At 42.7% G+C, this 139,012-nt stretch overlaps 14 protein-coding genes across 17 annotated transcripts; 7 read left to right on the forward strand and 7 right to left on the reverse strand.

The window, feature by feature from the left end:
- Positions 1-22,800: 22,800 nt before the first annotated feature.
- Positions 22,801-28,474, reverse strand: LOC307034302 (general transcription factor II-I repeat domain-containing protein 2-like). Of its 2 annotated transcripts, none has more exons than XM_079673073.1 (2): positions 23,945-28,474; positions 22,801-23,744 (listed from the first exon to the last, which is right to left on the reverse strand). In XM_079673073.1, exon 1 carries the CDS (start codon positions 25,902-25,904, stop codon positions 23,964-23,966), a length of 1,941 nt encoding a protein of 646 aa, XP_079529199.1. In that variant the 5' UTR covers positions 25,905-28,474; the 3' UTR covers positions 22,801-23,744; positions 23,945-23,963. The 2 variants fall into 2 exon arrangements, with proteins under 2 accessions (XP_079529199.1, XP_079529198.1); XM_079673072.1 differs by having other exon boundaries at positions 22,804-23,744; positions 23,941-28,474.
- A 9,499-nt stretch (positions 28,475-37,973) lies between these two features.
- Positions 37,974-42,933, reverse strand: LOC307034301 (uncharacterized protein; the record flags this gene model as incomplete). The annotated part of the gene is made up of 9 exons (XM_079673071.1): positions 37,974-38,632; positions 38,726-38,848; positions 38,933-39,022; positions 39,104-39,216; positions 39,307-39,455; positions 39,537-39,636; positions 40,171-41,844; positions 41,940-42,053; positions 42,879-42,933. 9 exons carry the CDS (start codon positions 42,931-42,933, stop codon positions 38,459-38,461), a joined length of 2,592 nt encoding a protein of 863 aa, XP_079529197.1. The 3' UTR covers positions 37,974-38,458.
- A 564-nt stretch (positions 42,934-43,497) lies between these two features.
- LOC307034306 (glutamine amidotransferase-like class 1 domain-containing protein 3, mitochondrial) lies at positions 43,498-45,219 on the forward strand. Its single transcript, XM_079673077.1, has 5 exons — positions 43,498-43,613; positions 44,030-44,142; positions 44,321-44,492; positions 44,586-44,787; positions 44,879-45,219. The coding sequence occupies exons 2-5, from the start codon at positions 44,035-44,037 to the stop codon at positions 45,069-45,071; spliced, it is 675 nt and encodes a 224-aa protein (XP_079529203.1). The 5' UTR covers positions 43,498-43,613; positions 44,030-44,034; the 3' UTR covers positions 45,072-45,219.
- A 14,265-nt stretch (positions 45,220-59,484) lies between these two features.
- LOC307033019 (60 kDa heat shock protein, mitochondrial-like) lies at positions 59,485-62,073 on the forward strand (the record flags this gene model as incomplete). Its single annotated transcript, XM_079671289.1, has 2 exons — positions 59,485-59,520; positions 60,745-62,073. The coding sequence occupies 2 exons, from the start codon at positions 59,485-59,487 to the stop codon at positions 62,071-62,073; spliced, it is 1,365 nt and encodes a 454-aa protein (XP_079527415.1).
- On the reverse strand, positions 62,023-74,128 carry LOC307033020 (glyoxalase domain-containing protein 5-like; the record flags this gene model as incomplete). Its single annotated transcript, XM_079671290.1, has 6 exons — positions 62,023-68,978; positions 69,145-69,300; positions 71,496-71,651; positions 72,191-72,314; positions 72,965-73,107; positions 74,111-74,128. 6 exons carry the CDS (start codon positions 74,126-74,128, stop codon positions 68,844-68,846), a joined length of 732 nt encoding a protein of 243 aa, XP_079527416.1. The 3' UTR covers positions 62,023-68,843.
- Positions 69,351-76,622, forward strand: LOC307034310 (uncharacterized protein). Its single transcript, XM_079673083.1, has 4 exons — positions 69,351-70,495; positions 76,086-76,221; positions 76,293-76,397; positions 76,490-76,622. Exons 2-4 carry the CDS (start codon positions 76,099-76,101, stop codon positions 76,580-76,582), a joined length of 321 nt encoding a protein of 106 aa, XP_079529209.1. The 5' UTR covers positions 69,351-70,495; positions 76,086-76,098; the 3' UTR covers positions 76,583-76,622.
- A 690-nt stretch (positions 76,623-77,312) lies between these two features.
- On the reverse strand, positions 77,313-79,051 carry LOC307034457 (glutamine amidotransferase-like class 1 domain-containing protein 3, mitochondrial). The gene is made up of 5 exons (XM_079673292.1): positions 78,920-79,051; positions 78,390-78,502; positions 78,040-78,211; positions 77,745-77,946; positions 77,313-77,653 (listed from the first exon to the last, which is right to left on the reverse strand). Exons 2-5 carry the CDS (start codon positions 78,495-78,497, stop codon positions 77,461-77,463), a joined length of 675 nt encoding a protein of 224 aa, XP_079529418.1. The 5' UTR covers positions 78,498-78,502; positions 78,920-79,051; the 3' UTR covers positions 77,313-77,460.
- A 237-nt stretch (positions 79,052-79,288) lies between these two features.
- LOC307033842 (uncharacterized protein) lies at positions 79,289-84,232 on the forward strand. The gene is made up of 9 exons (XM_079672477.1): positions 79,289-79,572; positions 80,245-80,358; positions 80,451-82,124; positions 82,659-82,758; positions 82,840-82,988; positions 83,079-83,191; positions 83,273-83,362; positions 83,447-83,569; positions 83,663-84,232. The coding sequence occupies exons 1-9, from the start codon at positions 79,518-79,520 to the stop codon at positions 83,861-83,863; spliced, it is 2,619 nt and encodes an 872-aa protein (XP_079528603.1). The 5' UTR covers positions 79,289-79,517; the 3' UTR covers positions 83,864-84,232.
- An 11,555-nt stretch (positions 84,233-95,787) lies between these two features.
- Positions 95,788-108,187, reverse strand: LOC307033837 (uncharacterized protein). The gene is made up of 11 exons (XM_079672472.1): positions 107,908-108,187; positions 106,988-107,176; positions 105,297-106,811; positions 105,118-105,210; positions 104,924-105,028; positions 104,680-104,789; positions 104,371-104,562; positions 104,099-104,261; positions 103,849-104,014; positions 96,023-96,117; positions 95,788-95,917 (listed from the first exon to the last, which is right to left on the reverse strand). The coding sequence occupies exons 2-11, from the start codon at positions 107,142-107,144 to the stop codon at positions 95,832-95,834; spliced, it is 2,682 nt and encodes an 893-aa protein (XP_079528598.1). The 5' UTR covers positions 107,145-107,176; positions 107,908-108,187; the 3' UTR covers positions 95,788-95,831.
- Positions 108,188-108,256: 69 nt separating this feature from the next.
- Positions 108,257-112,068, forward strand: LOC307033838 (cis-aconitate decarboxylase-like). The gene is made up of 6 exons (XM_079672473.1): positions 108,257-108,357; positions 108,795-108,849; positions 108,960-109,147; positions 109,475-109,567; positions 109,863-110,065; positions 110,576-112,068. Exons 1-6 carry the CDS (start codon positions 108,340-108,342, stop codon positions 111,498-111,500), a joined length of 1,482 nt encoding a protein of 493 aa, XP_079528599.1. The 5' UTR covers positions 108,257-108,339; the 3' UTR covers positions 111,501-112,068.
- Positions 112,069-112,174: 106 nt separating this feature from the next.
- LOC307034308 (uncharacterized protein) lies at positions 112,175-121,199 on the forward strand. 3 transcript variants are annotated; one of them, XM_079673080.1, is made up of 4 exons: positions 112,175-112,665; positions 120,680-120,815; positions 120,887-120,991; positions 121,067-121,199. In XM_079673080.1, exons 2-4 carry the CDS (start codon positions 120,693-120,695, stop codon positions 121,157-121,159), a joined length of 321 nt encoding a protein of 106 aa, XP_079529206.1. In that variant the 5' UTR covers positions 112,175-112,665; positions 120,680-120,692; the 3' UTR covers positions 121,160-121,199. The 3 variants fall into 3 exon arrangements, with proteins under 3 accessions (XP_079529206.1, XP_079529205.1, XP_079529207.1); XM_079673079.1 differs by having other exon boundaries at positions 112,175-112,659; XM_079673081.1 differs by lacking the exon at positions 112,175-112,665 and adding an exon at positions 116,380-116,466.
- Positions 114,049-118,278, reverse strand: LOC307034307 (glyoxalase domain-containing protein 5-like). The gene is made up of 5 exons (XM_079673078.1): positions 118,264-118,278; positions 117,967-118,100; positions 117,255-117,410; positions 116,574-116,729; positions 114,049-116,407 (listed from the first exon to the last, which is right to left on the reverse strand). The coding sequence occupies exons 2-5, from the start codon at positions 118,021-118,023 to the stop codon at positions 116,273-116,275; spliced, it is 504 nt and encodes a 167-aa protein (XP_079529204.1). The 5' UTR covers positions 118,024-118,100; positions 118,264-118,278; the 3' UTR covers positions 114,049-116,272.
- A 690-nt stretch (positions 121,200-121,889) lies between the features above and the next one.
- LOC307032481 (glutamine amidotransferase-like class 1 domain-containing protein 3, mitochondrial) lies at positions 121,890-123,628 on the reverse strand. The gene is made up of 5 exons (XM_079670463.1): positions 123,497-123,628; positions 122,967-123,079; positions 122,617-122,788; positions 122,322-122,523; positions 121,890-122,230 (listed from the first exon to the last, which is right to left on the reverse strand). The coding sequence occupies exons 2-5, from the start codon at positions 123,072-123,074 to the stop codon at positions 122,038-122,040; spliced, it is 675 nt and encodes a 224-aa protein (XP_079526589.1). The 5' UTR covers positions 123,075-123,079; positions 123,497-123,628; the 3' UTR covers positions 121,890-122,037.
- Positions 123,629-123,778: 150 nt separating this feature from the next.
- Positions 123,779-128,884, forward strand: LOC307032479 (uncharacterized protein). Its single transcript, XM_079670458.1, has 9 exons — positions 123,779-124,149; positions 124,822-124,935; positions 125,028-126,701; positions 127,236-127,335; positions 127,417-127,565; positions 127,656-127,768; positions 127,850-127,939; positions 128,023-128,145; positions 128,239-128,884. Exons 1-9 carry the CDS (start codon positions 124,095-124,097, stop codon positions 128,437-128,439), a joined length of 2,619 nt encoding a protein of 872 aa, XP_079526584.1. The 5' UTR covers positions 123,779-124,094; the 3' UTR covers positions 128,440-128,884.
- The last annotated feature ends 10,128 nt before the right edge of the window (positions 128,885-139,012 follow it).

Consider the following 139,012-nt stretch of genomic DNA (forward strand, 5'->3'; position numbering starts at 1 on the left):
ACTATGGAACTACGCCATACAGACAGCAGCTTATGTAAGGAACAGGTGTTACAGTAGGCGCACAAAGAAAACGCCATACGAGCTGTTCACAGGCAAAGAACCAAATATATCCAAACTTCAGAAATTTGGGTCAGTGTGTTTTGCTTACAAACAAGAGAAGGGAAAGCTCGACCCTAGGTGTGAGCAAGGTGTTTTCATAGGCTATGATAAAAATAGCCCAGCTTACCTGGTGTATTATCCAGACACAGAGAGGGTCCAAAAGCACAGATTGGTAAAATTCACAACAAAGGGGGATAAAGAAAAGGAAACACAAACACCAGAGTCATACAATGAATATGGTGATAGTGATGTACATCCCAGGGTCAAGGACAGCGATGAAAATGTTGTTGATGAATGTGATGTGGGAAATGTGCCAGGTCAAGATACTCAAAGTGGTGCTTCTGGGACTTTACCTGAACAGACTGAACGTACACAGCCGGGTAAAGTCACCGAGACTCCAAACAGAAAAAACCCACCCAGAACCAGGAGGAGACCAGCTCACCTACAGGAGTTTGAGACTGACGATACGGAGGACAAACTGCAAACATGCATGGATTTTTGTTACAGAGCAGTATGCGACATTCCTCAAACCTTCCAGGACGCCATAGCGTCACCCAAATCAAGGCAGTGGAAAAATGCCATGAACGAGGAGATGAGATCACTGGAGGAGAACGAGACCTTCAACCTCACCCAATTGCCACCAGGCAAACGGGCAGTGGGGGGTAGATGGGTCTACGCACTCAAGAGTGACATTGATGGGTCAGACAAGTACAAGGCGCGATTTGTAGCTAAAGGCTACAGTCAGAAACCAGGAATCGACTATGATGAGACATTCTCACCCACAGCTGATATGACAAGTGTAAGAGTATACTCATGCAAAAGGCAGCACAGGAGAACTTAATCTTACACCAAATGGATGTTAAAACAGCCTATTTACATGCACCCATTGATTGTGAAATATATATGACACAACCAGAAGGTTCAAAATGAAAAACCTGGGAAAGTTGAAATATTTCTTAGGTATAGATTTTGAGCAAACAGAAGGTCAAGTCAAAATGTCTCAAAAGAGATATGTGAGCAAAATACTGGAGAGATTTGAAATGCAGGATTGCAAGTCCAGAGACACACCATGTGAGCCAAAACTAGAATACACAGCAGACGCTGAAAACATTAAAGAGCCAAGAAAGTACAGGGAGGCAGTAGGAAGTTTAATCTACTTGTCCACATGCACTCGACCAGATATATGTTTTGTGGTCAGTAAACTATCTCAGCACTTTGCTGAACCAACTGAAGAGCACTGGAACACAGTAAAACATGTGTTCAGATACCTTAAAGGTACAGCAGAACAGGGGATATGCTTTAAGAGAAATGACACAGATAGACTAGGTCTGAGAGTGTACAGTGATGCTGACTGGGCATCAGACGTAACAGACAGACGTAGTACATCAGGATATTGTGCCAGTCTCAGTGAAGGAAGCTCCTTGATCTCATGGAAGGCAAGGAAACAACCTACGGTTGCACTATCTACCTGCGAGGCAGAGTACATGGCCTTAGCATCAGCCATACAGGAATACATCTACTTAGAACAATTACTCAGAGGTATAGACAAATACAAATATGCACAAACAAAGGTGTACGAAGACAACCAAGGTACTATAGCACTAGCCAGAAACCCAGTAAACAGGCAAAGGTGCAAGCACATTGATATTAAGTACCATTTCATAAGGGAGACTGTAAATAGTGGAAAAGTAATTTTGGAATACTGTCCTACTGAGCAAATGATCGCTGATGTGATGACAAAACCAGCCACCAAAATAAAGCTAAAGAGGTTTGCTCAGGATATGTTTGGCACCTAGAAGGGCAAAGAGTTAACATAGTTAAGGTAAAAGAAAAAGAAGCCTTATTTTGTTTTGTTCTCAGGTAACCCAGTAAGCTAAGAGCGAGTGGGGGTGTTAAGTATTATTATTTGATGACGCCCTTAGTCTGTGTACTACGGTAGCAGTCGCACTGTTATTCTGTTCTTGTATGAAGGTACGTCCTAATGTGACGTCACTACGTTGACTGTTGTCAGTCTGTGAATAAACTTACCGGAGACATGCTGAAGAGAATACCGAGTCTGATTTACTTATTGTTCATACGCGATTCATGTGCACCCAAGCTTAACAGAGGGGACTTTGACAGAGGATTACTCACAAAGTATACAGTAAAAGTACTTTATTTAGAAAAACAATTGTTTTTCTTTATTAAGCACGTAAACGGAAGAGCGTTTGAGAGGCCTTTTTGCTTTTTACCTTACTAAATGGTCTAATGGTCATTGGAGCGAGGGACGGGGCGAAACTCACGGAAGTGATTTCAAAACAAAAGCGGTGATAATATTATAAACAAAGGGAAACAAGGTGCATTTAGCGATCACAACGAAAACAGCCAAGACATATATTGAGCCGAGAAAATTTATGTTATTAAGGGCTGTAAATATAATAAGCCTGTGTCTAAAATGGACAACATTGTTAGGAGATTTAAACTATACAGCGATTCTGCACTGCGGTCAACTGAGCCGCCTCTCGCGTTTGTTTGTTCAAATCAGCTGCTATATTTGACGAGTGATACAAATATGTTTTACCACAAGTTCTTAAGAAAAGTACTTTTGCTGTGTACTTTGTGAGCAATCCTCTGTCAAAGTCCCCTCCTTAGTAGGCTACATAATGCATGTTTTTCTGCTATATTTGATGAATGATAAAAATATAATTTTACCATTAGTTCTTAATGAAATTGACACTGTTTGACTTTGTATTAGTTAGCCTACTACTTACAATACATTGAAGTACTTTTACTGTGTATTTTTTGAGAAATACTCTGTCAAAGTCCCCTGCTTAGAACAAAATCAAGCCACTTCTGCTAAGTTTGATGAGGGAATTCTTTTTTGTTGCCATTATTTCTTCGTGAGATTGATCCTGTTGGACTCACTGAAAATACCCCCAACTATGTAGTACTTTTCCAGTACTCCTCTGTCAATGTCCCCTCCTAAGAACAAGAATGCATGTTTCTCTGCTATTTTGAATAAGCGTTAAAAAAAAAACCTTTCTTCATGAGATTGATATTGTTGGACAGAGTATTTTAAGAGGATGGTAGAGTTGAGCAATACTTCCGGTCAGTACTCCGGCAGCAGCATTTTACCCCTTGGAAAGTCTATAGAGTCTGGCCTGTAGCTGGTCTATCCTTCAGCACACTGAAACACTCAGTCACTCTTGGTGGCCTCTTATGAAGCTGCTGTCTTTTAAAATATGATTATTTCTCTGCTCCTAGTTCATTCCTCGCAGATTCTTCCATCAGTCCCAGTCATTGCATGTCAGTCAATAGAGCTTTGATTCAATTCAACAAAATGTTTTTCTGCTATCTTTGATAAATGATAAAAATATAATTTTACCATTAGTTCTTAATGAAATTGATAATGCTTGACTTTGTATTAGTTAGCCTACTACTTGCAATACATTGAAATACTTTTACTGTGTATTTTTTGAGAAATCCTCTGTCAAAGTCCCCTGCTGAGAACAAAATCAAGCCACTTCTGCTGAGTTTGATGAGGGAGTTCTTTTTTGTCATTAGTTCTTCGTGAGATTGATCCTGTTGGACTCAGTACTAGTGAAACTACCCCCACAAGTACTATGAAGTACTTACGGTGTACTTTTCCAACAATCCTCTGTCAATGTACCCTCCTGAGAACAAGAATGCATGTTTCTCTACTATTTTGAATAAGCGTTAAAAAACCTTTCTTCATGAGACTGATATTGTTGGACAGAGTATTTTAAGAGGATGGTAGACTGCACACTGACACACTTATGTCACTCTTGTTGGCTTCTTATGAAGCTGCTGTCTTTTAATATATGATTATTTCTCAGCTGCTAGTTCGTCACAGATTCTTCAGTCTCATCAGCCTCATCCTTCCATCAGTCCCCATCAACGCCTCCTGCACACTTCCAGTGTCTGACTCCATTCACAAGAATTTTCAAGCTGATTTCTTGACGTCTTCATGACACAAGAATATTTGTTACCACAAGTTCTTAAGGAAACTGACACTGTTGGACTCGGTTCTAGTTTGACTTCTACCAGAAAAAAAGTACTTTTACTGTGTACTTTGTGAGTAATCCTCTGTCAAAGTCCCCTCCTTAGTAGCCTACATAATGCATGTTTTTCTGCTATCTTTGATGAATGATACATATATAATGTTACCATTAGTTCTTAATGAAATTGATACTGCTTGACTTTGTATTAGTTAGCCTACTACTTACAATACATTGAAGTACTTTTACTGTGTATTTTTTGAGAAATACTCTGTCAAAATCCCCTGCTGAGAACACAATCAAGCCACTTCTGCTAAGTTTGATGAGGGAATTCTTTTTTGTTGCCATTAGTTCTTCGTGATATTGATCCTGTTGGACTCAGTACTAGTGAAACTACCCCTGAAGGAACACACTCCTCAATGTCAGTTTCGGTAATTTATTGACAAGGATGACGACACCCTGAAACAGAGTAATGCAGCAAGATAAGCTGACAAAGTATTACCTCCATGCATGTCATCAACACAAATATATACCACGACACAGAGTATAGTAGTATAATAGTATAATATATATATATAGCATATTGTATAGTATAATATAATAGTGGAAACAGTCTTACATGAATGAGTGGACGAACGTCTCAACTCGAGGCGGAGTGAATGAACAATATTTGAACTAAAATGGCCGCTCGGCACTACCGGGTCAGAGCGCGGCATAACCGGGCAGCGACAGCAGTGACGCCGCCCTCTAGTGGCCGGCGATAAACTCTTCATCCCCCCCAGACCGGAAAGCTATGGGCCGGAATAGGTTAACGGTCTAAATCCCGTATCCAGCTGCCGGACTCGGGCTCCTAACGTGCAGGCGGCCTCCTCACGCGGCCCGGCCGAGCAGGCTGGGGCAGCGTCGGTGGCGACTGCGGCACTGGGAGCGGTGCACCCAGGAAGGCACCCGAAGGAACAGTGAGGTCAGAGGACACCTCATCAGCAGGCGTCGGTGGGGAAGCGCCCATAGCCGAGTCGCGGGGTCCAACAGCCGGCCACTGAGCAATCCCCTGGGGCATCGCCCAGCCCGGGTGGATAGGTGGGGGCTGGTGTCCCAGGGCAGTGGGTGGCGACGGCACAGCCGACTGCTCACGGGCGCAGGGTGTGGCCGGCTTGTAGGCACGGAGGAACCGCCGGTTGCGCAGTGTCAGACGGCCCGAACCGTCAAGCCTGACCCGATACTGGTCGTGGCCCGGCGACTCCACCACGATCCCTGACCTGTCCCATTTGTGGGGGCTCGGGCCTTGCTGGTTCTGGAGGAATACCCTTTCGCCGAGTGCCAGTGGGCGGAGCGGCCTCGAGTGAGTCCCCAGAGACTCGGTGGTACGGGACATACGGGTCCGAAGGGCGTCCTCCTTCGCCGCACATGCCTCGCGCCATAGCAGGCGGATATGCGGGTTCGAGAACTTCTCGAGGCGGTTCACGAAGGAGAGCGAGCCACGAACGGGGTGGCCAAAGATGATCTGTGCTGGCGAGAGGTCGCAGTCGGGGTCAGGCGTGTTACACAACTGCAGCATAGCGCGCAGGAAGCGGTCCTGATCAAGGCTGCCCGACGGGCCGGTGTTGGACATCAGGAGGCGCTTAGCAGTCTTAACCGCAACTTCCGCCCTCCCATTCGACTGCGGAAAGCTAACGGAAGACACACGTGTCTGACTTGCCATAAGCGGAGGAAGTCCTCAGTGTGGCTCGCCTTGAATTCCGGGCCACCGTCGCTCCGGTACGCCGAAGGTGGCGAAGAACGACCGGAGGTGTTGGACCAGGCCAGCTGAGCCCGCCAGGGCAGTACCCGACATAGAGCTCAGGACCTCTACCAAGCCCGAGAGCCGATCCCCGACAACTAGGTAGTGGCGGCCCCCATAGTCGAAGAAGTCAGCAAAAACCGCCTCGAATGGCGTGGACGGGGGTGAGGACGGCCGGGGGGGTGTAGCCGCATTTGACGGGGCATTGTGGTTGCATTCTGCACACCCGTCCCTGGGGGCCTGAATTTCCCCGGACATCCCGGGCCAGTAAACTATGGCTCGGGCATGCTGCCCCATAGCTGAGGTCCCCTGGTGAGCGGCATGAAGATGCCGAAGGACTCTCCCACGGAGAGACGGGGGGACCACGACGCGGTCTCGATAGAGCAGGACGCCATCCTGTGCGTAGACGGACTCACAGACCGATGACAGACTCGCCAGGGCAGGGTCATTAACGTCAATCCCACCCTCCTGCTCGATGAGTTGGAGGAGGTGTCCGAGGCATCCATCAGCCGCTGTCTCCCGTGCGAGGAGGGGCCAAGAGACGGCTCCGAGCTCCCGTGCGTCGTCGCGGATGGAGGCCATGAGTGCTGACTCCACGGTGTCAGGCCCGCTCGGCAGCCCCAATGAGAGGCCGTTCGCTGAGCCCGAGGGGGAAGGATGCCTCGACGTGGCATCAGCGGCATAGTTGCTATTGCCAGGCAGATGCACAATGTTGAAGCGCCATGGGAGGGTGCGCTGCTTGAGTCTAAACAGACGCGAGTTTGTGATCTCATCCAGCGTACGGTCGCCAAAGATCTTCACCAAGGGCTTATGGTCGGGGACCACGACGAGGTTGTCGGACCCCTGCGTGAAGTACCGCGTCTGTTCCAGACCCCAGGCCAAAGCTAGGGCCTCTCCCTCGACGTCCGCATAGCGCTGCTCCGCAGGGGACAGGAAACGCGAACCCGCGAGGGTGACCCTCCACCCTCCTGGACAGCAGTCCGGTATGCCCGAGGCACAGTGACAATGTTGCTGGAGCAGGAAGTAGCCAATGCCACGCATGGACCAGTCAGGGCGGAGGCAGGTACGCTTCTGCATGTCGTAGATCTCCACGCCCTCGCGGATGGCCTCCATTATGGCTTGCTTGGACGTCTGGAAGGCCTCCTCCAGAACGGGGGACCATAGGAACACACAGCATGGGCTGAGGAACGGCTTAAATGGAGCCATCCACACAACGTTCCTTGCGTTCATAGTCCGAGAGGACGGCGTCAAACCAACGGTTGTAGCCATCCCTTGACGACAGGAAACCCTGTGGTGCCCTGGTGTAGCGCCAACGGCCGAAGGGTGTGATGAAGGTAGTGAGGTGGCGATCCGACTCACGCAGGGGGACACTGTGGTAGCCATTCCAGGCGTCCGTGACGGTCTTCCAGGTGCCCTTCGGGACGCGGCGTGCAAGGTGGAATGGGGACTCAGTGGCGAAGGTCTCACGTTGGCAGAACTTGTTGAGGGGGGAGGGGTCCACGGTCCTGCGGGGGGAACCGTCGTGCTTCCGAGTGACTACAATACGATGGCACCACGCCACTGGCTCGCCGTATGGCACGCATTCAATGACCCCAAGGGCTTCGTCCCGCAGGAGGTCATCGTGGACCCTCCGCTGCCAGTGTAGAGGCACTGTAGCCGCGGTGTGGCATGCCTTAGGCGTAGCTGCGGGGTCCACGTGCATCTCGATAGGTGGCCCCTCCATGCATGGTAGTGCCCGATGGGGGCAAGTATTGAATGTCGACAAGGCATATCTCCCGAGGAGCTAACCTTTCATCCGGTTATTGTTCTCTGGCGTACAAGGGAACGGCAGTGCTGCGGGGCGCGCCGGGGGGACCGTGCGCTGAGGACATGAGCACTGGGCGTCCCGAGGGTCACCTGGCCCCACGCAGCCGCCGTTGGTTGACCTCGTCGCATTGACGGACAGGGGCTGGACTGGCGTGTCAGCCGTGTCAGGGCTACGCCTTTCCTTGGGCCCCCCTGCAACGTCGTCCGACGGGAAGTTCAGGGGCAAGAGGCCGAGGTTGAGCAGCGACTCGTAGGAGAGGTACATGGCCCGGACTGAGCTGCTCACATATACCATAGAACGGCAGGATGTAAAACGCCCCCCGCTGCAGGTCGTCGAGAGCCTAGCGAAGAACGCTCCCTTGATGGCTATAGGGGAGCGGTTGGCGGCCGACAGGCTGAGGCTGACGGGTCGCAGGTCGTCCCGCGCGAAACCGCAGGCCAGGAACTCCTCCAGAGACCAAAGGTCTGACTGCGCGCCAGTGTCCGCGACGGCGGATATTCGAGCTCCGTCGGCCGAGCTCCTGTTGCTGGTTCTCTCAGCCTGGCTCGCCTCCATTCGCCCTTGGAGAAGATGTGGTGCTCGAGTCTGATAGGTGCAGGCCTGTTGACACAGCTGTGCGGCGATGGCTCCCGCGACGTCAGCCAGGGCGGGCTCCAGCTTGCACCGACGAGACCAGCTCCGACCCCATGGCGGACTGTTGACTGTCGGATGACGGCTGTTGTCGCCTCTGTCGTCGGCGGGCCCTGTAGCAGCCGATGCACACCTGGTGAGGCTTAGGATTCCACCCGCGAGGCCCCTCCGTGAAGACGTTAAAGACGCTCTTACATTCCGGGCACGAGGCACGTTTAGCCCCGTCCGCAGGGCTCGGGTGGGGCTCGTCTGTGGAGTCGTCTTCAGGCGCCGGAATGACGACATGGCTGATAGGGAGGACGACGGGAGAGCGTTACGGGCCATCTCTTTGTTCTCGACGAGTGCAATTACGTCGTTAACTGGCTTGACGAGGACGTCAGGTGTCCCCAGCGTCTCGCGGCGTATGTCCGAGTCATAGATGCCATTGAGCAGAACATCACGGATAAAGTGGTCGGTATAGTCCACGTCCTTACCACACTCGCATACCACATTATATGCGCATGTCTCTGCTTTACCCCGCACTCTGGCAGCGAATGCGTGGAATGTCTCGTCGCGTTCCTGGCGTAACTGAAGTAGCTCGGTGCGCAGGACGAATGTAGCGTCTGGGATGACAGCTAGGGACCGCATGACGGTGATTAGGTCTGGCAAGGGTCCGGAAGCGGCGTCGGGGACGGCTTTCAACAGGCTGTCTCCAAGTACAGGCCCAGCGCACTGAAACAGCTGGAAGGGGGCCTGGGCATCCCCTATGCCTGAGCCGGCGCGGAATACGTTCCAACGGCGGATGAACGCGTTCCATTCCTCTATCGACACGCCCACATCAACTTTGGGCCGATCGAGTCTCGGGCCGTGAGGGGCTGGGGCCTGGGCTGGCGCGGCCATGACAGGCGCTGCGTGCTGGTGGCTAAATCCATGAATCGTCAATAGAGCAATGACGAGTGCTTCAGACAAGTCATCGGATTCAAACTCACAGCCGGGGACAGGGCATCCAACAACGACCATGGTGTCGTCATGAAGAAACACACTCCTCAATGTCAGTTTCGGTAATTTATTGACAAGGATGACGACACCCTGAAACAGAGTAATGCAGCAAGATAAGCTGACAAAGTATTACCTCCATGCATGTCATCAACACAAATATATAACACGACACAGAGTATAGTAGTATAATAGTATAATATATATATATAGCATAATATATAGTATAATATAATAGTGGAAACAGTCTTACATGAATGAGTGGACGAACGTCTCAACTCGAGGCGGAGTGAATGAACAATGTTTGAACTAAAATGGCCGCTCGGCACTACCGGGTCAGAGCACGGCATAACCAGGCAGCGACAGCAGTGACGCTGCCCTCTAGTGGCCGGCGATAAACTCTTCAACCCCCACAAGTACTATTAAGTACTTACTGTGTACTGTTCCAGTACTCCTCTGTCAATGTCCCCCCCTGAGAACAAGAATGCATGTTTCTCTGCTATTTTTATATAATATATAATATATATTTTTATCATTCATCAAAGATAGCAGAAAAACATGCATAATGTACTATGAAGGGGACTTTGACAGAGGATTACTCACAAAGTAGGCTACAGAGTAAAAGTACTTCATTTTATTTTTGGTAGAAGTCAAACTAGAACCGAGTCCAACAGTGTCAGTTTCCTTAAGAACTTGTGGTAACAAATATTTGTATCACTCGTCAAATATAGCAGGAAAAATTAAGAGCAGCTGATTTGAAAAAAAAAACGCGAGAGGCGGCTGAGTGACCGCAGTGCAGAATCGCTGTATATTTTAAAACTCCTAACAATGTTGTCCATTTTAGACAGAGGCTTATTATATTTACAGCCAGTGTGCGAAATAATCGGGGGGTCCCCATCTCCCGTTTATTGCGCAATATACCGGTCGAAGATTTCTCAATATGCAGTCGGCCTATAGGCCTACAATATTTCATGGATGCAATCCAAGACAATCAGTAGTAGCAGCGTTTCTCAACCGGGGCGTTGTCAAATAATTATATATTCTAACGTTCATATGAATGAATACGCGACCGATAAAGAACCATCTGTTTTCGATTCTATGCGAGGAAATGGGAGCAGAGCTGGTCTCAGACGCACGCACGCACACACACACACACACACACACACACACACACACACACACACACACACACACACACACACACACACACACAGTCTGCGTGATCTGCGTGTAGGGAGGGGCAGGCCTGCACACACCACACACACACACACACACACACACACACACACACACACACACACACACACACACACACACACACACACACACACACACACACACACACACCAACTTGAAGGCCAAGGCTAATTATGCTTTTCTTCTTAACCCCGGAATCCACACAGGACATACGCACACGCTCATCTTATGCACAGCAAAGATCGAAAAAATAGTCTTTTACCTTAAGTGAGAATAGACCAAAGATGCCTTGGCTCGACTTCTTCTCGTTGCCGTCCTGGTTTCCAAGAAGAAGAGAGACGATGTCCTGCTTTAATCCAGCTTTTCACGAACGGCACTGGGTCGAATTTGTCCAAAGGGGGTCCGTTTAGGTCCACAAACAGAAGCGAAGACAGGCTCTCCTCGCGCAACCTGTTGCGGCTCTGGTTGTCGGTGTTATTCACGGCGGAAAAGCCTCTCTCGCACTCAGCAGACGTGGGGAGGTAAGTGTGACTTGCTATGCATAGCCGTTCCAGTGTTTTGCCCGGTGGAGTGCCCTGCAATTTCCAGTCTCTAAACTGCCCCACGGCGTCCCCGGCTGGTTCTCCGAGCGATTTAGCCAGACGGTGTACTTCTTGTTCGCCATACAAAGTCAAGTCTTCCCGCTCTCCTGGCCAAAAGCGCTTATCAAGAGCTTTGAGCGTCTGGACCAAGCTTGACTCCGGTAAGCGCTTGGTTAGAGTAGCAACCACCGATTCATAAAAACGAGGCTTGTTTATTTTCCCCCTGCCTTCTGTCAGCTCTACGTCCTTAAAAAAGCCCGATGAGACGCCCTGTTCAGCCTTCTTCATTGATCTCCCCCAGGTCGTCTTCATGGCGGTCAAAACATTGATGGTTTGTTTGATGTGGACACTTGAGTCCACAAGTGTCATTTCTCTTCTCTGCAGCTTGAGAGACAGGCTCTGGAGTTCACGCAGGATGTCTTTCATGACAGCCAAATCTTCCACGAATCCTGAGTTGGTTAGGTGCTTGAGAAGTCCCTTGTATTTTTGCCTCTCAAGATCATTACGCGATGCGTTCTCACTGGATGTTTTAAAATGGAGTGCTAGTGCGGGGAAATCTTTCCATACAGCTTTTACTGTTTTAAAGCTGCTGGCAACCCATCTGATGGTGAAAATTTGACCTATTTTCAGTATTTCCATGTTGAGCTCGGCCGCTGCTTCTTTCAGCAATCTGGAATTCCTGGTTGACTGATTGTAGAGTGAGCATAAATGTGAAATAAATATCTCAAAGTGATTAGTGCCACCCACATCTTTAAGAGCATCTTTGACTGACAGTTCTAGTCTGTGCGCCAGGCAGTGTACAGACTGCACGTTCGGAAAATTGTTTTTGAGTCTGACGACAAGCCCACTGGCTTTTCCCGTGAGCACTGCAGCCCCATCGGTGGCTATGCTTATTAGGTGCGTCTTCAAAAAGTCATCATCCATTCCAGCTTTATATAGACTCGCCATCATCGAGTTATAAATTGATTCAGCATCAACCCCATCTGTGAGTTCCACTATATCCAGGAAAACATTATCTACATCCCCCTTACCACTGACATCACATCTTACGTAAATGATTAGATAGGGACGACCGTGAACGGTACTTTCATCAATTGTGATTGATACCTTTGAATCCATTTCTTTCACATTAGAGACGAACTTGCGGCGCATTTCCTTTGCAATGTGACTTATTATTTCTGCGCATGCATGGTCAGATTTGTGGATATTCCCAACTTCGACTCCATTCAGCTCCTGCATTGTCATGAGGGGGTTGAGCTTTTTATAAGATAGCCTTTCCTTTGCTACGGTGTAAGCTGTTCTAAACGAGACTGTTGTTTTCTTGAGTAAATCGGACTGTACATGAATGAAACAGTTTGGGAGGGTTTCTTTGTCTTTCATCTGTACTATTTCCACTGACCTTGTGTGGGCCTGGCTGTCCCTGTGTTTGTATACCTTCTTTCGTAGCTGTTTTGCATCAGGGCTAGTAACATCACCATTGATCCATTCTTCCGAGAGGTGTAAACCCGGTCCCTTTTCTGAGAGTAGCAACGTTTTTGCTTTCCTACACACTAAGCATCCTAACTTTCCAGCCTTAATGTCAAGCCAAGGGTTGCGGTCTTTCCATTCGCCCACCTGCTTCGTTGTCCAACCACCCGGCGGAAAGTCACTAGCAGCAGTGGCAGCTACCTCCGCAACTGCTGCGTCTTCTGAGCGCTCTGCCTCAACTTCACCTCCTTCTGGGGAGTGACTGGGCGGGACAGGAGCCCCCGACTCGCTATCGGTTCTGGTAGCGAGTGCTGTGCTAGCTGCTGCGTCATCAGCATCATCTCTGGGTGTCTCATGGTCATCTCGTGGTGTGACTTTTTTGGATGTGAACCCAAAGTGCGCGAGTGAAACACTTTGGTTTAGCTTTCTCTTAGACATTTGAGTCCTCTAATGTAACGTCTTTCTCTCCTCTTTGCCGCGCATGGCTAATTTGCATAATTTGTGTCCGCGTCACGCAGCGTACCCGTGTCACGCGGCTGGCTCTGCTTTTGACAGCCAAAATAGAAGTTATTTGTGAATAAATGTTTTGAATTATGAATACTGGACATAGTAGGCTTAAAAACATTTTAGTGACCATTGAAAGTGACAAATACATATTATAATTTCAGACCCCCCCTAAATGTTGCTGTTGAGGCTTTCAGGGGGGCTCAGGTGTTAAACGTGGGGGTCGAGCTCCCCCGGACCCCCCCGTATTTCGCACACTGTTTACAGCCCTTAATAACATTCATTTTCTGGGCTCAATATGTGTCTTGGCCGTTTTCGTTGCGATCGCTAAATTCACCTTGTTTATAATAATCACCGTTCCTTCAGCAGGATACTGTAGTGATTCAAAGTGTGATTTTAGCAAACGAGTGCTTTTGTTTTGAAATCACTTCCGTGAGTCTCGCCCCGCCCCTCGCTCCAATGACCATTTGACCATTTAGTAAGGTAAAAGCAAAAAGCAAAAACGCCTCTCAGACGCTCTTCCGTTTACGTGTTTAATAAAGAAAAACAATTGGACAGTAGATACACGGATTGTCAAGAAGTCTTCTCATCAAGGCTCTATAAAGAGAGAATTACAGCAGATATGTAACATTTAATGCAGCCGAACCGTGTATTACAATGCCGTTATATGATGACATCCAAAGAGAAAAGCAAGCACACTCGGAATAAAGTGTTTTCGGTCTGTTTCCGGTATTTGTTTATGACGATGTGTTGTGAGATGTGACATGTGAGAAAATAACGTATCTATGCCACCATTTTAGATGCGGATTTTGTTAAACTAATACGTTTGCGCTGTGGACCAACACTATGCATTGACGGGGAAGAGGGTAGCAATAAAAATAACACCATTAAACAGTTACACAACATAACAGAAATAATATCGATAGCAGCGTCCCTAGCAACCACCTTGGTAACAATGAAAACGTTGTATAGACACAATTTCCTGAAGTAATCTTCGTAATAACTAGCAAAGTAAAGATCATGTACATCCACTGCACACATAATCTGAAATAACAACTCATATTTCTCGCATCAAATGACATCAAAACGCATTTTAATGGCCAAACTAACTTTAAAATAGGCATTTTACACCGAGAATAAAACAAAGTTCGGCCGTGTTTTTTTTTTCTGCAGGGAGAAATGTGAAGATCACGTGACATAGAATGAATGTCATTCATTGGAATGAATGGTGAAAAAAAACGTAGGGATCTTACAATTTCAGAGGCGTTTTTGTAGAAATACTACGTCCTACGTTGTGGACCAATGTAGTTATTACACGTTTTTTTGTGAGACTGGGTTGTCATATGAGAGGCCCCGCCTTACATTTTCCGCTAAATATTTTGGAAATTGGTCCGTGCGCAAAGAATTGTGGGGATTTTAAGACAGAGGATGTGCAGCCTCGAAATTTCCCGCAACGAAGGACGCCGGCCTCGTTAGAATTCCAAGGATCATTGGAACAGTCCTTCGGCGGGATTCGTAGTATCCTTGAAATAGTGGCTCTGGATAGTTGGGTCTAGAACCTCAATTCCGTGACCATTCTTCTGCTAAGATGTTTTGACACTTGATTTGACATCATTGGACCTTTTATAAAAAATATAGACCCAAGGTCCCTCCCAAAAATCCCGGCAATTTTTGCTAGAGGGCCAAATCCAAGATGGCTGCTCGCGCCATCTTAAAAAATTTACTTTTGAACCAGAGCGCCTAGAGTCATGTGTAAATGCACTTTTTGGGGTAAGTCGGCCACAAGGATTCAATTTCTGACATCAGTTTGGTGCGATGACATCGTTCGGACCCACAAATCCAAGATGGCCACCATCCGGTCGAGAAAATATACACGTTTTGAACGGGAACATGCAGGATCACGAGGTACCGGTCACGGCAGTAGAACAAGCACTCACTGTTATAAACTGAAGTATATATATGTACTATATATGGGGGCGGAGCTTCCTACAGGCGATATAGGCGTTTGCCTAGAGCGCCACCCAGAGGGGGGCGCCACAAATAAAAAATTAAAAAATTAAAAGTTTGCTTGGCGCAGTTTTGGCTCTATATCTGCAAGCATTATTTAAAAAAAAATAATAATAATCTAACATAAGGGAAAATGAGCCAAAAATCTAAAATGGTCGGTCGGTCTAAGAGCCTCAGCTTTAAGTGTTCACAGTCAGAACATGCTAGAGCGCTGTGCATTGATGGGTATCTGTCAAGTGTTTTTAAAATTGAGCGTTGAGGAAAGAAAGACTAACGTTAGAGAACTGTGAAGAGGCAAAAGCCATCGGGGCGCAGTATAAAAACAGAAGAAAAGAAGAAGAAGAGAAACGTGCCAAGTTGAAAGGTAGGCTATGCCATTTTGATTGTATTGTCAACATTAGCGAATGGATCATGTAATTTTGCTAGTTAGCCAAGCCAACGTTAGCTAGCCAGCGTTTGTTATTACCATTCAGTAGAAACTGTCATAAGGCTATTTTTGTTGTGTCATGAAATAGAAATATTAGTAATAATAACAATGTTAGTTTTGGTGTAGCGAGCTACACGTTAAGTTTACCTCAGAAAGCAGATTGACTATCCGAGTCAAAAATTTGCCAAATTCAACCCTGTCATAATGTGCGCTAACGTTAGCTAACTAGCTTAGTGGTTCTCAACTCCAGTCCTGTTGAATGTTTTCGTTCCAACCCAGAACTAACACACCTGATTCAACTGTTCTAATAAGATAGTCATAGCTCTTGATTAGTTGAATCAGACCTGTCAGGCTGTCCAAATGCTTACTAACTAAATAATAGCTACATTTAACAAATGGAAATTATTCTTAATTTCTTATCTGCCCCCATATCAATATCTAATATGTAGGCCTACTTGTGTTTCTTATAGGGATTCATGAGTATGCCGCACGATATGGATCATAGCTTGTGACAATGTCCAACATTCCGTGTATCCTGCAGTGTGGAAGGGTTTGCAGCAAAGCCACCGATGCCATTACCTCAATTGAAAAATGGGACACTCTAAAGAACAATACAGAGTTATGGAGCGGTCTTGACAAGTTCGGAGACGTCCATACATCCATCGACTGGGATACAGGTCCCGTCGGACACTGTGTCCATGATACATGTAGGTTGACCTTATGCAATGCCACAAAACTGGAACAGGCCAACAACAGACAGAAAAAACGAGTTGTCGATGAATGCCAAGCTCAGTCTTCGTCTACGTCTGACATTAGTTCCACAGCTGCAACTCCATCTTTCAAGCGGCTGCGATCTAGTCTAGGGCTGATACACGATAAAAATAAATGTGTGTGGTGTTGTAAGACGGAGTCGGCAAAACATCCAGAATCAAAGTTGGTCCTGATTTCGTACGATCATGCATGGGCAGCGTTCAAGAGCCATACGGTGGCTCTGGAAGATGAACTAATGCGCGACAGAATCAACTGTCTGATCAATTATGCAGCTGATCAGCCGTATGCACTTGAGATCAGATATCATCACAAATGCTGGTTTAAATATGTTCGTAACTACCAGAGAATGAGTGAAGATGACAAACTTCCCCACATGCACAATGTCACTCTCCGTGAAGCTCAGACAATTTTCTTTGATAACATCAGAACAGTTATCTTTGATGAACATGAACTAAGGTCACTGCAGAGCCTCCTCAGAGATTACAGCTCTATCGTTTCTCGGTATGGATTCCCAACATCTGGAGTCAAGTCATCCTACATCAAAGATATCCTGACCCGGGAGTTTAAGGACAAGATCGGCTTCCACTCTCGCCCTCAGAGAAACCAGAGCGACCTAGTCTATGACACGTCTGGGAGCGGTTCATATGTCGAAGCAGCGATCTCCTCTATTGGTGTCAGCAGTGAGCAACTGGTGCAAAATGTGGCTGCGCGGCTCAGAGATGATGTCAAGTCCATCAAACTCGTCCCATGGCCTCCACGAGTCGAGGAGCTAGAGGAGGAGGAGGAACTCCCGCCTCTCGTTTTGCAGTTGCTATCGGCTTTGCAGGGGAAGCATGGGGTAGATCTGTCTCCAAGCACACTTTCTCTCACCTCTCTCATCACACAGTACATTATAAAGCGACCTACCACTACCGCCATCAATGCCACCGTCACCCTTCACGGATTGACTCGTAGCAAGGAGCTTATTGATTCGTACTACAAGCTGGGCATGGGGATCAGTTACCCGAACGTGCTTCTGCTACGTGATGTTTGGACAATGCATGACCTTGAGCGGTGCTCGGTCTGTCCGGCAGAGATCGCTGAAGGGGAACCAAGCATCAGTATCATCGACAATGACGATTTTCGGAACGATACATTGACAGGAGGAGGTACTTCACACCGCTGTAATTGGATGTTTCTGCAACGCGAAGAACGTCTTGTACATAAGCATGAGGCAAACACACAGGATGAGCAACCGCGGATCAAACATGCCAAGACTGTCTCGGACGTGCTGACTGAGAAGGCCTCTGAGATGCAAACGGTTATGCCATATAGGACCGTCAAGCGTGGCGAGCCTCCGATCCGTCCTAAGCCTACTACTGTCTCATCGAGTACTGAGCCTCAGCGCCAGCGAAGCATTATTCATGCCCTTGCACGTGCTGATGTGAATGGTGACCGCCCTGTTGCAGCCGAACAGAATATCCCTTCGTACAACGGGTTTCACGCTGGATTGAATATGTGGCAGGACAAAAGCAAGGCTTATTTTCATACATCTTACAATCAACCGCCCGACAAGTCAGTTGTGAAGGACGTCATGGACAAGCTGGTTACCATCATCGCAACTAAGCACATGCCCTTTGCCTTCTTAGTTGGAGATCATCCCGTGTATGTCCTCATCACCCTGCTCAAGGCCGAAAACCCAAGCAAATTCAGTGCCATTGTACCTTTCTTGGTCCCTTCCATACACAGTGTGTGATGATGAGTGCCATCTACAAGCGGTACAAAGGTAGTGAACTAGGTGAAGTACTTGTCGCGGCTGGAGTTATTGCCGATGGCTCCGTCGATCGTGCACTGAAAGGCAAACATTATAAGAGGGGGCTACGCTGCTTGCGACTCATGTACGAGGCCCTTATGTGTCAGCTGATGAAGGAGAACCTCGGGCCCGACCTGGCTGATGAGACGAGGGAGAACCTTGACATTCTGAGAGATACGAGTCAATCCGAGGAATCCCGCGCTGATGCTCATGTGGCACTAGAGAATGATGCTGACCTCAAGAGCCTTGTCACCAACATGTTCACCCACGTTGAGGCCAGTGACATGGCAAACTACTGGAGGGATTTCCTGTCCATGACAGACGCGCTCATGCAGAATGTACATGCGGTCCATATATGCAACTGGGATGAGTATGTGAGCTCTCTGCGTGCGATGCTGCCATGGATGGTAGCTTACGACAACAATAGATATGGGAAGTGGCTGCCAGACCTTTGGGCGATGTTGACAGCTCTCCCTGCAGATCAGGTTGCGTTCCTTCGTACTGACTTCACCCAGTCCATCACAGGCAACCCCTATTCCAACATGGCCTGGGACATGTGGATCGAATGCACCATGAACAAGGGTAGCAAAATGAAGTCTGGTTGGCTCTCTATCCTACAGAATGAGAAGCAGCTGCTGGTGCACTCCAGAAATGTGAACAATGTGGCCCAGATCCGGGCAGCTCACAATGCCCTTGCAAACCGAAAAAAGACAAAGAGGAAGCACATGGAATGCGGCCCCAAACGGATGCGAGAAGATGAGCAGTGTGTGCAAGACCTGGTTGAATGCATGCATGAGTTTGACACCTTCCCGTTCGATACGGCCTCAACCACCCTCCGTACCTTGCAGTCGGCCATGCCCGCCTCTGATGAGCTCGTTGCAGACTTCAACTCAGCCCATGCCGCAGGGGAGAAGAAATTGACCCACTTTTTGGAAGAACGGGTATTCAATAAGAATACCTCTCTTCATGCACCCGTCCCTCTGTGCAAACGATTGACGTTTGCGAAGGCGTTAAGCAAGGAGAAGCCATCAGATGAACTCAAGGCGAAAGCTGCAGAAATGGAGCGAAGCGCCCTCAAGGCAATGATAAACCTGGTTGAGGGCAGTCAACTTGTGAACCTCCCCGAGTTGCTCGAACATCGTATTGTCGAGGAGTGTGTGCCATTATTTAACTCCAACGGCACCTTCAGAAAGACACAGAAGAGCATGCTCGTGCAGAAGCTCTCTCTGGAATCTGTAGATCTGCAGGAATCATACATCGCTCTTGTGGACATGGGCATGATCTGGAGGATGGCAACTCCATCAGCAGAGGATCGGCGGACGCAAGATGGCAACCCATACAAGTGGTCGGACTATGTCCACAAGCTATCATCTATTATCCTTGCACGCCATCATAATGCTCACCGTATCATATGTGTGAACGACCCGTACGACACAGCATACTCGACGAAGGATGACGAGCGAGACCTGAGGGTACAGGGAAACACACATGTGCCCAACACCTACATGAAATTGGGTGACGCATTCCCCACTGCCAGAATGTTCAAGACGCTGCTGTGTAGCTCCAGCAACAAGGGGCGGCTGCAGAAAATGATATGCAGCTACCTGACCGATCTTGCACAGAGTGTTGATCTGTAGATTGTCTACTCTGTCGGCTCCCACTGTACCAACTTATCAACCCAACAACCGATGCAGAACTACAGCTTTGACCAGTCTGAGGCTGACACTGTCCTGTTCTCCACCTATGTAGTTTTGCGCGAGTCAGGCTACAGTGGTCCAGTTGTCATCGATGCCACTGATACTGATGTATATGTTGCGGCAGCACTTATCTCACAGCAGCTGCCAGGTATGTTCTGTATCAAGAGGAAGCAGGAAACGGTACGCTGCTGTGACATGACAACTGACATGATGGCCGACTGTATTGTGCAGCTGCATTGTATGACAGGCTGTGATGCAAACTCAGGCTTTTACGGCAAAGGTAAGAAGTCTGTGTATGACCAGGTGGCGAAGAGCCCTGTTGCCCGACAACAGCTCTCGCGATGTGGAGATAACCTTGCCCTGACAGAGGAGGTGCTGGAGCAGCTCTTTGCCTTCACACGTAGCATCATCTACGGTGACAACAAGAGCAAAACCATGGCTGAGGCCCGTGCTGCTAAATGGAGGACCATCAAAAAGAAATCCTTCATCCGTCTCCCTCCGGATGCCGACAGCTTGCGTCAACATTGCCTCCGTGCCAACTACCTGGCGTATCTGGTGCGCCATCCATCGCTAAAGCACCATCCCTCACCAATCGGACATGGTTGGGAGCTGGTTGGTGGTTGCTGTCGCCCTGTACGTCACACGCGACCCGCACTCCCGATGCATCTACCTGCACCAAGGCCAACTGAAGAGGGACAGGAAGATGAGGAAGATGAGAGTGATGATGATGACGAAAATCGAGTTGCTGCTGTCCAGAGAGGCGATTCATCGGAATCGGAGGATTCAGAATGTAGCGAGGCAGGGTGCTCTGATTCAGACTGATACGGACTCTCAGTGTCATATTGATAAATTAAAAAAAAAGCAGAATTGTGTTTCATTTGTGTTATTGTTCAAAACTTGCCATTTCTCGAGGCAGCATTTTTGCGTTATTACATGTTGTTCGAAGTGTTCTCATTTGCTAACTAGTCAAGTTACAGCTAATAAAAGTATTTTATTTGAAGGTTAAGTAGTTGTATATCTTGTCATACATTCTTATTTCATGGTAAAATATTAATATGCAGATTATTTGCTTATAAGTCGATCAGTACTCAAAACGTGTGTAATTTCTCGACCGGGTGGCGGCCATCTTGGATTTGTGGGTCCGAACGATGTCATAGCGCCAAACTGATGTCAGAAATGGAATCCTTGTGGTCGACTTACCCCAAAAAGTGCATTTACACATGACTCTAGGCGCTCTGGTTCAAAAGTTAATTTTTTAAGATGGCGCGAGCAGCCATCTTGGATTTGGCCCTCTAGCAAAAATTGCCGGGATTTTTGGGAGGGACCTTGGGTCTATATTTTTTATAAAAGGTCCAATGATGTCAAATCAAGTGTCAAAACATCTTAGCAGAAGAATGGTCACGGAATTGAGGTTCTAGACCCAACTAGGAGGAGCCTTCCTCGACATTGAGAAACACCCTCTGTGTGGCTGTTTGTGTGGCTGTGTGTGTGTGTGTGTGTGTGTGTGTGTGTGTGTGTGTGTGTGTGGGTGTGTTTGAGGGAGCAAGCAGGTGGTGCCCGTTAGCTGATTGGCTGCCTTCGAGACAGGAGCATGCAGCTGCAGCCATGCAGTTCCTTTGCCCTCTCTCTCATCGACCTCTCCTACTCCCAACTCCTTGACTGTTGTAGAAAACCTGATCTATTGTTCTGTGTGGTTAAATCTAATGATTAGCGGTCCTTTTGTACTTTTTGGTATCTTTGTAAAGATAAGCTAATTTAATCTGTCTTGAAAGACACACTTTGCTTTGCCCAGGAGGGCGACACCCTTTTCTTTTGTTAAAATATTCACAATGATTAATTTGTTGATTTGTATTAATGAAGATAATTCATTATCAAGAAATTATGTAAAACTGTCAACCTATAGGATTTCAGGAATGTAAATATTTGACAGGATGTAATGGTTTCTACTAAGACCTGGACTCAGATGGGAGTTAGGTGGAGTTTCACTGAAAATGATTGGAAATGATTCACAAATGAAAATATAAAGAGGTGTAATTGCTTTGAAAAGGGCAATCCTGGGGGGAAGCACCCCCTAAGCAATTATTATAATTATTTGTATTAAATTAAATTAGAAAAATTATTGATTACATCAATGCAAATGTGAAACAAACACATTTTTGACCAAAAACATAAAGCCAACACAGGTGATATGATTAGGCCAATGGCCAGCGCCCATTAGATTTTTGACCTACCCATAGGCGAAATTACTTTGTGACACTTGAGTGACTTCCTGTTAGCTAGAGCGCCAAATTATTTGCTAACAGCAAAGTGAACAATTGATCGTTTTTTAGTCCTTAAACGTGGACACTCAATCAAAACCACCTGAAAGCGAGAGGGATTCTGTACATAATAGGCCTTGTGAGTACAAGTAGCTTACTTCTGGGTCTCTGTGTTTCATTCAAGCTCTGCTCTGTGTGTGTGTGTGTGTGTGTGTGTGTGTGTGTGTGTGTGTGGCACGAGCCATTTTGTGTGCGTGCGGGAGCGAGCGAGAGAGAGAGCTCGCGCACAGGTGGGTATCTACCGGAGGGTTATGGCTAGAAAGGATCCATCTAGTGTAAATATGACGTCACGTTCTCGTTGTAACTCTCGTTGTAATCGGAGCGGCTCGGAAACACATCTACAGCAGTAACATGATGCAACATACACATTAATGCAGCAGCAATATTAACAGAGAAACATCAGACATAATAGTAAAACACTGCAAGGGAACATTTTATTGCACCAGGAGCTATCTTGGGACTTTTACTGTGAATAAAAAATAAACCATAGTGTTGGTGATCTACAGTGTTGTCATTCTTCTTTGAACACCAGCAAGACCGCTAACACCCTATTTCAACAATTACACTCCCTGTAATTGACATAATTAATAGATGGTTTAGCTTCTCATCATCATTTGCTGTGGCCCACTGATGTTAACGATCGTAACTGAAAGGCTGCCTGCCAAACGTAAACATTCAGCCATGTGACATTCAGCCAAACTCTCGCGAGAGTTTTACACAAGACGGATCCTTTCTAGCCATAACCCTACCGGAGATCGTTGTGGTTAGCATCTGGTGCTAGCTAGCCAAGCTAACAGATATAAGGAGCTTTTTCAACAACAAGGTGGAGGGAGAAATCTCTCCTGTCAGACTGAGAGTCTCAGATAACCTCAGCTCAGGTGAGGTAAAGGACTCTCAGTGTTTAGATAGTTAACTTTAGTCTAGTTATCTCAGTGGGTCTCAAACGGTCTGTTTTAAAAGGGGAGTGATTTGTAAAATATCTATAAAGAAATAGAACATCTGTTTACAGTTCTGTTTCATATGGGTGTTGAGAGATGTATCCATAGATCTCTTAATGTTGGTCTCAAAGTGCACCAGATTGATGCTTTTAACTTCAATATTTAAAAAAAAATCTTCCCGGGGGAGCAGGCCCCACGACCCCACTAGAGGAGGTGAGGACCCTCCTAGAGGAGGTTGTAAAAATAGCACTTTACCCCTGCTTATGCCTAGAGCTGATTATCGAGCCTTCATTGTAAGAGTCGCGGGTACACTGTGTGTGCGTGTGGGGAGTGTTGCAGTAGACCAGGGGTGTCCAAACTTTTTTCACTGAGGGCCACATACAGAAAAATATGCGAAAGGTTGGGCCACTCACTAAAGTTAAGGTATATCGCCTCACCTCTAGTGTATTAACAGTAATAAAAATCAATCAATCAAATGTAGGTAAATCATTCTTGATAATTTATTATACTTAAAGAAAAAACTTTATACATCACATCTTTCTATGTATGGGTATTCATTTATCTATTTTCAAATAAAATCAATCAAATGTAGGTAAATTATTCTTGATAATTTATTATACTTAAAGAAAAAACTTTATACATCACATCTTTCTATGTATGGGTTTTAATTTTTTTTACAAAAAGGGTTGGCAGCTCATTCTCAAAACTGCAGCCTCAGATTGCTTCTTTGTCAGGATGGGGACCCCCTTCACAGCCCTGTATAAAGAGGGAAAAATAAAAGGACAAGGGAAAGGGTGGGCTTTATTTAACCTAGTTATGCAAATAATTTATTGCGGTTGTTAACAAATCAGCTAACTTTTTTTAGAAAAAGGTTATCAACTTTAATTGACTGAATTTATTAAGTAATTGGGCTTTTGAACACATGAATACTGTGCAATATATTTTAACTCACCTACAATGGGAACAGCGTTGCACTTAATGGGAGCAGTGATGCTGCGCTCTGGACTGAAGGATGGCTGGCAGGTCAGGAGTAAGTTTGGTGGTTGAGATGCGAAGGACATCACAGAGATGGCTGTCGGTCATTTTGGTTCTCAATCTGCTTTTGTTCAGAGTTAACAGAGAAAATGTTTGCTCGCATATGTATGTTGTGCCAAACAGACTCGTCATTCTTTTTGCGTGGCGTCGCATCAGAGGAAACTTGGCCTTTTCCAAGCTCTGGTAGAAGTCGGGTAGGGAGAGGAGCTGATGTTGATTCTTCAGAGAATCATCACACTGCATTTCGATGAGTTCTAATTGCAGACTCTCTTCCACTTCTTCTGCATCCATCAGGAAGGGAGTTGAGAACAGCTTGATTTCTTTCTCAATGACAGAAAAATCTTGGAAGCGCTGATTGAATTCTGTCATAAGAGTTGTGATCACAGACACATATTTCCCCTTTTTAGCAGAGAGGTCGGCCTTTGGATGAGCACATTTGATTTCGGACAGCGTAGGGAAGTGCGCAAGGTTGAAGTTGCGTAGTTGTGTCTCAAAAAGACGAAGCTTCGCACAGAATGCTTTCATGTGTGCATAAAGTTGTGGTACAAGCTGGTCTTTGCCTTGTAGGCTCTTGTTCAGTGAGTTAAGATGACCAGTAAGATCAACTAGAAAGGCCAGGTCTGCCAACCATAGAGGATCACTCAGTTCATGAAGAGGTCGGTCCTTCTCTTTCAAAAACTGGTCAATTTCTGATCTCAGGGAATAAAACCGCTTAAGCACGGAGCCGCGACTAAGCCAGCGCACATCACAATGATAGAGTACGTCCCCGTATTCAGCATCGACATCAGATAGGAAAGCTTGAAATTCTCTGTGGTAGAGCCCTCGTGCTCGAATTATGTTGACAGTTTTCACAACTGTGGTCATCACATCGCCAAGCTGGACTGTCTTGGCACAGAGAGCTTCTTGGTGGATGATACAGTGCAATTTTACAGCCTCGCCTCCACTCTCTCGCACCTTGGCGCACACCATAGATGCCATTCCTTTGCGCTCGCCTGTCATAGCGGGAGCCCCGTCCGTTGCAACTCCACACAGCTTGTCCCATTTAAGTTGCATCTTGTTAATTGCACCTGACACGGCTTCAAAAATGTCCTTACCCGTTGTTGTGCCCTTTAGACTCCGAAGATCAAGCAGCTCCTCCGTAATGCAAAAGTTATCGTCAACTCCCCGCAAAAAAATTAACAGTTGTGCGGTGTCTGTGGCATCTGTGCTTTCATCACATGCAATCGAGTAAAAATCAAAAGCACAAGCTTTATGTGACACTTGATTTTGTATGTTAGCTGACAAGTCTTCGATTCGCCGCACAATTGTGTTTCTGGACATGCTCACGTTGTTGAATTCCTGCATCTTTTCCGGGCACATTATTCCAGCGACTTTAATGAGGCACTGTTTAACGAAGTCACCGTCTGAGAAAGCTTTCCCGTGGCGCGCTATGAGTTGAGCTACCTCATAGCTAGCTATTGTAGCATTTTCTTGTGTTTTGTTAGCACGGTAAAAGTACTGTTGTTGAGCCTGCAGGTTAGCTATCATTTGCTTGACTTTCTCCTCTCGCTCAGCAGCAGTGTAGGACGTGAAGGTCGGATGCTTGGTTTCGTAGTATTGTCGTACATTGTACTCTTTCATCACTGCAACCGTTTCATTGCAAATCAAACAGACACATTTCCCCCTGACTTCTTTGAAGAAATATTCATTTTCCCACTGTGTTTGACATTTTCTGCATTCACTTGCTATCTTGCATTTCTTTGGTTCTGCCATTTTGTCGTCACGCATTTTTTTTATTTGAAACTTTTTTTTGTGGAGAAGCTGCATTAGGACTGCAGCTAGTGAGTAGCTCCACCTACTGGTCAAACTAAGAACTACAATAAAGTCAAGTGCAAGTTTCATGTGTGGGCCACATTCTATTCTATTTTTATAATTTGCTGCGGGCCAATAACAAATGGATCCCGGGCCGCAGTTGGCCCGCGGGCCGTACTTTGGACACCCCTGCAGTAGACAATTCAACTGTAGCGCTGGTGCATTAATGGGAAACCCTTAACGTTTGAGCGCCCTCTATGAAACGTCAAGCTACCCCACAGCACCCCCTAGAGAAAATCTCTGGCACCGCCACTGGTTGAATGGTCTCTGTAGCTGCTGAACTTAGCAGAGAAATGTAGAACATTGAAATGATTTGAATCAAATTGTTACAGCTCAAATGCATTGCAATGACTTTTTTGAAGACTTGAAAGTGAAATGTTAAACTGGAAGAGTAGGAAAAATAGTGAAGAAGCTTAATATTTAAAAGAAAAGGTTTAAAAAGGTATAAACAACAAAATGTATAGCCTCAATGTCCTGAAATAGCTGAATAATTTAATAGTTGAATGGTTTCTGTAGCTGAAAGTAGGCTGAAGGAGTTAAATATTAGAAGATAATCCACGAGGATGTCAACAATCCTGTGGGAGCCATCAGGGAAGTAGTATGGTGAGAGTCAGGCAGGACCGCAGAGACTGGTTCAGCCACGACTCGAAGTCCAGGACTCAGATCCAGTACTCGGGATAGAGGATCCAAGACACACGACCACAGCAACAGGATTAGCCTCAACTCAGGATCCCGGCGTAGATGTAGACACCAAAAAGACATTTGGGAAAAGCTGGGTTAATCGGAACATGAGAGTACACAGGTACAAACAGACAGAAGGAAGAAGTAAGGTTTTCCCCCCGACAGTCTAAGCCTATAGCAGCTAAACTAGCGTGTCTACGTAAATGCAACCCCTTAGGATAGGTTGAGGGAAAAGGGTAGCAAGTAAGAAGTAAGAAACAGAGGTGGAGAGGCACACGCAGGGAGAAAGGTCCCCACTGGAACCTTAATTGGTGAGAGGTAAGGAGTAGGTCTGTGACTACGTTCCACACTTCCCGGCCGGAATAGGCCTCTCTGCAACCTGTTACCCTAATAGAACCTCGAGAGGTCAAAGAGGAGAAAGGTTTTGGATAAAGTTTTAAATATGAGATCTAAGTTTTTAGGATTTAAGTGAAAGAGGAAGAACTAAAATGTATAGGTGAAGAGGCACAACGTGTCTACGTCAATGCACTCTTATTAGATTATTTTATTTTATCACTATAAGCTTTATCAAAAAGGAAGGTCTTAAGCGTACTCTTAAAAACGGATAGGCTGTCTGCCGCCCGAAAACAGACTGGAAGCTGATTCCACAAATGTGGAGCTTGATAAGAAAAGGCTCTGGCTCCCATTGTACTTTTAGAGACTCTAGGAACAACAACCCTGCATTCTTGGAACGCAATGCCCAATAGGACATTAGTTGAGTTCTTTAAGTTAAGATGGCGCCTGCCCATTAAGAGCTTTGTAGGCGAGAAGAATAATTTTAAATTCTATCCTGTGTTCTATAGGGAGCCAGAACAGGAGTAATGTGATCCCTTTTCCTAACTCTAGTTAGTACACGTGCTGCAGCATTTTGAATGAGTTGAAGCGACTTAACTGACTTCTTGGTACACCCTGAAAATAAAGAGTTACAATAATCCAGCCTTGAAGTAAAACAAATGCATGGACTAGTTTTTCTGCATCGTTTTGAGGCAAGATATGTCTGATTTTTGCAATGTTGCGTAGATGGAAGAAGGCGGTCCTTGAGATTGATTTTATGTGGGCGTTAAAAGATAAATCCTGATCAAATATAACACCAAGGTTCCTTACAGTCTCACTGGAGGCCAAATTAATGCCATCCATAGTTAATCTTTAATATCTTTAGATAGTTTGTTTCGTAGATTCTTTGGGCCGAGTACAATAACTTCAGTTTTAGCCATGTTTAACATCAAAACGTTTAAGGTAATTCACGTTTTTAAGTCCTTAAGGCAGTATTGAATTGTATTTAGGTGATTGATTTCATCAGGCTTGATGGATAAATATAGTTGAGTATCATCCGCATAACAGTGGAAATTTACAGAATGATTCCTTATAATATTGCCGGAAGCATATATAGTGTGAACAAAATAGGTCCAAGCACTGAGCCCTGTGGCACTCCATGGCTAACTTTGGTTTGCATGGAAGATTCATCGTTGACGCACACAAACTGAGAGCGTTCAGATAGATAGGACCTAAATAAGCCTAAAGCAGTTCCCTTTATGCCAACTAATGGCGCATTTCCACCCCAGGCCTCGCTCGGTTTGGTTAGGCCTTATTAGGCCCGGCTCACTTTAATGCTGCGCTTCCATTACAGTTTAGGAGCTGGGGCAGTAACTTTAGTAACGCAGTGTAGGCGGAGCCCTGACATCATCTTCAATGAGCACCCGTGAGCACCCCAGAAAAAACAACATCAGCCGTTAGCTGTTTGCACTCAAGCTCCTCATATCTGTCCAGAAACTAGACAAAAGTTAAACAAGTACAAACCACTGACTGTCTGTGTCATGGCGAATACAGTCGCTGGTTTATTTATGTCTGTATAGGCCGTTGTGAGTGTGGACGGTCGGAGTATAGCCTATATTGAAAATATATATATATATATATATATATATATATATATTTAAGCGTCTTTGAGTAGTGAAAAGCGCTATATTAATAAAATGCATTATTATTATTATTATTATTATATTGCATTAGCTTAGCCGATCTCCATTTAGACAACAAATCAAATCAAGTTTTATTTAACGATTTTTGGTCAAGCCAAAGTGCTGTACATATAATAAAAAAAAACCTACAGTAAAGACACTTTACAGCAAATAAAACAGCACATTTTGTGCAGAATATCGGTATGAGAAAACGACACCCTCTGTCCTTAGACCCTCACATCGTACAATGAAAAACCTCCGGAGAAAGACCCACAGTTTAAAGGGGAAAATGGGAGAAAACCTCAGGGAGAGCAACAGAGGAGGGATCCCTCTCCCAGGACGGACAGACGTGCAATAGATGCCGTGTGTAAATCAAAGAGATAATACATTTTACAGCGTAGGTAGACCAAATGTTTGGAAATGCATGTGTCTATAATAAGAAGATCACGCATTTTAAAAGATTTTTCGCCTGCCGTCTGTCTGCAGACTTGTCAAAGCATTAATTCATGGTTTTTACTAACCGGTATCAGTATGTTGTTACTTCGGCATCATTTTTGAAACGTGTATTACAATTAAATCACGGTCAAATATGTTCATCTTGTTGTAGTTGTAGCCCCCTTGACAGCGATTCTCTCTCTAGTTTAGCAAACTCAGCCCGACTCAGCCCTGTTTGTTGGCCTCGATAGAACCACGATTTAGTCGGACCAGAAAAAAGGTGCCAAAACTAGGCCAAGTGGAAGTGCAACCAGAAACGGGTCCCGCACGGCTCGGCACGCTTAAAGCAAGCTCCGCGCTGCAGTGGAAACGCACCATAAGTGCTCTAGTCTTTGCAATAGGATATCATGGTCGATAATATCAAATGCAGCTCTAAGAGCGAGCAAAACAAGAATAGAGACAAGTCCCTTGTCTGAGGCTATTAGAAGGTCCTTTGTGACTTTAACCAGAGCTGTCTCTGTGCTATGATGTGTTCTAAAGCCAGACTGAAAATCTTCAAATAAATCATTGTTTTTTAAGTAATTACACAACTGTTTTGCGACCGCTTTCTCAATAATTTTTGAGAGGAGCGGGAGATTAGAAATAGGTCTATAAATGGTTAAAACCTCTGGATCGAGGTTGTACTTTTTAAGAAGAGGTTTTATTACTGCTACTTTAAATGATTGTGGAACATAGCCTGATAATAAAGACATATTCATAATACTTAATAAAGAAGTGCTAATTAATGGAAAAACTTCCTTTAACAGCTTAGTTGGAATTGGGTCTAAGATACACGTTGATGGTTTAGAACAGGGGTAGCCAACGCGGTGCCCACGGGCACTAAGTCGCCCGCAGGGGGGAAATTGGTCGCCCGCGTGCATGTTCTGAAAATAGCACAAGTCACCATGGAGCTCCGTCTAAAAAAATTATTGAATACATTTTTATTTTTAAAATGACAATATTGAATATAACATTTTAAAAGCACACATTTTGTATGTACATATGTAAGTGAAATGGAGATTTGGTGCGTGAAATTGAACTCTGACCCCAGATAGGTTCAGAGTTGAACTCCACGCACCAAATCTCCGTTCCACCTTTAGCTGAGACAAGCTAGCATGAGCAGCTACGATCATGGGCCTCATCACCGCGCGCGCACACACACACACACACACACACACACACACACACACAGCAGTGGTGAGGATCTCAGCCTGCCACTGACGTTCAACCAGAAAACATCAGCTGTTAGCTCTTAGCAGTTAGCAAACAGAGATCACAGCTCCTCATATCTTTTCAGAAACTGGACAAAAGTTAAACAAGTACAAACCACAGACTGTCTGTGTCATGGCGAATACAGTCGCTGGTTTATTTATGTCTGTAGGCCATTGTTATGAGTGTGGAATGAGCATATACAACGTTAGCTTAGCCTGGTCGACCCAATCTCCATTCAGAAAACAAGCATTTTAAAAGGTTTTTCGCCTGCCGTCTTGTCTGCAGACTTGTCAAGCATTAATTCATAGTTTTTACTAACCGGTATCAGTATGTTGTTACTTCGGCATCATTTAGAAACGTGTATTACAATTTAATCACGGTAAAATATGTTCATTTTGTTGTAGTTGTAGCTCCCGAGCCAGCGCGTCTTGTTTGAATGATGCGAGTAAACACAGCTGGCAGCAGCGGTGAAACTCGAGCGATTAGAGCGAAGTCGCGTCCGGTGTGAACGCAGCATTACAACGACCCCTGATAGATCTCGCGAGAATGTGTATAAATATAGATACATTTTCATAACAAAACAACGGGGTTGCTATAGCAATGGTAAATCATTGTTAATAATTATTGAGGAATAATTAACATTAACATGTGATCAGACAGTCCTTCACATACAGTAAATTAATATGTATTCTGATTATTATTAATAATAATATTATCATTAAAGGTGAACCGTGCAATTATGTTATTCAGGAAGTTTGTATCAAACAAGTAGCCCTTCGTATTACTCAGTACCCTTGAAGTAGCCCTCGGTGACAAAAAGGTTGGTGACCCCTGGTTTAGAAGAAAGAATCATTGAATTTAATTGTTCAAGGTTTATGGCTGAAAAGCATTCTAATTTACTATCTAGTGTAATATTAGAACTTACGTTTCCGGGAGCGTTGATAACACTATACAGGTCAAAGGCAAGAGGTCATTGATTTTGTTTCTAAGAGTAACAATTTTATCGTTAAAAAAGCACATAAAATCATTACTACTGAGTGCTATGGGAATAGAAGGCTCGATCGAGCTGTGGCTCTCTGTCAGCCTGGCTGAAGTGCTGAAAAGGAATCTTGCATTATTCTTATTCTCATCTATTAATGAAGAGTAGTATGCTGCTCTCGCTTTACGCAGTGCTTTCTTATATTCATTGAGAGTAATATGCCAAATTAAATGAGATTCTTCAAGTTTAGTGGAACGCCATATCCTTTCAAGTTGTCTCAACTTTTGCTTTATTTTGCGGGTTTCGGCATTATGCCATGGAGCTAGTCTATGCTGTTTTATTTTCTTCTTTTTCATAGGAGCAACAGAGTCCAATTTTATTCGCAGCGTATCTGTAGCACTATCAACAACATGATCAATTTGGGTTGGTGTACATTTTGTATAAGTTTCCTCCCCTACATGCAGACATGCTATCGAGTTAAGTATTGGTGGAATCTCTTCCTTAAATTTGGCTATAGCACGAACAGATAGGTTTCTGCTGCAGGACCTTTTGACCAGCGCCATATAGATAGAAGAGTTACGACAGCGGAAGTCCAAAAACGGTTATCGTCACGTGGTTCATGTCGACGAGGATCGTTCCCCGGAAGTTCATGGAGGGTAATGTGAATGCATTGATAACAGGAGATAGAACTACGATTTTTGGTAATTATTAGTGAATAAAGGTTTTGATTTGCAATATTTATACAAAAAATCGATATGTGTATGTATTTACATCAATATGTTTTAAAAAATAAAATAGAATTTGCTAATATTAAGTGATAATATTAGGATTAGTGTGAACAACTAGTTTACATGTTAGGCTAACAGTGCCTTGGTTAAAGAGCCTGTTACTGTTTATAGCTTTGAATTCTTTAAAACCAATATTATCTTCTTAAACTTGTATGGTAGTCAGGAGCATCACTTTCTAATGTTTATTGATATATTTAGAGGGAGGGGATCTAAAGGAATGCTTCAAAATTCAGATTAGATTAATTCCTACCATTTTCTTAAATTCATGGTAGTTTCAGCAATCCCATGGTAATTGAGGACACAAGTTATCTAAATGACTAATGTCATCTTTATGGCTTTCATAAAGGACAGGAGACCGACAGGTGACTATCAAAGGACTAGCAGCAGCAGCAGCATGATGATGATGTTAAATGTGTTGTTTTAGGAACATCCATTGCAAATACATGGAATTCAATAAACATTGAATAGCATATCATGCAGTTTGTCTGTGCCTTTTCCTCCGTGTTGTCCTGGTTTGCTGTGCTGCCTCCTAGTCGCCACCATGGTTTGCTGTGCTGCCTGGGGATGCTCAAATCGCTCAGAGAAAGGAGTATGAATTTACGGCTTCCCCACTGACACAGAGTGCAGGAAAAAATGGCTGGCTCAAGTCAGCAGGAGCAATTTCACGACCAACAGCAACAAAATATGTGAGGTAATTATATACAAACACTGCATTTGCACTTTTTCACAAAACGAAAACCACACCATTGGGAAAGCTTAATGTTTTGTTTAATACAAAAAAACAGGGAAAGGTTTGAAAAACACAGAGTTGAGACTCAGGGTGCAGGGTGAGGGTCTCAGTGCAGGTATTCAGGCTCCATTGAATCCCCCTCTGGTTCTTGTGCTGAAAGAGGGAGTAACAGACAGGAGAAAGGGTTATACACACCTATTTAGCACACCTATTGGATGAGAAATTGCGTTGGGGAGATAAGGTGTGGTCTTTGTTCCCAACTGAAGTTATGGAACTTTATTATTTGTGAGTTTAACAAAGTATGACAAATGGCATCAGTAACAGATGTGATATGAATTTCTATAAAGTTGTCTCACATTCTTGCTCATATTATATATACAGTATGTAATGAGTATAACATGTCCAGTAAGTATAAAGTGTTTCCTAATACTGTGTATTCAACCACTATGGAATATGTATGTGGGCAGACAAAACTGAGTTGTTCTGTGTGTGAAGTAACCTCAAGTCACTCCGCAGGCACATTTTGATGCAGACCAGTTTGTCAAGACAAAAAAGGGCAAGACTAGGCTGAGAGCAGAGGCTATACCCACCATCTTCGTGCATCGCCCTGTGGTCAAAAAAGGGAGGACCCTGCACCACGATTCACCCCGGGACCTGTATCTACAAAGCCCATAGCTCATGATCACAGCTATAGTGTGAAAGGTGACACAGGTATAATAAGTATGAACTCTTAGTAACAAAAGTCATATTTCTTATTTTTAAGTGGTATAATATTTTAAATGTTCGAAAATCTACAGTGCCATGTCTTCTACTTACATTAGTCTAAGAGATTGAGGGAAGAAGGGATGAGGAGACTGAGAGAAAGGAAAGTGAGGGTGAAGAAAGAGAGGACATGGCTAGTGAGGAGAGACAGGGAGGGTGGACACCACCCACTCAGCCAGTCAGCATACGAGGGAACCAGCAGCCCGTCAGCATACGAGGGAACCACAGCCAGTCAGCATACAAGGGAACCAGCAGCCAGTCAGCATACGAGGGAACCACAGCCAGTCAGCATACGAGGGAACCAGCAGCCAGTCAGCATACGAGGGAACCACAGCCAGTCAGCATACAAGGGAACCAGCAGCCAGTCAGCATACGAGGGAACCACAGCCAGTCAGCATACGAGGGAACCAGCAGCCAGTCAGCATACAAGGGAACCAGCAGCCAGTCAGCATACGAAGGAACCAGCAGCCAGTCAGCATACAAGGGAACCAGTACCCAGTCAGCATACGAGGGAACCAGCAGCCAGTCAGCATACGAGGGAACCAGTAGCCAGTCAGCATACGAGGGAACCAGCAGCCAGTCAGCATACGAGGGAACCAGCAGCCAGTCAGCATACAAGGGAACCAGCAGCCAGTCAGCATACAAGGGAACCAGCAGCCAGTCAGCATACGAGGGAACCAGCAGCCAGCCAGCATACGAGGGAACCAGCAGCCAGTCAGCATACGAGGGAACCAGCAGCCAGCCAGCATACGAGGGAACCAGCAGCCAGTCAGCATACGAGGGAACCAGCAGCCAGTCAGCATACGAGGGAACCAGCAGCCAGTCAAACAGATCTATTAAAAAAATTAAAGAGCCAAGAAGGAATCACCAAAAAAGCAAAGTCTGCACTAAGAAAAATCAGGAAGGAAAATGCAGCTCTCAAGAAAACAATGAAAATTAGGGACAACAAACATAAGAAAACGTTTTCAAAAGACCAACTTAAGGCATTAGGCAGACTCACCACAAAGGGGATGAAATGGAGCAATGAGACAATTAAGAAGGCTTTAAAAATGTGCTTTGCGTGCGGACCAACGGGTAATAAAACTCTGCAGGAATTGCAGATTCCCCTTCCAGGAATAAGGACACTGCAAAGAAGGATGCAATGTGTTAAGTTTGAGCCTGGTGTGTAACAGCTAACATCACTGCCCCTCCACCCGTAACATCACTGCCCCTCCACCCGTAACATCACTGCCCCTCCACCCGTAACATCACTGCCCCTCCACCTGCCAACATCACTGCCCTCCACCTGCCAGCACCCAGCCAGAGGAGCGCAAACAACAAAAACAAGCAAGGTGTCATGTACCTGTAAGTTTGGGTTGGCAAAATGGAGTAAGAGAGGGACTTGAAAAACCTTGGTGGCTCTCTACTCATGTTGTTACAGTTCTCTTGGTTACAGCTCTCAAGTTTTTTTTTTGCCATTTCCACATCTTTAGAAAATATGAAATAAATGAAGTGAAATCAACCTCTTCTCTGGAGAACAAACTTTGATTTCTCTGTCTTGTGAGTTTGCAGTCTTGCAGTTTTGCTCCTCCACCTGTAACATCACTGCCCCTCCACCTTCAATACAGTAGGTTACTAACAAGATTACTTATATAATACAGTGATAGAATACATGTTTAGTATGCTTACTTATATAAAACAGTAGTATTAAACTTACCTTGTGTTTTCACTCTCACTTAAGTCCCTCTTCCTTTGCCATCAATCCAAAATCAGCTCAGCTGCAACATTATACAGACAGGTAATAATCAACAGAATCACAAGGACACAATATGGCTCTGCTAAAAACACTCACTCTTACACGCACCAAAGTTATATTTATCTAATATTTAACTCCCTCCACCCCCGCATACAATCCCGTTTAGAAGCCCTTCTTCTCTAATTCAACAACGTTGGACGAAATGACATTAAGAGAACGGAATTTACAATTAAAAGGCTGTTCAACGTGTGTTGCTAACTTGATCCGTTATCATAGCTTTATCTGTTATCTGTAAACGTTCCCTAAATCTACTCATTTAGGGATAATCCACTGACATCCTTTAATACACATGTTAATTTGAATCAGATGTACTGATAATATCCGCAATATAAATCTTTAAACTTCTTCTTACCTTTAAAAGTCCGTCACAAACGATCTATTATGCTGCAACTTTACAGCTCTGCTAGCCTTGGCGCTAACTTCCGGGGAACGATTGAGAGGCTCCACGATCCGCCATTGCTGTAAAAAAGTGGTCCATTGGAGTGAACGGAGATGACGTAACTCTCAGTCTATACGGCGCTGCTTTTGACTAATGCTTTGTAGTCTAGTAACAGTAATTCAAAAGTTACCAAAAAATTGTCGTATAAAGCAGGATTATGCGGTTCGACTAACAGTTGCTCAATTTCAATACCATAAGTCAGAACAAGGTCGAGAGTGTGATTATAGCAATGGGTTGGTTTATTTACACTCTGACGGAAACCAACAGAATCTAATATAGAGTTAAATGCAACAGTAAGGCTATTTTTATCATCGTCAACATGAATATTAAAGTCACCTACGATAATTACTTTATCTGTTTTAGGTACCAAAGTTGATAAAAACTCAGAGAATTCTGATAAAAATTCTGAATAAGGACCTGCTGGACGGTACACTGTAACAAATAAGATTGGCCGCAAAGCTTTCCAGGTCGGATGTGTAAGACTAAAAACGAGGCTTTCAAAGGAGGTATAATTTAATTTTGGTTTAGTATTGATAAGTAAACTTGAGTCAAAGATTGCTGCAACTCCACCTCCTCGGCCCGTGCCTCGGGCAATATGAGTATTGATATGGCTGGGTGGAGTGGCTTCATTTATGCTGACATATTCTTCATGTCTCAACCAAGTTTCAGTGAGACAGCATATATCAATATTATAATCTGATATTAAATCATTTACCAATATTGCTTGAGATGCTAGAGATCTTATATTTAAGAGTCCACATTTAATCTTCCTGTTTTGTTGCACTGTAGTAGTTGTTACATTTACTTTTATTAAGTTATTATGTGTGACACCTCTATTAGGTTTTACTTTAAATTGTCCTTGGGCAGACACACACACCGTTAATATTGAGTATTTTATTGGAGAGAGCGCAGAGACTGCGACTCCGTCTCCTGGTCTCAACTCCAGTTTGTCATGGATTACGTCCACAAAGCTCTGAAATGTTTGCTGAAATGAGATCTGCACCTTCCAAAGTAGGATGAATGCCGTCTCTCTTAATCAGATCAGGTTTTCCCCAGAAGGCTGTCCAATTATTTACGAAGCCCACATTGTTTGCTGGGCACCACCAAGACAACCAGCACTGAAATTATGACATGCGGCTACATGTCGTCATTGATCAGATTGGGGAGGGGACCAGAGAAGATTACGGTGTCCGACATTGTTTTAGCATAACTACACACCGACGCCACACTAAGTTTGGTGCATTCTGATTGGCGTAAACGAACATCATTACCACCAACGTGAATAACAATCTTACTGTATTTACGTTTATTCTTAGCCAGCAGTTTAATATAAGCTATCAGCAGCAGAACAAGCACACAGGATAGCCCGGAAGTGACAACACGCTTACCGCAATAGTGAGGGTCCGTGTAGAAACGGCAGCCGTGTTTTCAATGGTGCTCTAGGAGGAGATGTCGGTGATAAGGTGGGGGGGGGGGGTTACCTTGGTTGATGATTGGCTAATGGTTACACAAGCCAAAACATCGTTATGACATCATAAAGAGGCCAAAATCGAATCAGCTCATTTTCAGACAGTTTTTTATATAAATGGATCAGGACAAAAAGAGAGTTTTTTTCCTGAAACTTTCAGAATCTCTGAATGTGAGGGGACACATGTTTATGTATAAAATACATGAAAAAGTGGTTTTGTGCTTTTTAAATGATGGGTATTATAGATGTATTGTATCGCATTGATCTATCCATACTAATCAATTTTCAACTTAAGGCATGATCTGACTTTTTCAGATAAACATTCATCATTGAGTCGTCCAACATATTGCTACTATGAACACATATGTGTTGTCTTAACCTCATTTTGGAACAAAGCTCATTTTAATTGACTGATTAGATAAATAATATGTTTGTATATTTATATGATTTTATTTATCATGCATGTATTTATATTTCATATAGTCCATAATGAGATGTTGTAATGCAGTTGACTTTAATATTCAACAGAGAAAAACACAAGTCAATATTCTGCTAAAAAATGAAAAAATAAAACTTCTTTAGAAATAATTTAATGAAGCCTATCATTTATCATGAAAGTGAATATACACAGTACATTCATGTATTTAAGATACTTCAAATTTGTGAAAAAATGTAAACAAATATTATAATACATACAAAACACAGATTTAAGTTACCCAGTTAGATAAGTGACATTAGTGTCTGTCTGCATACCACTATAGAAATGACACACCAATATGCATCATTCAGATAAACAGACCAGCATAATACAGACATCAGAACATCAATCAAGCAACACCATAGCAACTATTGCATGTCCATCTGTGAGACTGACCGTTGAGCGGCCCGACCAAGCAAGGAGGCAGAGGCAGAACGTCCAAAATTATAACCCGGGGTGGGCATTTATTAAAACATGAACAAATTACACACACAGCCTAACAAGACACAGGTGAGGGGGGAGCAATTAGACACAGGTGAGTGGGGAGGAGACAACACCGGGCACCAGGTGCACACAATCAGCAACAACATACATGGGGAACAGGGAAGTTGTCGTCAATATACCCCACACAGTACAATGATTATGTCCACATGAGCTCTAGTAACAGCGTCTCGTCGTTACACCATCCCTGCATGGATTTGACATTTAAATACATCTCAATAAAAATGTCATTTGGCAACATTTGTTATAGTGCTATGACTAATTTCTGAGGACTGAACTTTGTTCAGGTGGACTTGGATGGTTTAGAGTTTCCGCTTCCTCTTCCTGACTCTGCTGCGTCTTCCATTATGAAACTTTTGTCCCTTTGTATATCAGACAGATATATGTCATCTTCGAAAGCAGGGTTTGTCTGCCCATGTCTGTGCCGCATCTGAACCTCCTCAAATATTTGAAGAACCTTTAAAGCACAAACATAAGCCGCAGGTATTAGAATAGGCATGCACTAAGTTGAAATTGTGTATTAGAACTAAATGAATAGAACCAATATTACCTTAGATTTAGGAATGAGACCCACTCTGAAGAAACCAATATGTCCTGTCTCGATCTTAGTGCAGTCGACCACAGTGGAGGCAATGTTCTCTGGGGAGGGTCCGTCACACAGCACTCCATCAACCTAACAATGCAAAAAGCACATGTAGTTTACTGGAAAATAAAATAACGTACCAGGCCTGTTATATTAATATAATATTGTCTTGACCTTTTTTCCCAGCTTGGCGTAAACTTGGTTGTGGTGAGTCGTGTCTGCCTCGCCTGTAGGGTTGGCTGAGGTTACAGCGATGGGCCCCACCTGCAAGAAAAAAAGTTGTTGTTTTAAACAAAAGGCCTGCTGACTAGTTTCACACACATTTTGAATGATTCATTCCCTTACCATATTAATGAGGTGTGTGGCCACAGAGCAATCTGGGTTTCTGATGGCAATGCTTTGTGGAGTCCCTATGTGTTTGGCAGCATCCCCTAAACCAAAAGTGTCCATCCACGGGCCTGTGTGAGCCGAAAAACCAACGTAAACCCCCGTCATGAGGCACCAACATAGGCACACACACTAATATGCATACATGAAGGCACACTTACCTCTGAGTATTACCATGCTGATCGAGGAGGGCCAGGCAGCCTCCATGAAGTCCAGCAGCAGAGGGCTCAGCAGGTGTCGCACCGGCTCCAGCTGCTTGATGGAGGAGATCCACAGAGACATGGGCCGGTCCTCGGCCTGCTTCTTCACCCTGGAGTCAAACACAGCAATTAAAGAGTAATCAAATCAAATCAATAAATGAATGTAGATCAAATCTAAAAGGGAAACTCACTTATAAGCTTTGATAACTGCGTCTGGCCTGTTGCAAGCTGCCACCAGCACATAGACGGTGTCAGTAGGCATTCCACATATGCCCCCATTTTTCATGATTTCTACAGATGGTAAAAGAGGAAAAGTAACGGCAAGTATGTAAACAACTTTTTTTACTCACAGAACGACCATTTGTATATCAAATATTCTCACTGTGTTACATTGTATTGTAGATTTGTTTTAACTCATTTATCAAGTTTTTTGTTAACTACCTTTTTCACTAAAACTCTACTATTTTTGCATAAAGACTCTTGCACTTGCACTGATGCATTACTCGACTCATATAATTCCAAAGTGTTTTAACTATAGTACACAGTATTAATGCCTGTGTTTGAGAAGTAACGAGCATAGGACTGGATACATGAGAGTTTAACTATACTGCACAAGTTGTGTTAAAGAACTTATGCTGTGATATAGTTTTCCTGGGGTTGAACCTCTATTTACTTGAATTCACTACAGTTTTTCTCCATTTATTGATTTTTCGTTCACCATGAAGGCATGCAAGAAAAGTAAAGTCTTCAAGTTTCAAGGTTTAATAATAATTGATACACAAATGCTAATCTTTATGGAGAAGTATCACTTTTGAAGATTCTCACCGGCAATCTGCTGGACGGATGAGGCCTTGCGGGCCGGTAGATGCGGACAGACATCTGCGCCTCCTCCAACCCCGCTCAGCTTCACTAAAGGTTTTCCTAAGGGCATCTGGGGGGACTGGAAGGTGCTGTTGAAAATGTGTGCCAGGAAACAATAAAAACTGACCAGACCAAAGATGATGGTGACTCCAATGTCATAACCATAAGGCAGTGAGCCTACGGCATCCAGCAAGAAGCTTATAAGGATGAGCTGGAAGGTGAGGGCATAAACAAACCAGGCGACATTTAGAAACAACGCCGCGACCGTCACTAAACAGTTAAACAGCATGAAGCTTATGATCCCGACAGCCACAAGGAAGCCTCTGGTTTCACCGTACAGGCCGCCGTATCGGGTCAACCCCCACACTGCCCACATCACCCCGTACATCGTAAAAACTGTGCTTTCAAAGGTTTTACCTCGAGCAAAAGCTACTGAGCCGCAGAGCAGCTGGAGCACGCCGCCAGCCACCACCACCCAGGGCAGAACCAGCACAGACAGAGGGTTTCTGTCACCAACTGTGGCTGTGACAGCAAAAGCAGCCAGCACACTGCAGGCATGGCCCAACACCTCTGCATCCGCATACTTGGAGTAGCCCAGGTGAGGAGCATGTAGCTCTTTATCATGGGCTCTGAGAGTGAGGCCCTGAATCCTGGCTACTAAGGCCTTGAAACAGCCCTGGCCTGTGGGAATCATTGTAGTCGAGACCATATTGAATGTGGTAATTAAAAGCATGCCGGCAGAGAGTACAAATATAGCTCCCTGTACACCCTGTGTGCCTCCTTGGAAGAAGCCTTGAGGCTGGGCAGCGATGGCGATACAATAAGCTGCAAAGAATAACTGGTAGAGCCCCTCCACCAGGCTCTTCTGACAGCTGAACACAGCCAGGATGGAGAAGAGCACGGAGAAGACAGCAGGGAAGGGAACAGGGGAGAAAGGCTGAATTGAGTAGAATGATAGAAGAGCACTGTAGCCCTCGGCAAATCTCAGAATAGCAGTGAAGCTGTAAAAAGTGGCAGCAAGTGTGTCCATGGCTCTGTAGAAGAGGACACACATGCCAAGCTGAAAGACTCCAGCCGTCCACAGCCAGGGGACATGACCGACGGAGAGCCGGGGGACCACGCCCAACAGAGGACAGGCTAACACTGAGGCGGAGAGCAGGTTCATCACCAGACACACTGACACTGCATCACTACACTGATTCTGCTCAGTTTCCAGATCAGATTTTTTATTCAGGCCTGTTCCCGGAGGCTCCACTTTACCATGAGTGATGATGGACAGCAGACGTCCAAATCCAAAGTAAACACCAACGAGACAGACAAGAAGGTAGTTGGCAGCTGTAGCAGACTGACCAAAACCTACAGCTGACAAACCAGCGATTTGATGGGCACATGCTAAGCTAATGCAGAAAGCTATAAGGAAAAGCACTGCTTTCTTCACTGCTATTGCCACGCCACCAATGACGAGCAGAGCTAAGGTGAATGCTGCCAGTCCCGGGACCAGAGAGGCTCTCAGCTCTGAGGGCTGCAGCACCCCCTGCCCCACCAGGATGTGCACCAGACCGGACCCACACCACAGGGCAGAGACAGTCAGACACACAGAGGAAAACAGCTGGGCGTGGGACAGGCTGCGACAGATCCCTTAGAAAGGAAGAGTAAATAGAGGAGAGGAAGACCGTAAGCTTACCCAATAACAAGTTAACCATTGATTCAGTTATGTAATAAACAAAACCAACCTGCATAGGCTAAGAGGACTGCAATGATGAGGAGCAGAATCCCCAGTGAAGTATGGGGGATGAAGTCTTTAACAGGTGAGCTGGCATAGTCGTTCACCAAAAGCAGGAGAGAACCTGTAAGTAAGATGAAAACATGATCCTTCTTACTCTGACATATTTTCAAAAATGTTATTAAAATACACTTGATGGCTGCACTGTGAAAAAAGTAATAAATTAGAGTCAGAGATACTAATCTTCAATAAAACCTTTTTTATTTTTTTTTAACGAAGCTGTGAAACAGGAGTCTATATGTTTGTGCCATATGACTGTAAAATAAAGAAAAACAAACATATTTCCATGTTTTAATTTGCAAACACGATTAAATAAAACAAATGCCAAACTTATAAAATTCAAGTTTATTTATATAGACCAATATCACAACTCATATTTGTCTCAGAGGGCTTCACAAATCAACAAACACAATTGACATTGTAAAAGCAATGTAAAAACAACAAATGAATCTTACAAGATAAATGGGAAAATAACAATTAAAAGAGGTACTTAACACAATGACACAAATACAGTTAGAGTACAATAATTAAAATTTCATAAAACGAAGGGTCCATGAGGATGTTTAAAAGAGGGTTTAAAACCAGTCCTAACTGTAAGCTGTAGGCTACCAAAGTTTCACTTTAATGTTTTTGTTTTAGCAAAGATGACCGTTTAAAGTAATTGCATTTATGTATTAAAAACAGATTGGTTTCTGATATTAATATTTGGCAACTCGTTTTCCCCCCCTAACTTTTCAAAACTTAACATATAGAAATAAAAAAATGTTTACAAAAGGATTTCACTGAATTCAATCCAACAATTCCTGATTAGTACTGATAAATAATAGTAGACAAGCAGCAAGTACAACTACCGCAATAAAAACATCGTTACTTTGTATGTACATTTTACCTCCAGAGATGCCCAGTATGCCGACGGACTCATGCAGAGAGTGGGGGTGAGCCATAGCGGAGTACAGCTCTGAGCACGTAAAGCTGCTTTATACAGCTGCGTGTGACGTCAGCACGCAAACTCCTGATCTTCCTCTCACCGGGAAATGCCGAGACAGGTGCGTCACAGACAGTCAAAGAAGAAAAATAGGCTACTCAAATGAATCATCCCGCTGAAAATACGTCTTAAAAACATCTTTATATTCTTCTATATATTCATTTCAAACATTAGATGATTTTTGTTTTGTTTAATATGTTTTAGGCTAATATATTTCTTCCAACTGTGTCACATAAAATGTCCACATTTTCATATTATACTAAAAGCACCTGTTATTTGCTCTGTATTTATTAAGCCTAGAAATACAGTAAATTACCTAATGCATCTTTATCCATCAAATAATTATCACATTTTTATTTTAGTTTATGCAAACCAGTCAAAATCGTTTTATATAGTAATCTAAATGTTCCTACATTTCCCCCATTGTTGTTTCTTGAAATCTGAGAGGGATGACACAGCATTTTACCTTAAAAGGTAACTGAGTCAATCCATCAGGTTCCTGGTTACCTTAATCCCACCCTTTTGGGCAGCAGTGTGGGAGGAGACAGGCACGATATAAAGACTCTGCTTCAGATTACAGCCTCACACCTCTCTGCTGAACTGCTCCATTACACACAGCCTAACCTGCACGTATACGAGGTGAGATATACACTTTCTTCTCTTCTGCTATCTAAGCTTAACCTTAAACTTATTCCTTATATTTTTAGGAACCAACACATGTTGATTTTAGACTATATTTGTATACATGAATGTAAAGTAGCACTGCAAAATGCATTGAGAGATGTTGAAATGCTTAAAAAGTGTCTTAGACATATTCATTTTACAGTGCAGCTCATTAATTCAGACTCTTCCTGTAACTCGTGCCCACTGGTGTCAACAACAGTGTAACCTGGCAGCAGCAGCTCTCCCTCTGTCCCCGTGCATTATTATGTCAACAAGTGCAACAGGTGGCACTGCAGCAGAGCTCTGCATGTGTGATAGGGAAACAAACAGCAATGTTTAAACAGGGGTTAGACCCATTTGATAAATGTAAGTGCTTTATGTGTGTTTCACAGGAACCATGGCAAAGCGTGTTGCAGTTATTCTTTCAGGCTGCGGAGTCTATGACGGCACAGAGGTGCACGAGGCCTCTGCTGTCCTCGTACATCTGAGTCGAGCTGGAGCTAAAGTAAGGGCAAGAAAAGAAGAGAAGTAAATGTACTAGAGTGTATTCATTTGTTTTTGGTCCTATTAAGAAGGACTGCAGTTTGACGTTTGACGTTTTTGTTTTTTTAGTAAGTGGTTCATGTATTATAACAACCCTAAAGAGATCCCACAGTCCTCAGAGTCTACTTTCTTCATTTCAGGTGCAGATGTTTGCTCCAAACACAGAGCAGATGCATGTTGTCAACCACTGTGAGGGGAAACCCACAGAGGAGAAAAGAAACGTCCTGCAGGAAAGTGCTCGCATTGCCAGAGGTGACGTGACTGATCTGGCCAAGTTGGAAGTTTCAGCCTTCGATGCCGTCATCATCCCAGGTTAGGCTGCAATAAATAAATGCTGCAGAGAACAATATCTCATATTTCTCTCTGTTTTATTTAATTATTCGTTTTTGTTCTGTTGTCTTCCAGGGGGCTTTGGTGTGGCAAAGAACCTGAGTGACTGGGCAGTGAAGAACAAGGACTGCACCGTGCAGCCACATCTGGAAAAGCTCCTCAAGGCTTTCCACAAGGCTGGAAAGCCGATGGGCATGTGCTGCATCTCCCCCGTCCTCGCTGCCAAAATCCTGCCCGGCTGTGAGCTCACTGTGGGACAGGACAAGGAGTGTGAAAAGTGTGTGACACAGTTTGGCTTTATCAAATGTCTTTTCATATAAAGAGAAAATTATCTACATTTCTAACTTTTCTTTCTCAATTATCTCCAGGTGGCCGTACGCTCAGACCGCAGCCGCTATGAAGGAAATGGGCTGCAAACATGTCAACACAGATGTGGAGAAAGCTCACGTTGATGTTAAAAACAAGCTGGTCACCACCTCTGCATTTATGTGCAATGCTCCGATTCACAATGTTTTTGATGGAATAGGGGTCATGGTTAAAGAGACACTGAAGCTGGCCTAGGAGGTCACTGATTACACACTGCATGGTTGTGATTGAAAACCTATTGTGACTTTCTATACAAACACGGTGTTCAATATAAAGTTATAGCAGTGATGTCTGTGTTGTGTTGTTTTGAGATTTTCAATAAAATACACTTTACAAACTACAATTTTGAGTTTTTTCTTCTTTTAAGTAAAGCAATTTACATCTGGTAAACTCCACAATATTTTCCTATAGCTAAATAGACTGAATGAATGAATTGTGGTTGTGGTAGACCCAGACAGAAAAAGGTTTCAAATGTCCTTTTTTTTTGGATAACACAAGTCTTTAGGGTGGTATTAACATAATGACTATCAAAAACAAAAAAAACAAAAAAAATTGTTTTTGTTTTATTGTTTGTCCTTTGTAGAGGACATCAGAGGCCTGCACTATGAAGCCGGTTCAACCTAACCTGGATATGTTTGAGTTAGCCGGTTGGCCCAAGCCCCCAGGAAGTGCGCCGGACTCAGATGGAAAATATGCTCTATGAGCGCACATACGGGTACTTCTCAGGCATGCCGGGTAATCTGTGACGTTTCACTCTCTCAAAAGTTGGGCCATCCATGCGCCAATGAGCAACTCTCATAGGAATGAATGAGGCACCGCCTTCCACGCTGTATCCAGTTCTTATTATACATCCATGGGTTGGCCTAGTCCAAAACATACGCGCTCTCGCTAAGCGGTCCTACGACGCGGGTTATCAAGTGGATAGCTCAAGCCAGCCACCCGTGTCCTATCTAGTTAGGTGCACGTTCACATGAAAGGGGTGGTATTTGGAGATTTTGACCAATCAAAAACATGGACAAGCGTACTGACAGCGCAGCGCGTCACATTTCCTGAATGAAAAGTCAACTATAATATTAGACATATGAAGAAGTTAAACTTTAAACATCCATGACTTAAACACTTTATCCAGGATCAAAGCCAAATAGCTGCTATATAGCTATACTGTATATATCACTGTCTAAGACACGATCTGACTTCAATTACATTTGACTCGAGTGTTTCGTCAACTTAATGTGTTGCTTAAAATAATACTTCTGCATACAGTATGTGACACTGTGAGTGTTGCATGGCCAGATACGCCTGAGGAAGCTGACTCAGATAAGGAAATATATGACACATTATGAGGTGATATGATGTGATATGAAGGATAATGGGACACATCGACGTCTGCACTCACAGTGCCGCGGACTGTACGTAATGTTACTTTGATCCGGTTACTTATGCTGTGGCAGATATTTAATTAAGCTTTCTTAACGCTAATGTTATAATAGTCAGATTGCTCTGGAGATGGGAGGTGATATTCTATTAATGTTCACGTACACACAGTCTGTGATTTTTGCCGGCCGTCTTTTCTGCAACGGCAGTTTAAACTGTATTTCCTTTCTCAATTTGACTTGATAGCTTTAAACTCTGCACACTGAGCTTTGATTGGTCAACAGGCAGTGCTTTCACTGAGTTGATCTCTTAGCCTGTAACCTAACCTGCTCCGGAGCAGGTTAGCCGCTCAGCATAAGTTACCATGGAGATCTAACCCGCTAAAAAGAGAACCAGCATCGTAGGACCGGAAACGCCGAGTTTTCCCTGAAGTTAGCCCGCTAAGGGAAAATCCGGCTTCGTAAACTGGAAAATCCGGCTTCGTAAACTGGTTCAACCTAACGTGGATATGTTTGCGTTAGCCGGTTGGCCTAATCCAAAACATACGCGCTCTCGCTAAACTGTACTACGACGCGGGTTATCAAGTGGATCGCTCAAGCCAGCCGTGTCCTATAGTTAGGTGCACGTTCACATGAAAGGGGTGGTATTTGGAGCATTCGACCAATCACAAACATGGAGAAGCATACTGACAGCGCAGCGTCATACTTCCTGAATGAAAAGTCAACTATAATATTAGACATATGAAGAAGTTAAACTTTAAACATCCATGACTTAAACACTTTATCCAGGATAAAAGCCACATAGTTGCACCTGCAAGGTGAATACAGCTGGTAAAAGAAAAACAGTTTGAATGCGTACATTAACAGGTTTATGATATCACTGCCCCATCTAAGACACGAGTGGATCTGACTTTAATTACATTTGTCTCAAGTGTTTTGTCAACTTAATGTGTTGCTTAAAATAATACTTCTGCATACAGCATGTGACACTGTGAGTGTTGCACGGCCAGATACGGCTCAGCTGACTCAGATAAGGAAATATATGATACATTATGATGTGATATGCCGCGGAGTGTACTTAATGTTACTCTGATCCGGTTACTTATGTTGTGGCAGATATTTAAGTAAGCTTTCTTAACGCTAATGTTATAATAGTCAGATTGCTCTGAAGATGGGAGGTGATTACATTACATAACATTGCATTTAGCTGACACTTTTATCCAAAGCGACTTACAATAAGTGCGTTCGACCAACAAAATACAAACTTGAAGAAAACAGAATCATATAAGTACATCAGGTTTCATAGAGCTAAAACATTTCAAGAGCTACTCAACTGGCTTTAAGTGGAGTCGAAAGAGATGAGTTTTCAGTCTGCGCCGGAAGATGTGTAATCTGTCCTGATGTCAGTAGGGAGCAAATTCCACCATTTTGGAGCCAGGATAGCAAACCCACGTGTTTTTGCTGCATGGGAACATGGGTCCCCCTCGCAGTGCGGGTGCAGCGAGCTGTTTGGCTGATGCAGAGCGGAGTGCACGTGCTGGGGTGTACGGTTTAACCATGTCCTGGATGTAGGAAGGGCCAGATCCATTCGCAGCATGGTACGCGAGTACCATTGTCTTGAAGTGGATTCTAGCAGTTACTGGAAGCCAGTGAAGGGAGCGGAGAAGCGGCGTGGTGTGGGAGAATTTAGGAAGGTTGAAGACCAGACGAGCCGCTGCATTCTGGATGAGCTGCAGAGGTCGGATGGCACATGCAGGTAGACCAGCCAGGAGGGAGTTACAGTAGTCTAGGCGTGAGATGACGAGAGCCTGGACCAGAACCTGCGTTGCTTTCTGGGTCAGGAGTGGACGTATCCTCCTGATGTTGTAAAGAGTGTATCTACAGCAGCGGGTTGTAGCAGCAATGTTTGCAGTGAAGGAAAGTTTGTTATCTAGGGTCACACTCAGATTCCTTGCAGTCTGAGTCGGGGAAACAACAGAAGTGCCGATGTTGATTGTTAGGTCAAGAGTGGGACAATCTTTTCCCGGAAGGAAAAGCAGTTCAGTCTTGTCAAGGTTGAGCTTGAGGTGATGAGCAGACATCCACTGAGAGATGTCAGCTAGACAAGCAGAGATGCGTGCGACGACCTGGGTCTCTGAGCGGGGAAAGGACAGAATTAATTGGGTGTCATCAGCGTAGCAGTGGTATGAAAAACCATGCGGGCTAATGACTGATCCGAGCGAGTTTGTGTACAAGGGAGAAGAGGAGGGGACCAAGAACAGAGCCCTGAGGGACCCCTGTAATTAATTGACAAGGGTCGGACTCCGACCCTCTCCAAGTAACCCTGTAGGTGCAGTCTTTGAGGTATGAGGTGAGGAGGGAAAGTGCAGAGCCTGAAACTCCAAGTTCTTGGAGAGTGCGAAGGAGGATCTGATGATTCACCGTGTCGAATGCAGCAGACAGGTCCAAAAGGATGATGACAGAGGAGAAGGGGGCTGCTTTAGATATTCTATTAATGTTCAGGGTTCACACAGTCGGTGATTTTTGCCGGCCGTCTTTCCTGCAACGGCAACTTTTCTGTATTTCCTTTCTCCTGTAATATGACTTGATCGCTTTAAACTCCGCACACTGAGCTCTGATTGGTCAGCAGGCAGTGCTTTCACTGAGTTGAGCTCTTATGCTACGTTCACACCGGACGCGATGCGAATATTCGCTTCGCTCTAAACACTCCTATCGCATCGCTCTAGTGTAATTGTCCGTTCACACCGGACGCGATGCGAATATTCGCTTCGCTTTAATCCCTCGAGTTTCACCGCGGCTGCCAGCTGTGTTTACTCGCATCATTCAAACAAGACGCGCTGGCGCGGGAGCTAACTACAACAAAATGAACATATTTTACCATGATTAAATTGTAATACACGTTTCTAAATGATGCCGACGTAACAACATACTGATACCGGTTAGTAAAAGCCATGAATTAATGCTTGACAAGTCTGCAGACAAGACGGCAGGGGAAAAACCTTTTAAAATGCTTGTTTTCTGAATGGAGATTGGGTCGACCAGGCTAAGCTAACGTTGTATAAGCTCACTCCACACTCATAACAACGGCCTACAGACATAAATAAACCAACGACTGTATTCGCCATGAAACAGACAGTCTGTGGTTTGTAGCTACTTGTTTAACTTTTGTACAGTTTCTGAACAGATATGAGGAGCTGTGATCCAGGGCTGCCAAGTTTCAGTAAAAAGTAGGAGTGAGACTTTTGGCTGAAGATGCGTTCGAAAAATATGTGGCCTTTTTTAACGTCGATTTAGAGGAATATCTCAATTTAAATTAACTGTTGTGGTGTCTTCCCCCCCGATGCCAGCTGCTCTCCCAGCACTGTCGGCCTCCTCATGCTTATATATAGTGTTAATAATTGACCAGCACAAGTAGAAATGAAAACAATTGTAACAAGAAAAAGTTTGACAAATAAAATACATTTATTTATAAAATGTCAATATAAAGAAAACTTTTAAGAAACAATAGCAGCCTTTTCCTTTAGTGCATTTTTTTTAAGTGTAACAAAATTAGAACCAGAATAATATATATATAATATATATTATAAAAAAATAAAAGTGCATGTCTTTGTTTGTGTGTTTTGGTTTACATGACATGTCTCATGTTGTAGGTGTTTGTGGCAGATTTTGATGCCTTGATGACAGAGGGAGGGGCTCCCATTTGAAACACTGTGGCCCAAAGTTTGCCATCTTCACAGTCATGATGGATGAGGGAGTTCCATCAAGAGCCAAACTGTTTCGGGTTTTGGTTTTGTTCAGTCCCACCACAGAGAACACTTGTTCAGCATTTGAATGTGGAAGTACCAACACCAACTTGGCAATACGAGAGAGCCTCCCAAATCTGCTCATACCGGTCACCTTTGAAAAATGTACATAGGAAGCGTAATTACTCTCAAGTATTTTTGTATAGAATTAAGTTGATTATGTCAATAGGTATTTCAAAGGGTGCATAATAATTCTTACCTTATTCTTCATTGATGCCATGTTCCCCCAAAAGCTCTCAATGTCGAACGTGGCTGGGTCTTCGGGCACGGCAATGTCAATGGACTGGTAGTCCAGAAACTCCTCACTCAGTTTTTTACGCTCGTCAGGTCCGTTGTATGGGAGAAGTTTAGGAAACCTAAAAAGAACACAATGTGCACTGATCTGGTAAAGTAATGTAGCTGAAACGGGTTGTTTTCAGATGTGGTCATTAAACTTTACAATCTATTAAGAAAATGTTAATCAAATGTGACAAGAGCCAAGAGTCTACCTGACATCTTTCAGACTTTTAAACTAACAGACAAATATCATACAGAAATCGAGGTATACAGTTAAGGAATGAATGATCCAGTCTCAAAAGATAGCTACATGTTACTGTTTGATTGATTGAATATTGTATTAGACATAAATGCAAACAGCACAGGTACAGTACTGTAAATTCCCTTAGCTCATAGTAAGTATCCATTTGCTCACACACGCAAATACGTGATGATTTAACTAACACTGCTATTAGTCACGGTTGTTTGTTGTTCAACCTGCCACACTGCTCACCAGCAGCCTGTGTAACGTTCAGTCCCACGTAGTCAGACCCACCGTTGACTTCATCAAAATAAAGATACTTGTAAAAATAATGTGTTTGTAAAAATGAAGTGGTTACCTACCGTTTGACCTCCCGCTTCAGATGAAAAAATGTCAGTCACGGCATTATTGAGGCGCTGACAGACATCTCACGTTTACTTTTCGATTTCTCCGCCATAAGTGTTGTTCTCATAAGAGGTTCTCAATACTCTAATTTCCCCTCCTCGACTCCTTTCCTCGATTCCTATCCTCGATACTTAGTCCCGCCCACAGGAGATGCGAGCGGAGGACTGAGGAGGGGAACCGAGGAGAGAGGAGGGGAAGCAGCAGGCGGCTAGAGAAATTAGAACTCCTCTCCTCTGAGCGGTCATTTTAAATAGACGTCCATTAATGATGACAGGAGGCACAGCAGCCCTCTGTCTGATGGACAGATCACAGATGTGTTCATGACGACTTATATATTTACTTTTAATTAATTGACAGTGCGGTATAATGAGACAATAACAGGCTACAGATGCGGACATATACACACATATATTTATAGAAATATATACAATTTCGGAATCAAACACGTTATTATGAGAGTGCTCTCATACTTAAGTTAACACAATCAGACTGGATATATCCACCCACAGTCTGTACCACACACACACCTACACACTGTACCACACACACTTACAGCTCCTAAAGCATAATCAGGCTACAGCCGTTGTGTATTTTATTATGTGAAGCACTAAATGGTCTTAGAAAAATATCGACTCTTTGTTTGTAGATATCTACTAAACTACAGCATACAAATACAGAGAGTAATGTAGGCCTGTTATACTGAGTGATATATATTGTACACACTGCTCTGCTTTCTGCACAGACCTCACAGCTGTTCTCACTGTAAACATCGCGTCGCCGTTCAAGCGGTTACTAAAATAATATCCACGGGATGCATGCAGAGCTGTCATTGGCTGAGATAAGTCCGGCCGTGCGTAACGCTTCCACCGTTCCCGGAAATGCATCCGTGGAGGAGCCGTGGAGGACCCATCAGTGTCTCCTCGGTTAGAGCTCCTCCAGAGAGCCTCCTCAATGCTCGATGCTCGGTCCTCGATGTGCATTTAGAGAAATTAGATGTCCTTCAACATGGCGCGCTGAAATCCATTTCCGGGTCACAACCGGAGGACCGAGGAGTCGAGGAGTCGAGGAGTCGAGGAGGGGAAATTAGAGTATTGAGAAACCTCTATTGAGTTGTCTTCATAGGATAGAGACGCAATGACCCACCCTAAGCTGCCTCTGATTGGTTTGTATACGTGGTGCCTTTCGTTGGGTTTGTTAGATTTAGCCTCGAGGGCTGATGATTGGTTATCACATACCTCGGTCAGCCAATCGGAGGCAGAATAGGGCGGGCTCACCCTGTCCCTGACTCGAACTACGGCAAGCCTCAAGCAACAAGTTATGGAAATATATCATTAAATACAAAAATAATTATAAAGTAGTGAGAGGGGGAAAAAAGCGTGTGAAATGGCAAGTGTGGCGTGAGGCGTGTGAAGAGGTTAAATTGCGTGACTCTCACTCTCAAAGGGTGAGACTTGGCAGCTCTGTGTGATCTCTGTGTGCTAACTGCTAACAGCTAATGGCTGATGTTTTCTGGTTGAACGTCAGTAACGTCAGGCTGAGATCCTCACCGCTGATTGGCTTCCATGAGAACGCGTCACGTGAATTTGACGCTCGAGTTGAAAAAATTGAACTCTCGCGTTCAATCGCCTCAATCGCTTGATTCGCGCTGCGTCCACCGCTTCATGCTCGCCGTCGGAGCGAATTCGCGTCTGACCGCGTCTCTGCATTGACTGTACATGTAATCGCGCCGCACCCGAACATCGCATCGCGTCCGGTCTGAACGCAGCATTAGCCTGCAACCTAACCTGGTCCCGACCAGGTTAGCCGCACAGCATAAGTTACCATGGAGATCTAACCTGCTAAAAAGAGAACCAGCTTTGTAGGACCGGAAACCCAGAGTTTTCCCTGAAGTTAGCCGGCTAAGCGAAAATCCTGCTTCATAGTACAGGCCTCTGGTGTTAGTTATGCGAAGCATAGTATACAAACAACATTAACATACAAGTACATTAGAGCACAACAACTCAATGCCACAAATATTGAGCCCTCATTTGTACTACTCCATCCTTTTTTGAAATGCAGAGATATATCTGACACTTGAGGCACTTCATGTATGTTTTCCCACTGCATCCGTCTGCCATGAACCCTACAGAAACCTATGTGTTAGCTTTGGCCCATAGTTGACTCCATTTGTGTTGTGTAAAATGGGGGGAAATAAAAAGTTAGCAAATCCCCATGTCCTCCTCAGAGGACATTCATACACATTTTTAGTTTTAGGTCAGATAATTATTACACAGCTCTGAAAACTCACTACACTAACCGCTAAACACAGCGGCGTGCGTTGACGCTTGCCGGCGGGCATGTCTGAAGCTAGACCGACAACCAATCACCTGAATCTCCCGCCCCGGACACACAAGCAGCGGTTTGATTGGCAAGAGCTTGTACTGGCATATGATTCGATTGGCTGACGCTTCCGTCAAAGCTTCAAAAGTAGAACATTGCTACGCTTTGCTCCCACAATGCAGTTTGGCGAGACGTGACGTCACCCCATTCAAAGTGAATGGGCAGAAGCATTGAAGCGTCAACGCAAGCCGGCGTGTGTAGGGGCCGTAACTCCTAAGATGTTCCCTTACTACTGTAACTACGGTTCTATGCCGTGTAAGTACTGGCCATAGGTAAATACTGGCCATAGTTACTACTGTCACTACGGTTCTAAGCCGTGTAAGTACTGGCCATAGTTACTACTGTAACTACGGTTCTAAGCCGTGTAAGCATACCTGCCAACCCTACCGATTTGGGCGGTAGTCTACCGCTTTTTACATGTTTCTACCGCCTACCGACTTAGCTGGCTTTCCCTACCGATTTTCAATCTTCCCAAACTATAGCAAATAAAAATGACACTCCATAGACACTGGACTCGACTTTTGGTGGACACCGTTTGCAGTGTGTCTGTGATCGCATCATACAAACAGTCCTCTGTGTTTCTGAAAGAGAAACAACGTGCAGACCGGGGTTAACGCTGCGGGAAAGGCACTGGAGGCAGCGTTACCCCCGAAGAGGCATTTGAGTCCTGCAGGATTTCCCCGTTAATATCAGTGTCTGGAAAACACATGTTGGCGACTGAAAGACATCCAGTATTTGGTCTTTTCCGGAAGCATCCTACAGTGTCAACTGAAAGAGGACCACAAACACACACAAAATATAATACAATTTTGAGATTTGGGGATATTTATCTCCCATTCTTTCACTTTTTCTGACATTTTCAACACCAAACATGTTGTTAATATCTCTGTTTAGTGAACTACAGCAATCTGAAAGCCTGTACATTATTTATATCACACTTTATCAGTAAAAAAATGCAGAAAATGACTTTTTTAATGCAGTATTTTCTGATATATCGCGCAACACAAAGATATTTCGCTCTGTGCAAACCTTTGACTCTAATATGTCAACAACATGAAACAAGAATATGAACCTGGCTTTATCCAATGTTCACACAAGAGTTCTACATCCTGACACTGAAAGAGGACCAGAAACACATATAATATAATAAAATGTGGAGACTTTGGTATATTCATCTCCCATTCTTTTACTTTTCAGGCATTTTATAGACCAGACATGTCGTTGATGTCACTGTTTACCAAACTACCACTTTTCTGAAAAATGCATAAAATTATGCAATATATGTTAAATACATGGTTTATACATGTAATTACTTGGGTTCCATTTCTTCTGATTACCTAGTTTGGGTGTGCACATTTGCCGTGTGCAAACCTACCTCTTTTGGATTTGGAAGGGTTGGCATGTTTGGTGTAAGCACTGGCCATGGTTACTACTGTAACTACGGCTCTGTGCTGTTCTCTTCTTTGGAAGCTAGTTATCTGGTCTTAAACATTTGTGTTATTTGACTTGATCTCGCTTGATTGTTAGCAGCGGCTGCTTGGCTAACATCTGGCGTGTTATGTTGAGCTTCATTGTTTAACTCATCCAGTGAAGGCAGTGCTCTCGCTCCCGCTCCCTCTGCTAGTAACGTAGGTGTAGGTAATTCACATCCCTCTCTGTGTTCGGCGAGTAGGAGCATTGCTCTACTCTTTCCGTTCAGCAGGTAGCTGGTGAAGGCTGTGTTCTCGCACATGTTCCCGGGTACGCTGCACCCGGCATTCGTTATGAACTAAACCAGTGAAGGCATTGTTCTCGCCCCCGCTCCTGGTAGACGTGTTGCTTGATTCTAGCAGCAGCCGTCTGGCTAAGCTGCCCTCTTAAACTTCTTTATTTAATCCAGCTAGGTGAAGGCAGTGCACTCGCTCCCTGTCGTGGCCCATTCTTATGGGATATCTAAAACTGTGCCATGTCAACAGGGATCCGCTTCTTGACTCACACGTTAAAAACCATCCAAATAAAGCTGTGTAGGCGCTGATTTATTTGCCTTCCTTGGCCGATTTATTTGCTTCCATATATTTAAACAAACAAAATTAACAAAATGATCACTGTAACGTGAGGTCACAGACTGTTCCGATTCCCCGTTCATTGCTAGGGACAATTTCCTCCTCAAGCTCAGTCCCACCCCTTCCTTATATCACAGGTGTGGCTCGCAGTAAATCCAAGTTTTTCTCCGAATAATTAATTCGGTACTAATACATAAATGGAAAGAATATATTAAGATCTAAATTATAAGAAAATAATACACTCATTGTCAACACAGAAAATGGCTCTAACATTCCAGCCCCTAATTGCATAGAATATAGCAATTACAACAAATAATAAATAGAGCCAATATTCAAAACAAATATATTCATTTTCTTCTTGTCAGAGTTCATAGATGATCTTCAAGAGCCGTCTTTTCCATTTCAGGCTGTTCCAATCTGAGTAGTGCTCAATTAGTTCACTTGTGGGACTTTTCCCCTCAATACTCATCACATTTACAGTGACATTCCTTTTCACTTCAGGATCATCTGGAGATAGAGAGCTTTGTGACATTTTGTCTGGGTTCCCTGGCCACTGAGACTCCTCCTCTTGCAGGAATTTGGGTCCATGTAGCCATCTTTTAGACTTTAGGAAGGCTTGAATGTTTAGCCCCCGGGAAGCATCATCGGCCGGATTTCGTTTGGAGTCCACATATCTCCGCTGAGTCTCATTTGACATGTCGTGAATAACTTCAATCCGATTAGCTACAAAAGTGTGGAATCGTTTGGTCTGATTGCAGATATATTTAAGTACAGACTGGCTCTCTGTCCAAAAGATGGACTCTTGGAGGTTTAGCTGTAGCGCTGAGCATAACATCCGATCCATCCTTGCAGCTAGGGTGGCTGCTGTAAACTCCAGTCTGGGTATAGTCATCTTTTTGAGATGGGTTACTCTAGCCTTTCCCATCACTAAAGCAACATAAACTTCCCCCAAACTGTTGACACATCTGAGATAACTTGCAGTGCCGTATCCTTGCTCACTGGCATCACTAAAGTGATGCAACTGCATGGTTTCCACTTGGCCAAAATCCTCAGGTTTGGAGCATCTGCTAACCTGCAAATGTTTTAATTGTTCCAACTCAGTCAGCCATTTTTCATATGGTTTGGAGAACTGACCAGGGATTGTTATATCCCATCCACATTTAGCCTGACAAAGACCTTGGAGAACTTGTTTTGCCTTTAGTAAAAAGGGGGCAGCAAGACCTAATGGGTCATATACTGAACTGACAGTGGAGAGCACAGCTCGTCGGGTAAGGGTCCTGTTTTTTATTGCAATTTGGAATCCAAATGTGTCGTCTTCAATATTCCAGTACATTCCAAGAGCCCTTTCCACAGGTAGCTTCTCTCTATCCAGGTCCAGTTCCTTGATCTGTTTGCCTTTGTATTCAACTGGTATAGCAGCCAGGACAGCACGGCTATTGCTAATCCATTTTGTTAGTTTGAAACCTCCTTTAGCACATAGTTCACTCAGATTCTTAGTGAGGATAGTCGCTTGCTCTTCTTTTGCAACAGATTTCAGGCAGTCATCAACATAAAAGTTTTATTTAATGGTGTCAACTGCAATTGCATCATTCTTGTTCTTATTATCTTCTGCTGTCTTTTGCACGGCAAAATTGGCACAGCTTGGTGAGGAGATGGCACCAAACAAATGAACTTTCATTAGGTATTGCTCTAAATTTTGGCTTGTGTCAACATTTGGCCACCATAGAAATCTCAACAAGTTTGTGTCTTTTTCGTGAACTCGAACTTGGTGGAACATCCCTTCAATATCTGCCATGATGGCAAACTGTTCCTGGCGAAACCTCAGCAGAACGCCAAGAAGTGAGTTGGTTAAGTCAGGTCCTTGTAAGAGTTCATTGTTGAGTGATGTTCCTTTGTATGAAGATGTACAATCAAATACTACTCTTAGTGTCTTTTTTCGCTTGTGGTACACCCCATGGTGGGGTATGTACCACACCTTGCCATCATTTGGATGAAGGTCCTTTGATGGCACCTTCTCCGCATAGCCTTTTGTGATTACATCTTCCATGAAAACCTTGTACTCTTCAGCATAAGCAGCATCCTTCTTGAATTTCCTAGCAAGGTAATGTGCTCTTTGCTCGGCTATATGTTGATTATTGGGCATGATGACATCACTATTACGAAGCGGCAAAGGTAGATAATAGTGATTATCCTTCAGTGTAGCTGCACTTGATACCAGCTGCATGAATTTACTTTCTTCAGCTGACATTTGAAGTTTTCCCTCATATTCTCTCTCTGGGAAATCATGATGATACTGATTTACAAGAAGCTTTTCCAGTTGTTCAATTGAGATGCGGTTTACTGATGCCACTGGTCTTCCTGGTGTGTCCACAGCTGTAGTTGAACTAAGCGGTCCATTGACGACCCATCCTAAGAGAGTTCTTACAGCATAAGGACCATTACCTTGGCTATTTATGACTTGCCAGGGCTCCATTGCCTTTGGGACATCTACTCCGATTAAGAGTTCCAAGTCTGCATCAATTTCTTGTAGTTGTATTTCCTTCAAGTAATGCCACCTGTTGAGATCCTTTTGAGAGAAAAGGTTCCTCTTTGTCACTGGTCTCTTTGTTTGTGTGTATGTCTTCTGCAGATCAATAAAGTTATTCCCATCCAAATCAACCACTTGTAGTCAAGTTATTTCATAACTATCCACTGGTTTCTTTTGACCAATTGTTTGCAGGAGAACTGTAGTCTTCCGTCCTGTTGTATTCAGCCGTCGGTCGCATCAAATTTTATTCGCAAAAGGTTGATGTGCTGCCAGGATCAAGAAAGGCATACGTTTGTATAGTTTTCCTGCCTTTGGAAACTTTTATTTGTACTGGTACTATTAACAGTTTGCAATCTTTTCCAGCCCCGATGTCCTCTTCTTTATCCGGAACGACAGGAGTTCCACTGACTGATCGTTTATTCCAATTAGTCATGTGGTCGTTTTCATTCTCTGCTGGTTTATCGATGTGTAGAATGCTAGGGTGCCTTCCTTGGCAGTGTAGGCATGTACTCCTTTTCTTACACACTTTGCTCATGTGTCCCCTGGTTAGACATCCAAAGCATATGCCTTTTTCCTTCAATAGTTGCACCTTTACATCACGTGGTTGCAGCTTTAACATTTCACATTCATTCAGCTGGTGCTTGCCTTTCTTGCAAATGCAACAATTACCATCCCACCTATTTCTAACAAGGCTTTCAGGTCATTGATAGCTTTTTGGACTTGCAGTGTTACAGTTCCTCGTTTCTATTGCCATGGCAAAGCTATTACTTTTACCTCGTTGGTTGATTTGCTGTTTGGAGTAGGATGTAGTAGCCTTTGAGATGGCTCTCTGGGATGGCATAACATCATGAATATCACCAAAGAGGGGATCTTGCAGAATGCTGGCTTGCTTTTCCATAAACACAACAAGATCAGAGAATGTGGCCCTTCTTTGGTTTTGTTCCAGAAGCTCCAATGCTGTATTTCTCCACTTCTCCTTCAGCTTGTATGGCAGTTTTGACACAATGAGCTTTAAAGTAGATACAAGGTCCAGGTCTTCCATGCTTTTTTGTTCCTTCATAGCATTGCAGCATCCTCTCAGGTAAAGGGCATATGCATGTAATGCTTTTCCATCATCAGGTTTAATCATGCTCCAGTTGAGGGCGTTCCCCATGTACTGTAGGCATTTGCAATTTTCAATCCATCTCCAAAGTGAACTTTCAGAAGTCTTCATGCCTCAGCATAACCTCTCTCTGATTCCATGTGAAAACAGCTCCTCACCAGTTCCATAGGTTGGCCACTAGCCACTAGTTCAAGGTAATAAAGTCTATCATCATCACAACTAGTTTTATTCTCAATGCCATGTTTAAATGCTCGCATGAATGTTTGGAAACTTAAAGGGTCACCATCAAATACAGGTATTTGTCTGGAGGGAAGTGAGGATTGCTTCTGATGTAACATTAGTAAATCTGCAATATCATTTTGCCTCTGGATCACAGTTATCAAATCTTTACTATAACTACTAGAGTCTGATTCCTCAGAACTTTCACTCTTTGGTGGCTCTGATGTTCTCGGGCCCAACAATGGAGCTGGTTCAGAGGGATCTAATGCAAGTGCAGGTATTTGAGCTCTGGGTAATCTGTGAAGTGATGTTTTAGCAATGTGTCTTGTCAAATATTCATTCATTCCATCTCTTTCCTGTACTGTAGAATGTCTTTCAGGGCCCACATAAAAACTGTCAAACACCTTTAATTTGGCTTCAGATTCGGCGATATGATCCTCCAGTTCCATTCTCTCCAATTCAGCTCGTAATCTGTTTTTCTTCATTTCCATTGCCTGTTTTCGTTTTAATGTGGACATCCGTGCTTGTAATGCAGCTTTCTCCGTGGCTACTTTAAGATGAGCTGAGGCTATTGAAGTTGCAGATTGTCTTGTTTGTTTTGAACATTTTGATATCCTAAGCTCATTGGATACATTGGAGATACTATCATGAGGATTAACAAGCAGCTGAGGGTCTGGTGGGAAAGTGTTCCATGATTCCACTTCCTTTAGGAAATTCTCAAATGTTTCCATTTTGGGCTCATACCAGTCCAACGTCTCATTTTCCTCTATTTCAGAAGGTAAAAGCATTTGGACAGCAGCATGAGCATCTTTAAATTCATCCAGAGTCACTTTTAATTGTTCCACACCTCGTAACACTCTTTCACTATTTCCAATATCAGCAAGCAGTGGTCTGAGTTCATTCAGTTTGCGCGTGCACGCGCCCAGTTTCCCTCTGCGCTTCGCACTGAGAGTCTTTAACTCATTGTCTATTTTATCAGGTTCTTCAGCCATCATGACATCATTTCCTTGTCCTTAGGATAATACTTTATCAATTATTTTGATCATTCAATCCGCACTTTAATCCAAACATTGCGTCGTCACAAACATTTCTCTCTGCTCCATTCCGTTTCCTTTTATCTTGGCAGGCATCCAGCATATATCCACATCCCGATCATCTTTAATATCTTTCTTCTGGTTTAAGAGTTAATTGAAGAGTTTATCGCCGGCCACTAGAGGGCAGTGTCACTGCTGTCGCTGCCCGGTTATGCCGTGCTCTGACCCGGTAGTGCCGAGCGGCCATTTTAGTTCAAACATTGTTCATTCACTCCGCCTCAAGTTGAGACGTTCGTCCACTCATTCATGTAAGACTGTTTCCACTATTATATTATACTATATATTATACTATATATATATTATACTATTATACTACTATACTCTGTTTCGTGGTATATATTTGTGTTGATTAAATTGCATGGATGTAATACTTTGTCAGCTTATCTTGCTGTATTACTCTGTTTCAGGGTGTCGTCATCCTTGTCAATAAATTACCGAAACTTACATTGAGGAGTGTGTTTCTTCATGACGGCAACACCACCGCCACCGTGCTCGCCCGCGCCATCGCCAAGGAGGGCTTCGACATCATCAGCAAGGGAGCCAACCCCGTGGAGATCCGCAGAGGAGTCATGATGGCTGTGGAGACCGTCATCAAGGAGCTGAAGAACCTCTCCAAGCCGGTCACCACGCCCGAGGAGATCGCACAGGTTGCCACAATCTCAGCCAACGGAGACGTGGAGATCGGTACCATCATCTCCAACGCCATGAAGAAAGTCGGCCGCAAGGGATTCATCACTGTCAAGGACGGGAAGACCCTGCACGACAAGCTGGAGATCATCGAGGGAATGAAGTTTGACCGCGGATACATCTCCCCTTACTTCATCAACTCTGCCAAAGGTCAGAAGTTCGAGTTCCAGGACGCCTACATTCTGCTGAGCGAGAAGAAGATCTCCACCGTGCAGAGCATCGTTCCCGCTCTGGAGCTCGCCAACCAGAACCGCAAACCTCTGGTGATCGTGGCTGAGGATGTGGACGGAGAGGCGCTCAGCACCCTGGTGCTCAACAGGCTGAAGGTGGGGCTCCAGGTTGTGGCTGTTAAGGCTCCAGGGTTTGGAGACAACAGGAAGAACCAGCTGAGGGACATGGCCGTCGCTAACGGAGGAACCGTGTTTGGAGACGATGCTGTGGGTCTGGCTCTGGAGGACATCCAGGCTCATGACTTCGGTAAGGTGGGCGAGGTTCAGATCACCAAAGACGACTGCCTGCTGCTGAAGGGCGGCGGCAGCACCGCTGACATAGACAGACGAGCAGCTGAGATCATCGAGCAGCTGGAGAACTGCACCAGCGACTACGAGAAGGAGAAGCTCAACGAGAGGCTTGCCAAGCTCTCTGACGGAGTGGCCGTGCTCAAGATTGGAGGAACGAGTGACGTGGAGGTGAACGAGACGAAGGACCGTGTGACGGACGCTCTGAACGCCACGCGGGCGGCGGTGGAGGAGGGCATCGTGCCGGGCGGCGGCTGCGCTCTGCTGCGCTGCATCCCCTGCCTGGACTCCATCCCCACGGCCAACTCTGACCTCACTGTTCCTACGGGTGCCTTCCTGGGTGCACCGCTCCCGGTGCCGCAGTCGCCGCCGACGCTGCCAACGCTGCCAACGCTGCCAACGCTGCCAACGCTGCCAACGCTGCCAACGCTGCCAACGCTGCCCCAGCCGACTCGGCTGGGCCGCGTGAGGAGGCCGCCTGCACGTTACGAGCCCGAGTCTGGCAGCTGGATACGGGATTCAGACCGTTAACCTATTCCGGCCCATAGCTTTCCGGTCTGGGGGGGATGAAGAGTTTATCGCCGGCCACTAGAGGGCAGTGTCACTGCTGTCGCTGCCCGGTTATGCCTTAACATCAGTTATTCCAGCGGTCCGGAGTCTTTGACTCATACCTCATTCACACCAACGCAACTCCGGTTCAAGCTCCGTTCTAGAGCTTTTCAGGTTCAGAACCGGTTCTTCGGTTTAGCTCCGGCTCTTTTCACACTGCCTAGAGTCCGACTGGTGCTGCGTCATTGCGTCATCGTTTGCGTCATGATGTGACCATTTGGTGCCTGCTTTCATAAAGCCAAACTGCGCCGAAACCCCTCACAGCTCACACCGACAACAACAACAATGGCCGATTGTGCTCCAGCTTCCTCTGTACATCTTCCGAAGACCAGATTCCCATTAGGTAGCTGGTCTCTTCAGTGGACCACTGCTGCTTGTTAAGTTTCTCCATCGTTGTGTACAAACTGGATAAAACGTCTATCCCGCCCCTGCCCCTGACCCCGCCTCGACGTAAGCGTGACGTATGCGGTGCTTTTGCTCTGGCCGGACAATATTTTGGTGCTCGAAATGAACCGGATTCCGGAGCTAAGAGGCTGCTCCGCTGCGGTGTGAAGAGGAAAACCCGGTGCTTTTCAAGCTCCAGCTCCGAACCGGCCCTGAAACACCGTTGGTGTGAATGAGGTATATGTCGTGGCCCATTCTTGTGTGATATCTAAAACTGTGCCACTTCAACAGGGATGCGCTTCTTGACTCACACGTTAAAAAACATTTATTTGCTTCCATATATTTAAACAAACAAAATAAACAAAATGATCAGTGTAACGTGAGGTCAAAGACTGTTCCAATTCCCCGTTCATTGCTGGAGACAATTTCCTCCTCACGCTCAGTCCCACCCCTTCCTTATATCACAGGTGTGGCTCGCAGTAAATCAAAGTTTTTCTCCGAATAATTAATTTGGTACTAATACATAAATGGAAAGAATATATTAAGATCTAAATTAATAAGAAAATAATACACTCATTGTCAACACAGAAAAAATGTCTCTAACACTCCCTCTGTCGGTAACGTGGGTGTAGTTACATCCCTCTTTGTGTTCGGCAAGTAGGAGCATTACTCTACTCTTTCCGTTCAGCAGGTAGCTGGGGAAGGCTGTGTTCTCGCACCTGCTCCCGGGTACGCTGCATCCGGCTACCTACAGAATGGCCTATTCATGTAGCGCCTGTATGGCTTCTCTTGAGCCCGAGGACGGCCATGACCGCTGCCCCCCTCTGCTTTGGCCTACAGAGGTGGCACCTCTCCTCGTCACAACTTCCTCCAGCTCAGTCTGGCCGTTCCTGAAGGTGCTGCCATTCCATATGCTGACCACAGCACATGCATAGGGGGAGTGGTTCGCAACCGTGGACTTGAGGGATGCCTACTTCCACGTGGGCCGGGCAAGATGGTCTGCCCAGGAGGGTGCACGCCATGTCAACGTGCCAGAGCTTCGGGCTGTGCAGCTTGAAAATAGAACGATAGTTACGGCTGTAACTACGGTTCTATGAGTCCCGGATGACCGCCAGAGTTTCCTATCACTCAGAATTATTGTGTGCTCGCGAGAAGATTCTGGGAACCGATCTGCTAATGACGCCAGCCTATATAGCCGTCGTCACATGGGTCACAGGTGACTTTGTTGTTATTAGGTACTCAAACTGCGCATGCATGCGATGGATATATCCAGTGCTAAAGCATCGCCTCTGGCGGTCATCCGGGACTCATAGAACCTTAGTTACAGCCGTAACTATCATTTGACACCCCTGGTCTACAGAGTTATTTAGATGGTGGCAAAAAGCAGAAAAACCAGAGCCTAAGGTACATGGCAGATCCTTTATTTTCCTCTAAAATAAGCAATCATTTTTGCAGTCAGTTTTTCTTTACAAAGTATAACAACAAAATGTGTGATCACATATTCTAGTCTACACATAATTATAATAGCAACAACTGATCAGCAGAGTTACACAGAACCAGTCCGTCTACACAGCCAACTGCTCTCTGAAAATAGTGCTGTGTTGTTTAAGAACAGTAATTGGGGTTCTCACACTTCACAGCTAAACTCTAATTAGTGTAAATGCTGTGCAACAGCTTTCCACTATAGTTCTTCTGTTCTTTAATCTTATTATTATTATTATTTCAACCAATATTTTTGCTGTTGAATAACTTCAGCCTACTTTCAGCTACAGGAACCATTCAAATATCAAAAATATTCAGCCTTTTCAGCACATGATGGGAAATGTTCAACCTTTTCAAAATATGTTATACTTTTTGAAATATTTAGCTTTTTAAACTCTTTCTTTAACATGGAACTCAATGGGAGGAAACTTCAAATCCTCTTTTACCTACACTTTTCACCAAATGCTACTCCTTCCACATACTTTCAACTAGAGACTTTATTCCTTTAAAATGATCGCAAGACATTCAGCTATAAAAGTTGTTCTTCAGATCTTTGATATGTTTTACACTTTTTGAGATATTTAACTTAGTTTGGAGCTTGGTAAAGAAGCCCATTTCAGATTTTAACATTAGTGTGTATAGAGTGCCACAGTGACGCGTCCTAAAACCCGGAAGTAAACTCCATCCGGTTCCTTCGACAAAAAAACAATGCAATTTCTCCATAGGATTTTGGAAAATAGCTCGAAATAAGGTCTGTGGTTGACACTGTTGACAGTTCTTCTGTGTAAGTGGCCGTGTCAGATCTGACCTTTACCTCACCTACCTCTATTAAGCTTACCATTGATAAAAAGATGCTAAATTGGCTGTGAATGGAAGGATGTATGTTTCCTTCTTTGTTGTTTCAGGCATATGAAACCAGGCATGTGAAACTAAACAGAACATCCTGAACTTTTGACCTATACACACACACATTCTAGATGGTGCAATAAAAGCGTAAAAGTTCCAGCTACCATGCAGAGAAGGCGCTTGTGGTTTTTGACACCTTATGGTGTCTTAAACCATTAAGACAATGAGGCACAGGATGCAGGCGACCTACGCACAGATTCAAATCAACTTCCTGGGCCAGCGAATCGAGACAAGCTGCCCATATTTGTATCTGTTAATAAATTAAATCTCTGTTAATGAATTAAATTATAAAGTTTGCATATATGATATTGAAATGTTTAAAGAAAATAACTTGATTCTAAAACATGACATTGACAATGTGTTCTGTTTTCATGAAAAATGTTCATATTCCCTCTCTTTAAAATTACATATCATGACTGTAAGTTTGTACTTGTTTTATTTTTAAACCTTATATTTTTTAATGTTCAGTAATTAAAAGTTGAACAGTTGTGACCTCCTTCTGACTGAAAGAGAGAAAGGGGGAGACCACCTGACAAAGAGAAGGAGGAGGAAGAAGACTATAAAGAAGAATGGAGAAGAAGAAACGAGGCTTCTTGGAGGCTTCTTGGGGGAAGTTTTCTGAGGCCCAAGCCCTGGGCCCGGGCCTGGGCCTGGGCCTGGGCCTGGGCTCGGGCTCTTTTAGACGGCTTGAGGACTTGACTTGTGAACCTATTGCTATTGTATTTTGACTTGGTGTCTTTATTATTTTTTAAGGATTCTTTTTAATCCTCAATTTTTGTTAAAACCTTAATAAATCCGGTTTGTACTTTGTACACTTCGACCCAAACTCCTGGCTCTCTTGGTGATAATTTGGATTTAAATTGTTTAAGGGGAATTTGACATATGCTCTGCTGATGTGGTAATATCACTGCTTTGATATTGAATATTTGACTCTGGCTGGTGATGTCACTGCTGTGATATTGATGTTTGACTCTGGCTGTGTTTGATATTACATTTGCATTGTTTTGATTGATATATTTGGGGATCAAGAGAGGGTGGGGTTAGGGACTTTGGGTTCTGAAGCTGCCCTAATTACCAGGGAGTCTCCCATTAACAGAGGGATTCTCCTCCAGGGGCAGTTTTGATACTGCTCTGGGGTTCTACAAGCCCACCAACACCTACTACACCATACACACCGTTTTGCTATCCTGGTGGTCGGAGACCGACGCTTTAGTGCCTGAAATAAGTGATACGACGGGCAGCGTGGTGTTAGAGGCCACGTTGTAAACACCCCCTAAGCAGATTACGTTGATCTTGCGTGTAGATTCTGGGGGGTTTTGAAGCCCTAAAAAGATTGGACGGCCATTCACCGGAGCCTTATCAGCAACGGAGTTCGGCCTAGGTATCAACATTGGTTGTATCGAAGCTAGATTCCTTTTCAACACACATTAAGAGACGGATCACGTTTTGTTCAGCCAGATAATATCCACATGTCTACCCTACTTTTATAATTTTCGAATCATAAATCTAATCGCCAGAAGCAAAATGCTAAAGGTTATGCTATAAACAAACTACAGCAGGGTCGCTGCTTCAACGTCACGCCAACTTAAAGGTCCCATGTCATGGCCATTTCTACTGATCATAATTCCATTGTTGAGGTCTACTGAAATATGTTTATACCGTGCAATTTTCCAAACTCACTTTGGTTTCTCTGGGTATCCCCACGTCACAGTACCCAGGAAGTAAACAATGGAAAATGAAAAATCTCCAACGAGGCGTTTTGGGGAGGTCTTTTATGTGTTAGAGTTTTACTCCCTACAGAGTGTACTTTGAGGGTTTTTGAATCCGCAGACCGTTTACATGCATAAAAACCTTCATAACACACAAGGGGACAGGTAATAACCCGAAAGCATGACATGGGACCTTTAAGATCCATATTAAAAAATACAGATTCAAAATTGCACAAGTTGAAGCATTTGTTTTAACAACACATTCTCACTCCCAACTCGGCCTATGTTGACGTTATGTCAGGGTCCCTGTCGTCACCTTCCAACGCAAGGGGGGGCCCTTTAGCGTCGTGTTTCAACTATCAGGGAGTCTCACAGCGTTCATCAACCTTTTTTTCGTAACTCAATATCAAGCCACACTTATTGTGTTTACTTCTTTATTTTAATTGAATAATGTCAATTTTGTTGCTGCCAGTTAGGGGGAGAGTAGGGGCTCAGAAATCTGTATTGTTTCATCGTTTTTTCCTTCTAATCTTTTATTATTTTCTAAACCACACAATCACACAATTATCCTTGTGTTTATTTATTTGTTTGATTGTATAGTGTCTGACTTTTGGAGTCCGTCAGGACTGACATAACGTCAACATAGGCCGAGTTGGGAGTGAGAATGTGTTGGTTTTAACAGTTTGCAGGAGGCAGGTACTTGCTTTCAAGCAAAACACAGGGAAAAACAAACTTAGCAGGAGTGTTTACATGTTCGGTGTAATGACGTAGGCTACAACGGCCTCGACAACTTCTGTGTTCCTATTCAGCCACATCTTAACAACCATCGTTTTTCAGACAGGAAAACCCTTCAAAAATCACCAGTGGGGTCACTGCTGATGTATTTAATGTCGTATAGCAAAATGTGATCCGTCTCTTCAATTTGTGTCAACCACAGACCTTATTTCGAACTACTTTCCAAATTCCTATGGAGAAATTGCATTGCTTTTTGACGAAGGAACCGGAAGTGGTAAAATGCTAACTTACTTCCGGGTATTAGGACGCGTCACTGTGGCACTCTATTGCGCAGCTCGTTAAAGCTCAGAGTGTGTGATGTCACAGCTGAGGAGAGCGTGAAATTCGCCAAATTTCTTTTTTCACAAAATGCCTCTTGAGGGCATGAAGTGACAGGAACTTTCAATATGTCTCCATTAAGGCCCATTGTAAATTCAGCCTGATCTATCCTCAGAGCAGCAGCTGCACACCTTTAGTAAATCTGCCAAAAATGCCACATTATTGACCCGAAAGTGCACAAAAAGCACACTTCAGACACTCAGGGTCCTTGACATGCTTCGCGCGTTGACATTTTACAAAAAAGCATCTACCGTTTTTAAACTATAGTTTATGTAAGAGGTTTATGTCTAATTCAGAACAGTGGAAAGGGTCTCCTTTCACAGCACATCTCCATGGAAACCTTTGATCTCTGGGCTCATGTACACAGGTGTTTGATAACGTCCTCACCATGGAAACCTTTGTTCGCTGGGCTCACACACAGGTGTTATGATTAGCTGTTATGATTAGGTGCTCAGCACAGAAACAAACCCTGACAAACAGACTGGAGTTTAAACACTGTCTCAGCCTATTATTTTCTGTCTGATGGAGACTTCATACTGACGTCAACATGTTCCACATATTTTATAAATTATTGGTGACGTATGGTTTTAGTTCAAAATGTTGCAGTTTAAATATTCTGCTGCTTTATACACATGAATTCACTACTACTTAAATGTAATATCTAACTCCTTCAGCCTACTTTCTGCTACAGAAACCATTCAAGTATAAAATTATTCAGCTATTTCAGGACATTGAGGCTATACATTTAGTTGTTTATACCTTTTTTAAACCTTTTATTTTAAATATTAAGCTTCTTCACTATTTGTCCTACTCTTCCAGTTTAACATATCACTTTCAAGTTTTCAACAAAGTCATTGCAATGCGTTTGAGCTGTAACAATTTTGATTCAAATCATTTCACTTTTCTGCATTTCTCCGCTAAGTTCAGCGACAAACTTACTTGGTTTTTGTAGCTAAAAGCAGCTACAGAGACCATTCAGCTAATAAAATATTCAGCTTTTTCTGCATTTTCAGCTACATTCAGCAACAAATGTACACAGTTTACAGCATTCGCATGTATTTTCAGGAGGAAATGCATTTTCTAGTTGTACTTAGTGGATCACTCTGGAGTCGACTGGTTATAGTTTGAAACTTCGATGAGGTTGTGGTCTGGATCTCTGAAGTACAGAGACGTGATGGGTCCCACAGCTCCACTCCTCTCCACCGGTCCCTCCTCTATCTCCACCCCACAGACCTGCAGAGAAGAAGAGACAACAGCAATTGACGCTGAGCATTTCAGAGACACCCAGAACGGTGAGAAAATGTGATGCACAGACAACTAAAGTCCCGTGGCTTTAAAGATGTAACCATCTTAAAATATTTAAATTGGCGTTATTAATTCAAGAGAGTCTGTAGGAAACCTTCAGATGTGAAGCCGCTGTAGCGAGGGGGGTTTTGGTGATGAGGCACAGGTCCGCAGAGCCTGACGTTGGATGCTTGGCTTTGGGCTCAAACTCCTGACCCAACTGGTGAAGGTTAAACTTCTGCTGCCCAAAACCCAGGGCCTTACGATCTCCCTTGAAAACGCAGAGAGAGCAGGTGATGTGGGAAAGCTCAAAGCAGCTCATTGTGGGACTACATAACAGTAGAGACACTCTCAGCTGACATACAGTCAAAGCCTGCCATCTAGTGGATGTTCTCTCAAACCAAAAGCAGACAGTATTTCAACTTAACTAATCATTACATAAACAATGCATGGATAATGATAATACTGACACATTAAATGATTATAATTATTAACACTAAATTGATCCCCAGGAGGGGAATGGGGTTATGTTATAGTGGTGTCTATTTGAAATGAATAAGAATATAAATTGTACAGTTATGTTAAAATCGCGAATGAAGATATTGCATAAACTATATTCAATTAATTAGCAATACTTAATCTGATTTACTATGAGTATGCCTAACCCTAACCTGCTAATACTATTAATTACTGATACTACTACAACCATTACTACTACCTGCTACTACTACTACTGCTACTACTACAACCATTACTACTAACACAAACAGGGGCGGACTGGAACTACAAATCAGCCCGGGACTCTCGATCGGCCCACTTCCGTACCGGCGGCCCACCGTGGTGCTAGTGACTTACCGTAGAGGTAGACATTAAGGGTAAAATGCATGGTAAAATGCCACTGGCATTATATTATCACTGGCCCCACCATTGTAACCAATGGCCCGGAGCATTCGTCCAAAAAAAAATCGACTAATAATGAAGAAAATTAACACCTTTGTTGCAATAGTAATTTATGCACAAACTACATTACTACTTGTACTACAACATTTGAATAATCAGTTCTTCCTCATTTTCCTCAATTGTTCATATTTGGTTTATTAAAATAATGATATTGTGGTCATTGTTAAAAAATGTCTGCTATTATTATGAGTATTATTATTATTTGTATAATGCACTTTCTACCTTCCTGTCATTAGGAGTTAGACATGTAATGGCTATGTAATTGATTTGATAGACCCTTCATTATCCTAAACTGCTGGGACATTTCGCCAATACCTTTATATTGTCTACTCTTCACTTACTTGTCAGCATAGGTCGGCATTGATGTACAGAGCCGACAGAAGACCTTGTTTATATTGGCATCATATTGAGAGGTGCAGCCAGTGACGCGTCCTAAACCAGGAAGTAAGCTGCTGGTTCCCTCGACAAAAGCAATGGGATTTCTCAGGAAAATAGCTGGAAATAAGGTCTGTGGAAAACAAACCTGTTAGATAAATGCACGTTTTGTTCAGCCGGATAATCTCCACATGTCTACCCTACTTTTATAATGTTCAAATCATAAATCTAATCGATAGATTATAAAAAAGGTTTTTAGGACGCGTCACTGCACCACTAGAAGCCAAAGTTCAATCAAGCTGGCTGAAACTTTCTCTCCCTCTTCTTCTCATGCTCCCTGTCACTCTCCTTTAACTCCTCTGGTAACTTTCTTTTATTTGAAGATTGTTTTTTGCCCGGCGCTTGGCCGGTTACCGCTGGTATTAAAAACATTTTGGCCAATGGTTAGGTGGCGCGATAGTCTGTAGTGAAGGAGCGCGCTCCCGCTCACGGGAGCCTGCTCGCGCTGCGCTCCGCAGCAAACAGCTGTTTGCTTTTCACCCAACAACGACAACCGACTCACGGAACTCTATGTTGTAGCGTTGACAAACGAAACAATTTAACTAAATTGCTAGTCAAAATACCGATACCACAGGACAATTCTTTTAAAGCAATATTTTTAGTGGCCCGAGCGGGCAAGTGGAGAGTACGTTATGCTTGCCCGGGGTGTCTAAATAGTGCTTCCGGGCCAGCGAGCCATTTATAATGTCGAGCCCTGCAGGTTAACGGCCGGCCCACATCGTCCGACCGGCCCACTTCAGTAACGGCCCATCGGGATTCGTCCCGAGCGTCCCGATGGCCAGTCCGCCCCTGAACACAAATAATAATAGTACATTGTAGTGCCGGTAAGAAGGAGTCGGAGGCGGAGTATTTAGAAGGGATTTCGCCTCTTTATTTTCCATCAAGCAATAGTAGTATCAGACAGGTACTCAGTGAGGAGAGTCAAGTTAGAGTGCGTTGCTAGCTCTAGCTTGGCAACCTATATATCTGGTGTTACGCTAAACCACGTCCGTGTAGGAAATGTGACCCAAAAGTGAATTATGGTTAACTAGAGTCACCACAACATTTACATTTAAAAAGCACATTGCAAACCTTGAAAGTGATGACTTCCATGCCCAGGACTGAGGTATAAAAGTTGATGGTGTCTGGCACACTTTTCACAGTCAGAACCAAATGATCCAGACGGCTCACTTCAACAGGACAACTTGTTTTGAACCTGACAAAGCCAAGTGTTTGGATGGAGACCTGCTGTAAGAGATAAAACAAATACATTCTAGGGATTAAACAACAACTTTATGTTGATGGCATGGACAGAGCTGGGTTAATGCTATTCAAGATTAATAAAACATTCTATATTGGCTACATTTATAAACAAAATAATACAAAAATGTGACATATTGTAAAATTGAAAAAAGCCATACATTAAAATAAATTATCTGGGCATTTCATTTGTATGTTTTATGTACCTTTTTGACTGTGCAATAAAAACATTTTATATCAGAAACAGCGCCGCAGTGTGGTGACAATGTAGCCTATGGCACACTGTAAGGACCAGAAAGGTGGGTTTAGCAAAACATTGATGTAGACCAGCAACACGTTTAACAATCATATCATCATAATAATTTAACAGTCTATTGTATGAACCTATTTTTCGGTTATTAACATACCGAATTATCTAAAGGGAAGTCTTAACTGCTGGTACTTCTGCCTTTACAAAGTGAGACGCGAGTGGTAAGTAGTGGGAATACATTTAGCGGTTAAATTAGCAGATAATCTCAATAAAGTACCTTTAAAACGTTCCTCTGAAAGTAAAAGAAACGACCTCCAGCTGTCCGCAGCTGGAGGTCGGCGGGTTGGAGCACTTCCTTGTCGTTGCACCTCTGTGTGTGAACCAGCTGGAACTGGCCGACACTGAAGAGCAGAGGCGCGGGAAGGTATTTTGAGTGGGGGTGCTGAGGTGCTGGACTCCAGTGAACACTATTACGGGCACTATAGAGCACGCACAAAAAAACTCCCCACACGCAAACACACAGTAAACCCGCGACTGTTACAATGAAGGCTCGATAATCAGCTCACGGCATATAGGCAGGGGTAAAGTGCTATTTTTTACGAGTGGGGAGTGGACCTCACCTCCTCTAGGGGGGTCCGGGGGGATGCTCCCCCTGGAAGATTTTAAATATTTAAATATAATAATAATAATAATATTTTAAATATTGAAGTTAAAAGCATCAATCTGGTGCACTTTGAGACCAACATTAAGAGATCTATTGATACATCTCTCAACACCCAGATGAAACACAACTGTAAGCAGATGTTCTTTTTCTTTATGGATATTTTACAAATCACTCCCCTTTCAAACTGTATTCTTGTTTTACTGCCATATAGTATTTCATAACTGTTTTTCCTTTATTCTCTTACTTTTTTTATAACTATAATGATCATATGAAGGTGTGCCGCGGAAATAATCTTTTGAATAATCTTTTACCAAACCATTTGAGACCCACTGAGATAACTTAGACTAAAGTTAACTATCTAAACACTCAGAGAGTCCTTTAGCTCACCTGAGCCCCTCAGTCTGAGAGGAGAGCTCTCCTCCAGCTTGTTGTGGAACAAACAGCTCCGTATGTCCGTTAGTGCAGCTAGCTAACCAGATGCTAACAACACGGTCCCTGCTGCTGGCACCGGTACCTCTCTCTCTCCCCCTCTCTCACACACACTAAATGCGCTATTTCCGCACACACAGAGCCGCGAGCTTGAATGACACAAGCACACTTTATTTCCATGCAACTCTCTGATTGGTCTGGTGTCTTGCCTCTGTTGCATTCACTGAACACGGGAAATGACAGTCCTGCCGTCCTTTCTAGTGTCTTGATGAAGTTCACGTAAAGCACGGTTAATGTATTATATTATTGAGGTAGAATTGTCCGGGGCTACAGAAAAAACATTCGGGGCAGGCCAAAATATTATTTTACCAACAATTTGGAATTTATTGGCTACATATTACACAGATTATGCACAGCGGGAGCAGCTAAAACCGTCAAATAATAATTCAGACAGGGGAGCTCCGCACCCCCTGCCTGCCGCTAGGGGGTGCTGCAGCGCCCTCAGCACCCCCCTTCCCCGCCCATGCTGAAGAGAGGCATTAACAAACTTTGATAACTACAACCTTTCACTAACAGACTTTCACGGAGTACGTCTCTATCGAAAAGACACCAATGAACAAATAAAAAACGTCTATCAAGTTTTACATTGGATTTTCACAAATCTTCCAGTAGGCGGTGCTAGTACTTACACACTTTCACAGATGCAGAGACCAAACGCCAGTGGTGGAAAGTAATAAACTAGTGTATTTAAGTTCAAATAGGAGTTATTTGTTCTTAACTTAAGGTTTTCTATGTTATGGTACTTTATTCTTCTTTACTAGGCCCACAGCTTTGAGGAAAATATTATACACTTTTATTTTAATTTGATAAATTAAGTTACTATTATACTACTATTACTATTACTACTATACTATATAGTATAGTAGTAACTCACTAGTTACTACTATACTCCTATTGTACAAAAATCTAACCAACTACAAATATATTGTAATATTATGGATAGATGAGTCCAGTTAATCCCTTAGTCAAATGCACAATCTCTTTGGCAATGTGAAATACACATTATCCACATCAATGAGTCAATTATTAAATTACATTATGTACAAAAGACTCATGGACCATTCTGCCTAGGAAGGACTTTTGGTACTTTAATTCAATATTAATGGAACCACTTTTGTACTCCTAATTTGTATAATTTGTAATGCTTTTACTTGTTACATTCTGGGGCACTGTGGCATTAGTACTGAAGTAAAACATGATTATTTGTTCCACCACTACCAAATGCATCATAAACAAAGATATTTTGTATTGTGTAATATGCACAATGTGTGTAATATGTTATGGTCTGGACATTAAAGGTAACACAAACCATGCTCTGCTTCCACTCCACACCATCATTAAAGTCATGATTTTTCCTTGGATTAAAAAATGTTAGAAACCAAATATAAAGCGGTATGAGAAACATATCAATGAACATCTCAACTCGTCATATCAAAACAAACATGAAAATAAAAGTATATTTAGACGGTTTAATATATAAGGTAAAAGTAATAATATAATTATTGTGTGCACGTGAATGCAGAATAAAATTACCAAGCAGCAAAGTAAGTGTACAGAATGCATACCTGCTAATGCATTTTGTAGCATATCAACATGTTTAATTCAGCGGTTAGTTTCATTTAACACCCAGTTAACATACTGCACTGGGTGACACAGAACAAGGCCAAGACTAAGGAATGGCCTAAGAGGGAATATACATTTCATTTACATGTTTATGGTATATAACCATGACAACGTCTTGCATTCAAACTCTTCTGTCCCACAGAGGGAAGTAATAATTGTGGCAAAGACATCAAACAGTGGAACAAGACACGTGACAGGATGGCATTCATTGTGATGCCCATTACTCCTTTAGCCAGTGTTCCTGTTCATCGACAGTGCTATTAAAACCTACAGAACTTCTAAATAAAATAAAAATAACTTCAACATATTTTACTCTCACTTAAGCATGTATTGCACACTGATATGGAGCATCTGCTCATGGGGTAGAAGGAGGCAAGCATTACGACTTTCTACTGGAGCCTTGTTAAGACAGAAGGAAAATAGTGTGAATGTTTTCAGAATTAGTTGGCGTCTGAAACTCAACTCTTTGGGTTAATAACTTAAGTTGGACCTCCGTGTAAAGAGATCTATTCTGGCTGAGTTGACAGTTCAAGTGAATGTGTGGTCATTTCAATCTATGCGAAAAACAACTTAGATAACTTACTTCATTGGTCAATAATTAAAGACAACCCAATGTGTAAAAATAAAAAGGATCAGATCTGTAGATAATGGATGACAGGACAAACCGATTGTGAAATCATAGTTGTACAACAAAAAGCAAACAATCTTTTACATATGGATGAAGAAAGCAAAAGAAAGTATATCTAAATATTTCGACATGTCATGCCTATTAGTATAGTATTTTTAAGTTGGGAAAATTCACATGCCGACAACTTAATATCAACCCAATATCTACTACCAATATAGAGACACCCCTAATTTCTGGTATTACTGCTACTGCATTTTTAATGATCAAGAAAATAAAGCTACTATATGATTCCAAAATAAAACTCACACTTTGATAAGGTAGCCTAGGTGGATTTATCTTTCCCTTATGTCTGTACAACATTCTTTTTTTTAACCTTTCATGGTATATGCCACTCCAAAAGAGTTGTTTCTTTCTGGTGAACAAGAAAATGAAAGTACACGTCACACTGTAAATGGCAAACCAATCAATGTCCTACAACCTTTGGACATCACAATCTTTAAATAATTCTGCTGTGTGTATACCTCAAATTGGTGCAACAGTCAATTTAGGGATGCTCTAATAGAGAGTAATTGCCGCCAACTTGACCTTAATCTTCTGTTTTTAGAATGTAAGAAGTAGAAAGTAAAAAGTCGTCAGAAAAATAATTAGTGGAGTGAAGTACTGATACCAGAAAAATGTATTTAAGTACAGTAACGAAGTATTTGTACTCCACTACTTCCCACCTCTGTAAATAGGGTGTAACTTTTTCTCTCTGTGCCCTGTGGGTAGCCACTGCGCCGGCATGTTACCCCACCGCCAGGCCACCCGACCTGGAAACATGCTGTCAGTCAACCAGGAGATCCCAGAGGAGCTGCTGCAGACTGATGAGGCTGTGTTCTGCCCTCTGTTAGCTGGCCAGATGTCTGTGAGTGTATTTATTGTGCAGTGCTAGGCTTGAATTAAAGAAGGTGAATTAATTAGGATTTGTTTTCACAGATTCATGATGGACTCCTGGTTCATGCCAGTGATGCCAACACATCCCAGAGAAGGCGCTGTGGGCTTGTGATCCGTTATGTTCCCACCTGTGCACATCCCACCCAGGTGAGACCAACATGGTAGATGTATTGCTATATTTCATTATCATTTCAAAGACTTGTACTGTGTGTTGATCTTGTTTTTTATGTTGCTGATAGGATCCTGATCGTCCCAGGAAATTTGCTGCAACAATGTTGGCCTGTGGATCGGATCGCTTCAATCATTTCTCCGACATTAAAAAGAAACATTAGAAAACACTTTCACTCGTCACTCATTACATCTCAGTTCAACCCAAATACAAATATGAAAGACATCATAAGTAAAGATTCATCAATGGAGTATTGAAATATTATCCAAAATGGAGGTATTTCTTTTTTCTTTTTTTAATCCAACACTTCCTCTATATATACTCAGCTTGTTTTAGAGGGAAATCTGTAAATGATCTATAAATAAAATCAGGCACCTTCAGTGATTTAATACCTTACATTTGATTCAGGTGAATTAGATTCCCTAGAGATTGTCCTTAAACCGGACTGGACTCAATTAACGTGTTATCTCTTACCCAAAGAACTGTTCCACTTCAAGGTTTTCTTTATAAAACACAAAAGTAGACACAATGTTACACAATGATATTCAGAATATAACATTGTACAGCCATTTGTTTTTAGGGTTTTTTTCTGGTTCTACTACATACTAGAATAAAGGTTTACCAGTGCCAACATTACATTCATAGATTAACTTAATATTTACATTTTTGGTGTGTAAAATGCTTATTGCCCCTTTTCATGCAGCTCAATGCTGATTTTGATGGCTAACGTGTTGTAAAGGGGAAAACCACAGGTATCTCAGGCCTATATGTGGGCTTAAAATTAATCTGACTGTGAAGAGAAAAATGTGAAGTACAAGCACTATTCAAAGTATGAAAAATATTGTGGAGTGGACCAAAATGTTCATTGCTTTAAAAGAAGAGAAAACTCAAGATTGTAATTCGAAGAGTGCATTTTATTAAAAATATCAAAACAACACAACACAGACATCACTGCTATAACTTTATATTGAACCCCGTGTTTGTATAGAAAGTCACAATAGGTTTTCAATCACAACCATGCAGTGTGTAATCAGTGACCTCTTAGGCCAGCTTCAGTGTCTCTTTAACCATGACCCCTATTCCATCAAAAACATTATGAATAGGAGCATTGCACATGAATGCAGAGGTGGTGACCAGCTTGTTTTTAACATCAACGTGAGCTTTCTCCACATCTGTGTTGACGTGTTTGCAGCCCATTTCCTTCATAGCGCCTGCGGTCTGAGCGTACGGCCACCTGGAGATAAATGAGAAAGAAAATTTAGAAGTGTAGATAATTTTCTCTTTATATGCAAAGACATTTGATAAAGCCAAACTGTGTCACACACTTTTCACACTCCTTGTCCTGTCCCACAGTGAGCTCACAGCCGGGCAGGATTTTGGCAGCGAGGACGGGGGAGATGCAGCACATGCCCATCGGCTTTCCAGCCTTGTGGAAAGCCTTGAGGAGCTTTTCCAGATGTGGCTGCACGGTGCAGTCCTTGTTCTTCACTGCCCAGTCACTCAGGTTCTTTGCCACACCAAAGCCCCCTGGAAGACAACAGAACAAAAACGAATAATTAAATAAAATAGAGAGAAATATGAGATATTGTTCTCTGCAGCATTTATTTATTGCAGCCTAACCTGGGATGATGACGGCATCGAAGGCTGAAACTTCCAACTTGGCCAGATCAGTCACGTCACCTCTGGCAATGCGAGCACTTTCCTGCAGGACGTTTCTTTTCTCCTCTGTGGGTTTCCCCTCACAGTGGTTGACAACATGCATCTGCTCTGTGTTTGGAGCAAACATCTGCACCTGAAATGAAGAAAGTAGACTCTGAGGACTGTGGGATCTCTTTAGGGTTGTTATAATACATGAACCACTTACTAAAAGAACAAAAACGTCAAACTGAAAACTGCAGTCCTTCTTAATAGGACCAAAAACAAATGAATACACTCTAGTACATTTACTTCTCTTCTTTTCTTGCCCTTACTTTGGCTCCAGCTCGACTCAGATGTACGAGGACAGCAGAGGCCTCGTGGACCTCTGTGCCGTCATAGACTCCGCAGCCTGAGAGAATAACTGCAACACGCTTTGCCATGGTTCCTGTGAAACACACATAAAGCACTTACATTTATCAAATGGGTCTAACCCTTGTTTAAACATTTCTGTTTGTTTCCCTATCACACATGCAGAGATCTGCTGCAGTGCCACCTGTTGCACTTGTTGACATAATAATGCACGGGGACAGAGGGAGAGCTGCTGCTGCCAGGTTACACTGTTGTTGAGACCAGTGGGCACGAGTTACAGGAAGAGTCTGAATTAATGAGCAGCACTGTAAAATGAATATGTCTAAGACACTTTTTAAGCATTTCAACATCTCTCAATGCATTTTGCAGTGCTACTTTACATTCATGTATACAAATATAGTCTAAAATCAACATGTGTTGGTTCCTAAAAATATAAGGAATACGCTTAAGGTTAAGCTTAGATAGCAGAAGAGAAGACAGTGATATATCTCACCTTGTATACGTGCAGGTTAGGCTGTGTGTAATGGAGCAGTTCAGCAGAGAGGTGTGAGGCTGTAATCTGAAGCAGAGTCTTTATATCGTGCCTGTCTCCTCCCACACTGCTGTCCAAAAGGGTGGGATTAAGGTAACCAGGAACCTGATGGATGACTCAGTTACCTTTTAAGGTAAAATGCAGAGTCATCCCTCTCAGATTTCAATGCACAACAATGGGGAACATTTAGGAATATTTAAATTACTATATGAAACGATTTTGACAGGTTTGCATACACTAAAAATAAAAATGTGATAATTATTTGATGGATAAAGATGCATTAGGTAATTTACTAAAACATACATTAAGCCAAACAAAAATCACCTATTGGTTGTTAATATCAACATGAGTTTGAAATGAATATATAAAAGAATATAAAGATGTTTTTAGGACGTATTTTCAGCGGAATAATTCATTTGAGTAGCCTATTTGTCTTCTTTGACTGTCTGTGACGCACCTGTCTCGGCATTTCCCGGTGAGGGGAAGATCAGGAGTTTGCGTGCTGACGTCACACGCAGCTGTATAAAGCAGCTTTACGTGCTCAGAGCTGTACTCCGCTATGGCTCACCCCCACTCTCTGCATGAGTCCGTCGGCATACTGGGCATCTCTGGAGGTTAGTAACGATGTTTTTATTGCGGTAGTTGTACTTGCTGCTTGTCTACTGTTATTTATCATTACTAATCATGAATTGTTGGATTGAATTCAGTGAAATCCTTTTGTAAAACATTTTTAAGTTTTGAAAAGTTAGGAGGAAAAAACGAGTTGCCAAATATTTATATCAGAAACCAATCCGTTGTTTTTAAAACATAAATGCAATTACTTTAAACGGTAATCTTTGCTAAAACAAAAAAATTAAAGTGACATTTTGGTAGCCTACAGCTTACAGTTAGGACTGGTTTTAAACCCCCTTTTAAACATCCACATGGACCCTTCGTTTTATGGAATTTTAATTATTGTACTCTAACTGTATTTGTGTCATTGTGTTAAGTACCTCTTTTAATTGGTATTTTCACATTTATCTTGTATCCTGTTTTTACATTGCTTTTACAATGTCAATTGTGTTTGTTGATTTGTGAAGCCCTCTGAGACAAATATGATTTGAGATATTGGGCTATATAAATAAACTTGAATTGAATAAGTTTGGCATTTGTTTTATTTAATCGTGTAAAGATTAGTATCTCTGACTCTAATTTATTACTTTTTTCACAGTGCATCAAGTGTATTTTAATAAAAAAATTGAAAATATGTCAGAGTAAGAAGGATCATGTTTTCATCTTACTTACAGGTTCTCTCCTGCTTTTGGTGAACGACTATGCCAGCTCGCCTGTTAAAGACTTCATCCCCCATACTGCACTGGGGATTCTGCTCCTCATCATTGCAGTCCTCTTAGCCTATGCAGGTTGGTTTTGTTTATTACATAACTGAATCAATGGTTAACTTGTTATTGGGTAAGCTAACGGTCTTCCTCTCCTCTGTTTACTCTTCCTTAAGGGATCTGTCGCAGCCTGTCCCACGCCCAGCTGTTTTCCTCTGTGTGTCTGACTGTCTCTGCCCTGTGGTGTGGGTCCGGTCTGGTGCACATCCTGGTGGGGCAGGGGGTGCTGCAGCCCTCAGAGCTGAGAGCCTCTCTGGTCCCGGGCCTGGCAGCATTCACCTTAGCTCTGCTCATCATAGGTGGCGTGGCAATAGCAGTGAAGAAAGCAGTGCTTTTCCTCATAGCTTTCTGCATTAGCTTAGCATGTGCCCATCAAATCGCTGGTTTGTCAGCTGTAGGCTTTGGTCAGTCTGCTACAGCTGCCAACTACCTTCTTGTCTGTCTCGTTGGTGTTTACTTTGGATTTGGACGTCTGCTGTCCATCATCACTCATGGTAAAGTGGAGCCTCCGGGAACAGGCCTGAAGAAAAAATCTGATCTGGAAACTGAGCAGAATCAGTGTAGTGATGCAGTGTCAGTGTGTCTGGTGATGAACCTGCTCTCCGCCTCAGTGTTAGCCTGTCCTCTGTTGGGCGTGGTCCCCCGGCTCTCCGTCGGTCATGTCCCCTGGCTGTGGACGGCTGGAGTCTTTCAGCTTGGCATGTGTGTCCTCTTCTACAGAGCCATGGACACACTTGCTGCCACTTTTTACAGCTTCACTGCTATTCTGAGATTTGCCGAGGGCTACAGTGCTCTTCTATCATTCTACTCAATTCAGCCTTTCTCCCCTGCTCCCTTCCCTGCTGTCTTCTCCGTGCTCTTCTCCATCCTGGCTGTGTTCAGCTGTCAGAAGAGCCTGGTGGAGGGGCTCTACCAGTTATTCTTTGCAGCTTATTGTATCGCCATCGCTGCCCAGCCTCAAGGCTTCTTCCAAGGAGGCACACAGGGTGTACAGGGAGCTATATTTGTACTCTCTGCCGGCATGCTTTTAATTACCACATTCAATATGGTCTCGACTACAATGATTCCCACAGGCCAGGGCTGTTTCAAGGCCTTAGTAGCCAGGATTCAGGGCCTCACTCTCAGAGCCCATGATAAAGAGCTACATGCTCCTCACCTGGGCTACTCCAAGTATGCAGATGCAGAGGTGTTGGGCCATGCCTGCAGTGTGCTGGCTGCTTTTGCTGTCACAGCCACAGTTGGTGACAGAAACCCTCTGTCTGTGCTGGTTCTGCCCTGGGTGGTGGTGGCTGGCGGCGTGCTCCAGCTGCTCTGCGGCGCAGTAGCTTTTGCTCGAGGTAAAACCTTTGAAAGCACAGTTTTTACTCTGTACGGGGTGATGTGGGCAGTGTGGGGGTTGACCCGATATGGCGGCCTGTACGGTGAAACCAGAGGCTTCCTTGTGGCTGTCGGGATCATAAGCTTCATGCTGTTTAACTGTTTAGTGACGGTCGCGGCGTTGTTTCTAAATGTCGCCTGGTTTGTTTATGCCCTCACCTTCCAGCTCATCCTTATAAGCTTCTTGCTGGATGCCGTAGGCTCACTGCCTTATGGTTATGACATTGGAGTCACCATCATCTTTGGTCTGGTCAGTTTTTATTGTTTCCTGGCACACATTTTCAACAGCACCTTCCAGTCCCCCCAGATGCCCTTAGGAAAACCTTTAGTGAAGCTGAGTGGGGTTGGAGGAGGCGCAGATGTCTGTCCGCATGTACCGGCCCGCAAGGCCTCATCCGTCCAGCAGATTGCCGGTGAGAATCTTCAAAAGTGATACTTCTCCATAAAGATTAGCATTTGTGTATCAATTATTATCAAACCTTAAACCTTGAAGACTTTGCTTTTCTTGCATGCCTTCATGGTGAACGAAGAATCAATAAATGGAGAAAAACTGTAGTGAATTCAAGTAAATAGAGGTTCAACCTCAGGAAAACTATATCACAGCATAAGTTCTTTAACACAACTTGTGCAGTATAGTTAAACTCTCATGTATCCAGTCCTATGCTCATTACTTCTCAAACACAGGCATTAATACTGTGTACTATAGTTAAAACACTTTGGAATTATATGAGTCGAGTAATGCATCAGTGCAAGTGCAAGAGTCTTTATGCAAAAATAGTAAAGTTTTAGTGAAAAAGGTAGTTAACAAAAAACTTGATAAATGAGTTAAAACAAATCTACAATACAATGTAACACAGTGAGAATATTTGATATACAAATGGTCGTTCTGTGAGTTAAAAAAGTTGTTTACATACTTGCCGTTACTTTTCCTCTTTTACCATCTGTAGAAATCATGAAAAATGGGGGCATATGTGGAATGCCTACTGACACCGTCTATGTGTTGGTGGCAGCTTGCAACAGGCCAGACGCAGTTATCAAAGCTTATAAGTGAGTTTCCCTTTTAGATTTGATCTACATTCATTTATTGATTTGATTTGATTACTCTTTAATTGCTGTGTTTGACTCCAGGGTGAAGAAGCAGGCCGAGGACCGGCCCATGTCTCTGTGGATCTCCTCCATCAAGCAGCTGGAGCCGGTGCGACACCTGCTGAGCCCTCTGCTGCTGGACTTCATGGAGGCTGCCTGGCCCTCCTCGATCAGCATGGTAATACTCAGAGGTAAGTGTGCCTTCATGTATGCATATTAGTGTGTGTGCCTATGTTGGTGCCTCATGACGGGGGTTTACGTTGGTTTTTCGGCTCACACAGGCCCGTGGATGGACACTTTTGGTTTAGGGGATGCTGCCAAACACATAGGGACTCCACAAAGCATTGCCATCAGAAACCCAGATTGCTCTGTGGCCACACACCTCATTAATATGGTAAGGGAATGAATCATTCAAAATGTGTGTGAAACTAGTCAGCAGGCCTTTTGTTTAAAACAACAACTTTTTTTCTTGCAGGTGGGGCCCATCGCTGTAACCTCAGCCAACCCTACAGGCGAGGCAGACACGACTCACCACAACCAAGTTTACGCCAAGCTGGGAAAAAAGGTCAAGACAATATTATATTAATATAAGAGGCCTGGTACGTTATTTTATTTTCCAGTAAACTACATGTGCTTTTTGCATTGTTAGGTTGATGGAGTGCTGTGTGACGGACCCTCCCCAGAGAACATTGCCTCCACTGTGGTCGACTGCACTAAGATCGAGACAGGACATATTGGTTTCTTCAGAGTGGGTCTCATTCCTAAATCTAAGGTAATGTTGGTTATATGCATTTAGTTCTAATACACAATTTCAATTTAGTGCATGCCTATTCTAATACCTGCGGCTTATGTTTGTGCTTTAAAGGTTCTTCAAATCTTTGAGGAGGTTCAGATGCGGCACAGACATGGGCAGACAAACCCTGCTTTCGAAGATGACATACATCTGTCTGATATACAAAGGGACAAAAGTTTCATAATGGAAGACGCAGCAGAGTCAGGAAGAGGAAGCGGAAACTCTAAACCATCCACAGTTGCACCTGAACAAAGTCCAGTCCTTAGAAATTAGTCATAGCACCAATGCACTATAACAAATGTTGCCAAATGACATTTTTATTCAAATGTATTTAAATGTAAAATCCATGCACAGATGGACATGCAATAGTTGCTATGGTGTTGTTTGATTGATGTTCTGATGTCTGTATTATGCTGGTCTGTTTATCTGAATGATGCATATTGGTGTGTCATTTCTATAGTGGTATGCACACAGACACTAATGTCACTTATCTAGCTGGGTAACTTAAATGTGTGTATTGTATGTATTATAAAAAAATCTTACATTTTTCTCACAAATTTGAAGTATCTTAAATACATGAATGTACTGTGTATATTCACTTTCATGATAAATGATAGGCTTCATTAAATTATTTCCAAAGGAGTTTTATTTTTAAATATTTTTAGCAGAATATTGATTTGTGTTTTTCTCTGTTGAATATTAAAGTCTCCTGAAAGTATTACAACATCTCATTATGGGCAATATGAAATATAAATACATAATAATCAAAATCACATAAATATACAAACATATTATTTATCTAATCTGTCAATTAAAATTAGCTTTGTTCCAAAATTAGGTTAAACTAATCCAAAGAGAACACATATATGTTCATACATAGTAACAATATGTTGGACGACTCAATGATGAATGTTTATCTGAAAAAGTCAGATCATGCCTTCAGTTGAAAATTGATTATTATGGATAGATCAATGCAATACAACACATCTATAATACCCATCATTTGAAAAGCACAAAACCTCTTTTTCATGTATTTTATACATAAACATGTGTCCCCTCACATTCGGAGATTCTGAAAGTTTCAGGAAAAAAACTAACTTTTTGACCTGATCCATTTATGTAAAAACCTGTCTGAAAATGAGCTGATTCGGTTTTTGGCCTCTTTATGATGTCATAACGATGTTTTGGCTTGTGTAACCATTAGCCAATCACCAACCAAGGTAACCACCCCCCCTTATCACCTGAATCTCCTCCTAGAGCACCATTGTGTTTTTTTAACCAAATATCTCCCAGAGGGGCGTGGGGAATTTCTCCTTTTTTCATCTAAAGTAACAGACAGAGAATCAGTACTTTTGAATCAGGGCTGAAAAAGAGGGGATTATGGGATGCTGCAATGAATGATGTTTGGTATTTGGAGCCAAACACTTCAGAGATATGGTTTTTATATATCTGAGACCATATATTGAGGAAAAACCGTATAATAGAGGACTTTTAAAGCCAAAACTCACCCAAGGTAAACCCACACAGGGGTTTACATTTACTTTGTTTGAAAATACGACCTTAGCCGGTGCTGCAAGTGCCCCTTCCATCATCACCCACCCAGGGTTAAACCCATAATTGGTCCAGTGTCTTGCTATTTTATTAATTTAAAATGCTATGTTGTATAATTCCATATTAGGGAGGCCCAGTCCACAGCTATCTCTTGGGGCAAAGAGTTTTTTCAGAGCAATTCTTGGCTTTTTTCCATTCCATAAAAATTCGCTGATCATCTGATTATATTGTTTGAAAATTCCGTCAGAGATGGTTACCAGTATCATCATAGAAATATAATTGTGGGGCAACCACCATCTGAATAATATTAATTTTCCCCAATAAAGTGAGATTTATCAATTTCCATTTTTCCAAATTTGCCTTAATTCTTTTAAGTTATATTAATAGAGATTATATCTTCCAGCCCTGAATACAACCTGATGCCAAGATATTTCATTCCAACTGGGATCCACTTAAAATTGAATGTTGACACCACTCCTTGGTTGCATCCAGTTGATATGGGCATACATTCAGATTTCTGCCAATTCATCTTATAGCCTGATATTTTCGAAAAGGATTCAATTGTAGATAGAACATTAGGGATTGACGAAATATGATGCTTGATAAGTAATAACATATCGTCCGCATATAGGAACATTTTGTGTTCCCTTTCCCCCTGTAAAACTCCTCAATTCCCTGATTGCGGCGGCCATGGGTTCCAGAATTAAAGTAAACGGCAGAGGACTGAGAGGATCTCCTTGTTTGGTTCCACGTGTTAGTTTAAAGAATTTCGATATCACCCCATTAGTTGTTACTGCTGCCCTTGGGTCTGAATACATTTAATGTATCCATTTGATAAAACCTTCTCCACATCCAAATATTTTAAGAGCATACCGCAGAAAGCCCCACTCGACCCTATTGAATGCCTTTTGGGCAATCCAGGGAGAAGGCAGCTGGCGAGCTTTCATACCGATTACGCTACATAAGGTGCAACAATCGTCTGATGTTGTCTGTGGATGATCTTCCCTTAATGAATCCTACCTGGTCTGAGTGTATTAAGTGTGGCAGAATGCTTTCCAGCCTTTTAGCAAGAACCTTCGTCAGAATTTTGCAATCCACATTAATCAAACTATAGGCCTATAGCTTTCTGGTTCAGTGGGGTGTTTATCCTTTTGAATAATTATAGAAATCAGAGATTCATTTAATGTTTCTGTCATTTTCCCCAGGGATAAAGATTCTTCATATACAGTCGTTAATATTGGAGCCAGTTTGTCCACATACTTCTTATAGTATTCTGAGGGGAAGCCATCTGGCCAGGCGGTTTCCCATCCTTCATTAATGAAATAGCACTGTTGACCTCTCCTGTTGTTATTGGACTGTCGGGATACTCTTTCTGATCAGCTGACATTTCAGGCAGGTTCATCTTTGAAAACAATGCCTCATACACACCCACCTCTGGGCTAACCTCTGATTCATAAAGTTGGTTATACAAATCATCCTGTTAATGTCCCTCATGTTTGTCACCAAGAAATCGAAGTGATAAACAAATATAGGAAGTGTATCCTTCATTGTTGAAGTCAAATCAGGATGAAGTTAGAGCAGCAGTCTCCTTCTTTCATCATAAAGTTAAGTAAATATGTTATTAAAAAAAAAGTCATAACAAGTTAATAAATAAACTGTAACCAGGGAATTGAAGTGAGAAACAAATACAGGCAGTTTATGTTTTTAGGGAGTGATTGATTGAGCCAGTGAAGTTAACCACAGCGACAAACAAGCTGTGGAGAGCATCCACATGTCACAAAACAGTAACGGTCATAACAACAGTAAAATACGATTTATGTGGACTCATATATTACTCAATGTACAAATATCCGTGTGGATGTTGACTCTTCATCCTTTTCAGACTGTGTGCTCATGTGTCACTAGCAACAGAGTGTCTTGTTTTCCACGTCACTGCAATTAAAAAATTACGTTTGTGCCGGTAAGGAACCTTTTAATAAAGTAACATCAAAATGAGGTTTTATTTTATTAAGGATTTTGTCCTTTATCCACTATTCAAAGCATAACAAGCCCATGGACATATCTGTTAGGCACACTATGTTACTTACTTAAATATTTTCTACATCTTTTAAAACTCTTCCCTACCTGACCAAATGTCTAACAGTCTACAAAGTAAGAGCACCAGTGTACTTCTTTAATCACGAGCCTATATTTATTATGGTAAGTATAATGTTAAAAAAGTTTAATAAGTAATTCAATAGTATCTCATAGAAATGCATAAAACTTCACAGTAAAGTAATCCGTGAAAAAGGGTTTGTGTGATATGCCCTAAAAAAAGAAGTCCTAAGTCATATTCAAGGTCAAAGTATATTATGTCGTAAAAAAATTAAGGTTTTCTTTGGGTTTAACTAAAGACATTCATTATTAAGGATTCTGTTATTATACAGTATCGTAGTTTCTATTGTGTTTTCTTTTTTATATATTTTCCAATTTGGTACATTTTATGCATGACTGTATTTGTCTAATCTGGATATATGGAGTATCATGTGAGCCCTGAAATAACACTTGAGTGCTCTTTTTCAAAGATGATATGGGCACCTTACTATTTATTTATGACAGACCAGGTGATCCATTTTAAAGCTGTTCATTTCATTTTCATGCTATATTTAGGTACACTGTGGTGTGGTTGAGCCCTGTTCTTAATGTTGAAAGTGAGGATGGAGTCAGGGTTAGGGTTACATGATCTTCAGATAAGATTGATATTCACCAATATTCTAACATCTTTATTTATTCACTTATCATAACATCTGCAAAAAACGAAACCATTAACTTCATACCTCCCTACGCAAATATCTCAAGCAAACACTGCTGAATAAACTGTTTGTCAGTAAATGTTTACTCAATGAACATCCTTCATCATGCTTTTGACTAACACCTGAAACTAAGTGAGGAACAAATACAGGCAGGTTATGGTTTTACTGAGTGATGGATCAAACTTTAGAGAAGTTAACCACAGCGACAAACACGTGGAGAGGAGGAGTCTACACACAGTCTAAGATCATCAGTAAAACTAAATTTATTTGCACATATATTATTACTTAATGTGCAAATATCCATGTGTAGGTTGACTCTCCAACCAGCTTTTACATTTGCAGACGGTGTGCCCATGTGATGTTTGTTAATGTTATAATAAGTCATGTATCATTCAAAGCCTAATGAGCCTGTGGACGGGGTTAATTAGTCACACTATCAAAAACAAAAAAACATTTTAAACTCTTTCCTTCTCCACCTGCTAATGACTTACGGTATAAGAAGAGCAGTTTCCTTGTTTAATCATTAGCTTACTTTAGTTACTCTTTGAACAGGGAAATACCGAGGGTATTTGTTTCAGTCCATTGAGATACATAAGGTGACGTATTCCTTCACAGCAAAAGACAATGACTTATTAGCTTATTTACTTAAATTATATTACTATGTGATTCTTGCGTGCTAGGGTTTATCTCTGTTAACTGCTGTCATGTTTGTGCTAAGCTTGAGAAATTACATTGATAGTGAGTTTCACTATGTGCACCTTATCACGTATCCAACTGCCAGGAAACTCCTCTTATGGGAACCTGAGCAAAAAGATGCTCTGTGTGTGAGTGACCTTGAAACATCTAGTGCCATCAGGTTCCTCCCTTTCAGTGTTTAAATATGCAACGCAGTCTCTCCTTTTTGTATTTCACTCTGCAGACAGTGATACTCTCTGTATGACTGCAAGCATTAAAGGGGCCCTTTCCTGTAGTGTGCATGTAAATGGACTGCAAAGGCTAAAACCCCATGTTTCTCTCCTCTTTTATTTATTCACCTTTAATAAACAACATTTGCAGCCACAGTAACGTATACTTTAAAGGGGCCTTTCAGGATAATATGAAACAATAAATGAAAACAATATTTAATAGAGATGGTATACTTAAAAGGGAAAAAAAGGATATTCCAATATATGATTACATTTATCCCCATCTTGACAAGGATTTGACAGTGATATTTACAGTGAAAGAACGTATTCTTCTTAATGTTAACTGTCAAAGCTAATTACCTAATTATTTCCCTGTAAAAGTATGTAAGCCAATTCCAGAGGTTAACGTTACTCAGCTTTGTCTGCAAAACACCCACCATAGAAAAGTACACAACTGGACGAACAAAAGAAGATACACTGATCGACATTGAAGCCTGAAACCAGAAATATTACGGGAAAAGCCCGTGAATTGAGCTTCCTTGTTTTGAAAAAGTTGCATGTAAAGGATTTTCATACTTGAAAAGAATGACATTAATCATTCATTCAGTAAAAACGAGAGACACACTGACTCTAACCTTTCATTAAAGTTTCAGTGGTTAGGACACAATTTTCAGATAAAAAAACAACTAGCGTATTGCGTTCCAGCAAGCAATAACCATGGTAAAAAAAGGTCTATTTGTTAGCAACACCTGTGATCACATGCTTTACATTGTCTATGTATAACCTTTGAGATAACTTACTAAATGCTCAATGCTCAACATGACATAAAGCTATTGAAAAAACACTACTATACTTATATATTGATATAAAATCCAAAAAAACACAAAGATTCAAATCTTAGAGGTGTACACTCGTCCAGTATAGAATAATAATGCTGTATCAATTTAGAGTCACTTGGTCACATGACTTGGAAGCTACCGAAAAGAAAGTATTCATATACTAAAAGAGGTATGTTCTTTAAACTTGTTCATACATTATTTTCAATAAGTTCACTTTTTGAAAGTGTATTAAAACTAAAATTGTTTCACTCATCAATGGTCTCCTATGGTTGTACTACACCAATAGTAATGTAGCGACCCTGCAGTGCTGAACTGGGAGAGACTCACAAGGGGATTGTTGGGGGGAAGACGTTGCCCTAGTTAGCCGGATAGGGCACCAATAGCCAAACCAGCGATGTGGTAGCTGCTCTGACCACCGCCCTCACCACGGCATTGATGAATGTGCAGGGACCGACACCTTTCCCCAGGGAAGGCCAGCTAAAGGTCGGACGCTATGATGGGCTCACTTCATGGGAAACGTACTGGGCCCAGTTCAACCTCCTAGCGACTGCGAATGGCTGGTCCCCTGCAAAGAGAGCAGTACATTTAATATCCGCCCTGGAGGGTGAAGCTAGAAAAGTACTACTTGATGTGACTGCTGCTGATCTTGAGAACCCACTAGCTATTTCCAGAGCACTGGAGAGACGTTTTGGAAACACTGCCCCTGCAGTTGTGATGCGGCAGAGGTTTAATGAGCGGATGCGGGGTCCTGGAGAGAAGCTAGGAGTTTTTGCAGCGGAACTGCGCTACCTGGCTCAAAGAGGATTCCCCGATTTCGATGATGCAACCCGCTTGGTGCTAACGAAGGAGGCATTCATCCGTGGCCTGCAGCCCATCCCATTACGGCAGCAAGTCCGGCTCGCAGACCCACAGACCTTGGGAGCAGCTCTAGAGAAAGCACTGGTGGTGGAGGACATCTTCCTGGAGGGTTTTGAAAATGGCTCCACGCAGTCATTGACACGACCTAAGGCTCAAACGTATAAGCCTCCTAGACCCAACCCTCCTCCGCTCGGCACAGAGAGCCCACCGTTGCCCCCAGAGGGTCGACAGAGTCAAGCCTGCTATAATTGCCACCAAAAAGGCCATACATGGCGCTTTTGTCCAGCTCCTGTCACCGCTCCGGAGGGCTCAGCGCCGGGAAACGGGCGGGGCTCGGTGTAGAGGGGAGTCGACCGAGCCAACCCTTGCCCCCCAGAGACTGTGACACTCAACCGGTGATTAGAATACTCCACCTCCCCTCTGCTCACGCCCTTTGCTCCCTTGACACCTTCCCCACAGACTGCTGCAGAATACCTGTACTGGTCAATGGTCAAGGGACCCATGCCCTGCTGGACTCAGGCTCCACTGCAACTGTTCTACACCCGGATCTCCTGCCAGCCGGAACTCAACCCCAAGCCACCGAGGTCCCTCTCATTACCATCACCGGGGGAGAGGCTCCCATGCTGGGGAGGTGTGAAGCACACATCCAAGTAGGAGCATATTCAGTGCGGCAACCGGTCTGGGTTGCAAAACTCAGAGAGAACTGTGTGATTGGACAAGACTTTCTGTTTAGGGCAAGAGCAACATTGGATTTTAACGCACAAGCTATTACCTTTCCAGGCGGGGAGTCTATCCCCTTCCTCAAGGAGGGCGCCGGGGACGTTGTTGTGCAGGGAGACCCACCAGGTTGGCTGGATCCTCCACAGTGGGGGCCCCCTTTCGCAGAGAGCCCTATTCCCCCACTGGATGAAAACCACCCACCATCAGACTCGGTGGTACACGGCCAGCCACCGGTACCGGCCATTGTACAGACCGCAACTGTAACCCCCGAGGCTGAAATGGAAGCCGCAGCGAATTCAACGGTCGCAGACCTTTGGGAGGAGAATCGGGAGGGCCTGACCTCAGATCAACAGGATAAGCTCTGGGACCTTTTGTATAAGTATCGACACAGTTTTTCCACCCACCCCAACGATGTAGGCTGCACACACTTGGTCCAGCACTCTATCGACACAGGGGACGCACGGCCAATCCGGCAATGGCCTAGGCGAGTCCCCTACGCCCGCCAAGCAGCTGCTAACCAAATGATACAAGAGATGAAAGAGGCTGGCATTATCGAACCTTCAGAAAGCCCCTGGGCTTCCTCGGTCGTAATGGCCCCAAGAAAGGCCGGAGGCTGGAGGTTTTGTGTCGACTATCGGCCGTTGAACGACAAGACTGTAAAAGACTCCTATCCACTGCCTCGGATAGATGAGTCTCTTGACTATGTGGCCGGCTCTGCATGGTTTTCCGCTTTGGACCTCCGGAGCGGTTATTGGCAGGTGGCCATGGCCCCAGAGGACAAAGCCAAGACTGCCTTCACCACAGGACGTGGCCTGTGGCAGTTTACAACCATGCCATTCGGGTTGTGTGATGCCCCAGCAACATTCGAAAGGCTAATGGAGAAGGTCCTCGCTGGTGTGCCCCCGGAGCGTTGTCTCATCTACTTGGATGATCTCCTCGCACATGGACCCAGCTTTGACTCCGCGCTCGAGAACCTGAGGGAGGTTTTAGAGCGGATCAAGGGTGCAGGCCTAAAGCTTCATCCTGGGAAGTGCATGTTGCTGCGACGTGAGGTCTCCTTCCTGGGGCACCGAGTCAGTGGAGCCGGCATCAGGACGGAACCGGACAAGGTTGGAGCCGTCCGGGACTGGCCCACCCCCACAGATATCCACCAGCTGAGGTCCTTTTTAGGATTAGCGTCCTACTACCGGCGTTTTGTGGCGGGATTCTCGACGGTCGCTGCGCCTATGTTCAGCTTGATGCGCAAGGACACACCCTTTAAGTGGGGACCTGACCAGGATGCAGCGTTCCAACAGCTGAAGCGCGTATTATGCGAAGACCCGGTGCTGGTTGCCCCTAACCCAGAGCTGCCATTCCTCCTTGACACGGATGCCAGCAACACGGGCATTGGCGCTGTACTCTCGCAGTTAACCCCAGAAGGAGAGCGGGTTGTTGCGTATCACAGTCGCACCCTTGATAAACCGGAGAAGAACTACTGTGTAACTCGCAAAGAAGTGCTGGCGGTGATTGATGCTGTGGGGCATTTCAAGCATGTCCTCTGTGGCCTCCCATTCATCATCAGAACCGACCATGCTGCGTTGAAGTGGCTTATGTCCTTTAAGGAACCGGAAGGACAAGTAGCAAGGTGGATCGAACAGCTCCAGGCTTTTCAGTTCACCATACAACATAGGGCTGGAGAAATTCACACGAACGCAGACAGTCTCTCTCGCCGGCCGTGCGCCCCAGGTTGTTCCCACTGTGACCGTGCTGATGAGCGGGAAGCGGTGAACCTGAACCCGGGGATGGTGGTCTGTCGGGCCCTCTTACCCAACAATGCGAATAGGTGGAGAGAGATGCAGCTTGAAGACCCTGACCTTAAAATGGTCATGGGATGGCTGGAGTCCGACGTGCGGCCGCCTTGGGATGAGGTGGTTGCCCTCTCTGCCACCGTCCGAGGACTCTGGTCTCAATGGCCGGGAGTGGAACTCCAGGAAGGAGTCCTGAAGAGGTGCTGGCGGGAACCCGCCACCGGAGAGGAACGCTGGCAAGTCGTTGTACCTAAAGACCTCCGCAAAGAAGTGCTCCAGGTGCATCATGGATCCCCTGGAGTTGGACACTTCGGAGTAACAAAGACGTTGCGGCGACTAAGACAGACATTCTATTGGGACCTGAGCCGGAGGGATGTTGAGGACTACTGCCGCCGCTGTGATGCCTGTACGGCTCGTAAAGGACCCCAGGGCCAGTCCCGTGCACCCTTGCAGCAACATTGTGTGGGGGCACCGATGGACCGAGTAGCCGTCGATATACTGGGACCACCCCACTTCACCCACAAAGCGACGGTTTAGTGGAACGGTTCATGAGGACCTTGGGTGCTCAGCTGGCCCTCACCACTGCCCCGGATCAAAGTGACTGGGACCTGCAGATACCCCTCATCCTCATGGCTTACCGCAGTGCAGTCCAAGACTCAACCGGCTGTACTCCGGCGTTGTTGATGTTGGGCCGGGAGCTCAGAACGCCACCGGAGTTGATGTATGGACGGCCTCCGGATGCACCTGATGCCTTGGCTGGTCCGGAGTATGCCAGGCGGCTGCAGGATCGTCTAGAAAAGGCCCACAGCTTCGCCAGAAACCAGTCTCAACAGGCAGGTGTCCGCCAAAAGCGGGTCTATGACGTGCACGTCAAAGGTCAGGATTTCCAGGCTGGGGACCTTGCCTGGGTGTATGGACCAAAGAGAGTGAAGGGCCGTTGCCCCAAGCTGGATAGCACATGGGTTGGCCCTTGCTACGTGGTCGAGAGAGTGGGGGAGGTGGTTTATAGGGTCAAACTGGTTCCCAGAGGGCGCACAGTGGTACTGCACCGGGATAGGATGGCACCTTACAAAGGGGACCAACAGCCAGCCTTTCCTGTGACCCCTACTAGAGCACGGCGCGGGCCCCCCCGCCGAAGGAGAGACCCACCGATGCAGCCACTGGATGTCCTTCAAGGGGAGGTAGTGACCCCGCTGGGAGCAATAGTGCCACGGAATACTACTCCACAAGTGAATCATGGAGTAAGGAGGTCGCAGAGGGAGCGACGGATGCCGGTTCGCTTTCAAAGTGTTGCTCTACCTCGGGGACGAGGAATTACCGGGGGGGGCAATGTAGCGACCCTGCAGTGCTGAACTGGGAGAGACTCACAAGGGGATTGTTGGGGGGAAGACGTTGCCCTAGTTAGCCGGATAGGGCGGGGAGAAAAAGGGGGTGGGGTTTACAAGTGACCGGAAGAGGGTCAAGCTACGGCGGGAGAGCTAGTGAGGGATCCTGAGAGAGCTAAGAGACAATACCGCTACCTATCTTTGTTGTTTTGGGCAGTCTTCCAACCCCGGGGTTTAGTCTGTTTGTAGGGTAATAAAACCCGGATAAATTACAGCCATCGTGTCCTCCTCATTTAAGTAGTTGGCCACCCGTGCGGCGGAGCCGCGAACGCTACATTATGTTTGTTTTACTCTGCTGTAAAGCAAACTTGGGTCCCCCGAAAGGCTCTATATAAATCCAAGTTATTATTATATTATTATTATTAATTTCCAAAAGCTTCAAAGCTCTCTTGCATGTGGCAGCTCCATTGACGAGTCACCGTTCCTTCCCATGTCTATGAAATTGAAGTGAATATAAGTCGCTGATGGATTTTGGTAGCAATACATTGTATAAAATAGTAATTTAACATTTTCCACAGTAAATATTCAAAATAAGTTTTTCCTAACTTGTTGGTGTATTATAACCAAAAGGAGACCATTAATGTGTGAAGGGCTTTTTCAAGTTCAAAGAAACAGTATCTTTCCCAAGGTCTTTGCTGAGAACTACCTAAGCAAACTAGATGCTGCGTATAATAGTGCTCTGAGATTTGTCACAAACTGTAAAGCACTTACTCATCACTGTACATTGTATACCAAGGCAGGTTTACCATCACTCACTGTACGGAGGCTCAGTCACTGGTAAACTTTTATCTATAAAGCTATGTTGGGCAAACTCCCGTATTATATCTGTTCATTGATAAAGCAGAAAGTTGTAGCAGCTATTGTCTGCGATCACAGGATATAGTCTTGTTAGATGTGCCAAGAGTAAGGACTGTCTTAGGTAAGACAGCTTTTATGTGCGCAGCTCCACTTGCTTGGAACAGTCTACAGGCAAAATTGAAATTGAGCATTTTTATTTCTTTGAATGTATTTAAGGCATGTCTAAATGAAATGCTTTCTGACACTCTGGGTATTTGTAAATGTTGAATATGTCAATATGATATCCTCTGTTGTTTGTATGTTGTTTTTATGTTTCATGTGGAACTAAATGATGCAGGTCTCCCTTGTAAATGAGATCGATGATCTCAAAGGACTAATCTGTCTAAATAAAGGTTTGAAATGAAATGAAATGAAATGAGAATGTCAAGTATCTATCAAGAGCATTGTGAACTACAAAAGGTTATTTTATTTTAACATTTGCACACACACAACATGTAAGCTGTTACTTATAAAGCCGCCCTGAGATTGTAGAAGGGAAATAGGGAGCTAAACAAGCCAACGTTATGGGGTATCAGTCAGGAAGAGGAGAAATTGAGTGCAAGAGAATCACACCATAGTGCTTTTCACTCGTTCGAAGATCTGATGGACTTTGACTGCAGGGACACAACCTTCCCTCACAATGGTGATGGTTCCTGTGTAAGTGTAAAATAAAAAGTCAAACATAGGCTTGGATTAGATAGGGCCAATGAAACACACAGAAAAGAGAGAAACATAATGGGGTTTCTCTTGCATTTTACCTTCATCAATTTTGAGGCAGTTGACCACAGTAGAAGCAACAACTTCATTTGAGTCCCCATCACACAGAACCCCTTGGAGCTTGTGTCCCAGTCGACTGTGGCAAAAATAAGATAGGAGAAAGAATGTCAGTCAATGTCCGTCCATTAAGAATATTCAATCATAACACATTTTGTCTCTCGGGATTCAACTGCTGTAAAAGGAAATATTGTTTGATTGATGTTCTGATGTCTGTATTATGCTGGTCTGTTTATCTGAATGATGCATATTGGTGTGTCATTTCTATAGTGGTATGCACACAGACACTAATGTCACTTATCTAGCTGGGTAACTTAAATGTGTGTATTGTATGTATTATAAAAAAATCTTACATTTTTCTCACAAATTTGAAGTATCTTAAATACATGAATGTACTGTGTATATTCACTTTCATGATAAATGATAGGCTTCATTAAATTATTTCCAAAGGAGTTTTATTTTTTCATATTTTTAGCAGAATATTGATTTGTGTTTTTCTCTGTTGAATATTAAAGTCTCCTGAAAGTATTACAACATCTCATTATGGGCAATATGAAATATAAATACATAATAATCAAAATCACATAAATATACAAACATATTATTTATCTAATCTGTCAATTAAAATTAGCTTTGTTCCAAAATTAGGTTAAACTAATCCAAAGAGAACACATATATGTTCATACATAGTAACAATATGTTGGACGACTCAATGGTGAATGTTTATCTGAAAAAGTCAGATCATGCCTTCAGTTGAAAATTGATTATTATGGATAGATCAATGCAATACAACACATCTATAATACCCATCATTTGAAAAGCACAAAACCTCTTTTTCATGTATTTTATACATAAACATGTGTCCCCTCACATTCGGAGATTCTGAAAGTTTCAGGAAAAAAACTCTCTTTTTGACCTGATCCATTTATGTAAAAACCTGTCTGAAAATGAGCTGATTCGGTTTTTGGCCTCTTTATGATGTCATAACGATGTTTTGGCTTGTGTAACCATTAGCCAATCACCAACCAAGGTAACCACCCCCCCTTATCACCTGAATCTCCTCCTAGAGCACCATTGTGTTTTTTTAACCAAATATCTCCCAGAGGGGCGTGGGGAATTTCTCCTTTTTTCATCTAAAGTAACAGACAGAGAATCAGTACTTTTGAATCAGGGCTGAAAAAGAGGGGATTATGGGATGCTGCAATGAATGATGTTTGGTATTTGGAGCCAAACACTTCAGAGATATGGTTTTTATATATCTGAGACCATATATTGAGGAAAAACCGTATAATAGAGGACTTTTAAAGCCAAAACTCACCCAAGGTAAACCCACACAGGGGTTTACATTTACTTTGTTTGAAAATACGACCTTAGCCGGTGCTGCAAGTGCCCCTTCCATCATCACCCACCCAGGGTTAAACCCATAATTGGTCCAGTGTCTTGCTATTTTATTAATTTAAAATGCTATGTTGTATAATTCCATATTAGGGAGGCCCAGTCCACAGCTATCTCTTGGGGCAAAGAGTTTTTTCAGAGCAATTCTTGGCTTTTTTCCATTCCATAAAAATTCGCTGATCATCTGATTATATTGTTTGAAAATTCCGTCAGAGATGGTTACCAGTATCATAATAGAAATATAATTGTGGGGCAACCACCATCTGAATAATATTAATTTTCCCCAATAAAGTGAGATTTATCAATTTCCATTTTTCCAAATTTGCCTTAATTCTTTTAAGTTATATTAATAGAGATTATATCTTCCAGCCCTGAATACAACCTGATGCCAAGATATTTCATTCCAACGGGGATCCACTTAAAATTGAATGTTGACACCACTCCTTGGTTGCATCCAGTTGATATGGGCATACATTCAGATTTCTGCCAATTCATCTTATAGCCTGATATTTTCGAAAAGGATTAAATTGTAGATAGAACATTAGGGATTGACGAAATATGATGCTTGATAAGTAATAACATATCGTCCGCATATAGGAACATTTTGTGTTCCCTTTCCCCCTGTAAAACTGCTCAATTCCCTGATTGCGGCGGCCATGGGTTCCAGAAATAAAGTAAACGGCAGAGGACTGAGAGGATCTCCTTGTTTGGTTCCACGTGTTAGTTTAAAGAATTTCGATATCACCCCATTAGTTGTTACTGCTGCCCTTGGGTCTGAATACATTTAATGTATCCATTTGATAAAACCTTCTCCACATCCAAATATTTTAAGAGCATACCGCAGAAAGCCCCACTCGACCCTATTGAATGCCTTTTGGGCAATCCAGGGAGAAGGCAGCTGGCGAGCTTTCATACCGATTACGCTGCATAAGGTGCAACAATCGTCTGATGTTGTCTGTGGATGATCTTCCCTTAATGAATCCTACCTGGTCTGAGTGTATTAAGTGTGGCAGAATGCTTTCCAGCCTTTTAGCAAGAACCTTCGTCAGAATTTTGCAATCCACATTAATCAAACTATAGGCCTATAGCTTTCTGGTTCAGTGGGGTGTTTATCCTTTTGAATAATTATAGAAATCAGAGATTCATTTAATGTTTCTGTCATTTTCCCCAGGGATAAAGATTCTTCATATACAGTCGTTAATATTGGAGCCAGTTTGTCCACATACTTCTTATAGTATTCTGAGGGGAAGCCATCTGGCCAGGCGGTTTCCCATCCTTCATTAATGAAATAGCACTGTTGACCTCTCCTGTTGTTATTGGACTGTCGGGATACTCTTTCTGATCAGCTGACATTTCAGGCAGGTTCATCTTTGAAAACAATGCCTCATACACACCCACCTCTGGGCTAACCTCTGATTCATAAAGTTGGTTATACAAATCATCCTGTTAATGTCCCTCATGTTTGTCACCAAGAAATCGAAGTGATAAACAAATATAGGAAGTGTATCCTTCATTGTTGAAGTCAAATCAGGATGAAGTTAGAGCAGCAGTCTCCTTCTTTCATCATAACGTTAAGTAAATATGTTATTAAAAAAAAAGTCATAACAAGTTAATAAATAAACTGTAACCAGGGAATTGAAGTGAGAAACAAATACAGGCAGTTTATGTTTTTAGGGAGTGATTGATTGAGCCAGTGAAGTTAACCACAGCGACAAACAAGCTGTGGAGAGCATCCACATGTCACAAAACAGTAACGGTCATAACAACAGTAAAATACGATTTATGTGGACTCATATATTACTCAATGTACAAATATCCGTGTGGATGTTGACTCTCCATCCTTTTCAGACTGTGTGCTCATGTGTCACTAGCAACAGAGTGTCTTGTTTTCCACGTCACTGCAATTAAAAAATTACGTTTGTGCCGGTAAGGAACCTTTTAATAAAGTAACATCAAAATGAGGTTTTATTTTATTAAGGATTTTGTCCTTTATCCACTATTCAAAGCATAACAAGCCCATGGACATATCTGTTAGGCACACTATGTTACTTACTTAAATATTTTCTACATCTTTTAAAACTCTTCCCTACCTGACCAAATGTCTAACAGTCTACAAAGTAAGAGCACCAGTGTACTTCTTTAATCACGAGCCTATATTTATTATGGTAAGTATAATGTTAAAAAAGTTTAATAAGTAATTCAATAGTATCTCATAGAAATGCATAAAACTTCACAGTAAAGTAATCCGTGAAAAAGGGTTTGTGTGATATGCCCTAAAAAAAGAAGTCCTAAGTCATATTCAAGGTCAAAGTATATTATGTCGTAAAAAAATTAAGGTTTTCTTTGGGTTTAACTAAAGACATTCATTATTAAGGATTCTGTTATTATACAGTATCGTAGTTTCTATTGTGTTTTCTTTTTTATATATTTTCCAATTTGGTACATTTTATGCATGACTGTATTTGTCTAATCTGGATATATGGAGTATCATGTGAGCCCTGAAATAACACTTGAGTGCTCTTTTTCAAAGATGATATGGGCACCTTACTATTTATTTATGACAGACCAGGTGATCCATTTTAAAGCTGTTCATTTCATTTTCATGCTATATTTAGGTACACTGTGGTGTGGTTGAGCCCTGTTCTTAATGTTGAAAGTGAGGATGGAGTCAGGGTTAGGGTTACATGATCTTCAGATAAGATTGATATTCACCAATATTCTAACATCTTTATTTATTCACTTATTATAACATCTGCAAAAAACGAAACCATTAACTTCATACCTCCCTACGCAAATATCTCAAGCAAACACTGCTGAATAAACTGTTTGTCAGTAAATGTTTACTCAATGAACATCCTTCATCATGCTTTTGACTAACACCTGAAACTAAGTGAGGAACAAATACAGGCAGGTTATGGTTTTACTGAGTGATGGATCAAACTTTAGAGAAGTTAACCACAGCGACAAACACGTGGAGAGGAGGAGTCTACACACAGTCTAAGATCATCAGTAAAACTAAATTTATTTGCACATATATTATTACTTAATGTGCAAATATCCATGTGTAGGTTGACTCTCCAACCAGCTTTTACATTTGCAGACGGTGTGCCCATGTGATGTTTGTTAATGTTATAATAAGTCATGTATCATTCAAAGCCTAATGAGCCTGTGGACGGGGTTAATTAGTCACACTATCAAAAACAAAAAAACATTTTAAACTCTTTCCTTCTCCACCTGCTAATGACTTACGGTATAAGAAGAGCAGTTTCCTTGTTTAATCATTAGCTTACTTTAGTTACTCTTTGAACAGGGAAATACCGAGGGTATTTGTTTCAGTCCATTGAGATACATAAGGTGACGTATTCCTTCACAGCAAAAGACAATGACTTATTAGCTTATTTACTTAAATTATATTACTATGTGATTCTTGCGTGCTAGGGTTTATCTCTGTTAACTGCTGTCATGTTTGTGCTAAGCTTGAGAAATTACATTGATAGTGAGTTTCACTATGTGCACCTTATCACGTATCCAACTGCCAGGAAACTCCTCTTATGGGAACCTGAGCAAAAAGATGCTCTGTGTGTGAATGACCTTGAAACATCTAGTGCCATCAGGTTCCTCCCTTTCAGTGTTTAAATATGCAACGCAGTCTCTCCTTTTTGTATTTCACTCTGCAGACAGTGATACTCTCTGTATGACTGCAAGCATTAAAGGGGCCCTTTCCTGTAGTGTGCATGTAAATGGACTGCAAAGGCTAAAACCCCATGTTTCTCTCCTCTTTTATTTATTCACCTTTAATAAACAACATTTGCAGCCACAGTAACGTATACTTTAAAGGGGCCTTTCAGGATAATCTGAAACAATAAATGAAAACAATATTTAATAGAGATGGTATACTTAAAAGGTAAAAAAAGGATATTCCAATATATGATTACATTTATCCCCATCTTGACAAGGATTTGACAGTGATATTTACAGTGAAAGAACGTATTCTTCTTAATGTTAACTGTCAAAGCTAATTACCTAATTATTTCCCTGTAAAAGTATGTAAGCCAATTCCAGAGGTTAACGTTACTCAGCTTTGTCTGCAAAACACCCACCATAGAAAAGTACACAACTGGACGAACAAAAGAAGATACACTGATCGACATTGAAGCCTGAAACCAGAAATATTACGGGAAAAGCCCGTGAATTGAGCTTCCTTGTTTTGAAAAAGTTGCATGTAAAAGATTTTCATACTTGAAAAGAATGACATTAATCATTCATTCAGTAAAAACGAGAGACACACTGACTCTAACCTTTCATTAAAGTTTCAGTGGTTAGGACACAATTTTCAGATAAAAAAACAACTAGCGTATTGCGTTCCAGCAAGCAATAACCATGGTAAAAAAAGGTCTATTTGTTAGCAACACCTGTGATCACATGCTTTACATTGTCTATGTATAACCTTTGAGATAACTTACTAAATGCTCAATGCTCAACATGACATAAAGCTATTGAAAAAACACTACTATACTTATATATTGATATAAAATCCAAAAAAACACAAAGATTCAAATCTTAGAGGTGTACACTAGTCCAGTGTAGAATAATAATGCTGCATCAATTTAGAGTCACTTGGTCACATGACTTGGAAGCTACCGAAAAGAAAGTATTCATATACAAAAAAGAGGTATGTTCTTAAGACTTGTTCATACATTATTTTCAATAAGTTCACTTTTTGAAAGTGTATTAAAACAAAAATTGTTTCACTCATCAATGGTCTCCTATGGTTGTACTACACCAATAGTTTATGTTTGTTTTACTCTGCTGTAAAGCAAACTTGGGTCCCCCGAAAGGCTCTATATAAATCCAAGTTATTATTATATTATTATTATTAATTTCCAAAAGCTTCAAAGCTCTCTTGCATGTGGCAGCTCCATTAACGAGAGCTTCGTTACTTCCCATGTCTATGAAATTGAAGTGAATATAAGTCGCTGATGGATTTTGGTAGCAATACATTGTATAAAATAGTAATTTAACATTTTCCACAGTAAATATTCAAAATAAGTTTTTCCCAACTTGTTGGTGTATTATAACCAAAAGGAGACCATTAATGTGTGAAGGGCTTTTTAGCAGTAATTCACTGTGGAGGTATTGAATATTTCCAAAAAGAACCTTTCACAAAACATTTTCAAAGCACATGTTTTAAATTAAATGTTGTTGTATAACCTGTAGGAGATTATCAATTTGTTAAGTGATTTTGCACTAAAGTTAACTTTATTACAAATCGAGTTACCAACTGTGAAGAAATGTCTTTGCCTGTTGAAACAATGCAGCAATAGATACTGATTTTTCAAGTTTTTGCCAATGTCTTTAAAAACATTTGTTTAATATATATTGAATTGAATGCATCAGTTATAGTCCAAAACATGACTTTATTCAAAATTAAAGCACATCATTTGTAAACTACTGATCCCCATGTCCTTCATGCCTACATGCTATACCACATGTGTTAAGATATGAATCAATTGAAAGTTATATTATAGTGATGTAATTGTTTTTATTATTATTTATACAAACAGTACACAACTTCAGTCACATTCATTGTTTCCACCGTTAGCTTAGATACATACAGTAACCGGTAATTTTTCTATTCAACAAAACTCATGTCAACATAATGGATAATTTAAATGTATAAATACATATTACATAATTACCAAACATTTACAATGGTAGATCCATAAATATATTTTGTATTGTGTTATAAAGTAAATAAAAAGTTCAGCAGATACAGCAAAGAAACAGGATCTTTCCCAAGTTCTTTGCTGAGAATGTCAAGTATCTATCAAGAGCATTGTGAACTACAAAAGGTTATTTTATTTTAACATTTGCACACACACAACATGTAAGCTGTTACTTATAAAGCCGCCCTGAGATTGTAGAAGGGAAATAGGGGAGCTAAACAAGCCAACGTTATGGGGTATCAGTCAGGAAGAGGAGAAATTGAGTGCAAGAGAATCACACCATAGTGCTTTTCACTCGTTCGAAGATCTGATGGACTTTGACTGCAGGGACACAACCTTCCCTCACAATGGTGATGGTTCCTGTGTAAGTGTAAAATAAAAAGTAAAACATAGGCTTGGATTAGATAGTGCCAGTGAAACACACAGAAAAGAGAGAAACATAATGGGATTTCTCTTGCATTTTACCTTCATCAATTTTGAGGCAGTTGACCACAGTAGAAGCAACAACTTCATTTGAGTCCCCATCACACAGAACCCCTTGGAGCTTATGTCCCAGTCGACTGTGGCAAAAATAAGATAGGAGAAAGAATGTCAGTCAATGTCCGTCCATTAAGAATATTCAATCATAACACATTTTGTCTCTCGGGATTCAACTGCTGTAAAAGGACATTCAGAGGATAGACACTGACTTGATGACCATGGTGTGGTGGGTGCTGTCTGGCTCTCCGCTGGGATTGGCTGATGTAATAGCAAGGGGTCCGGTGATATCACATAGGTGGCCGGTCACTGTGTGGTCAGGGACTCGGATCATGATGCTGTCCTTAGTGCCAACACGGTCATAAGCTGGTCCAACTCCTACACAAGATACATTGAAGTGAGCTGACAATTGATGGAAGACTTGTTAAATGGGTCCAGTAAAGCAGCTGTTAAACTGTTTACCTAGTTTGAAGAGCCAGTCTCCTTTGCTGACGATGCAGCTGATGCCTCCTGGATACACATTCCTCATAAACTCCCAGAGCAGAGGGCTGAAGGGAGGCTTGGCTGCCACCAGCTGCTCCACATCAGAGATGCAAATGCAGATGGGCTTCTCTGCTGGTCTGTCCTTGAGGAAGACACAGAAAAAAGGTTGATGAGTATCACATTAAAGCAAAATGTGGATTTAATGATTTCAGATTACACTTTAAAATGATAGCAACTACAAGCATTCTTACTTTAATATTGTAGATGTTCTCAATAGCTCGGGGGTTCTTGCAGGAGGCAGCCAGGGCATACACAGTGTCTGTGGGAACACCGCACACTCCTCCTTCTTCCAGAAGGCCAGCGATCTTCATGAGGCTGCTGGTGAGTCGAGAATAAGCAACAGGACAGGGCATCTCTGGAACAGACTCCCTCCTCACTTTCTCCTAAGGAAGGCCAAAGAGTTAGGGATAATATGGAATATTCATGAAATACATTGGATAGAATATTACAGACGATGTAGAATTAGCAACAAATGTAAAAATAGCATCTTAATTGGTTACCTTTATCAAGGGAGGGCCCATAGGCAGAAGTCTATGTGAGAAGATGCAGTTCACCAGTGACGCCAGAGCCCCATATATACAAATTATTGAAAAAAGTGCAAGCATGGCAACTGTAAAGAAGAGGTTGTCAACATGTTTTAATAACAATATGGATTTGATTTGAAAGATTTGATTTGAATTCAGGCCTTTATCTATATTTAAAAAAGGGACGTTCATCTCAAAATGAAGCTTTGTCTATACTTACTTTCTAATTCATATGGAAGTCGTTGCAGAGTGGAAAGCAGGAAACAGACAAGAACGACCTGCATGACTGATGTTAGAAACAGCAAAACCAGGTTCCTATAGGCAGCTGACATGGACAATATAAACATGAAAAAAAGCTAAAAAACAAACTAATTAAATCTCCAAACTCTCTTAAAATAGAATGCTTGATCCTACCAATGAGAATAAGGAAAGCGTTAATGACCAGGAGAGCAATGGCTCCTGCTGTGAAACCGTATGCTGCCTCTGCGGAGAGCTGAAGCAGGTTGCCTAGAATAAAAAAAAACGTGGCATCAGATTGTGTGTAATTCAGCCACAACAAGTTTTCTTTTAAACACATGTTTGTCATGACATACCTGCAAACCTAAACCAGGTCCAGGTTGCCCATACTGCTACGTAGATGGTTGGAATGACTGAACCAAAACGACCCCCTCCTGTGACCTGCAGCCGGCTGACATAGGCCTGGATGATGGCTCCAGAGATCAGGACCCAGGGGACAGTCAGATGAAGGAAGGCAGGATTCAAACTGGAAGAACGTGCATGAAGAGCTGAGAGAGCTGCAACTCCATTAGCAATGTAGAACAGGGCGTCTGATCCCTGGTCAGTTTGGGCCAGCGCCTCCTGGTCTCCCTGCTTGGCCCTGCAGCACATGAGAGCCTTCTTCAACATCTCAGAGGAGATGGGCTGGGGTCCCACAGGGATCAGAGACTTCTCTGCTATGGAGTTGATGAGACGCGAGAAGGTACAATACAGGGAGGCTGCGGTGAACAGGGAGCAAGCTACACCAAAGAAGATGTAGTATCCCTGGAGAGCAATCTGGGGGATTGTTGAGAGCGTGAGCAGGACGAACAGCATGTTGTGGATCAGCTCCAGGACGTCTGTGTTGAGGCTTCCCACGCAGAGCACCACGCCTGCCATCACAAAGAACCAGTCCCCCACCATTGCTTCCCTCCCTGAGGCCACTTTGCCGTCCTCCAAAACCATAGCAGAAAGCACAAACTCATCCCAAGCCTTGATCAGCCAATATGTGGCATGAAGACCAAACTTAGTGGTGTGGTAGCAGTCTTGGCGCAGATGGGCGTAATAGCTGGAGAACAGCTGGGCAAATGTGATGATTGAGACCCATGCCACTCCAACATCAAAAGACTTCATATACCCAAAGCTGTAGAAAGCAAAGATGAAGGGCGCTACAGTGTCACAGAAAAAACCCAAGGCCATCGGCTCAGCATATTTTGTGTTTTTCTTCTTCTCTTGGCCAATTTTCTGGGCGCTACCTGAGTTGGTGGTCCCGAGCAGGAGGACATTAAAGAGAGGGGTACCAAAGCCTTTGAGGACTAGACGTTGAGTCAGACCTTTTCCAAGCAGTGCAGCTGAACCATAGATGGCAAAAATCAGAATAAGGAACTCCAGAACCCCAGAGACTACGAGAGCCCAGGAGCTCGCTACCAGACCCACTGCTTCGAAGACTAAGGTGGCTGTGATGGCCCCGAAAACAAAAGGCATGATGTAGTTGACTGTGGCAGAGCAGAAGGCGAGGAGAAAGGACAAAAGGATGTAGGGGACCAGACCAGCAATGGCTGTCTCCTTTATGGACAGGCATACATGGCAAACTGGGATCACCATGGTGGCGGTCAGAGACATGTTGCTCGTCATATTAGTGGACAGGGACAAATTGTTCATAATTTGAGCAGGCAAAGGTATTATTGTTGGGGTTTGAGTTGAGGCACCAAAGTAGATTCTGGTGGCACCATAACTGCCCCAAAGTGCAGCGTAGCCAATAAAGGCAGTGCCGCTCAGATGATCGTATTTTCTAAAGGAAAGCATTCCTGCAACTAGTTGGCATACACCACCAATCAGGATGAGATGGACACCTACAAAGAAACATAGAATTGAAATGACTAAAACTAGTTTATCAGATAGGTGAGATACAAATGTATTAATATCAAGGAAAACATTTTGTGTCAAAGATTGTGAAGAAAAAAATGTAAATAGAAAAGTAAAGTACATCAACATCAGTAAATATAAATATATTTAAAACAATTTCAACCTGCTAGGATGTTCTCCACCCCGGCTGGTGCAGTGCCAGTGTGTGCTGTGTGGAAGTTCTGCAGAAGAACGAGGAATGCACTGATCCCATTGGATAACATGCCCAACACTCCTGGTTCTCCATAGAAACTGGCTGGAAATCCATCTGGTGACGCCATCAGGTCTTTGTTTTCAAGCTGAGTCAAAGAAACTAATCACACAGACAACACATCCATAAGTGAATGAACAATTTCCATTGACTTAATATGTTGTGCAATACCAAACGCAGGACTTGCCTGAAATATAAACTGAGAATTTTGTTTTAATCTTGAATTACCGTAACAATTGATTTGCTAAACTAGAGTAGTAAAAAACTCAAAAAGACTCAAATAAAATTATGATGTACCATAAATATTTAGTTGAACACAAATAGCAAACGGTTATGTCTTAAAATGTAACGTAAGTCAAGTACTTACTCACTCTTATCTCCATAAACATATACAGGAACATCAGAGTCTTTGCCCCCCCCGCCCGCCCTGTCATAAGTATGCTTAGTGTGACCCACTGTAGCAAGGCACACAAGGAATATTATTTTTTCTGAATTCATTATTTTTAAATCCAACTTAAATACTCCAATGCCTCAAAATAAGCATGTCACAATTTAACATTGTATAAATTACACTTTAGATTAGAGTTACTGAAATCTACCAAAACACAGATTCTGGTTTCGTTATGTCTTGTATTTTTTCAGTTTCAATTTGAGTAGTCTATGGTAAAATACTTTCAAAAACAATTTAACGTTGTATTATATATTTCATCTAATGGCAGCTTTTCCCCCTGTGTCAATCTTGTTATCACCATCACTTTATAGTTGGCATTGTATTACATGCAATAAACAGTTTCTACTAGCTAGTAATACAGCAATTACAAATAAAGTGTTACCTGGTGAAGATACGCAGACAGAGGAGCTGCTGAGTTGTTCTGAAGCAGGGATTCAATAAATAAGTCCTCCAGTTTGTAGGAGGAGTTCATGAAAATTCCCCAACTTGAAGTTTGCAACCTGAGAGGTGACATCACTGCTCTTCATCTTAGACAATGAAGCACCACTCCTTCCTCCTCTTCTACCCAGGAAGACCATCCTGGTTATGACGATATTGAGGATGATGATGGTGATGACCACCGTGGAAATTCCATTGAACCATAAGGTGTTGTTATAGATTTGCCCATCCCTGTTTTTTTCAGGTCAGCATTAGAAGCCATTGTGAGGCTGGGACTATATAAGGAAGGTACCCTCTGAACCTGAGAAGCATCAGCATCATCTGAACAACCTTTTGACTGCAAAGAGCAACGAGAGAGAAACAGCTGACTGAAGCCATGATCTCCACATTACAGGTACAGATTTAAAGATATAAACATATTTCTTATTAATAGAACATCTAGATAGTCATACATATTTCTAAGGCTTGAGTAACTCAATTAGATTGTTGGGTGTCCTTAAAATATTCATTTGAATCCAGTCAGCTCTAAACTGATAAAGCTTGCACTAGGTGTTTTTGTTCTTGTTAAGGGAGAATTAACCTGAGCAGATTACACACACTGTACGACACCCAGCACAATAGCTTTTTCAAATGAGGCACACAGGCTGAGTTATTTTCATTATAAGGATGCCAATATCCACAAATAGCTGATTTAATTAAACTAGAGTCTGGCAGAAAATCATTGTGCGTGTGCTCACTGACGGTAATGAATCTGAGATATTAAAACAAGTATTGTCACACTTAGTGGTTTACAGGTGTCAGTAAGGATTTTATGTTCCCTTGTTCCTGCAGAAAACCATTCGACCAGTGTGGGCTGTCAGGGGGCTGCATAAGTCTGCAGTAGAAGGTAAACTTAACTACATCTCTTTGTCTGAACCATAGACTGTATGGTCTGAACACAAAAAGACCTCTGTACTTACTCCTGACCTATAATATCCTTTCTCTTTCTCCCTGCAGTCTTGAAGCGCCCGGACCCTGAAGACACAGTCACAGCCAGCTATGGGAGGTTCATCAGTGAAGTCAAGCCGCAGCACTTGTCATCACTGGTGCTTCACCGCAGCAAAAGAATGGTACTGGACAGCATCGGAGTTGGCCTCATTGGCAGCACTACAGACGTGTTTGAATTGGCCCTGCAGCACTGCCAGGTGAGGCGAAGTAAATAGAAATAACCTGAAGGTATTATCTGATATGAAGCAATAAGACAGATGAAAGCAATTATTGACCTTTGGCAAACAGTAGTCGCAAGTCAGTGCAAGTGCTGCGTGGACAGATCAGATGGGTTTAAAAAAACAAACAGGTTATTATTAGACTGAAGTTCGTCATATATCGTGATTAACAGGAGAGGGGTTTATTTATGCATGGTGACCTTTTTCTCCAAATGTCTGTGTTGGACTTGAGCACACAACTGTTGTATCAAAAATGTCCTTGTGACAACTCCCTGTGTTTACCTGTCTCTGTGTTTCCCGCTCCAGCACATGTATGCTCCTGATGACATCAGCTCTGTTTACGGACGCAGAGGCAGCAGGCTCTCCCCCACACTGGCTGCTTTCGTCAATGGAGTGGCTGTGAGTACAAACAGGAGGAACAGATGGGTCACAATTGTCAGATGCACTAAAACCATCTGTGCATCCAATCGAAAGATGGGTTGATGAAAATACTGACTTGACCCCGCATTACCCTTCTGTCAAAATGTCCAGCATTTTGTCAGCAAACATTGCTTGGCTTTCATACTTTAAGCAGCAGCAGTATGTCAGTTCATTTCTGCAGCAGTTACTTTTAGTTGTATATTTTCATTAAAAACGGTAGTTAAACAGTCCATTTTCATTTGAATTAAATCTGTTTGTTTTTTGTGTGATGCAGACTCACTCCATGGACTTTGATGATACTTGGCACCCTGCCACTCACCCCTCAGGAGCGGTCCTCCCTGCTGTGTTAGCACTCAGTGACATGATGCCTAACAGCAAACCCAGTGGCCCTGACTTCCTGCTGGCATTCAACGTCGGCATTGAGATCCAGGGCAGATTGATGAGGTTCTCTCATGAGGCCCACAACATCCCTAAGAGGTGAGTGCCTCAGGGAGTGGGTCAAATTAGTCAAAGATAATGTTATTCTTGGGGTTATACGTCTAAAGAGCCCCATATTTGATTTTGCAGATCCCTGCAGTGTGGTTTACAAGGAGGTTAGTGCAGTGTAATGGGCAGCCTCTTAGTGTTGTCAATGAGCTGTGAAAGGCTGGTTGTCATGTTCATATCAAGGACAGTAGAGCCTCTGTGGGTAGAGTTACCACAATTAGCCATGTGTTGGAGAGTATCGCACAGGAGGACTCCTTTTGGCAAATGTGTACACCAAGTCAAATCACCCAACACACTATTTACTTGTTTATCAAATACTTAAATGGCTTTGAACCATTTTCCTGAAATAAGCTCTCTGAATGTGGAAAGTCTTTGGAAAGTGTAGTAGATTCTAACAAACAGGCACCTTTACGCAAAAATAATGATGAAAAACACCAATTTGAAATGTTCTGTCCCAAGTAAAAATGGTCTTAACACCGTTTCTTTCTCCCTTATCACCAGGTTTCACCCTCCAAGCGTTGTGGGGACCATGGGGAGTGCAGCCGCCTGTGCTCGCCTCTTGTCTCTAGATCACTCCCAGTGCAGTCATGCCTTGGCTATAGCTGCTTCTCTCTCTGGAGCTCCAATGGCTAATGCTGCCACTCAGTCCAAACCCCTCCATATCGGTAATGCCTCACGTTTGGGGTTGGAGGCTGCTTTGCTGGCCTCCCGGGGCCTCAAGGCAAGTCCTCTGGTCCTCGATGCTGTTGCTGGTGTGGCCGGCTTCGATGCCTTTTATGAAGACTATGTGCCTGAGCCTTTAGAATCCCCCAATGACGGCCATGTGTTCCTGCTAGAGGAGCAGGACATGGGCTTCAAGCGCTTCCCGGCCCATCTGGGGATGCACTGGGTAGCAGATGCTGCCGCCTCGGTCCATAAGCTTCTCGTGGGGTTGGGCCCTGGCACTGTCTCCCCATCTCAAGTCCAAGACATCCTGCTCAGAGTCCCCAAATCAAAGTACATCAACAGGCCATTCCCCGAATCTGAGCATGAGGCACGCCACTCCTTCCAATTCAACGCTTGCAGCGCTCTCCTGGATGGCGAAGTGACCGTGCAGTCCTTCACTCCGGCTGCTCTGAGGCGCCCAGACCTCCTCGCTCTGCTGAGTCGTGTTCGTGTGGAGCATCCCCATGATAACCCTGCTAATTTCGACAGCATGTATGGGGAGGTCCAGGTTACACTTGATGAGGGACACATTTTGAAGGGATGCTGTGACACGTTCTACGGTCACTGGCGTAACCCGTTGACCAATGAGAGCCTGAGGAAGAAGTTCAGAAACAACGCAGGGGCGGTGCTTCGCTCAGAGCAGGTGGAGGGGCTGATTGAGGTGGTGGGGGGGCTGGACACACTTGGGGACTGCAGGGACCTTCTCTCACAGCTGCAATGAGACACGTGCAATGACATTGAAATAGAAATGATTGTGTGCAAAAATATATAAAATCCAATTAGGAAATATCTTTTTTGTAAAAATGTATTTGACACATTTGCCCAAATCCAGGCTGGAAAATGTAACTTGTTTCCCTTATGTAATTGGTGATGGTGAAAAGGCCACTATGTTGTATACTATGATTCTGTAACACCCGTAATGACAAATACTGACATATCTCTTGAGCCATGTCAAAACATATTTATGAAATGTACAATTATGTATGCTGAATTATGTGATTCTACTGTATAGTCATATAGGACACTTTTAACTTGTAAAATATGATCTAGTGACCTAACAAAGACGAAATGAGGGAAAATGTATGAATTTATATATTACGTTTTTATTAGTATTCTTACTTTCAGATATTAATGTTGTCAAAATACTGCACTTTATGTTTTTTGTGCCCAATAATGTAAGATGTTTATTTCTCCACATTGCAATGTTTAATGCTTTAAACATGTAAATATAACACTGTTTTCTCTTCCACATTTCAGAATTTCAAACGTGTAGCATTTCTGTTTGTGTAATGAGCTTCAATAAAATTACATCAAAAGAAACACAGTCTAATTAAATATTTGACAGAAGAAAATTATTTGAGAACACTATAATTTGTTTTGATTGGCCATGGAAGATACTAATCTGTCTTTTGTGAGTCCTTAACACACAGTACAAATGAAAGCAAAAGAGTAGGTTATAAAAGAAAATTCAACAAGCTGTATTTCCCAAAAAGACACAAAGCAAATAAATGACTCATGATATCAGAAAGTACACTACAGTCATTCAGTTGACAACTTGCAGTTAATCATCTGGAACTGTATCCATATGCAGTCTTTTTGTCAACAAGCGGGACAACATTGACTGAGTCAATAAAGAACTGCTATGCATACAAAAGTCCAATGAAAGCACTTTTCTTTTCCAAGTGTAGTTCAAACAAAAACAGAAGGATGTGTTTGTAAAAGTGGAGCAATGCTGGGAAGAGAGGGCTGGTTTCCTCATTCCAGTCTGGATCCTTCAGTTCATGTGTGGCAGTAAGTCTGCAGGAGATGGAGACAAGTGGGGTTTGTTTGATGCACCAGTGTCCAATGGGACATCTGAATGGAGAGAGTGTTTTTGCAAAGTAAGGGTAAGTATTAACGCCAGATTAAGTTAATTATTCAAGTGATTTCTAAACAGAGTCTATAGCAGCCCAACTAGGTTCTAATTAACAGTTAATGTATTCATGTTGATCTTATCTTACAAGGACACCCAATGTATTCATGTTGTTTATTCATTTGTTCACACTTTTCTCTGTAATTCTACTTGACGTATTCATTAATCTTTCGATATCTTGTGGATGTAAAACATTTAAGTTACATTTGGGCATACTGCTGCATATCATCAGATGACATTCAACCTGTATAAAACAGTGTGTGCACTGTGTACGTATACAATCATTTAAGACTAGGACTTTTTCAACGAAATGTCCTATTGTAAAAGCTAGGTTTTGTGTAAAAGCAAAAACGAACACCTTGTAACCAAGCTTTTAAATGAACAAAAAGGGTCTGCACAATGTTCTCAGCGTCTACAGCAGACACTACACTTCCTAAGCGAGAGAATGGAATATATAAGGAGTTTTCCACAAAGGTCCACAGATCAGGTTACAAACACGATATGACCTTTGTGTCTTAAATTACAAGAGCAGATGTGTACAATTCTTCTTGTAGAAAAACATTTTGGCCCGAAATCAGTTCCCTATTTCTATAAAGCACTGGATCAATACAGGTTATCACTAATCATCTGAACCTGGTCTGTTGTGTTTGGCAAAAAAGGAAATAACATCTAGGGCACTGCTTTTGACAGTGTTCCCCCACTACCAGGGGGATAATGGGGTTTCTGACTGATGTACTGTATCGCTAACGCATAAGAAATAGAATAGGTGGTAAAGACACTTCGTATAAGGTACTCTTGTCACTTTGCGTGAGAAAAAAAAACATTCCCTATGCATACAGCATTGAGGTAAGACGGAAATATTAAAAGAAAGAAAGAAAAACAGTAATGTGATTTCATAATTTGTTTTTTGCTTTTATCCAATTGTTTTTTTAAAGTATTTTTTTACTTTAAGGTTGTGTTGTCACGTAAAAGAAACAATACAAATTCGAGGAAGGAAATAAGCAATAGATACAATGTAATGGCCAGGCAATGGATACCAGTATGTTTATACAGGGTAATTATGAGCATTGGGTAACATTACCCACACGTCAAGGATATGTTCTATTGCCAGGAACGTTTTCCTAAGGATACTTCCAGTTCCTGCATATCTCTGAGTTATCGTAAACATTACCATGGTAAAAATAGCACTGAATGCAATATCTAAGATAAAAATATTCCCTCAGGTGTAAAATGTTGTCATAAAAGACTTTTGTGTGGTGACACATCAATGACAAGGGAATTCAAACACAATAGAGATAAATGACAGGTGTAAAGTTGTACTTTATACTCCGCCCACAGCAAACAAGACTACACAATATTGGTGCTCAGACTTCTTTATAGACGTAAATCTTTGACAGAGATTACGTTTGCATACAACAATGGATAAACAGGTTTTTTTTGATGAGTGCCAGTAAATCCAATGTTAAGGTTTACATTCAGGAAACAGGGAAAATAAATATTCTTCTCACTATTGATAACTTTCATTCATGTGCACAATTCACTGCCCCTTACACGCAGGTTTCAGATAAGGTAGCACCGTTAACTGAGCCTTCAGTGTCATCCTGTCACTGATAACAGACCACAAACAACGATTGTGATTCGATACGTGGGGTGATAGTGGGTGAAAATACAGAGACAGAGAAATGTTTATCGTCTAGCTCTTCAGTGCATGTTATTTTAAAATTGGGGGGAAATATTGAATACAGGGAATTGTGAACTTAAGAAAGGAATATTCAGTACTGACAAAATGAACTATAGCCCTATATTTGTGCTACAGTCTTGTTGATCGATGCCCAGCTGTGTACAGAATTGAGATTGTCTTGAACTGTCTTTGTACTGTTTTAGTGTTGGACATGATGTGTTCCAGCTGCATGTTTTAAGAGAAATGCACTACTGAAGAAGTAGACATTTGTCATGGCCCATGCGCCAGCGTGTGTCTATACAGTATACTATTCACATAATAGTATACCTATTCAGTGTTTGTGAATTAAATGAGTTGACATTTTGCTGTTGAATAACTTCAGCCTACTTTCAGCTAGAGGAACCATTCAAATATCAAAATATTCAGCCTTTTCAGCACATGATGGGAAACGTTCAACTTTTTCAAAATATTTGATACTTTTTGAATTAAACTCTTTTTTTAACATGTAACTCAATGGGAGGAACCTTAAAATCCTCTTTTACCTACACCTTGTGCCAAATGCTACTCCTTCCACATACTATCAACTAGAGACTTCATTCCAACTTTAAAATGATCGCAAGACATTCAGCTATAAAACTTGTTCTTCAGATTTTTTATATATATTTTACACTTTTTGAGATATTTAACTTAGTTTGGAGCTTGGTAAAGAGGCCTTCAGATTTTAACATTAGTGTGTATAGAGTGCCACAGTGACAAGTCCTAAAACCCGGAAGTAAACTCCTTCCGGTTCCTTCGACAAAAAAGCAATGCAATTTCTCCATAGGATTTTGGAAAATAGCTCGAAATAAGGTCTGTGGTTGACACACATTGAGAGACGGATCACGTTTTGTTCAGCCAGATAATATCCACATGTCTACCCTACTTTTATAATTTTCGAATCATAAATCTAATCGCCAGAAGCAAAATGCTAAAGGTTATGCTATAAACAAACTACAGCAGGGTCGCTGCCAACGTCACACCAACTCAAGATCTATATTAAAAAATACAGTTTCAAAATTGCACAAGTTGAAGCGTTTGTTTTAACAGTTCGCAGGAGGCTTGCTTGCTTTCAAGCAGAAAACGGGGAAATACAAACACAGGTGTTTGATAACGTCCTCACCATGGAAACCTTTGTTCACTGGGCTCACACACAGGTGTTATTATTAGCTGTTATGATTAGGTGTTCAGCAGAAACAAACACTGACAAACAGACTGGAGTTTAAACACTATCTCAGCCTATTATTTTCTGTCTGATGGAGACTTCCTACTGACTTCAACATGTTCCACATATTTTATACATTATTGGTGACGTATGGTTTTAGTTCAAAAGTTTGCAGTTAAAATATTCTGATGCTTTTCAAAGCGTTTTTACTTTATTTTCTCTGCTTAATACACATTCATTCACTACTACTTAAATTTAATATCTAACTCCTTCAGCCTAATTTCTGCTACAGAAACCATTCAATTATTAACTTATTCAGCTATTTCAGGACATTGAGGCTATACATTTTGTTGTTTATACCTTTTTTAAACCTTTTATTTTAAATATTTAGCTTCTTCACTATTTGTCCTACTCTTCCAGTTTAACATTTCACTTTCAAGTTTTCAACAAAGTCATTGCAATGCATTTGAGCTGTAACAATTTTGATTCAAATCATTTCACTTTTCTGCATTTCTCCGCTAAGTTCAGCGACACACTTACTTGGTTTTTGTAGCTAAAAGCAGCTACAGAGACCATTCAGCTAATAAAATATTCAGCTTTTTCTGCATTTTCAGCTACATTCAGCAACAAATGTACACAGTTTACAGCATTCGCACGCATTTTCAGGAGGAAATGCATTTTCTAGTTGTACTTAGTGGATCACTCTGGAGTCGACTGGTTATAGTTTGAAACTTCGATGAGGTTGTGGTCTGGATCTCTGAAGTACAGAGACGTGATGGGTCCCACAGCTCCACTCCTCTCCACCGGTCCCTCCTCTATCTCCACCCCACAGACCTGCAGAGAAGAAGAGACAACAGCGATTGACGCTGAGCATTTCAGAGACACCCAGAACGGTGAGAAAATGTGATGCACAGACAACTAGAGTCCCGTGGCTTTAAAGATGTAACCATCTTAAAATATTTAAATTGGCGTTATTAATTCAAGAGAGTCTGTAGGAAACCTTCAGATGTGAAGCAACTGTAGCGAGGGGGGTTTTGGTGATGAGGCACAGGTCTGCAGAGCCTGACGTTGGATGCTTGGCTTTGGGCTCAAACTCCTGACCCAACTGGTGAAGGTTAAACTTCTGCTGCCCAAAACCCAGGGCCTTACGATCTCCCTTGAAAACGCAGAGAGAGCAGGTGATGTGGGAAAGCTCAAAGCAGCTGATTGTGGGACTACATAACAGTAGAGACACTCTCAGCTGACATACAGTCAAAGCCTGCCATCTAGTGGATGTTCTCTCAAACCAAAAGCAGACAGTATTTCACCTTAACTAATCATTACATAAACAATGCATGGATAATGATAATACTGACACATTAAATGATTATAATTATTAACACTAAATTGATCACCAGGAGGGGAATGGCGTTATGTTATAGTGGTGTCTATTTGAAATGAATAAGAATATAAATTGTACAGTTATGTTAAAATTGCAAATGAAGATATTGCATAAACTATATTCAATTCATTAGCAATACTTAATCTGACTTACTATGAGTATGCCTACTAAAACCACTACTACCTGCTACTACTACTGCTACTACTACAACCATTACTACTACCTGCTACTACTACTGCTACAATTACTACTAACACAAATAATAATAGTACATTTACATTTAAAAAGCACATTGCAAACCTTGAAAGTGATGACTTCCATGCCCAGGACTGAGGTATAAAAGTTGATGGTGTCTGGCACACTTTTCACAGTCAGAACCAAATGATCCAGACGGCTCACTTCAACAGGACAACTTGTTTTGAACCTGACAAAGCCAAGTGTTTGGATGGAGACCTGCTGTAAGAGATAAAACAAATACATTCTAGGGATTAAACAACAACTTTATGTTGATGGCATGGACAGAGCTGGGTTAATGCTATTCAATATTAATAAAACATTCTATATTGGCTACATTTATAAACAAGATAATACAAAAATGTAACATATTGTCAAATAAAAAAACCATAGGCTACATTATAAATAAATTATCTGGGAATTTCATTTGTATATATTATTGTGACATGTACCTTTTTGACTTTGCAATAAAAACATTTTAAATCAGAAACAGTGCCGCAGTGTGGCGACAATGTAGCCTACGGCACACTGTAAGGACCAGAAAGGTGTGTTTAGCAAAACTTTGATTTAGACCAGCAACACGTTTAACAATCATATAATCATAATGATTAAATAGTCTATTGTATGAACCTATTTTTCGGTTATTAACATACCGAATTATCTAAAGGGAAGTCTTAACTGCTGGTACTTCTGCCTTTACAAAGTGAGACGCGAGTGGTAAATAGGCTAGTGGGAATACATTTACTGGTTACATTGGCAGATAATCTCAATAAAGTACCTTTAAAACGTTCCTCTGAAAGTAAAAGAAACGACCTCCAGCTTTGCGCAGCGCCATCCTTCCTGTTGTCTGCGGGTTGGAGCACTTCCTTGTTGTGGCACCTCTGTGTGTGAACCAGCTGGAACTGGCCGACACTGAAGAGAGGCATTAACAAACTTTGATAACTACAACCTTTCACTAACAGACTTTCACGGAGTACGTCTCTATCGAAAAGACACCAATGAACAAATAAAAAACGCCTATTAAGTTTTACATTGGATTTTCAAAAATCTTCCAGTAGGCGGTTCTAGTACTTACACACTTTCACAGATGCAGACCAAACGCCAGTGGTGGAAAGTAATAAACTACTGTACTTAAGTTCAAATAGGAGTTATTTGTTCTTAACTTGAGGTTTTCTATCTTATGCTACTTTATTCTTCTTTGATAGGCTCACAGCTTTGAGGAAAATATTATAAACTTTTATTTTAATTTGATAAATTAAGTTACTTTGCAGATTCCTATTGTACAAAAATCTAACCAACTAAAAATATATTGTAATATTATGGATAGATGAGTCCAGTTAATCCCTTAGTCAAATGCACAATCTCTTTGGCAATGTGAAATACACATTATCCACATCAATGAGTCAATTATTAAATTACATTATGTACAAAAGACTCATGGACCATTCTGCCAGGAAGGACTTTTGGTACTTTAATTCAATATTAATGGAACCACTTTTGTACTCCTAATTTGTATAATTTGTAATGCTTGTACTTGTTACATTCTGGGGCACTGTGGCATTAGTACTGAAGTAAAACATGATTATTTGTTCCACCACTACCAAATGCATCATAAACAAAGATATTTTGTATTGTGTAATATGCACAATGTGTGTAATATGTTATGGTCTGGACATTAAAGGTAACACAAACCATGCTCTGCTTCCACTCCACACCATCATTAAAGTCATGATTTTTCCTTGGATTAAAAAATGTTAGAAACCAAATATAAAGCGGTATGAGAAACATATCAATGAACATCTCAACTCGTCATATCAAAACAAACATGAAAATAAAAGTATATTTAGACGGTTTAATATATAAGGTAAAAGTAATAATATAATTATTGTGTGCACGTGAATGCAGAATAAAATTACCAAGCAGCAAAGTAAGTGTACAGAATGCATACCTGCTAATGCATTTTGTAGCATATCAACGTGTTTAATTCAGCGGTTAGTTTCATTTAACACCCAGTTAACATACTGCACTGGGTGACACAGAACAAGGCCAAGACTAAGGAATGGCCTAAGAGGGAACATACATTTCATTTACATGTTTATGGTATATAACAATGACAACGTCTTGCATTCAAACTCTTCTGTCCCACAGAGGGAAGTAATAATTGTGGCAAAGACATCAAACAGTGGAACAAGACACGTGACAGGATGGCATTCATTGTGATGCCCATTACTCCTTTAGCCAGTGTTCCTGTTCATCGACAGTGCTATTAAAACCTACAGAACTTCTAAATAAAATAAAAATAACTTCAACACATTTTAAAAAGGTAATAAGTCTTCATTTAAGATTTTAGCCATTAACAACAGTTTTAACAATAGCATACATTTATATCATGGTTTGTATTTCCCTACTTTCACTTAAGCATGTATTGCACACTGATATGGAGCATCTGCTCATGGGGTAGAAGGAGGCAAGCATTACGACTTTCTACTGGAGCCTTGTTAAGACAGAAGGAAAATAGTGTGAATGTTTTCAGACTTAGTTGGCGTCTGAAACTCAACTCTTTGGGTTAATAACTTAAGTTGGACCTCCGTGTAAAGAGATCTATTCTGGCTGAGTTGACAGTTCAAGTGAATGTGTGGTCATTTCAATCTATGCGAAAAACAACTTAGATAACTTACTTCATTGGTCAATAATTAAAGACAACCCAATGTGTAAAAATAAAAAGGATCAGATCTGTAGACAATGGATGACAGGACAAACCGATTGTGAAATCATAGTTGTACAACAAAAAGCAAACAATCTTTTACATATGGATGAAGAAAGCAAAAGAAAGTATATCTAAATATTTCGACATGTCATGCCTATTAGTATAGTATTTTTAAGTTGGGAAAATTCACATGCCAACAACTTAATATCAACCCAATATCTACTACCAATATAGAGACACCCCTAATTTCTGGTATTACTGCTACTGCATTTTTAATGATCAAGAAAATAAAGCTGCTATATGATTCCAAAATAAAACTCACACTTTGATAAGGTAGCCTAGGTGGATTTATCTTTCCCTTATGTCTGTACAACATTCTTTTTTTTAACCTTTCATGGTATATGCCACTCCAAAAGAGTTGTTTCTTTCTGGTGAACAAGAAAATGACAGTACACGTCACACTGTAAATGGCAAACCAATCAATGTCCTACAACCTTTGGACATCACAATCTTTAAATAATTCTGCTGTGTGTATACCTCAAATTGGTGCAACAGTCAATTTCGGGATGCTCTAATAGAGAGTAATTGCCGCCAACTTGACCTTAATCTTCTGTTTTTAGAATGTAAGAAGTAGAAAGTAAAAAGTCGTCAGAAAAATAATTAGTGGAGTGAAGTACTGATACCAGAAAAATGTATTTAAGTACAGTAACAAAGTATTTGTACTCCACTACTTCCCACCTCTGTAAATAGGGTGTAACTTTTTCTCTCTGTGCCCTGCGGGTAGCCACTGCGCCGGCATGTTACCCCACCGCCAGGCCACCCGACCTGGAAACATGCTGTCAGTCAACCAGGAGATCCCAGAGGAGCTGCTGCAGACTGATGAGGCTGTGTTCTGCCCTCTGTTAGCTGGCCAGATGTCTGTGAGTGTATTTATTGTGCAGTGCTAGGCTTAAATTAAAGAAGGTGAATTAATTAGGATTTGTTTTCACAGATTCATGATGGACTCCTGGTTCATGCCAGTGATGCCAACACATCCCAGAGAAGGCGCTGTGGGCTTGTGATCCGTTATGTTCCCACCTGTGCACATCCCACCCAGGTGAGACCAACATGGTAGATGTATTGCTATATTTCATTATCATTTCAAAGACTTGTTTTTTTATGTTGCTGATAGGATCCTGATCGTCCCAGGAAATTTGCTGCAACAATGTTGGCCTGTGGATCGGATCGCTTCAATCATTTCTCCGACATTAAAAAGAAACATTAGAAAACACTTTCACTCGTCACTCATTACATCTCAGTTCAACCCAAATAAAAATATGAAAGCCATCATTAGTAAAGATTCATCAATGGAGTATTGAAATATTATCCAAAATGGAGGTATTTCTTTTTTCTTTTTTTAATCCAACACTTCCTCTATATATACTCAGCTTGTTTTAGAGGGAAATCTGTAAATGATCTATAAATAAAATCAGGCACCTTCAGTGATTCAATACCTTACATTTGATTCAGGTGAATTAGATTCCCTAGAGATTGTCCTTAAACCGGACTGGACTCAATTAACGTGTTATCTCTTAAACAAAGAACTGTTCCACTTCAAGGTTTTCTTTATAAAACACAAAAGTAGACACAATGTTACACAATGATATTCAGAATATAACATTGTACAGCCATTTGTTTTTAGGGTTTTTTTCTGGTTCTACTACATACTAGAATAAAGGTTTACCAGTGCCAACATTACATTCATAGATTAACTTAATATTTACATTTTTGGTGTGTAAAATGCTTATTGCCCCTTTTCATGCAGCTCAATGCTGATTTTGATGGCTAACGTGTTGTAAAGGGGAAAACCACAGGTATCTCAGGCCTATATGTGGGCTTAAAATTAATCTGACTGTGAAGAGAAAAATGTGAAGTACAAGCACTATTCACAGTATGAAAAATATTGTGGAGTGGACCAAAATGTTCATTGCTTTAAAAGAAGAGAAAACTCAAGATTGTAATTCGAAGAGTGCATTTTATTAAAAATCTCAAAACAACACAACACAGACATCACTGCTATAACTTTATATTGAACACCGTGTTTGTATAGAAAGTCACAATAGGTTTTCAATCACAACCATGCAGTGTGTAATCAGTGACCTCCTAGGCCAGCTTCAGTGTCTCTTTAACCATGACCCCTATTCCATCAAAAACATTATGAATAGGAGCATTGCACATGAATGCAGAGGTGGTGACCAGCTTGTTTTTAACATCAACGTGAGCTTTCTCCACATCTGTGTTGACGTGTTTGCAGCCCATTTCCTTCATAGCGCCTGCGGTCTGAGCGTACGGCCACCTGGAGATAATTGAGAAAGAAAATTTAGAAGTGTAGATAATTTTCTCTTTATATGCAAAGACATTTGATAAAGCCAAACTGTGTCACACACTTTTCACACTCCTTGTCCTGTCCCACAGTGAGCTCACAGCCGGGCAGGATTTTGGCAGCGAGGACGGGGGAGATGCAGCACATGCCCATCGGCTTTCCAGCCTTGTGGAAAGCCTTGAGGAGCTTTTCCAGATGTGGCTGCACGGTGCAGTCCTTGTTCTTCACTGCCCAGTCACTCAGGTTCTTTGCCACACCAAAGCCCCCTGGAAGACAACAGAACAAAAACGAATAATTAAATAAAACAGAGAGAAATATGAGATATTGTTCTCTGCAGCATTTATTTATTGCAGCCTAACCTGGGATGATGACGGCATCGAAGGCTGAAACTTCCAACTTGGCCAGATCAGTCACGTCACCTCTGGCAATGCGAGCACTTTCCTGCAGGACGTTTCTTTTCTCCTCTGTGGGTTTCCCCTCACAGTGGTTGACAACATGCATCTGCTCTGTGTTTGGAGCAAACATCTGCACCTGAAATGAAGAAAGTAGACTCTGAGGACTGTGGGATCTCTTTAGGGTTGTTATAATACATGAACCACTTACTAAAAGAACAAAAACGTCAAACTGAAAACTGCAGTCCTTCTTAATAGGACCAAAAACAAATGAATACACTCTAGTACATTTACTTCTCTTCTTTTCTTGCCCTTACTTTGGCTCCAGCTCGACTCAGATGTACGAGGACAGCAGAGGCCTCGTGGACCTCTGTGCCGTCATAGACTCCGCAGCCTGAGAGAATAACTGCAACACGCTTTGCCATGGTTCCTGTGAAACACACATAAAGCACTTACATTTATCAAATGGGTCTAACCCTTGTTTAAACATTTCTGTTTGTTTCCCTATCACACATGCAGAGATCTGCTGCAGTGCCACCTGTTGCACTTGTTGACATAATAATGCACGGGGACAGAGGGAGCGCTGCTGCTGCCAGGTTACACTGTTGTTGAGACCAGTGGGCACGAGTTACAGGAAGAGTCTGAATTAATGAGCAGCACTGTAAAATGAATATGTCTAAGACACTTTTTAAGCATTTCAACATCTCTCAATGCATTTTGCAGTGCTACTTTACATTCATGTATACAAATATAGTCTAAAATCAACATGTGTTGGTTCCTAAAAATATAAGGAATACGCTTAAGGTTAAGCTTAGATAGCAGAAGAGAAGAAAGTGATATATCTCACCTTGTATACGTGCAGGTTAGGCTGTGTGTAATGGAGCAGTTCAGCAGAGAGGTGTGAGGCTGTAATCTGAAGCAGAGTCTTTATATCGTGCCTGTCTCCTCCCACACTGCTGTCCAAAAGGGTGGGATTAAGGTAACCAGGAACCTGATGGATGACTCAGTTACCTTTTAAGGTAAAATGCCGAGTCATCCCTCTCAGATTTCAATGCACAACAATGGGGAACATTTAGGAATATTTAAATTACTATATGAAACGATTTTGACAGGTTTGCATACACTAAAAATAAAAATGTGATAATTATTTGATGGATAAAGATGCATTAGGTAATTTACTAAAACATACATTAAGCCAAACAAAAATCACCTATTGGTTGTTAATATCAACATGAGTTTGAAATGAATATATAAAAGAATATAAAGATGTTTTTAGGACGTATTTTCAGCGGAATAATTCATTTGAGTAGCCTATTTGTCTTCTTTGACTGTCTGTGACGCACCTGTCTCGGCATTTCCCGGTGAGGGGAAGATCAGGAGTTTGCGTGCTGACGTCACACGCAGCTGTATAAAGCAGCTTTACGTGCTCAGAGCTGTACTCCGCTATGGCTCACCCCCACTCTCTGCATGAGTCCGTCGGCATACTGGGCATCTCTGGAGGTTAGTAACGATGTTTTTATTGCGGTAGTTGTACTTGCTGCTTGTCTACTGTTATTTATCATTACTAATCATGAATTGTTGGATTGAATTCAGTGAAATCCTTTTGTAAAACATTTTTAAGTTTTGAAAAGTTAGGAGGAAAAAACGAGTTGCCAAATATTTATATCAGAAACCAATCCGTTGTTTTTAAAACATAAATGCAATTACTTTAAACGGTAATCTTTGCTAAAACAAAAAAATTAAAGTGACATTTTGGTAGCCTACAGCTTACAGTTAGGACTGGTTTTAAACCCCCTTTTAAACATCCACATGGACCCTTCGTTTTATGGAATTTTAATTATTGTACTCTAACTGTATTTGTGTCATTGTGTTAAGTACGTCTTTTAATTGGTATTTTCACATTTATCTTGTATCCTGTTTTTACATTGCTTTTACAATGTCAATTGTGTTTGTTGATTTGTGAAGCCCTCTGAGACAAATATGATTTGTGATATTGGGCTATATAAATAAACTTGAATTGAATAAGTTTGGCATTTGTTTTATTTAATCGTGTAAAGATTAGTATCTCTGACTCTAATTTATTACTTTTTTCACAGTGCATCAAGTGTATTTTAATAAAAAAATTGAAAATATGTCAGAGTAAGAAGGATCATGTTTTCATCTTACTTACAGGTTCTCTCCTGCTTTTGGTGAACGACTATGCCAGCTCGCCTGTTAAAGACTTCATCCCCCATACTGCACTGGGGATTCTGCTCCTCATCATTGCAGTCCTCTTAGCCTATGCAGGTTGGTTTTGTTTATTACATAACTGAATCAATGGTTAACTTGTTATTGGGTAAGCTTACGGTCTTCCTCTCCTCTGTTTACTCTTCCTTAAGGGATCTGTCGCAGCCTGTCCCACGCCCAGCTGTTTTCCTCTGTGTGTCTGACTGTCTCTGCCCTGTGGTGTGGGTCCGGTCTGGTGCACATCCTGGTGGGGCAGGGGGTGCTGCAGCCCTCAGAGCTGAGAGCCTCTCTGGTCCCGGGCCTGGCAGCATTCACCTTAGCTCTGCTCGTCATAGGTGGCGTGGCAATAGCAGTGAAGAAAGCAGTGCTTTTCCTCATAGCTTTCTGCATTAGCTTAGCATGTGCCCATCAAATCGCTGGTTTGTCAGCTGTAGGCTTTGGTCAGTCTGCTACAGCTGCCAACTACCTTCTTGTCTGTCTCGTTGGTGTTTACTTTGGATTTGGACGTCTGCTGTCCATCATCACTCATGGTAAAGTGGAGCCTCCGGGAACAGGCCTGAAGAAAAAATCTGATCTGGAAACTGAGCAGAATCAGTGTAGTGATGCAGTGTCAGTGTGTCTGGTGATGAACCTGCTCTCCGCCTCAGTGTTAGCCTGTCCTCTGTTGGGCGTGGTCCCCCGGCTCTCCGTCGGTCATGTCCCCTGGCTGTGGACGGCTGGAGTCTTTCAGCTTGGCATGTGTGTCCTCTTCTACAGAGCCATGGACACACTTAATGCCACTTTTTACGGCTTCACTGCTATTCTGAGATTTGCCGAGGGCTACAGTGCTCTTCTATCATTCTACTCAATTCAGCCTTTCTCCCCTGCTCCCTTCCCTGCTGTCTTCTCCGTGCTCTTCTCCATCCTGGCTGTGTTCAGCTGTCAGAAGAGCCTGGTGGAGGGGCTCTACCAGTTATTCTTTGCAGCTTATTGTATCGCCATCGCTGCCCAGCCTCAAGGCTTCTTCCAAGGAGGCACACAGGGTGTACAGGGAGCTATATTTGTACTCTCTGCCGGCATGCTTTTAATTACCACATTCAATATGGTCTCGACTACAATGATTCCCACAGGCCAGGGCTGTTTCAAGGCCTTAGTAGCCAGGATTCAGGGCCTCACTCTCAGAGCCCATGATAAAGAGCTACATGCTCCTCACCTGGGCTACTCCAAGTATGCAGATGCAGAGGTGTTGGGCCATGCCTGCAGTGTGCTGGCTGCTTTTGCTGTCACAGCCACAGTTGGTGACAGAAACCCTCTGTCTGTGCTGGTTCTGCCCTGGGTGGTGGTGGCTGGCGGCGTGCTCCAGCTGCTCTGCGGCGCAGTAGCTTTTGCTCGAGGTAAAACCTTTGAAAGCACAGTTTTTACTCTGTACGGGGTGATGTGGGCAGTGTGGGGGTTGACCCGATATGGCGGCCTGTACGGTGAAACCAGAGGCTTCCTTGTGGCTGTCGGGATCATAAGCTTCATGCTGTTTAACTGTTTAGTGACGGTCGCGGCGTTGTTTCTAAATGTCGCCTGGTTTGTTTATGCCCTCACCTTCCAGCTCATCCTTATAAGCTTCTTGCTGGATGCCGTAGGCTCACTGCCTTATGGTTATGACATTGGAGTCACCATCATCTTTGGTCTGGTCAGTTTTTATTGTTTCCTGGCACACATTTTCAACAGCACCTTCCAGTCCCCCCAGATGCCCTTAGGAAAACCTTTAGTGAAGCTGAGTGGGGTTGGAGGAGGCGCAGATGTCTGTCCGCATGTACCGGCCCGCAAGGCCTCATCCGTCCAGCAGATTGCCGGTGAGAATCTTCAAAAGTGATACTTCTCCATAAAGATTAGCATTTGTGTATCAATTATTATCAAACCTTAAACCTTGAAGACTTTGCTTTTCTTGCATGTCTTCATGGTGAACGAAGAATCAATAAATGGAGAAAAACTGTAGTGAATTCAAGTAAATAGAGGTTCAACCTCAGGAAAACTATATCACAGCATAAGTTCTTTAACACAACTTGTGCAGTATAGTTAAACTCTCATGTATCCAGTCCTATGCTCATTACTTCTCAAACACAGGCATTAATACTGTGTACTATAGTTAAAACACTTTGGAATTATATGAGTCGAGTAATGCATCAGTGCAAGTGCAAGAGTCTTTATGCAAAAATAGTAAAGTTTTAGTGAAAAAGGTAGTTAACAAAAAACTTGATAAATGAGTTAAAACAAATCTACAATACAATGTAACACAGTGAGAATATTTGATATACAAATGGTCGTTCTGTGAGTTAAAAAAGTTGTTTACATACTTGCCGTTACTTTTCCTCTTTTACCATCTGTAGAAATCATGAAAAATGGGGGCATATGTGGAATGCCTACTGACACCGTCTATGTGCTGGTGGCAGCTTGCAACAGGCCAGACGCAGTTATCAAAGCTTATAAGTGAGTTTCCCTTTTAGATTTGATCTACATTCATTTATTGATTTGATTTGATTACTCTTTAATTGCTGTGTTTGACTCCAGGGTGAAGAAGCAGGCGGAGGACCGGCCCATGTCTCTGTGGATCTCCTCCATCAAGCAGCTGGAGCCGGTGCGACACCTGCTGAGCCCTCTGCTGCTGGACTTCATGGAGGCTGCCTGGCCCTCCTCGATCAGCATGGTAATACTCAGAGGTAAGTGTGCCTTCATGTATGCATATTAGTGTGTGTGCCTATGTTGGTGCCTCATGACGGGGGTTTACGTTGGTTTTTCGGCTCACACAGGCCCGTGGATGGACACTTTTGGTTTAGGGGATGCTGCCAAACACATAGGGACTCCGCAAAGCATTGCCATCAGAAACCCAGACTGCTCTGTGGCCACACACCTCATTAATATGGTAAGGGAATGAATCATTCAAAATGTGTGTGAAACTAGTCAGCAGGCCTTTTGTTTAAAACAACAACTTTTTTTCTTGCAGGTGGGGCCCATCGCTGTAACCTCAGCCAACCCTACAGGCGAGGCAGACACGACTCACCACAACCAAGTTTACGCCAAGCTGGGAAAAAAGGTCAAGACAATATTATATTATATAACAGGCCTGGTACGTTATTTTATTTTCCAGTAAACTACATGTGCTTTTTGCATTGTTAGGTTGATGGAGTGCTGTGTGACGGACCCTCCCCAGAGAACATTGCCTCCACTGTGGTCGACTGCACTAAGATCGAGACAGGACATATTGGTTTCTTCAGAGTGGGTCTCATTCCTAAATCTAAGGTAATATTGGTTCTATTCATTTAGTTCTAATACACAATTTCAATTTAGTGCATGCCTATTCTAATACCTGCGGCTTATGTTTGTGCTTTAAAGGTTCTTCAAATCTTTGAGGAGGTTCAGATGCGGCACAGACATGGGCAGACAAACCCTGCTTTCGAAGATGACATACATCTGTCTGATATACAAAGGGACAAAAGTTTCATAATGGAAGACGCAGCAGAGTCAGGAAGAGGAAGCGGAAACTCTAAACCATCCACAGTTGCACCTGAACAAAGTCCAGTCCTTAGAAATTAGTCATAGCACCAATGCACTATAACAAATGTTGCCAAATGACATTTTTATTCAAATGTATTTAAATGTAAAATCCATGCACAGATGGACATGCAATAGTTGCTATGGTATTGTTTGATTGATGTTCTGATGTCTGTATTATGCTGGTCTGTTTATCTGAATGATGCATATTGGTGTGTCATTTCTATAGTGGTATGCACACAGACACTAATGTCACTTATCTAGCTGGGTAACTTAAATGTGTGTATTGTATGTATTATAAAAAAATCTTACATTTTTCTCACAAATTTGAAGTATCTTAAATACATGAATGTACTGTGTATATTCACTTTCATGATAAATGATAGGCTTCATTAAATTATTTCCAAAGGAGTTTTATTTTTTCATATTTTTAGCAGAATATTGATTTGTGTTTTTCTCTGTTGAATATTAAAGTCTCCTGAAAGTATTACAACATCTCATTATGGGCAATATGAAATATAAATACATAATAATCAAAATCACATAAATATACAAACATATTATTTATCTAATCTGTCAATTAAAATTAGCTTTGTTCCAAAATTAGGTTAAACTAATCCAAAGAGAACACATATATGTTCATACATAGTAACAATATGTTGGACGACTCAATGATGAATGTTTATCTGAAAAAGTCAGATCATGCCTTCAGTTGAAAATTGATTATTATGGATAGATCAATGCAATACAACACATCTATAATACCCATCATTTGAAAAGCACAAAACCTCTTTTTCATGTATTTTATACATAAACATGTGTCCCCTCACATTCGGAGATTCTGAAAGTTTCAGGAAAAAAACTAACTTTTTGACCTGATCCATTTATGTAAAAACCTGTCTGAAAATGAGCTGATTCGGTTTTTGGCCTCTTTATGATGTCATAACGATGTTTTGGCTTGTGTAACCATTAGCCAATCACCAACCAAGGTAACCACCCCCCCTTATCACCTGAATCTCCTCCTAGAGCACCATTGTGTTTTTTTAACCATATATCTCCCAGAGGGGCGTGGGGAATTTCTCCTTTTTTCATCTAAAGTAACAGACAGAGAATCAGTACTTTTGAATCAGGGCTGAAAAAGAGGGGATTATGGGATGCTGCAATGAATGATGTTTGGTATTTGGAGCCAAACACTTCAGAGATATGGTTTTTATATATCTGAGACCATATATTGAGGAAAAACCGTATAATAGAGGACTTTTAAAGCCAAAACTCACCCAAGGTAAACCCACACAGGGGTTTACATTTACTTTGTTTGAAAATACGACCTTAGCCGGTGCTGCAAGTGCCCCTTCCATCATCACCCACCCAGGGTTAAACCCATAATTGGTCCAGTGTCTTGCTATTTTATTAATTTAAAATGCTATGTTGTATAATTCCATATTAGGGAGGCCCAGTCCACAGCTATCTCTTGGGGCAAAGAGTTTTTTCAGAGCAATTCTTGGCTTTTTTCCATTCCATAAAAATTCGCTGATCATCTGATTATATTGTTTGAAAACTCCGTCAGAGATGGTTACCAGTATCATCATAGAAATATAATTGTGGGGCAACCACCATCTGAATAATATTAATTTTCCCCAATAAAGTGAGATTTATCAATTTCCATTTTTCCAAATTTGCCTTAATTCTTTTAAGTTATATTAATAGAGATTATATCTTCCAGCCCTGAATACAACCTGATGCCAAGATATTTCATTCCAACTGGGATCCACTTAAAATTGAATGTTGACACCACTCCTTGGTTGCATCCAGTTGATATGGGCATACATTCAGATTTCTGCCAATTCATCTTATAGCCTGATATTTTCGAAAAGGATTAAATTGTAGATAGAACATTAGGGATTGACGAAATATGATGCTTGATAAGTAATAACATATCGTCCGCATATAGGAACATTTTGTGTTCCCTTTCCCCCTGTAAAACTGCTCAATTCCCTGATTGCGGCGGCCATGGGTTCCAGAAATAAAGTAAACGGCAGAGGACTGAGAGGATCTCCTTGTTTGGTTCCACGTGTTAGTTTAAAGAATTTCGATATCACCCCATTAGTTGTTACTGCTGCCCTTGGGTCTGAATACATTTAATGTATCCATTTGATAAAACCTTCTCCACATCCAAATATTTTAAGAGCATACCGCAGAAAGCCCCACTCGACCCTATTGAATGCCTTTTGGGCAATCCAGGGAGAAGGCAGCTGGCGAGCTTTCATACCGATTACGCTGCATAAGGTGCAACAATCGTCTGATGTTGTCTGTGGATGATCTTCCCTTAATGAATCCTACCTGGTCTGAGTGTATTAAGTGTGGCAGAATGCTTTCCAGCCTTTTAGCAAGAACCTTCGTCAGAATTTTGCAATCCACATTAATCAAACTATAGGCCTATAGCTTTCTGGTTCAGTGGGGTGTTTATCCTTTTGAATAATTATAGAAATCAGAGATTCATTTAATGTTTCTGTCATTTTCCCCAGGGATAAAGATTCTTCATATACAGTCGTTAATATTGGAGCCAGTTTGTCCACATACTTCTTATAGTATTCTGAGGGGAAGCCATCTGGCCAGGCGGTTTCCCATCCTTCATTAATGAAATAGCACTGTTGACCTCTCCTGTTGTTATTGGACTGTCGGGATACTCTTTCTGATCAGCTGACATTTCAGGCAGGTTCATCTTTGAAAACAATGCCTCATACACACCCACCTCTGGGCTAACCTCTGATTCATAAAGTTGGTTATACAAATCATCCTGTTAATGTCCCTCATGTTTGTCACCAAGAAATCGAAGTGATAAACAAATATAGGAAGTGTATCCTTCATTGTTGAAGTCAAATCAGGATGAAGTTAGAGCAGCAGTCTCCTTCTTTCATCATAAAGTTAAGTAAATATGTTATTAAAAAAAAAGTCATAACAAGTTAATAAATAAACTGTAACCAGGGAATTGAAGTGAGAAACAAATACAGGCAGTTTATGTTTTTAGGGAGTGATTGATTGAGCCAGTGAAGTTAACCACAGCGACAAACAAGCTGTGGAGAGCATCCACATGTCACAAAACAGTAACGGTCATAACAACAGTAAAATACGATTTATGTGGACTCATATATTACTCAATGTACAAATATCCGTGTGGATGTTGACTCTCCATCCTTTTCAGACTGTGTGCTCATGTGTCACTAGCAACAGAGTGTCTTGTTTTCCACGTCACTGCAATTAAAAAATTACGTTTGTGCCGGTAAGGAACCTTTTAATAAAGTAACATCAAAATGAGGTTTTATTTTATTAAGGATTTTGTCCTTTATCCACTATTCAAAGCATAACAAGCCCATGGACATATCTGTTAGGCACACTATGTTACTTACTTAAATATTTTCTACATCTTTTAAAACTCTTCCCTACCTGACCAAATGTCTAACAGTCTACAAAGTAAGAGCACCAGTGTACTTCTTTAATCACGAGCCTATATTTATTATGGTAAGTATAATGTTAAAAAAGTTTAATAAGTAATTCAATAGTATCTCATAGAAATGCATAAAACTTCACAGTAAAGTAATCCGTGAAAAAGGGTTTGTGTGATATGCCCTAAAAAAAGAAGTCCTAAGTCATATTCAAGGTCAAAGTATATTATGTCGTAAAAAAATTAAGGTTTTCTTTGGGTTTAACTAAAGACATTCATTATTAAGGATTCTGTTATTATACAGTATCGTAGTTTCTATTGTGTTTTCTTTTTTATATATTTTCCAATTTGGTACATTTTATGCATGACTGTATTTGTCTAATCTGGATATATGGAGTATCATGTGAGCCCTGAAATAACACTTGAGTGCTCTTTTTCAAAGATGATATGGGCACCTTACTATTTATTTATGACAGACCAGGTGATCCATTTTAAAGCTGTTCATTTCATTTTCATGCTATATTTAGGTACACTGTGGTGTGGTTGAGCCCTGTTCTTAATGTTGAAAGTGAGGATGGAGTCAGGGTTAGGGTTACATGATCTTCAGATAAGATTGATATTCACCAATATTCTAACATCTTTATTTATTCACTTATCATAACATCTGCAAAAAACGAAACCATTAACTTCATACCTCCCTACGCAAATATCTCAAGCAAACACTGCTGAATAAACTGTTTGTCAGTAAATGTTTACTCAATGAACATCCTTCATCATGCTTTTGACTAACACCTGAAACTAAGTGAGGAACAAATACAGGCAGGTTATGGTTTTACTGAGTGATGGATCAAACTTTAGAGAAGTTAACCACAGCGACAAACACGTGGAGAGGAGGAGTCTACACACAGTCTAAGATCATCAGTAAAACTAAATTTATTTGCACATATATTATTACTTAATGTGCAAATATCCATGTGTAGGTTGACTCTCCAACCAGCTTTTACATTTGCAGACGGTGTGCCCATGTGATGTTTGTTAATGTTATAATAAGTCATGTATCATTCAAAGCCTAATGAGCCTGTGGACGGGGTTAATTAGTCACACTATCAAAAACAAAAAAACATTTTAAACTCTTTCCTTCTCCACCTGCTAATGACTTACGGTATAAGAAGAGCAGTTTCCTTGTTTAATCATTAGCTTACTTTAGTTACTCTTTGAACAGGGAAATACCGAGGGTATTTGTTTCAGTCCATTGAGATACATAAGGTGACGTATTCCTTCACAGCAAAAGACAATGACTTATTAGCTTATTTACTTAAATTATATTACTATGTGATTCTTGCGTGCTAGGGTTTATCTCTGTTAACTGCTGTCATGTTTGTGCTAAGCTTGAGAAATTACATTGATAGTGAGTTTCACTATGTGCACCTTATCACGTATCCAACTGCCAGGAAACTCCTCTTATGGGAACCTGAGCAAAAAGATGCTCTGTGTGTGAGTGACCTTGAAACATCTAGTGCCATCAGGTTCCTTCCTTTCAGTGTTTAAATATGCAACGCAGTCTCTCCTTTTTGTATTTCACTCTGCAGACAGTGATACTCTCTGTATGACTGCAAGCATTAAAGGGGCCCTTTCCTGTAGTGTGCATGTAAATGGACTGCAAAGGCTAAAACCCCATGTTTCTCTCCTCTTTTATTTATTCACCTTTAATAAACAACATTTGCAGCCACAGTAACGTATACTTTAAAGGGGCCTTTCAGGATAATATGAAACAATAAATGAAAACAATATTTAATAGAGATGGTATACTTAAAAGGGAAAAAAAGGATATTCCAATATATGATTACATTTATCCCCATCTTGACAAGGATTTGACAGTGATATTTACAGTGAAAGAACGTATTCTTCTTAATGTTAACTGTCAAAGCTAATTACCTAATTATTTCCCTGTAAAAGTATGTAAGCCAATTCCAGAGGTTAACGTTACTCAGCTTTGTCTGCAAAACACCCACCATAGAAAAGTACACAACTGGACGAACAAAAGAAGATACACTGATCGACATTGAAGCCTGAAACCAGAAATATTACGGGAAAAGCCCGTGAATTGAGCTTCCTTGTTTTGAAAAAGTTGCATGTAAAGGATTTTCATACTTGAAAAGAATGACATTAATCATTCATTCAGTAAAAACGAGAGACACACTGACTCTAACCTTTCATTAAAGTTTCAGTGGTTAGGACACAATTTTCAGATAAAAAAACAACTAGCGTATTGCGTTCCAGCAAGCAATAACCATGGTAAAAAAAGGTCTATTTGTTAGCAACACCTGTGATCACATGCTTTACATTGTCTATGTATAACCTTTGAGATAACTTACTAAATGCTCAATGCTCAACATGACATAAAGCTATTGAAAAAACACTACTATACTTATATATTGATATAAAATCCAAAAAAACACAAAGATTCAAATCTTAGAGGTGTACACTCGTCCAGTGTAGAATAATAATGCTGCATCAATTTAGAGTCACTTGGTCACATGACTTGGAAGCTACCGAAAAGAAAGTATTCATATACTAAAAGAGGTATGTTCTTTAAACTTGTTCATACATTATTTTCAATAAGTTCACTTTTTGAAAGTGTATTAAAACTAAAATTGTTTCACTCATCAATGGTCTCCTATGGTTGTACTACACCAATAGTAATGTAGCGACCCTGCAGTGCTGAACTGGGAGAGACTCACAAGGGGATTGTTGGGGGGAAGACGTTGCCCTAGTTAGCCGGATAGGGCACCAATAGCCAAACCAGCGATGTGGTAGCTGCTCTGACCACCGCCCTCACCACGGCATTGATGAATGTGCAGGGACCGACACCTTTCCCCAGGGAAGGCCAGCTAAAGGTCGGACGCTATGATGGGCTCACTTCATGGGAAACGTACTGGGCCCAGTTCAACCTCCTAGCGACTGCGAATGGCTGGTCCCCTGCAAAGAGAGCAGTACATTTAATATCCGCCCTGGAGGGTGAAGCTAGAAAAGTACTACTTGATGTGACTGCTGCTGATCTTGAGAACCCACTAGCTATTTCCAGAGCACTGGAGAGACGTTTTGGAAACACTGCCCCTGCAGTTGTGATGCGGCAGAGGTTTAATGAGCGGATGCGGGGTCCTGGAGAGAAGCTAGGAGTTTTTGCAGCGGAACTGCGCTACCTGGCTCAAAGAGGATTCCCCGATTTCGATGATGCAACCCGCTTGGTGCTAACGAAGGAGGCATTCATCCGTGGCCTGCAGCCCATCCCATTACGGCAGCAAGTCCGGCTCGCAGACCCACAGACCTTGGGAGCAGCTCTAGAGAAAGCACTGGTGGTGGAGGACATCTTCCTGGAGGGTTTTGAAAATGGCTCCACGCAGTCATTGACACGACCTAAGGCTCAAACGTATAAGCCTCCTAGACCCAACCCTCCTCCGCTCGGCACAGAGAGCCCACCGTTGCCCCCAGAGGGTCGACAGAGTCAAGCCTGCTATAATTGCCACCAAAAAGGCCATACATGGCGCTTTTGTCCAGCTCCTGTCACCGCTCCGGAGGGCTCAGCGCCGGGAAACGGGCGGGGCTCGGTGTAGAGGGGAGTCGACCGAGCCAACCCTTGCCCCCCAGAGACTGTGACACTCAACCGGTGATTAGAATACTCCACCTCCCCTCTGCTCACGCCCTTTGCTCCCTTGACACCTTCCCCACAGACTGCTGCAGAATACCTGTACTGGTCAATGGTCAAGGGACCCATGCCCTGCTGGACTCAGGCTCCACTGCAACTGTTCTACACCCGGATCTCCTGCCAGCCGGAACTCAACCCCAAGCCACCGAGGTCCCTCTCATTACCATCACCGGGGGAGAGGCTCCCATGCTGGGGAGGTGTGAAGCACACATCCAAGTAGGAGCATATTCAGTGCGGCAACCGGTCTGGGTTGCAAAACTCAGAGAGAACTGTGTGATTGGACAAGACTTTCTGTTTAGGGCAAGAGCAACATTGGATTTTAACGCACAAGCTATTACCTTTCCAGGCGGGGAGTCTATCCCCTTCCTCAAGGAGGGCGCCGGGGACGTTGTAGTGCAGGGAGACCCACCAGGTTGGCTGGATCCTCCACAGTGGGGGCCCCCTTTCGCAGAGAGCCCTATTCCCCCACTGGATGAAAACCACCCACCATCAGACTCGGTGGTACACGGCCAGCCACCGGTACCGGCCATTGTACAGACCGCAACTGTAACCCCCGAGGCTGAAATGGAAGCCGCAGCGAATTCAACGGTCGCAGACCTTTGGGAGGAGAATCGGGAGGGCCTGACCTCAGATCAACAGGATAAGCTCTGGGACCTTTTGTATAAGTATCGACACAGTTTTTCCACCCACCCCAACGATGTAGGCTGCACACACTTGGTCCAGCACTCTATCGACACAGGGGACGCACGGCCAATCCGGCAATGGCCTAGGCGAGTCCCCTACGCCCGCCAAGCAGCTGCTAACCAAATGATACAAGAGATGAAAGAGGCTGGCATTATCGAACCTTCAGAAAGCCCCTGGGCTTCCTCGGTCGTAATGGCCCCAAGAAAGGCCGGAGGCTGGAGGTTTTGTGTCGACTATCGGCCGTTGAACGACAAGACTGTAAAAGACTCCTATCCACTGCCTCGGATAGATGAGTCTCTTGACTATGTGGCCGGCTCTGCATGGTTTTCCGCTTTGGACCTCCGGAGCGGTTATTGGCAGGTGGCCATGGCCCCAGAGGACAAAGCCAAGACTGCCTTCACCACAGGACGTGGCCTGTGGCAGTTTACAACCATGCCATTCGGGTTGTGTGATGCCCCAGCAACATTCGAAAGGCTAATGGAGAAGGTCCTCGCTGGTGTGCCCCCGGAGCGTTGTCTCATCTACTTGGATGATCTCCTCGCACATGGACCCAGCTTTGACTCCGCGCTCGAGAACCTGAGGGAGGTTTTAGAGCGGATCAAGGGTGCAGGCCTAAAGCTTCATCCTGGGAAGTGCATGTTGCTGCGACGTGAGGTCTCCTTCCTGGGGCACCGAGTCAGTGGAGCCGGCATCAGGACGGAACCGGACAAGGTTGGAGCCGTCCGGGACTGGCCCACCCCCACAGATATCCACCAGCTGAGGTCCTTTTTAGGATTAGCGTCCTACTACCGGCGTTTTGTGGCGGGATTCTCGACGGTCGCTGCGCCTATGTTCAGCTTGATGCGCAAGGACACACCCTTTAAGTGGGGACCTGACCAGGATGCAGCGTTCCAACAGCTGAAGCGCGTATTATGCGAAGACCCGGTGCTGGTTGCCCCTAACCCAGAGCTGCCATTCCTCCTTGACACGGATGCCAGCAACACGGGCATTGGCGCTGTACTCTCGCAGTTAACCCCAGAAGGAGAGCGGGTTGTTGCGTATCACAGTCGCACCCTTGATAAACCGGAGAAGAACTACTGTGTAACTCGCAAAGAACTGCTGGCGGTGATTGATGCTGTGGGGCATTTCAAGCATGTCCTCTGTGGCCTCCCATTCATCATCAGAACCGACCATGCTGCGTTGAAGTGGCTTATGTCCTTTAAGGAACCGGAAGGACAAGTAGCAAGGTGGATCGAACAGCTCCAGGCTTTTCAGTTCACCATACAACATAGGGCTGGAGAAATTCACACGAACGCAGACAGTCTCTCTCGCCGGCCGTGCGCCCCAGGTTGTTCCCACTGTGACCGTGCTGATGAGCGGGAAGCGGTGAACCTGAACCCGGGGATGGTGGTCTGTCGGGCCCTCTTACCCAACAATGCGAATAGGTGGAGAGAGATGCAGCTTGAAGACCCTGACCTTAAAATGGTCATGGGATGGCTGGAGTCCGACGTGCGGCCGCCTTGGGATGAGGTGGTTGCCCTCTCTGCCACCGTCCGAGGACTCTGGTCTCAATGGCCGGGAGTGGAACTCCAGGAAGGAGTCCTGAAGAGGTGCTGGCGGGAACCCGCCACCGGAGAGGAACGCTGGCAAGTCGTTGTACCTAAAGACCTCCGCAAAGAAGTGCTCCAGGTGCATCATGGATCCCCTGGAGTTGGACACTTCGGAGTAACAAATACGTTGCGGCGACTAAGACAGACATTCTATTGGGACCTGAGCCGGAGGGATGTTGAGGACTACTGCCGCCGCTGTGATGCCTGTACGGCTCGTAAAGGACCCCAGGGCCAGTCCCGTGCACCCTTGCAGCAACATTGTGTGGGGGCACCGATGGACCGAGTAGCCGTCGATATACTGGGACCACCCCACTTCACCCACAAAGCGACGGTTTAGTGGAACGGTTCATGAGGACCTTGGGTGCCCTCACCACTGCCCCGGATCAAAGTGACTGGGACCTGCAGATACCCCTCATCCTCATGGCTTACCGCAGTGCAGTCCAAGACTCAACCGGCTGTACTCCGGCGTTGTTGATGTTGGGCCGGGAGCTCAGAACGCCACCGGAGTTGATGTATGGACGGCCTCCGGATGCACCTGATGCCTTGGCTGGTCCGGAGTATGCCAGGCGGCTGCAGGATCGTCTAGAAAAGGCCCACAGCTTCGCCAGAAACCAGTCTCAACAGGCAGGTGTCCGCCAAAAGCGGGTCTATGACGTGCACGTCAAAGGTCAGGATTTCCAGGCTGGGGACCTTGCCTGGGTGTATGGACCAAAGAGAGTGAAGGGCCGTTGCCCCAAGCTGGATAGCACATGGGTTGGCCCTTGCTACGTGGTCGAGAGAGTGGGGGAGGTGGTTTATAGGGTCAAACTGGTTCCCAGAGGGCGCACAGTGGTACTGCACCGGGATAGGATGGCACCTTACAAAGGGGACCAACAGCCAGCCTTTCCTGTGACCCCTACTAGAGCACGGCGCGGGCCCCCCCGCCGAAGGAGAGACCCACCGATGCAGCCACTGGATGTCCTTCAAGGGGAGGTAGTGACCCCGCTGGGAGCAATAGTGCCACGGAATACTACTCCACAAGTGAATCATGGAGTAAGGAGGTCGCAGAGGGAGCGACGGATGCCGGTTCGCTTTCAAAGTGTTGCTCTACCTCGGGGACGAGGAATTACCGGGGGGGGCAATGTAGCGACCCTGCAGTGCTGAACTGGGAGAGACCCACAAGGGGATTGTTGGGGGGAAGACGTTGCCCTAGTT

This window comes from Notothenia rossii (assembly GCF_949606895.1).
Source record: "Notothenia rossii genome assembly, chromosome: 3".
Lineage (NCBI taxonomy): Eukaryota > Metazoa > Chordata > Actinopteri > Perciformes > Nototheniidae > Notothenia > Notothenia rossii.

Bases quoted from the DNA above. Each gene is read 5' to 3' on its own strand.
- LOC307034306 (XM_079673077.1), top strand. From the start codon at position 44,035: ATGGCAAAGCGTGTTGCAGTTATTCTTTCAGGCTGCGGAGTCTATGAC. The intron at 44,143-44,320 runs GTAAGGGCAAGA...TCTTCATTTCAG, and splicing joins TGAGTCGAGCTGGAGCTAAA to GTGCAGATGTTTGCTCCAAA. The intron at 44,493-44,585 runs GTTAGGCTGCAA...GTTGTCTTCCAG, and splicing joins CGATGCCGTCATCATCCCAG to GGGGCTTTGGTGTGGCAAAG.
- LOC307033837 (XM_079672472.1), bottom strand. From the start codon at position 107,144: ATGGCGTCACCAGATGGATTTCCAGCCAGTTTCTATGGAGAACCAGGA. The intron at 105,029-105,117 runs GTAGGATCAAGC...TGTCCATGTCAG, and splicing joins CGCTTTCCTTATTCTCATTG to CTGCCTATAGGAACCTGGTT. The intron at 104,015-104,098 runs GTAAACAGTTTA...TATCTTGTGTAG, and splicing joins AGACTGGCTCTTCAAACTAG to GAGTTGGACCAGCTTATGAC.
- LOC307032481 (XM_079670463.1), bottom strand. From the start codon at position 123,074: ATGGCAAAGCGTGTTGCAGTTATTCTCTCAGGCTGCGGAGTCTATGAC. The intron at 122,789-122,966 runs GTAAGGGCAAGA...TCTTCATTTCAG, and splicing joins TGAGTCGAGCTGGAGCCAAA to GTGCAGATGTTTGCTCCAAA. The intron at 122,524-122,616 runs GTTAGGCTGCAA...GTTGTCTTCCAG, and splicing joins CGATGCCGTCATCATCCCAG to GGGGCTTTGGTGTGGCAAAG.
- LOC307032479 (XM_079670458.1), top strand. From the start codon at position 124,095: ATGGCTCACCCCCACTCTCTGCATGAGTCCGTCGGCATACTGGGCATC. The intron at 126,702-127,235 runs GTGAGAATCTTC...TACCATCTGTAG, and splicing joins ATCCGTCCAGCAGATTGCCG to AAATCATGAAAAATGGGGGC. The intron at 127,769-127,849 runs GTAAGGGAATGA...TTTTTCTTGCAG, and splicing joins CCACACACCTCATTAATATG to GTGGGGCCCATCGCTGTAAC.
- LOC307034457 (XM_079673292.1), bottom strand. From the start codon at position 78,497: ATGGCAAAGCGTGTTGCAGTTATTCTCTCAGGCTGCGGAGTCTATGAC. The intron at 77,947-78,039 runs GTTAGGCTGCAA...GTTGTCTTCCAG, and splicing joins CGATGCCGTCATCATCCCAG to GGGGCTTTGGTGTGGCAAAG. The intron at 77,654-77,744 runs GTGTGTGACACA...ATTTATCTCCAG, and splicing joins CAGGACAAGGAGTGTGAAAA to GTGGCCGTACGCTCAGACCG.
- LOC307034308 (XM_079673079.1), top strand. From the start codon at position 112,586: ATGGAGACAAGTGGGGTTTGTTTGATGCACCAGTGTCCAATGGGACAT. The intron at 120,816-120,886 runs GTGAGTGTATTT...TTGTTTTCACAG, and splicing joins TGTTAGCTGGCCAGATGTCT to ATTCATGATGGACTCCTGGT. The intron at 120,992-121,066 runs GTGAGACCAACA...TGTTGCTGATAG, and splicing joins CCTGTGCACATCCCACCCAG to GATCCTGATCGTCCCAGGAA.
- LOC307034307 (XM_079673078.1), bottom strand. From the start codon at position 118,023: ATGGCGCTGCGCAAAGCTGGAGGTCGTTTCTTTTACTTTCAGAGGAAC. The intron at 117,411-117,966 runs GTACTTTATTGA...TATCTCTTACAG, and splicing joins TTCAGAGGAACGTTTTAAAG to CAGGTCTCCATCCAAACACT. The intron at 116,408-116,573 runs GTTTCCTACAGA...TCTTCTCTGCAG, and splicing joins CAGTTGCTTCACATCTGAAG to GTCTGTGGGGTGGAGATAGA.
- LOC307034310 (XM_079673083.1), top strand. From the start codon at position 76,099: ATGTTACCCCACCGCCAGGCCACCCGACCTGGAAACATGCTGTCAGTC. The intron at 76,222-76,292 runs GTGAGTGTATTT...TTGTTTTCACAG, and splicing joins TGTTAGCTGGCCAGATGTCT to ATTCATGATGGACTCCTGGT. The intron at 76,398-76,489 runs GTGAGACCAACA...TGTTGCTGATAG, and splicing joins CCTGTGCACATCCCACCCAG to GATCCTGATCGTCCCAGGAA.
- LOC307033838 (XM_079672473.1), top strand. The intron at 109,568-109,862 runs GTGAGTACAAAC...TGTGTGATGCAG, and splicing joins CTTTCGTCAATGGAGTGGCT to ACTCACTCCATGGACTTTGA. The intron at 110,066-110,575 runs GTGAGTGCCTCA...CCTTATCACCAG, and splicing joins GCCCACAACATCCCTAAGAG to GTTTCACCCTCCAAGCGTTG.
- LOC307033842 (XM_079672477.1), top strand. From the start codon at position 79,518: ATGGCTCACCCCCACTCTCTGCATGAGTCCGTCGGCATACTGGGCATC. The intron at 80,359-80,450 runs GTTGGTTTTGTT...CTCTTCCTTAAG, and splicing joins AGTCCTCTTAGCCTATGCAG to GGATCTGTCGCAGCCTGTCC. The intron at 83,363-83,446 runs GTCAAGACAATA...TTGCATTGTTAG, and splicing joins ACGCCAAGCTGGGAAAAAAG to GTTGATGGAGTGCTGTGTGA.
- LOC307034302 (XM_079673073.1), bottom strand. From the start codon at position 25,904: ATGAAACTTGCACTTGACTTTATTGTAGTTCTTAGTTTGACCAGTAGG.